Below are 144,179 nucleotides of genomic sequence, written 5' to 3'. Positions count from 1 at the left end.
ATTTCTTGATATATGATCATAAGAGTAGATTCAAGTGATTTTATGATTTAAAACTCAAGAGGAGACCCGTTATGGGCACTCTCAAGTTCGACCACCACCGGCCATGATCCAAAGGAGAGCCGGTGGGTTTTCCATGATGTGATTATTGGATTTTAATGTTGCATGTTATGGTTTCTTGAAAGCTTGAAAAAGGGTTTTGTTTCTTTTGTTGAAAATTGAGTATGTGATTGGTAAAATGATTTCCTTGATTATAAAATGAATGTGTGCATGTGATTGTTGCTTAGAAAATCAAAATTGATGATTTGCATGTGAGTTTTTGCTTCGGCTTTATGATAATAAAAAGGGAAATTAAATTTTGTGACTTGATCTTGGTATGAACTAAGCTTAATTAGTAGGAAATAGAGTTGCATGTTGATTTAAAAGAAGAGTTAGTGATGCATGTCAATGTTTGGTTCTTGGATTGTGAATTTTGAATGTTTGCCGAATGGAAAATGGGTTTAAGAGAGATTGATTTGTGATTAAGTGAATGCATGCATTGAATAATTTGATTAAGGTTGAGTCATTAGGTGATGTTTGGCTTTGTGCTTCGGAAATCTTGATGAAAATGAGTTAAATGACTAAGTTCAGACTTAAAACAAGTTGAAAACGTTATATAGGACTTTGCATGTCAAGATTGATCTTTGTATGTGTGTTTTCTTGATAAACCCGAATGGGTTGAATCTTTAAAGTAGTTTGTTGTGAGTAGACTTGATTAAAGTAATGATGGATGGTGATTAGATTAATAAGGAATGAATTATTGTTGCATGCTAAGTTTAGGTTCGAATTTTTGAGTTAATAAGAAAGGAAATTGAATTTGGTGAGATAATCTTGGTAAACACTAAGTTTGTATGATTTAAAAGCAATTGCATGATAGTTTTAAAGGAGATCAATGAGTGCATGCTAGTAATTAGTCTTTGAGTTGAAAATTATGTTCTTGCCGAATGAAAACAAGATAAAAAGGGGATAACTTGGTGATTAAGTGTATGCATGTTGATTTGATGGATTGATTAAGTTGAAATCACTAAGTAGTGCATGGTTTGGTGACTTAATGAATGGAATGATTTAATAGGGGATTAAAACAAGAAAGAAATGTGGTATATAACCTTGCATGTCAAAATCTATTTTTGCATGTTTGATTCTTGATTGTGATAAGTGTTAAGGCCGAATAGGCCATAAGAAATAAAGGTCAAAACTTGATTTTGGTAATTGAAAGAATGATTGAGTGTTATATGTGAAAATCTTTGATTTTGCTTGATTGGATTGTTGTTTTGGTTCGAATTAAGGAATAAAAGAAAAGGGAATTAAGTCGATTGATATAAGTGATAGTATGCACGTAAATGTTTGGTTGTAAATGGGTCTAGTACTCGTAAAAGAGTCGTGTTAGTTTGATTTGAGAAATAGCCAAGGTCAAGCGAGTACGCTTTGATTGCTAGGTATATAAGGATTTAAAAACTTCGAGAAAAGATTGTGCTATGTGCTGTGTGCTTATTTGTATAAGCTATATTCGTATGCTCGAGTCAAAGATATAATCGAGCTATCGTATAGAAAGATCGTTCCGGGAACGAGAGTTGGGAATCTAATTAAGATTTTTGGTTTTTATTGTAGATTCGGAACGTGAGGGCATTCGGGCTAGGAAAGGGAAAAGTATACTAGGTGGCAGTAGTTCAACCCTCAGGAAAGCAATTTCAGGCAAGTAACTCTGATTACTTGTGTAAATGATTATAAAGGAAATATTGTTCATACCATGTAGAGTATGGAACTGTTAAAGTATAAAACCCTTGCTTTATGAAACCCTGATATTGATTTAAAGTACCCTTTGTTCTTGATAACCTGTTATTGATAATCCTATTGATTTCACCCATTGATAATCTGCCTTTCTGTTTAAGATTCCTATAATGCCATGAATCATATTGAACCTTTAAATTATCTTGGATAACTCTGTTAATGATACCCTGTTTCTCTTGATCGCCCTAATGATCCCTAAGTTATTTCTGATCCTTCAAATTTAGTGCCTTGTTATCCTTGATACAGAATTCTTGAGAATTGTTCTTTGCGTATCTTTGATTCACTCCCTGAACTTTGTTTCTTTAAAATCTGAATTAAGAATGAGTTTCGACTTGAAAGAGTCCGAATGATTTCAAAGGCTTGGTAATGATAAAATGAATTTTAGAAAACCTATTGTTTTCCAACTCAAGGTTTTCCAAATGAATTCCTGATGGATTGGATTGAGACGTAAGAGGCTAGTGGGACTAGTTCAGTCATGGTAAGAGGCTAGTGGGACTAGTCCAATTTAAGGCTGAAATTATGCCGAATGGTACCTTAAAGACCGGAATGGAGGTCGATACGGGATGATCACCCGTATATAATGAAATGAAAAGATAAGTGATCCAATCAAGGGTTCTAAATGATTATTTAAGAAAGGGAACTGAAACTTTTATTCAGTAAATTGATTTTTGGAAATGAAAATGGTTTATACTGTTTTGAAAAGAGTTGATTATGTTATTGTGGAGTTTAAAGCTCAGAACCCTATCCCTGAAATTGTTGATCATATGAATGATTCTTTATCTTGCATACTGTTGCTTTCCTCTATCGAAAGATCTATTTTGATCCTATAATAAATTGTGATGAATGTCGGCTTTTGTCCTATTTCGAGCTTTGTTTCCTTGAAAGCCCAACTATTCTTCGGATACCCTTTCCTTATCTCAAAGAAAACAAAAAAAAATAAATATATGGAAATCTGCCACCTAGATTAGCTAAAATAGAATGCCCTAGTTTGTTCAAAGTATATTGAGAATTGATATTGTAGAACTGCTATATAGTTACTTACTGAGTTTTCTACTCACTTGTTTTGTCTTAATCTAACCATGGCAGTTAAACAAGAAGATGGCCAGGCTTAGGCGCACTGCTCGTAAGAGCGTACCTGGTGGTCCCTACCGTATTGAGGGCTTCCAGTTGCCAGAGCAGGTAGTACAGGTTATGAGTGAGCTCACGCCTAGAAAGTGGTGTTTAAAGATACAATGGGTTATCTGTCGGTTCCCAGCCGGAATTGATATTGATTATTTAATAATATTTTGGGTTTGTAAGTTATATTCTGTGATTGGTAGTTGTAATCTTGTCTCATACTTTATCCTGTTGATCCTGTTAGTAGTTAATCGGGGTTTATGCATATTTAATTAGTAGATTAGAGGTGTGTGAGTCCTCATTTCCTAACCCCGAGATTGAGGTCGTCACAATTTTCCTTATCGAAGATCAACTGATGTGACAAATACTGATTACATCATCCATTGGCATCATCATCCGTTGATATCATTATCCGTCGATATCATCATCCATTGATATCATCATCATCCGTTGATATATAAGTTCTAATGTGAACTTCTGATAGTTTCTGTTTGATATCATCAATTGCTCCTAAAAATCACCCATGACTATATTTGATCTTATAGATTAGCCGTAAATTAGCAGTCAATCGCTTACCATAAATAGTGTAAAAAATCAAAATAGGAAATGTTTTTTGGGACGGAGGGAGTACTACTATAATAACCTCATATATTAAAATGTTTCACTTATTTTATGCTTCATGTCCATATTTGTTTCATGAGATTATAATCCCGGGATAATAATCCGGGAATAACTAATCCATTAAAATTAGTCATATGATTAAAATAATCCTATCATATGTTTGTTTGGAAGGATTAAGTGTGGGATTGGACTATAATCCTTTAAAATTTTATCATATATTTGTTTTGAGGGATAGTCTTTGGGATTGGAATATAGTCCTTTAAATTTTCCATTCCTATGTTTGTTTTACATGGGATTACAATGAGGGGATTATAATCCTTTAAAAAATGACTTGTAAGAGGAGATAAAATAATACTTCCTCCCACCAAGTATTAGAGGGGATTATAGTCCTATCCTCTAATTTAACAAAACAAACATTGGATATGATAATTTAAAGGATTATAATTCTTGGATAACCCTTCACTAAAAAAATATGGGATTGAAAAATTTATAGAATTATAATCTTATCCTCAACTTAATACTATAAAACAAACATGGCCCCTGTGTTTTTTATATGTCATTTGACTTTCTTACATATAATTCCAAATCATTTGATCGTATATATAAAATAATGTTTTTTATTTTTTTATATGAAAATTTTAGTTATATACATTTATTCAGAAAAAAGAAATTTTAAAAATTATTATTCTAACTACGTGGTTAAAGGAATTAATAGTGTATGCACAAAAGTCAAATGTCATATAAAGAAAATAGAGGGAGTGGTTAAGTTATAAGTTTAAAAATATACAAGATTCTGTTATGGATTAAAAACTTAGGGTGTATTTATTGTTAGGGTTCGTGAGCTTCGAGACTCGATTTGACTGCTTTTGTATTTCGTGACTCGATCTGCCTTAACAAGATGCCTACGTACCTTGCTGTATGCCCAGGATCAAGTCAAAAACGTAGTTCTGATTTGCGGGGTGAGACCCCTTATATAGGCATAGAATGCCTTGGAATTAGATTAGGGTTAGGAGACTTGGTGGATAAGTCGCAGGTTTAGAGTGGACTTTGGAGTCCTATAATGTAGGAAATTGAATTCTTATTCTATGAGATTTCTTGGAGGCCAATCTCCAAGGAATTGTGTCCTTATTTGGACTTTACCTATCAGCTGATTTTTCCCATATTAATTAATTATGAAATTAATTAATATTCAGGGTTTTGGGTCCTAGCACTTTCTTTTCTCCTACTCTATCCTAATACAATGGTGTTCTACACTTATGTCCATATAGGGCTTCATAGGGTGGCATTCTGATGCTAGCATGGTAACTATTATTGTAAGAAAACTCAATCAATGGTAGGTGATCATCCCAGTTTCCCTTGAAACCCAAAGCACAAACCCTTAACATGTCTTCTATTGCCTGAATCATTCTCTCACTTTGGCCATCTGTCTGGGGATGATAAGCAGTGCTCATGTTTAGCTTGGTTCCTAGACACTCTTGAAACTTAGTCCAAAACCTTGAATTGAATCTTAGGTCTCGGTCTGATACGATGGACACAGGAACTCCATGCTTGGCAATCCTACTATGAAATCCATCGCAATCTCTTCCCATTTGCTAACCCAATTGGCCTTTGAGGAATCTCCAAAGGTTGCAGCAATCCACTTGGCCTTTGATGTTCTGTTTTTACCATCTAGCACACATGACATTTGTTAACCCAATTTGCAATTTCCTTCTTTATTCCTGGCCACCAGAAGTTCTTCTTCAAATCTTGATACATCTTGGTACTTCCTGGGTGAATAGAGAACCTAAAATTATGAGCTTCTCGCAAAATCTCATCCTTTAATTCAGTTACATTGGGAATCCATATTCTTGAAGAAAACCTGAACATACTTTTGCTATCCTTTTGAGTACAAACTTCTTCTCCAGTCAGATTATCCAACCTTGATTCATAACTTCTTCTTGACAATTTCTTATCATTTCCATCAATTCTGGCTGAAAAGTGATTTCATACAATTGCTTTTTATTACCTTCTAGCACTCAAACTTCATTTTCCATCCTTTTCAATTCCCTTGTTAGTTTCTTAAAAACTTTGATCTGATTCAATCTTTCCTTCCTGCTTAAGGCATCTGCTACCACATTGACTGTTCCCGGATGATAGTTGATAGAACAATCGTAATCCTTGATCAGCTCCAACCATCTTCGTTGTCTCATATTTAAGTCCTTCTGAGTGAATATGTACTTTAAGCTTTTATGATCCGTATAGATGTCACACTTCTCCCCGTACAAATAATGCCTCCATATTTTTAACGTGAACACTATTGCTTCTAACTCCAAGTCATGCGCTGGATACTTCTGCTCATGGGGTTTTAACTTCCTGGACGCATAAGCAATAACTTTATCATGTTGCATTAACATACAGCCTAAACCTTTCAAAGAAGCATCATTGTAGATCACGAAATTTCCTGTTTCATCTAGCAATGCTAGAACTGGGGCTGTTACTAATCTTTTCTTCAACTCCTGAAAACTTTCTTCATATTTCTCAGTCCAAATAAACTTCTCATTTTTCCTGGTTAGCTTGGTCAATGGAGTCACGATCTTAGAAAATTCTTTGACAAATCTTCGGTAGTATCCTGCTAGTCCAAGAAAACTTCTAACTTCTGTCGGGGTCTTCGGTTGCTCCCATCTGGATACAGCTTCAATTTTCACGGGATCCACTTTGATACCATCCTTACCCACTATATGACCCAAAAACTGAACTTCATCCAACCAAAATTCACATTTTGAAAACTTAGCGTACAACTGCTTTTCTCTTAGCCTTTGCAGAGCAATCCTTCGATGTTTGGCATGGTCGTCTTTAGTCTTCGAGTAGATGAGGATGTCATCAATAAATACAATAACAAACTTATCCAAGTACTCCTTATACACCCGGTTCATTAAATCCATAAAAGTTGTTGTGCATTGGTCAATCCAAATGACATCACTAAAAACTTATAATGTCTATACCTGGTTCTAAATGCGGTCTTTGGTATATCTTCAGGCTTGATCTTCAATTGATGATAGCTTGATCTTAAATCAATCTTTGAGAAACAGCACGCTCCTTTAAGCTGGTCAAACAAGTCATCAATCCTGGGTAGGGGATATTTATTCTTGATAGTTAACTTATTTAGTTCCCAATAATCAATACACAGTCTCATGCTTCCATATTTCTGTTAGGGTTTATACTGAAATATTCGTTTGAAGTATATACTTTAATAATAAATTATTTGAGAATCTTGAATGCATGTTTTCACATAGTCTGTATATTATATATTGTAGACAATCTAGTATCAAATGGGATAGCAGAAGATTAGATTGTCAAACTCCTTATATAATATAATAAAGGTTCACAGTCTAAGTGGTATTAGACAAACCACTGGAATGGCTGAATTATTATTTAGAAATAGTTTATCTTGACTATTAAATAATACTTGTATACTTTGTGTATATTGAACGGGATCAAAATAGTAGAATAATTGTTTCTTTTATTCTGACAATAAAGAAGAACTAAGATTCTACGATATTATTATTGCTTAGGTTCTTAATCCGGATGTAGTAATTGACACTTGTATTTAATGCACATTCCTTCATTCATACATTAAGTAATTTATTTTAAATTACGAATTTATGTATTGGGCAATGACATTATATACAGAGTGGGATATTAACTATAAAAGGAAACCGTGTCCGAAAAATATATTCGGGTGATGATGTCCTCTTGAAAGCTCATAAAGATAATTATGCTTTAGTCCTGCAGGCAGATTTGTTCTTGCATAATTATAAGGTTGAGTGGATGATCAAGGATAAAAGATATTGATTAAATTAATTGTCAGAAATTAATATAATTAATGGACATGCGATATCTAAACATGGGGAATTTATAAGCAATTAATATGGGAGCCGAATTAAATAATTAATTTACGGAATTAGGAAAGGTAGTGCAAATATTAATTCTTTAGTGGATTGAATTAATATTTAATGACATTGGGCTTGACCCGGAATATCATTAGAAGGCCTGACCTAATGGTCCATGATCCCTACTGTAGCCTATAAATATTCTCATTCTCCTAAAGCTAGGGAAAACACACAAAAAATGAAATCACATCCTAGGGTTTGAGAGAGGCAGCCGTTTTTCTCAACGAGTCAGCTAAGGTTTTGGAATTTTGGAGCTTTGGGAGAGGTACACCTTGGGAGATCGAAGCCCACGCTTCGTCCAAGGAGAATCAGGGAATACAGTAGAAGACGTGGATTTGAATCACTTGCACCGTAGCGATTAAGGTTAATGTTCTATTCGTACTCTTTTAATTAATATCATAAAACGCAGGGCCAAGATTAGATAGATCCAACAATTGGTATCAAGAGTCTGGTTCTAGGTTCTGCGTTTTATGATATGTTGTCCATGTCATGATTATATATGCATGTATATAGTGGTATGCTTGCATTGATTCTGTGATGCAGGTTATTATTCACTATTATGGCCATGTTTTAATTATGTTTTTTGATCCCACGTGGTTTAATCGTGGTTATTTTGTTATGATTGGATTCCACGTGGTTTATCGTGGTTTTGTTGTAAATCACGAGGGTTGATCGTGAAAGTTTTGTTTTTTCCCATTTTGATCTTGTAATCTTGTGAATCAATTTGTAATTGTTTTAGATTATGATCTGATGTAATAGAATAGGCTGGTTCATCTGTATTATTTTGTATGTAATTATTTGATCAACGGAGCTGCAAGAAACAAAGATTTTCCGCTGCTGCATTCTATTTTCGGGGTGTTTTTCGGCGTACGATACCTTTTCAGAAACGGCAGAACGAGATGATCAGGGATCAAAGGATCGAAAGACCATTGACCCATTATTTGAAGGCGTTTTGAGGCTGTTTAGGCCTCCAACCGGGCTCTCAAAGATTTCCAGAATTTTTCGAAGGATGAATTCGAAGCTATTTTTTTGTGGCCATAATAGTGGATGTGTTTTATTATGTTTTACATAATTTCTGCTTCTCTTAATTATTGCTACTATGTGTTTCTTGTCTGTGTTGTTATGCCATGTGATACTAACCCTTTGCATGCTAGAATGACATGGACATAGGGATGTTTTTATTAATTTTTAATCATGATAGTATGCTGCTATGTTATGTGTTCTTTGTGTTGTTATAATACATGTGGGCTTCGAAGAAATAACATAGGACGATGCATCTAGATTAAAATCCTCAAAGTAAATACTAAGTGGGAGAGGGAATTAATATGAAATTAAATCCCATGGTCTCCATTATTGTTTGTATGTAATTTAACATAAAGACGAATATAAATTATATATACGTCACCCATCGTGGAATGTAATTTATGGTGTCTAGAATGTTATAGAAATTACTAGAACAAACTTCTTAAATTAATAAGTTTTAAAAAGGAATAAATACGAATTTTCTTTATTTCTGATATGGGGCGATTTTGTCAAAAACGGGTTCATCGAACATGTAAGGCTGTGGGTATTAAGTGAGACCGATGTGGCTCCACCACTACCTGGAAATCAAACCATTGATGAATATTGAATTGAAGTATTTTATTCAAGGAAAAATTACGATTATTGGAAGGTATACACGCCCCATCGTGGCGTACCAAGTTCCATAGATTTCGAATAATTTAAGATTTGATGATGGTATACACTTAGCTATGAAAAATAATATAGACCACCCCAACGTGGCATATTGTTTAGTAATAGGACCGAAGTAACATTTAAACAAATTTAAGTGGTATACATGTCACACATCATGGCGTACCAGAAACTTATGGTGTTTAGATTTTAGTGCATTTAATTTTAATAATTGTTAGAGGAATCAATAGGTCTCAATATTTAATGCACCCTTATTTATGTGTAATGTGATGTTTTTTATGCATGATTCTCAGGATAAAATGGGCTTTAATCCACTATTCACCATCCTTAAGGATAACAAACTTACCGGACCTAACTATAATGAATGAAAATGAAATTTGGACATTGTGTTGACTGCTGAGGAGTACAAGTTTTGCACTTATGAACCCAAGCCTGATCAGCCTTGTAACACCCCCAGATCCGGGGTCGGGGATCCGGGTCGTCACGGTCTTTCTTTCCACAATATCACTTCACTTAATTAATAATAAATAACCTTATGCTGTGACCCCACACTAACACACACCACAACCCGTTATAGTCTCAGAGATGAAATTTAAATAAGTACAAGTCTTTGAATCCACAATTTAAAAGTTATTACAACCCAAAATGATTACTTGATAAATTTACAGTTAATTGCCATTATCTGCCACAATTTATAATTATACATAATTGATTCTCAAAAGTAGATGGTCTGATCTACAATAGATCTACCTCTGCAGCTATAGCAGCTACAACATCAACGGGAAGACGCGGGACGCTTCCCACGCGCTTGCGCTGGGTCTGCTGGAGTCTGGCCATCTTTCCTAACTATTGTTGTGTGATGAAGAAATAAAGCAAGGGTGAGCAGCAAGCCCACCAAAATAATATGTATAATGATTTACAATATATGAGCCTACTCATAATACTCATGAAAGTCTTGGTCAAAAGAAATGAACCAAGTTTGATATCTTAATGCGATGAAGTCGCAAAATAGTCAGTATATATACATATATACTTTTCAAAATATTGGAAGTCCTCTTCCATGCATAATATACACAAAGTCCCAGTGTATAACTGTATAAAAATATTGTTGCAAGGTGATCTAATATATCTAACCTTGTCTCAACGTTTTTCTGAAAATCTTTGTCATTCATAAGACAATTATTAACTAGATATAAGTTTAAAAGATGAAGTTACAAGATACTCCAATATACTTATATCTTTTCCAAATACTACTTGAACTTCCACCGTTCAAGTTATAATTAATTTCAAAAGTTCATCCCACTGATGAGACCACAAGATAAGACTTGAATAGATTCAATCTTTGAAATATTATTAAAGGAAATGAAGTTAGGATATACTTCATTAAGTTCTGATATATATATATCCACAATATATATCTTCTTTATACATTTCCTGAAAACCTCTGTCATGTAAAGTATGAACAGAGTTGCAATATCCAATAAATTTGGAAAGGAAAAGAATTTTGGCATAAACCAGGTATCTTGCTGATCAGGCAAAGATACCCATAAGTAACCTTTTCTACTAGTAGATGGACGAATTCCCCACTGGTCATCACCCTGGCCGCATTAGGACCTATGCTGGACTGCCACTCAGCCACTTATGCATTTGATGGACTCCCACTGAGCCACTTATACTATCATGGACGCCCACTGAGCCCATGTTGCTTATGCCGACTCAATAGATGGACTTACTTCCCGAACGTTGGGTAAGTAATCAATTCATTTACCAAAACTGCAACCTTGTTGCGAATATAAAATACACCACAGAGCCGGATCCCTCAGGTTTTAAGCGAGTATTTAAATCCCCTTAAAAAGGAAGATCTTAAATATAAAAATGAGTTTTGGGATCCGCTCTAACTTTTAAAAATCATTTTGAAGACTCGAAAACACTTTATAGAGTGTTTGGAGTAAAGCTGATTTAATGAAGTAAATCAGTCCCCAGAATATTTAGAAAATGACTGAATATTATTAATTAAATAATATTCCCATAAAGAATAATCTTTGTAAAAATAATTGAAGTAGAAGTACTAAAATTTATACTTGAAACGAGTATTAAATAACCAAAGATATACTTATATGAAAGTATTATCTTCATTTGAATAATCGAAAATAAGTTTGATTATCGAAACATTATTCTTTAATAAAATACAGAATATATCTCAGCAAATAATCGGAGTCATAGATCCTCAAATGAATATTCAAATAATATTCATTAAATAATATAAACTGAGTCATAAGTCCTCGAATGAATATTCAAATAATATTCAAATAATAAAATAAAAGGAGTCATAAGTCCTCGAATGAATATTCGAAATAATATTCATTAAATAAAATAAAGTTTAAAGTTATCGAATAAACCTTATTCGATTAATAGTTTGGAAAACTATAACCATATATATATAAATATATATATATATATATATATATATATATATATCCATATCCATATATATACAAAATCTACTCGGGATCCTCGACTCCCGGTTTTAGAAAATTTTTTCACCTTTGGGTCCCTACACTAAGGGTATATGCAAGATACCGCTATCCTCTAGCATAGGTATTATCAACTGAACCAACAGATATATATTTCAAGAATATGAAACAGGCATGCATATATACCATATCACATGCTACAATATATCGCAATAATTTGCTAAATAACCAACATGCATCTATCGCAAGATAATGCATATACAAGTGTATACATCACAACAACAGTATAACGGATAGAATACTTGCCTGAGCGACTGGGGGTTACGAATGGCTCGGGACGAGTCTGGTAACCTATAACAACAAGTAAGTTGGGATTAAACCAAAATCACTTGTAAATCTATACTTTAACTAACTTAGACTCTAACGCTTGTTTTGCGCTCACTGATTCGCTTAAGTCACTCGGGTACCCTCGGCTCCACCATTTTTAATAATTTAACCTTTACGAGTTTTAAAGCGATTCCTTCGCGAGTGTCTTACCAACTGCCTAAAACACTTACCATAAATGTTTCATACATTAATTACCATTTTGGTCTTTAACCTATGTTTCAAAGTAAGGCGAGGGGAAGAGTTTCGTTCGCGAAACGCCGTTACTTGAAACGGTCGTTTCTCCTAAACCGTGCATCGGAATCGAACGAACTACATATCAAAACGAAGCTCGTAACACGAGCTATCTAGACATGGCAGTGGTCATAATCTAGCAGGGGGTTCTCGGGTCCTAATGCTATGCACAAAAACAGTCCAAAGAAAATCGGACGTTACGACGGCTATGCTTACGCGATTTCCAATATTTTAAACCATTTAAAACCCTCCCAATTCAACCTCAAATCCAACATACAACCAACATCCATCCTTATCAAATCATAACAACCCCAACCAATTCAATTTAATCATTCATACTTATGCCTAAGCTTAACTTTAATCATACTTAAGTCCTTTAATCAAAACCACAACATTCACCATTCCATTTCACTACCAATTCAAATCCCAAACTCTAATCACAACAACAAGCTACAATATCATCCTACTAATCAAAATCATCTTATAATATATAGGAATCTAGGGTTTGGAGATGGTATACCTTCCTTGAAGTGGTGGGAGGAGCTAGGAAGCCTTAAGAAGCTTTGAGAAGTCTTAGGAAAGCTTGGATCTTCAAGAAAAACAAGAAAAACTTCAAGTTAAAAACTTGAAAACACTATTCATAGTCTTCTTCTTTGATTAAATGAAGAAGATGGAGAAGGAATTGATGGCTTAAACTCATGATATAGCCCTAACTAAGCATGAAGATGATTAGGGAATTAACTCACCAATTTAGGAGGCTTGGATCTTGAGTTTTGAATTTCTCCTCCATTTGCAATAGTAAAAGCCGAGAGCAAGCTTGCTTGGATGAGAGAATGGTTTTTGTGTTTTGATGAAAATGATTTGCTTGGCTTGGTTGGCTTGTTTTTGTGTTTGATTTAGTAAATTACCTAGTTGCCCTTGATTTTGTGTGGTTAAAAAGTCACCACATCTCCTTCCTTTCTTGTCATGCCTATGTCATCCTCATGATGTCATCCTCCCCTCCTTGTCCTCTTTCTATTGGTTGGATGACATCATTCCCACTAATCCCTTTGATTAACTTCCTAATCATTTGCCTAATGACCGTTGATCTGTTATACGGTTCGCTTAACTTTCATTTTCGTTTATCGTTCGAGGGATCATACCCGGGATCTTATTATTTAGGTTCCCTTAACCTTTCTCAATACATTAAATTCCTTTTTATGATCCTCTATTATAATTCTTTAATTTAAATCCTTTTATCCTGTTACCTTATACTCAATTCTTTCCGTATCTATTGGATTTCCGGGAAAAATTAAAGTGTTCGGAATTGGATTCTGACGATCTTTACATACACTTATATACCACATAGAGTACTAATAATATCCCATAAGATCAATAACAGAACCCCTACATAGCGTGGCATGAAAAGTTTTCTCGTTCAGCAAAAACACTATTCATAAGGGTTTCAAAATTTCTCCAAAATTGGGGTTATTATAGTCTCCCCTCCTTAAAAGGATTCCGTCCCGGAATCAGATAGAAAACAAATGGGGATACTTGCTTAGCATTACACTTTCTAACTCTCGAGTCAATTTTCCCACATTGTGGTTCTACCACCAAACTCTGCCTAGTTTGATAATCCTTCTCCTGAGCACTTGTTCCTTTTCACTCTATAACCCTTCCTGGTTGCTCCATATAGGTTACGTCGGGTTGCATATCTATGCGCTCATATGCCTCTATTTATCTGGCATCTGAATTACACTTCCTTAACATTGATACGTGAAACGCGTTATGACTCGCTACATGTTCTGGGTTAGGGCTAGCTCATATGCTAACTTCCCAAACGTCTTAATATATCCAAGGGTCCAACAAATTGTAGACTTAGCTTTCCTTTCTTTTCGAACCTCATCAATCCTTTCCAAGGGATACCTATAACATTACTAGGTCCCCTATTTCATACTCTTTATCCTTTCGTGTCAAATCAACATACTTATCATGTCCATCTTGGGCTACTACCAGCCGTCCTCTGATTAGATCTATCATATCCTTGGTCCTTTGGACTACTGCGGGTCCGAGCATCTTGCGCTCTACAACTTCATCCTAATATAAGGGAGATCGACATTGTCTTCCCTCAAGGATCTCATAAGGCGACATCTCGATAATGACATATGATCTATTGTCGTAAGATAACTTAATCCGCGTTAAGTGATCATTCCAAATTCTTTCAAGTCTATTGCACAGACTCTCATTATAGCTTTTAGCATTAGAGCTTTTGCTTCTCAATACCCATTCTTTTCCAGTTCGTAATCGCTACTACCTTCCGTTCCTAATATTATACTGGTTATACCTTTGGCTCGTTAGCGTTCTATAACCTTTTAATAACCACGTCAACCTTAGTATCATGAACGTGTTTCCATTCTGAATACCACCATAACTTTCCTACTCCTTTTTCAGCTGCTTCTATCTTTGGAAGCTTAATCCTTCATATAGAAGTAAAGGAATTTGTTGAGAGATCACTATGATCATGAACACTTGTTATATCGCTTAGTTAGTACAGAAGGTGGCCAGCCTTTAGTACATGACAAGCAATTAAACAATAGCTGGTATCCTACTAGGCTTCTATCACACGGATAGATAGTCATTCGGCAATACCTCCCCTTTCTGGAAGGGTTGTTCTTCTCAGCTTACATGAAATGAAAAGAAGAGAAAAGAATGAATTGAAGAGAATTGTATATATGAAAAAATATACTGCCACAAAATATCTGGCTTGGAACCTACCTCTGAACTATAGAGGTTTGTCATAGGAGAACAAAACATATACGTATTTATATCAGCATCAAGCATTATAGCCTCGTATTTCCCATGCCTAAATATTTTCGCTATCCCGTCCATCATTCTATGGACCCACACTCTTCCTCGAGCTTATACATAATCACCTTTGAAACTCCCTCGACATCGAAAATCGAATCTGGGATCTCATTCTATACATCATCGTTACTAGAATTCTATGCTTGCACCGCAACCTTCCTCGTATAATAATACGACTCTCTATTGGTAAGAAAGAATAATTATTCACTAGGTAGATACTCTACTTAATTCGTCTATCAATGATAACTTATACACTACCACGACCCGATTAGTGGTACTCAATCTCAACACCCATTCCAATACAACTCTCACGGTTGTAATCAGCTCAATACTCGCAGAATCATTGCTGCCTTACTATGGTCCACCACTGACCTACTGTCGTCATTCATTTTCCATGAAGTCTTAATAGCTAACCATACGGAGTCCATACATGTCGTATCAAATCCTTCTAAGGAGGTAACATAATCACCATTCATGATTCATGGAGTACACTCTTGATCCTGACATACATACATGACATGAAGCATATAAAATTGCAGAAGAGTTTCAATCAAAGCACCGATAGCAGGTTAATACCATTCTTAATCATATGCCTTAAATAGAAGATTTAACTCAAAGGTTCGTCTAGTCCTTTTTGAAACATGGTCCTGGCTTATCTCAAGATAGGACCTTCTAAGATAGATAGCCCGTTCATGGCGATTACACGAATTAAACCTTTACCAACTACTATTACGGTTGGGTATTGCACAGTCATCAGAAGGAATGTCAATCTTCCAAACCATAATACAACCTTCACAGTTTTAACCATCCTCACTGTATTATTTTGGCACAAGCGCCTATAATTATCCTCTTACCTTTAAAGTGTCGGCCACCTCTTTGGCCTTTCCTGATAGTAAAATTTCCTTACAGTCAATTTCATTTTAACCACTTTCACAAATTTTCTACCCTATTTCCGATCACTGCTTGAGTGAAGATGTTTTCCTTAAAATCTGATAAGTAAAAAAAAATCACCATTTTTCCATAAGTTATTGCCTCGGTCTTTAGAGGTTAATCACTGTCATGACTGACTCTCAATCATAATTAGAACATCTTTTATCTTAAGTCCTAATTGCCCTGAATAATTTCGACCATTACTGGTTCGATCCATACTTTCTCGTGGTTTAACACGTGCCCCACTTGGCAACACTATAATTACGTCATATTTCCTTTATCCACATTTCTATTCTTGAGAATTTTGAATATTACCTTTCTCCTTGTAAAACCTCTAAGGTTATCCTTGAATCGTTCCTCCTGTATTCCCTAGATACAGGGCATATCAAAATACCATATACTAATACTAGAATCATTGTCTATATACTTTTGAAAAAAAAATTCTCCACTGATTCTTAAAGGTTATTATTACCTTAATCCTTTCCAATTCATACTGTCAAAACTCAAACTATCCCTATTAAGGGTGAAATGCCAACCTTTATGCATTCCCCTAGGATTCGTTTTAAGTTACCGATGTTCTATCCTTAATTCCACCTTTAAAAAGGTACAAGCATCCTTCCATGGATAAATAAAGTCATATATCCCTGATAAGGGTATCTTATTCAATCATTTCCACCTCGATAGTCTATACCGAATTTCACAATAGCATCCTTATTCAAGTTAAGGTCAATCCACATGGCCTCCAAAAGATAAAAATGGTTATCCGCTTTTCTTTCCTGATTTGGTAATGATAACATGGATGTTCTGGAAGATATTGGTCATGTTCAACGTGAACTTCTTCTTAATAAATCCTTATTTACTTTTGTTGTTTATCTCAACAGTCATCTCAATGTTGGGATATCTTTCATACCTGGCGTCTCCCTTCCTGGGTATCAAGCCACCGGTCTTACATTTCACATTATTGAAGGTCACTTCCTTCATCCAATTTTTTCCTGATTTCTTACTTTCTTGTCTCCTCAGTCTATCCGTGTCTCAATATTTATCCTTCGAACTATCTCAAGGTTTCCTCGAATCCTCCCAACTTAAAGGGGGTACAATATATGTATCTCTTATGCCTTCAACCATCAATTTTAACTCATGGTGGATCATCATCATCCTGAAGATTACATACTTTTCTATTTCTATTGCTATGAGTCTTTAGGGTTTCCTCATACCCAACTCCCTTATCATTCCTCAAACTCTATTGCCTTTATATTCCTTTCCACTTCAGTTTCTTTTTATTTTCCTTTCTCTTATCATTATTTCATGAACCAACACAACTTAAGCATTGATTTCAAACATCCCGTCATTCTGGATTCGTGTCCTCAGAACGAATCTTGATAACTTTTACAACTTAGACTCATAATTTATCATACTCGTCTGCCTTTGTTTTGGCTCTAAAGCTTTTACACTATCTCCTTATCTTTGGGAATTACTTTCCCGAAAACAATTGACTGAACTTAAATCAGTTTATTATAATCTCTTGCTCCGTGCCTTCCTTGGCCTTTCACCGGCGGGTGGTCTCTCTCTTAGGAGGGTAAGTGATAAAAACAGTCTTTTGTGATTCGTCAATCATTTAGAATCTCAAATGATTCCTATATTTCCTTTAGCCAGGCTCTTGCCTCGACTGGGTCAGCTTGTTCCTTGGAACTCTGAGAGCTTAGCGATTTAAAGGTCCTGAAAGAATTTCTCACCGCATTGTTTCCTCAGGGTGGTGGTTGGGAATAATAGTCTAAGTTCTGTCTAGAAAGGGCCATAAATTATCATATAGGAGTACCGTCTCGGGTCTCCTTTCCTTACTCGACTTCTGTTTCTTAAGTCTGAACATTTCCTCCTCCTCCCCATAATCGGGGTCATCCTTCATATTTTAAATCCTCATTTTCACTTCATTATGTTATGGGTTCCTTCTATCTTCATGGCGACCTCCCTGACTATCACGTTCAGGGTTTGCTCTAAATCTTATTCCTCAAACTAGCTGTCATCTAAGATCTCATCTTTAAGCTCTTGAACAATTGGAACCCAAATTCTGTAGGAATACCTCATTATTCCCTTATCATCTTTCTCGGTATTAATCTCATATTTATTTGTTGGCTCTCTGCCTTCATTCATCACCTTTACTGGCACAATATGTTCTTTTCCAATAATTCGGGCTGTATTGCTATCTCAAACAGCTTTTCGGTACCGGCTCCGGTTACCTTCACTACTATTTCCATTTTCTCAAAGTCTCTTATAAACTCTCCAAAAGACATTATCATCTTGAGTCTCTCCTTTTTACTAAGGGCATCAGCCACCATATAGGCTTTCCCCGAATGATAAAGAATCTCCCAATCATAATTCTTGATTAGCTCTAACCGCCTCCTCTGGCGTATGTTGAGCTCTTTCTACGCAAAATGTACTAGAGCTCCTATGGTTTGTGTAAATCTCGCACTTCTATCCATACAAGTAGTGCCTCCAATATTTAGGGTAAAACTATTGCCACGAGCCTAAGCTCATGGGCGGGGATATCGAATTTCATATTACCTTAATTGTCTTGACATGTACGCGATTACCTTACCGTGCTGCATAAGCACGCACCCTAAGCCCTTGTGCGAAGCGTCACTACACTTCACAAAATCTCCTTTTTCCATCCGACAACGCCAGCATAGGGGCCATCACCAACCTCTGCTTCAGTTCTTGAAAGCTGTTCTCACATTTCTCTGTCCATTCAAACTTCTCAGTCTTACGAGTAAGCCGCGTTAAAGGGGCTACTATCTTTACAAACTTGAATGAACCTCCGGTAGTGACCGGCCAATCCTACCTCTGGTAGTCGACCAAACCATGGTCATCAATTCATCAGTGGTCCTTTATCCAATCTTGTCAGGATCCTCCATGGGATCCTCCTCAACAACTATCCCTTCTAGGACAACATCCTCAACCGCTACATCCTCAATATCAACATCATCCGGTCCTGCATTAGGATACTCTATCGGATCCACAATCCGATCTCCAATTAGTAATAAAATATCATCGCGATGTTGCTCCTCAACCTCAGGGTTCGGAGTTCCGCTACCATATACGATAACGAACTACGCTCCTATCACGATATTTATAAGGGTTCCCATAAGGGTTTTAACTGTCAGTGCTACGTTAGGTAGCCCGACTATGAACTTGGCAAGAGTTCTTATTATCTTAGTTAACTTATTATCTTAACGTCCCATCATCTCTGAGGTTTATAACGCTTAGCTCTGATACCATTTCTGCAACACCCCCAGATCCGGGGTCGGGGATCCGGGTCGTCACGGTCTTTCTTTCCACAATATCACTTCACTTAATTAATAATAAATAACCTTATGCTGTGACCCCACACTAACACACACCACAACCCGTTATAGTCTCAGAGATGAAATTTAAATAAGTACAAGTCTTTGAATCCACAATTTAAAAGTTATTACAACCCAAAATGATTACTTGATAAATTTACAGTTAATTGCCATTATCTGCCACAAGTTATAATTATACATAATTGATTCTCAAAAGTAGATGGTCTGATCTACAATAGATCTACCTCTGCGGCTATAGCAGCTACAACATCAACGGGAAGACGCGGGACGCTTCCCACGCGCTTGCGCTGGGTCTGCTAGAGTCTGGCCATCTTTCCTAACTATTATTGTGTGATGAAGAAATAAAGCAAGGGTGAGCAGCAAGCCCACCAAAATAATATGTATAATGATTTACAATATATGAGCCTACTCATAATACTCATGAAAGTCTTGGTCAAAAGAAATGAACCAAGTTTGATATCTTAATGCGATGAAGTCGCAAAATAGTCAGTATATATACATATATACTTTTCAAAATATTGGAAGTCCTCTTCCATGCATAATATACACAAAGTCCCAGTGTATAACTGTATAAAAATATCGTTGCAAGGTGATCTAATATATCTAACCTTGTCTCAACGTTTTTCTGAAAATCTTTGTCATTCATAAGACAATTATTAACTAGATATAAGTTTAAAAGATGAAGTTACAAGATACTCCAATATACTTATATCTTTTCCAAATACTACTTGAACTTCCACCGTTCAAGTTATAATTAATTTCAAAAGTTCATCCCACTGATGAGACCACAAGATAAGACTTGAATAGATTCAATCTTTGAAATATTATTAAAGGAAATGAAGTTAGGATATACTTCATTAAGTTCTGATATATATATCCACAATATACATCTTCTTTATACATTTCCTGAAAACCTCTGTCATGTAAAGTATGAACAGAGTTGCAATATCCAATAAATTTGGAAAGGAAAAGAATTTTGGCATAAACCAGGTATCTTGCTGATCAGGCAAAGATACCCATAAGTAACCTTTTCTACTAGTAGATGGACGAATTCCCCACTGGTCATCACCCTGGCCGCATTAGGACCTATGCTGGACTGCCACTCAGCCACTTATGCATTTGATGGACTCCCACTGAGCCACTTACACTATCATGGACGCCCACTGAGCCCATGTTGCTTATGCCGACTCAATAGATGGACTTACTTCCCGAACGTTGGGTAAGTAATCAATTCATTTACCAAAACTGCAACCTTGTTGCGAATATAAAATACACCACAGAGCCGGATCCCTCAGGTTTTAAGCGAGTATTTAAATCCCCTTAAAAAGGAAGATCTTAAATATAAAAATGAGTTTTGGGATCCGCTCTAACTTTTAAAAATCATTTTGAAGACTCGAAAATACTTTATAGAGTGTTTGGAGTAAAGCTGATTTAATGAAGTAAATCAGTCCCCAGAATATTTAGAAAATGACTGAATATTATTAATTAAATAATATTCCCATAAAGAATAATCTTTATAAAAATAATTGAAGTAGAAGTATTAAAATTTATACTTGAAACGAGTATTAAATAACCAAAGATATACTTATATGAAAGTATTATCTTCATTTGAATAATCGAAAATAAGTTTGATTATCGAAACATTATTCTTTAATAAAATACAGAATATATCTCAGCAAATAATCGAAGTCATAGATCCTCAAATGAATATTCAAATAATATTCATTAAATAATATAAACTGAGTCCTAAGTCCTCGAATGAATATTCAAATAATATTCAAATAATAAAATAAAAGGAGTCATAAGTCCTCGAATGAATATTCGAAATAATATTCATTAAATAAAATAAAGTTTAAAGTTATCGAATAAACCTTATTCGATTAATAGTTTGGAAAACTATAACCATATATATATATAAATATATATATATATATCCATATCCATATATATACAAAATCTACTCGGGATCCTCGACTCCCGGTTTTAGAAAATTTTTTCACCTTTGGGTCCCTACACTAAGGGTATATGCAAGATACCGCTATCCTCTAGCATAGGTATTATCAACTGAACCAACAGATATATATTTCAAGAATATGAAATAGGCATGCATATATACCATATCACATGCTACAATATATCGCAAGAATTTGCTAAATAACCAACATGCATCTATCGCAAGATAATGCATATACAAGTGTATACATCACAACAACAGTATAACGGATAGAATACTTGCCTGAGCGACTGGGGGTTACGAATGGCTCGGGACGAGTCTGGTAACCTATAACAACAAGTAAGTTGGGATTAAACCAAAATCACTTGTAAATCTATACTTTAACTAACTTAGACTCTAACGCTTGTTTTGCGCTCACTGATTCGCTTAAGTCACTCGGGTACCCTCGGCTCCACCATTTTTAATAATTTAACCTTTACGAGTTTTAAAGCGATTCCTTCGCGAGTGTCTTACCAACTGCCTAAAACACTTACCATAAATGTTTCATACATTAATTAACCCATTTTGGTCTTTAACCTATGTTTCAAAGTAAGGCGAGGGGAAGAGTTTCGTTCGCGAAACGCCGTTACTTGAAATGGTCGTTTCTCCTAAACCGTGCATCGGAATCGAACGAACTACATATCAAAACGAAGCTCGTAACACGAGCTATCTAGACATGGCAGTGGTCATAATCTAGCAGGGGGTTCTCGGGTCCTAATGCTATGCACAAAAACAGTCCAAAGAAAATCGGACGTTACGACGGCTATGCTTACGCGATTTCCAATATTTTAAACCATTTAAAACCCTCCCAATTCAACCTCAAATCCAACATACAACCAACATCCATCCTTATCACATCATAACAACCCCAACCAATTCAATTTAATCATTCATACTTATGCCTAAGCTTAACTTTAATCATACTTAAGTCCTTTAATCAAAACCACAACATTCACCATTCCATTTCACTACCAATTCAAATCCCAAACTCTAATCACAACAACAAGCTACAATATCATCCTACTAATCAAAATCATCTTATAATATATAGGAATCTAGGGTTTGGAGATGGTATACCTTCCTTGAAGTGGTGGGAGGAGCTAGGAAGCCTTAAGAAACTTTGAGAAGTCTTAGGAAAGCTTGGATCTTCAAGAAAAACAAGAAAAACTTCAAGTTAAAAACTTGAAAACACTATTCATAGTCTTCTTATTTGATTAAATAAAGAAGATGGAGAAGGAATTGATGGCTTAAACTCATGATATAGCCCTAACTAAGCATGAAGATGATTAGGGAATTAACTCACCAATTTAGGAGGCTTGGATCTTGAGTTTTGAATTTCTCCTCCATTTGCAATAGTAAAAGCCGAGAGCAAGCTTGCTTGGATGAGAGAATGGTTTTTGTGTTTTGATGAAAATGATTTGCTTGGCTTGGTTGGCTTGTTTTTGTGTTTGATTTAGTAAATTACCTAGTTGCCCTTGATTTTGTGTGGTTAAAAAGTCACCACATCTCCTTCCTTTCTTGTCATGCCTATGTCATCCTCATGATGTCATCCTCCCCTCCTTGTCCTCTTTCTATTGGTTGGATGACATCATTCCCACTAATCCCTTTGATTAACTTCCTAATCGTTTGCCTAATGACCGCTGATCTGTTATACGGTTCGCTTAACTTTCGTTTTCGTTTATCGTTCGAGGGATCATACCCGGGATCTTATTACTTAGGTTCCCTTAACCTTTCTCAATACATTAAATTCCTTTTTATGATCCTCTATTATAATCCTTTAATTTAAATCCTTTTATCCTGTTACCTTATACTCAATTCTTTCCGTATCTATTGGATTTCCGGGAAAAATCAAAGTGTTCGGAATTGGATTCTGACGATCTTTACATACACTTATATACCACATAGAGTACTAATAATATCCCATAAGATCAATAACAGAACCCCTACATAGCGTGGCATGAAAAGTTTTCTCGTTCAGCAAAAACACTATTCATAAGGGTTTCAAAATTTCTCCAAAATTGGGGTTATTACAAGCCTGCTGCTGATGCTCCTGAAGATAAGAAAGAGTATTATAAGCGGTGTATTAAGGCTGATGAGATGTCATGATGTTACATTCTGGCAGCAATGTCGGGTGTTTTGCAGCATCAGCATCAATCTATGGCCACTGCTTCGGATATGCTCTTTAATCTCAAGGGACTTTTTGGAGATCAGAATAGGGCTGCTAGGCAAGTAGCCACGAAGGCTTTAATGAACACTCAGATGGCTGAAGGAACACCTGTAAGGGATCATGTTCTCAAGATGATGTCACATCTGAATGAGATAGAGATCCTTGGTGCTGAACTTGACGGGGAAACCCAGATTAACATTATCTTTATGAGCTTGTCCAAGAGTTTTGAGTAGTTCCGCTTGAATTACAACATGAACAAGAGGCAGTATAGTCTCGCGGAACTGCTGACAGAACTTCAGGCAGCTGAAGGATTATTTCGGCAGAGTGTTCAAGTGAATGTGGTTGAGAAAGGTTCTTCATCTAAGCCGAAAGGTATTAAGAAGAACAAAAAGGCTTAGACACAGAAAGCTGTGAAGGCAGTGGGAGTTCAAGGTGGTGTGAAAAAGCCTAAGGGAAAGTGCTTCAGGTGCAAATAGTCAGGTCACTGGAAACAGGATTGTCCTCTTCCTAAGAAGACAAACAATACTGGTATGTCTCTTTTTCTAGTTATAGAAACATTTATAGCGGCTATATCTATGAGCACTTGGTGTGTAGATACAGGAGCCACTGATCATGTTTGTAATTCTATGCAGGGGTTCCAGCTATCCAAAATGCTTAGAGATGGTGAGATATATGTGTTCATGGGAGATGCTACGAAAGTAGCAGTAGTTGCAGTAGGAGTTATTCATTTATCTTTTGGTTCTGATAGGATTTTTGTTTTGAACAATTGTCTTTATGTACCTTCTTTTAGAAGGAATTTAATTTCGGTTTCTAAACTTGCTATGTATGGTTATAATGTTTGTTTGGATCGTAATATTTCTATTATGATGAATAAACGAATTATATGTTCTGGAACATTGCAAGACAATTTGTATATAATTAATCCTAGTCAACCGGCACTGCAACTGCAATATAGGGAATTGAACAACACATCTTCTAACTCTACTAAAAGAAAGGAACCTTCTAGTTTGAACCAAACATATCTTTGGCACTTGAGATTAGGTCATATTAACTTGAGGAGGATTCAAAGACTGGTAGTAGACGGGCCTTTAAGCTCATTGGCAGTGGAGCCATTTCCAGTTTATGAATCCTGCTTGGAAGGTAAAATGACTAATAGGCCTTTCAAGGCAAAGGGAAATAGAACCAAACAAGTGTTAGAATTGGTTCACTCTGATTTATGTGGACCCATGAATATCCAAGCAAGAGGTGTTTATGAGTATTTCATCACTTTTATTGATGATTATTCTAGATATGGGTACGTTTATTTATTGCGCCGTAAGTCTGAGTGCTTTGATAAGTTCAAAGAGTACAAAGCTAAAACGGAGAAGCGACTTAATAAAAGTATCAAGTCACTACGATCAGATCGTGGTGGCGAATACTTGTTTGGAGAATTTAGGGAATATTTATCAGAAAATGGGATAGAATCCCAGTTAACTACACTAGGCACACCCCAGCAGAACGGTGTAGCAGAGAGAAGGAACCAGACTCTTTTAGAGAGTGTTAGATCGATGATGAGTTATTCGGATTTACCCAAGTCGTTTTGGGGACATGCCTTAAAGACGACAGCTTATCTTCTGAACTTAGTACCTTCTAAGTCGGTTCCTAAAACCCCCTTAGAATTGTGGACCGGGGATAAACCGAGTCTAAGACACATTCGGATATGGGGTTGTCCAGCACATGTGCTGAACAAGAACGCGACTAAGTTAGAATCTCGTACAGAAGTAAAGTTGTTTGTAGGCTACCCCATGGGAACGAAAGGTTATTTATTTTATAGTCCGAAGAGTCGAGATGTCATTGTTAGCACCAATGCAAGATTTTTAGAGGAGGACTATATAATGAATCACAAACCCATGAGTAGTATCGTTTTAGAAGAACTAGTGGGAGGGATAGATAATACCCATGAAGCTGTAGTACAAGTAGAACAACCACAATAAAATGTACAACCTGTCACTAATACCGCACCAATGCCTCGTCGTAGTGGGAGGGTTGTTCAACAGCCTGATAGATTCATGTTTTTGGGAGAGTCTTCAGACTTGGTATCTGGTAAACATGATAATGATCCCTGTACATATGAAGAGGCAGTACAAGATAAAGATGCAGATCTTTGGCAAAAGGCGATGGAATCTGAGATGGAATCAATGTATTCTAATCAGGTCTGGGAGCTCGTGGAACCACCCAAAGGTATAAAACCTATTGGATGTAAGTGGATCTACAAGAAAAAGAGGGGATTAGATAAAAAGGTGAAAGCCTGGAAAGCAAGACTTGTTGCGAAAGGGTATACTCAGAAAGAAGGTATCGATTATGAGGAAACCTTTTCACCGGTAGTCATGCTTAAGTCAATCCATATTCTTTTATCTATTGCAACTCATCTCGATTATGAGATTTGGAAAATGGATGTCAAGACAACTTTCCTTAATGGAAGTCTTGAAGAAACCATCTATATGCAGTAACCAGAGGGATTCACTAAAGAAGGCCAAGAGCATCTTGTATGTAAGCTTAAAAGGTCTATTTATGGACTTAAACAAGCTTCTAGGTATTGGAACATTCGTTTTGATCAGGCAGTCCAGTCGTATGGATTTGATCAAAGTCCAAGCGAAGCATGCGTGTATAAGAGATGTGAGGGAAATGCAGTGGTTTTTCTAGTACTATATGTTGATGACATTTTACTCATTGGAAACAATATTAAGATGTTGTCTTCAATAAACGCATGGTTGTTCAAACAATTTGAAATGAAGGACTTAGGTGAAGCAACATACATCCTTGGGATCAAAGTTATAAGGGATCGCAAGAAAAGGATGTTGGCTTTATCTCAGGAGCCCTACATAGATGACGTATTAGCTCGTTTTAACTTGCAGGACTCCAAGATGGGTAATTTATCTTTCAGACATGGAATTTCTCTATCAAAGAGTCAGTGCCTTTCGACACCTAAGGAGATAGAGAACATGAAGGTAGTTCCTTATGCTTCGGCATGTGGAAGCCTAATGTATGCTATGTTATGTACGAGGCCTGATATCTGCTTTGCCGTGGGCATGGTTAGCCAATACCAGTCAAACCCAAGACAGGAACATTGGAGTGCAGTAAAAACAATACTCAAGTACCTGCGAAGGACTAAGGAGTATATGTTAGTTTACAAGTCCTCTGATTTATTGCCTCTGGGATATACTGATTCAGATTTCGAGATAGATAAGGATAAGAAAAAATCCACCTCGGGATGTGTTTTTACTTTGGGAGGTGGAGCCGTAATATGGAGGAGTGTGAAGCAGAAATGCATTGCAGACTCAACCATGGAAGCCGAATATGTGGCAGCCTCTGAGGCAGCCAAAGAGGCTACATGGTTCCGAAACTTCCTGCTGGATTTGGATGTGGTTCCTAATTTGCCATGGCAAATCACGATTTATTATGATAATACTGGTGTTGTGGGAAATACCAAGGAACCACGGGCCCATAAGGCAGCAAAACACATAGAGAGTAAGTATCACCTCATCCGGCAGTTCGTTAAGTGAGGAGATATCATTGTGGCTGATATAGCATCAAAGGATAACCGGGAAGATCCTTTCATGAAGAGCTTACCAGCTAAGGCTTTTCAGGAACACGTGGAAGCGATAGGAGTCAGATACTTGGTCACATATTTATATAGTTGGTAGTGGATTGCTTATAATAAATGTTGATATACTCAAAGAATATCTTGAGTATAAGTGGGAGATTGTTAGGGTTTATACTGAAATATTCGTTTGAAGTATATACTTTAATAATAAATTATTTGAGAATCTTGAATGCATGTTTTCACATAGTCTGTATATTATATATTGTAGACAATCTAGTATCAAATGGGATAGCAGAAGATTAGATTGTCAAACTCCTTATATAATATAATAAAGGTTCACAGTCTAAGTGGTATTAGACAAACCACTGGAACGGCTGAAGTATTATTTAGAAATAGTTTATCTTGACTATTGAATAATACTTGGATACTTTGTGTATATTGAACGGGATCAAAATAGTAGAATAATTATTTCTTTTATTCTGACAATAAAGAAGAACTAAGATTCTACGATATTATTATTGCTTAAGTTCTTAATCCGGATGTAGTAATTGACACTTGTATTTAATGCACATGCCTTGATTCATACATTAAGTAATTTATTTTAAATTACGAATTTATGTATTGGGCAATGACATTATATACAGAGTGGGATATTAACTATAAAAGGAAATTGTGTCCGAAAAATATATCCGGGTGATGATGTCCTCTTGAAAGCTCATAAAGATAATTATGCTTTAGTCCTGCAGGCAAATTTGTTCTTGCATAATTATAAGGTTGAGTGGATGATCAAGGATAAAAGATATTAATTAAATTAATTGTCAGAAATTAATTTAATTAATGGACATACGATATCTTAAACATGGGGAATTTATAAGCAATTAATATGGGAGCCGAATTAAATAATTAATTTATAGAATTAGGAAAGGTAGTGCAAATATTAATTCTTTAGTGGATTGAATTAATATTTAATAACATTGGGCTTGGCCCAGAATGTCATTAGAAGGCCTGACCTAATGGTCCATGATCCCTACTGTAGCCTATAAATATTCTCATTCCCCTAAAGCTAGGGAAAACACACAAAAAATGAAATCACATCCTAGGGTTTGAGAGAGGCAGCCGTTTTTCTTAAGGAGCCAGCTAGGGTTTTGGAATTTCGGAGCTTTGGGAGAGGTACACCTTGGGAGATCGAAGCCCACACTTCGTCCAAGGAGAATCAGGGAATACAGTAGAAGACGTGGATTTAAATCGCTTGCACCGTAGCGATTAAGGTTAATGTTCTATTCGTACTCTTTTAATTAATATCATAAAACGTAGGGCCAAGATTAGATAGATCCAACATTTTCTTCTTTACAAATAACACTGGTACGCCCCACGGAGATACATTTGGTCTGATTACTCATTTATCTAAAAGTTCCTCAAGTTGTTTAGCTAATTCCTTCATTTCTACTGGGGCCATGCGATAGGGATCCTTTGAAACTGGTTCTGCTCCAGGAATTAGGTCAATAGAAAACTCAATCTCACAGTCTGGTAGAAATCCTGGAAATTCATCTGAAAAAACATCTGGAAATTCTCTAACTATTGGAATCTCGTCCAGATTAGGTGCCTTTTTCTTGGTGTCTACAATATGGGCTAAGTAGGCTTCACATCCTTGTCTCAACAATTTCTTTGCTTCCAATATCGAGAGAAATTTCTTTTCTTGCATAATCCTTGATAACTTATCATGTCATCACTTTCTGTATAAATCACAATTTTCTTTTTCTTACAATCAATATTTGCCTTATATTGGGATAACCAATCCATTTCTAGAATCACGTCAAACTCTCCTAGCTCGAAGGGTATTAGGTCCGCTAAAAAGGAATGCCCGTGGATTTCTAGTTGACACTTAGGACAAAATTGGATTACTGAAATCTTATCCTGATTGGCCACTTCTATGGTTAAGGGTTCAGCTAAATCTTCTAACATTAAATGTTAGATATATTTGATAATGCCATGGCTAATATGTTTTATGTTTAGCTTTCAGATCTTACGTGAACAGGATAAATCAGTACTTAACTGTTGATCAGTACTTATACTGGAAGTCAGGACTTAAGGATATCAGTACTTATATTATCAGGAGATAATCATCAGAAGATAGATATCAGAACTTAAGTGCTAAAGGACAATCAGATAAGGACAGTAGCTGATTAAAGGAAAGAAGATCGAGATAAACATAAGAAGAGATATGCATGAAGAAGGAATTCTGTGAAGAATGGAATACTTGGAAGAAAAGATATCTGATTGATATATTTTAGGAAGCAGAATTATATTCCATATCAATTAGCGATTATCTTGTAACTGTGTAGTATATAAACACAGACATAGGGTTTACACTATAAGTGTTATCATTATTAGAGAAGATTATTCATTGTAACCCTAGCAGCTCTCGTGATATTTGTTCATCACTGAGAGGTAACAGTTCCATACTGTAACAGAGTTTATTGTTTCAATAAAGTTTGTTTTCTGTTACTTAAGTTCTTAAAGTTCGATTTGAGTGTACTATTCACTGTATTCACCCCCTCTACAGTGTGTGTGACCTAACATTAAATCCCTTTTATTCACACATTCTTTTGATATAAAGGACTTTGACGCTCCCGAATCAAACAAAACATTAACAGGTATGGAATTAAGAGAGAGCGTACCTGCAACTACATCCGAATCCTGAGCATTAGATCTTTTGGTCATCTTGAAGGTTTTGGCTCTTGTTGTGCTAGTTGCTGGTCCTTGGGATGCACTACCTCCCACGATACCCTGATTAGCAGCCCTACAGTTTCTGACAATGAGTCCAACTTTACCACACTTGAAGCCGGTAACTCTGGGATTTCCTGAACTATACTCTGACGCGTAATGGCCTTTCTGGAAAGTACTTCTCCAAGAACAATTCTGTAAATCTGGTCCAAGAAACAGGACCCTCTCATTCCAACGCACGCGTGGATTCTCACCAAAATTTTGCTTCACCCTTGAGAAAATTACTGGCGTAATCCGTCTTAGAATCATCACTGACCTGAATAAGGGTAAAAGCCTTCTCCATTTCCTTAAGCCAAACTCTGGAGGCAACCGGGTCTACTTCGCCTTTAAACTCTGGGGGTTTGACAGACTGGAAAGATTTGACACTAACGGTTTGGTTCAGCTCTCTCGGCTGGTGTTGCTGCTGAAGCTATAGTTGTTGTTGTTGGATTTGTTGGTGCCATTGTTGTATGAATTGTTGTTGTTGCAGAAATTATTGTTGCTGCTGCTGGAATTGTTCTTGTTGCTGAGCCATCTGATTAGACTATTGGCGCAGCAAATCTAGAAATTCACCCACGGATGGGCCCCCATTAGAGTTTCTACTAGAGGAATTGGACGGGATATTCTTCTTGGGCGACATTCTCCTGAAACACAATAAAAAGTTTTATATGAAAATTGTGCCCCCGGTTAGCAACATTTTTATGCACCAGGAGTGCTGCCACAATAAAATATTCCCTTCCTTATTTACTTGGGGTCCACCCATGATGCAAAGCTAAATTTAACAAAATCAGCAACAAATATAACAATAACAGTAACAATGATAACACCATTGCAAAAAATAAAAACCAACAACTTTATATGAAAGAACTACAATACAATAGCAGTACAAATATCCAACCAGCAGCTACAGTACGACACTAATAATAGAACTGAGTACACAAGAAAATTGGCTGTCATAACAGCCTCCGCCTAATACATGCTACAACAATATAATATACATATAAAACTACAGAACTCCCAATGAACCAACTCTGAGCTCTATCTACCCCTGCTGTAACTCCACTCTAACCACTGCCACTGCCACTGCCACCGCCACCAATAGAGTCTAACTCAAATACCAACCATTTAACCGGGCCCTGGTACTGAATGGCCCTAAACTCCGAACTAATAAATGGGTCAACAGACCTAGCTCTCTCAACAGCAGTCTGAGTCAAAGTCCTCACTCGGGCCTGGATATCGGATGAGGGAATATAGATGCCCTAGAAGGGTCCTACTGGGACTCGGTCAAGATGTGCGGCCCGCTCTGGACTCTGATCTCTAATAAAGGACATGTTCACTGCTCGGTGAATATGATATGGGATCGGGGAAGAGGCACCGGTAGGAGCAGATGGAGAGACTGGAGGTCTAGAAGAAGAAGAGCTGGGTCCACAACCTGGGGGAAAATCTCTGACAGCAGATACTGACCTCTGTACCCAACAAGGACAGTCACTAGGTCTTGGCATACCTCTCGGTGCAAATGGAGGAACTAGTGGGGGAGGCAAATGAGTCTCCTCGGCTACAACATCTAAGGTTCTCTCAGAGTCTGAACTATTTGAGTCTGATCTCTTTTACCGAGATGAGGAACTGGAATCACTATAGGCCACTATTAACAGTATAAAGATACAGGAAAGACATAATAAGATTAAGGCAGTTCTATCCAAAACATCAATAGATGCCAGGGTAACGCCTTCGGAACCCTCGACTGACTCTTAGGGTTGCTCCTCTAAATGAGTTGCTGACTCACACCTTAGGACACAATTTCTATACCTTTTTGACTCAATCCGTAACCTAAATCATGGACCTGTAGCTCTGATAACAACTTGTGACGGCCTCAACCCCGGGGTCAGGAGATGATGTCACTAAATTATAACAAACCACAAATATAAACTACTAATTTAACATTATTATATTAACACGACCCCAAACCAAGATCTGATATAGGTTCAAGTATTATTTAGGTTACAAAACCAAAAGTATTTATTCAACAAGACCGACACTCTAACTTATTATAACAACTCATCAGACCTCATGGTCTGATACAAACTAGCTCGGAGGAGCCAGGACCGGAGGGAGCTGACACTCTATTCTGTCAAGGTCTGACTGATCCTCTAGACATCTGCAAAAGATAAATGCAAACCAAGCTGCAAGGGTGTGTTGGGAACCATGGACTTAGGGTGTTACTACGTTTTACGATAAAGATTACGAAAAGAGGATTACCTTGTTAATGGTTGATTCCTCCGTCTTCTCAAGTTATCCTCTCTTCTTGCTCCTTGGTGGCTACAATATGTTTTCACACAATTCCAAGCAAGAAGAGAATAAGAATATATATAGGCTACAATAGAGACATTGGATAATTAGGTTGAGCCTTCTAATTACATCTTGAGCCTAGCCCAATGTAATTAAATATTAATTCAATCCACTAAAGAATTAATATTTGCACTACCTTTCCTAATACCGTAATTTAATTAATTCGGTTCCAATATTATTTGCTTATTAAATTCCCCATGTTTAAAATATCATATGTCCATTAATTAAATAAATTACTGATAATTTATTTAATTAATATCTTTTATCCTTGATCATCCACTCAACCTTTATTTAATTATGCCAGAATAAATTCCACCTGCAGGGTTTCACATAATTAAATCTTTTTGAGCTTTCAAGGGGACATTATTAACCCGAATATTATCAGGACATGGATTCCTTCAATAAATAATATCCACCATGTATATAATTCCATCACCCAAAATATAATGATATAATTCAAAAGAATTATTTCATATATAAATCAAAGCATGTAAATAATATACACGTGTCAATTACTATTTCCGGATTAAGAACCTAAGCATTAATAATAACATAGAATCTTAGTTCTCCTTCTTAATCAGTATTAAGGGAACAATTCTAAATTTGATCCTGTTCAATATACATAAAGTATACTAGTATTATTTATTAGTCAATATAAACTAATCTAAATAATACTACAGCCATACCAGTGGATTGTCCAACACCACCTGTGCTGTGAACCTTATTATATTATATAACCGTATTTAACAATCTAATATTCTGTATCCCATTTAATACTAGATTGTTCACAATATATAATATTAGACAACATGTAAACATTCAAATGATTCTCAAATAAACTGGCCAGAAATAAATGTACATACTTCAAATAAATATTTTCAATATACACTAACAGGGTGAGCAATCAATTGCTTAATAGTACCACTATATGAATAACAAGTAAAGCAGTTTATAAAAACAGGTATAGGAACAGAAATAATAACTCGTTTACGAAAACAAGTAAAACAGATACAAACTAGGTATCAACAACTAGCATGCTATATAAAATGTATCATCAGTTGTGTGTTGTGTGAATACCAGAGTCCAATTTTAGCATGCTATTTTCATTTATAAATCCACTGTTCCATTATAGGAAACACAAAATCATCTGTTCCGTTATGGGAACCACTAAATCAAAATCAGATATATAATTGGACGAATCCTAGGGATAGCTGATCAGTCCATCCCACCACAAACCGGTTCCGGAACTCAGAGACTAGCTAGGTATCTGTCATACTGGACTAAGCGGTTTAAATAGGGCGCACAACCAACTTAGCCTCTTACGCAAACCCGTTGGGCCGTTACGGGCCTCTTACGCAACCATCCAATATCTGATCCGTTTTATCCAGTTTCCAAAATCACCTATACCTATCTCTTTTAAAACAATTATATCACAGCACACTTTCCAAAATGTTTCCAATTTTTAATCACAATTTAGAGATAGGCATTTTTAGAAATTACTTTTCCCCAAAACAAAATTTAAATGAATATTTTTAAACACGGGGAATACGTAACTTAAAACGTTCTTTCCATTATGTAAATCAATTTACAACTATTCATATATACTGAACCATAAAAGATTGTTCAGGGGTACTTGCCTTGCGAAGCTTTACAACTAACACTGGCTTAACTTTAAACCGACTTTAACTATTAAGTCCTTCGACTTGAACCTACATAATGGAAACATCCTAGGTTAAACGACCAGTTATGCTTGACATATCCTCGGTAGACACTTTACCCAAACGATAACAATTCCCGACCTGTACTTATACGAATAATATAGTACACGTAATAATAGTACACATAACAGTCAGGGTTCGATTATTATTTATTTAAATATATACGCTCGACTCGTATTTAAAATTTTCAGAAAATTTAGACAGCGACTCCTCTATTTATAGGTCGACCCGTCGAAACATCATCGACGTCAAATTCCCAACAATTCAAAATCCATAATTTATAACTCCATATGACTCGCAACACAATTACTTCTTTAGTTTCGAAAATAATTTATACGAATCATTTTATTTGTTTTAAATATTTAGGACTCGGATAAAAATCATCACCGTCCATCATCCGCTCGTAAAATTTCATCGTGGACGGCGGCAAAATTTTTGGGGCACCCGGTTATTCGGGTTCAACACAAAAATTCCACCGATAATTAAATCGAATTCCCACACGAAATTATATTAATATCACGAATACTTAATCAAATAATTTCCTGCATATCAAAGGAATTAAAAAATAGTAAATCAATTCGGCAACACAGACTACACAAATACACACACACTCGCGCGTGTAAGTCACGTGCCACCAGAATCAACAACCGAAGCAACAACAATAAATAGCCAACCACACACACTCACACAGATTTCACACACTCACACAGATTTCACACACAAAGATATACACACACATACGTATATGCATATGCCAAAGAAACAGAAACGAGGAAGCCGGAAAAATACACCGGAAAACGGCGACGAACACAGGGCAGGAACAACCGAAGAGAGGAAGGAAGAAGACGGGAGAAAAAGAAAGGAAAATGAGAGATAACAGAGGAGTAAGAGGAGAGAAATAGAGATTGCTAGAGAGACAAGTCGAGAGATCAGCCGAGAGACAAAGGGAAATTGATGTTTATCCCTAACTCAAACAACTACTCACCCTCCTGAACACCAACACACGGAACGTATCCAATATTATTGGATACGTGTCGTTTTATTTTTGTTTCGACCGACTACAAGCCATTCACGTCATTTTAATCTATTTTAATGGTATAATCTGCGAATAAATATTAATCAAAACAATACCAAAATAATCTTAAAATTTTATAAATATCCTGAAACTAATAAAACATAAATTTCATAATTTTTAAAACATTTATGAAACACAACTTATTCCCCCATTTAACGATTAACCAAAACAACGCGCGGGTGAATTTAATCCCAAAATTTTCCAAAAAAAATTAAAATTCCCAGAATATTAAAAAATTAGTAAAATATGAGTTTCATAATTTTTGAAGAATTATGGAATTAAATATTGATTTTACTAATAAATGTAATCTAGAAAATCAGTAAGAGATAAATAATTAATGAAATACTGATTTCTAAATTTAATAAAGTCCCAAAAATAGTTATTGAAATTATAAAGTAATAAAAATAATTTTAGAGATAATCCAATATTTATGAAAAATAAATTTGCCATAAGATCACTTTTAAAAGTGAAAACAAAACACTATGGCTCAATAATTAATTACACAGATAATACTCACACACTAACAATCACACATAAATAATAATAAAATAACACACGACTGAGATAACCCATATATATATTATTTATTTAAAAATTCAATAATTACACATTTAATAATACGAAAATACACGAGTCGTTATAGGATTGGTCCTATCATTCCATTACTCCTACGGACTTCACTGATGTTGTGGCTGGTCAGGACTTGGAGCGCGTGAAACTTATGGGAGCCCAGTCCATTGCCTAGGTATGTTCTTTGCTTTCTAATTTACATCTCCTTTTTCCTTCTTTAAAACATAAAGCTTGTCGTGCCTTCTCTTATGTTTTCTTTTCTTATTTCACATGAACGCTCACTTCCAAGCGGCCGTGAGGCATGCCGAGTCTTTGAAGGAGGCTTCGGAAAAATTTGACAGAGCCTTGAGGAGATAGAAGGTCAAATATACTGCCTTAGAGATGAAGATGAAGCGCAAAGAGGAGGAACTTTTTGAGGCCAATGCTGAGTTGGTAAAGCTTAAAGCTGAGAAAGACAGGATTATTGATGCTTATTTGGACACAGATGAGTTTACTCAGAGCATGAGGATTCGGGATGATTCAGTTTTTCCAGGGTTTTTTAGGACTGGTTGGGACACGACCCTTGGGACCGTGAACAAGGCTTGTCCTGACATTAACCCGGTGGACTATGTGTGCCCCGATGATGAGACCTTACTACAGAGGTTCCGTAGCCGTGTAGTTGTCTCGGATGATATTCCCCAGGATCAGCTCCTTCCTCTTCCAGAATCATCTTTCAAACCTGCTGCAGCGGACCTTAGCTTTTCTTCCTCCGAGATCGGCACTGCTGAGACGTTGAGTGAGAGCGGAGGATATGATATGGATGCAGAGGACACTTCTGCCCTTTAGAGTTCTTATTGTCCCTGCGTGGCTTTATTAGTTATGATCAAGACATGTAATAGTCTCTTTATTTATCGAACTCTAAGTTTTTATATTCGTATTCATGAACTTAGTTTATTGATTACAACTTTGTATGTTGTGTGAACTTAATACCATATATCAAAAACTTTATAAATTCCATGAACTCTTGGGATTCATCCCTTGCATAAGTCTTCGTAAAACTATAACTTGAAAATAATAGTCTTATAAAACATAAAATCCTAAGCAAGCAAAGCTTCAAGGTGTTTTTCAACCTATTTGCCACTTTGACAAATGAACATCCTTCCGATCAGACTTATACATAATAGACTTTCAATGTTTGAGCGTGCCAAGTCCTTGGGACTTCAAAACTGTCTATAGTTTCCAGCTTGTAGGATCCTCTTCCTTGAACATTCTTGATCTTGTATGGTCCTTCCCAATTTGGGGTGAGTTTTCCCTTCTGCCCTACACCAGAAGCTTCCACCTTTCTTAGAACCAAATCACCTTATTTGAAGAACCTCTCTTTCACACTTAAGTTGTAGTAGAAAGAAGCTTTTTTCTGATGTTCCACTATATTTCCATGTGCCTTATCTCGTACTTCATCAATCAAATCCAAGGATAGCCTTTGTCCTTCCTCATTTTTTTCAGCATTGTATGCTTGGATTCTGGGAGACGAGTGTGATATTTCTACCACTGCCCCATATGCTAACATGAAGGGAGTTGCTCATGTAGTTACTCTACAAGTAGTCATGTAATCCCAAAGTATTGAAATTATTTCATCCACCCAATTATTTCTGGATTTTTCAACCCTCTTCTTCAGTCCATCTAGAATAATGTGATTCGCCACTTCCGCTTGTCCATTGGCTTGTGGATGAGCCACAAAGGTAAATCTCAACTTAATCTCGTTTTCATCACAGTATTTTTTGAACTCTTCATTATTGAGTTGTATTCCATTATCGGTGACTAGAATACGAGGGATTCCATATTTGCACATGATGTTTTCCCACAGGAATTGCGCAACTTGCTTGGTCGTGATCTTAGCTAAAGGTTTAGCCTCAATCCACTTAGTGAAATAGTCTATAGCTACAATTAGTAACTTCCTTTATGTTGTGGCCATGGGAAAAGGTCCAGGTATATCCATTCCCCACATAGCAAAGGAAATTGAAGAATTGATGGAGGTTAACATCTCGGGGGGCTGTCGAACAATCGGTGCATATTCTAACAACGATCACACTTCTTCGCATATTCTTTGGCATCATCCATCATTTCTGGACAATAAAAGCCTAAACGGGTTATCTTGTGTGCAAGAGCCCTGCCCCCCCAAGTGTTGCCCATAAATACCTTTGTGAGCCAAATGTGCCTCGTCAGGCCTGAGACATCTTAAGTAAGGAACCACATAAGATCTTTTGTACAAAATTCCGTCAATTAAGGAATACCTCAGTGCTCGCAAGACGAGCTTTCTGCTTCAGTCACATCATTCGGGAGCCAACTGGTTTGAATATGGGCCTTAATAGGATCTATCCATGATGTCCCCAGCCCTATAGGGGCAACAAGCTTAACATCAATGCTTCATGTTTTTAAAATACGGTAGTACACACTCCCTGAACTTTTCTCTATCTCTGATGACGCGAACTTAGATAATGCATCTGCCTTAGCATTTTCCTCTTTTGGAATGTGCTCAACATGACATTCATCGAACTGAGTCATCACGGACCTCACTAGGCGCACATACCTTGCCATGATCTCATCCCTCGCTTCAAACTCCCCTTTGACCTGGGATATGACAAGCTTCGAATCCCCATAGGCTTTCAAGTTCTTGACCCTCAATGTCCCTGCTAGGCCAAGGCCAGCTATTAGAGCTTCATACTCAGCTTCATTATTTATGGTTGGGAAGTCTAACTTCATAGCATATTCAATCAAGAATCCATCTGGGCTTTGTAAAACTAGCCCTGCTCCACTTGAATTTATTTTTGATGCTCCATCAAAATAGAGAACCCAAAATTCCTTATCCTTGTTCTATCTTCCTTCATTATCCTCTCTACCCTGAGGCTCAGTATCTTCCTGCCCCCGACTTCTTGGTTGGAGATGGTACATTCAACCACGAAGTCAGCCAAGGCCTGGGGTTTTATTGTCGTTCGAGGCTTATACTTTATGTCGAATTCTCCCAGATCAGATCAATGGCCCATTTAATCAACCTTCCACTGGCTTTAGGACTGTGAACGATGTTTCTCAAGGGTTGATTCGTTAGTACCTCAATCTTATGAGCTTGGAAGTAAGGACGCAACTTCCTTGAGGCCATCACCAGGGCTAAATCAAACTTTTCAATAGTCGAATAATTCATCTCAGCTCCGTGCAGAATCTTACTAACATAATATATAGGTTTATGGACTTTAAATTCCTCCTTAACCAACACAGCGCTCAAGGCATTTCTGAAACGGCCAGATATAAGTACAAAGTTTCATTCAGGACTGGTTTGGCCAACAACGGGGCTTGAACGATGTACTTCTTTAATTTTTCGAACGCCTCTTGACTTTCCTTGGTCCATATGAAATCTTTTACTTTCTTCAGAGCTTTGAAGAATGGCAAGCACTTGTCTCCAGATTTGGAGATAAATCGTCCTAAGGCAGCAACCCTTCCGGTGAGCTTTTGAACATCTTTGACAGTCTTTGGAGACTCCATTTTCAAAATGTCCTTTATCTGATCAGGATTCGTCTCGACTCCCCCTCTTGTAGACCATCAATCCCAATAATTTTCCTGATCCCACTCCGAAAGCATATTTTGCAGAATTTAACATCATTTTGTGGTACCTCGGGATCTCAAAGGTTTCCCTCAAATAGGTTATGTGGCCAGTCTTCACAAGACTCTTGACTAACATGTCATCTACATATACTTCCATTATTTTCCCAATAAGATCTTTAAAAATTTTATTCACCAACCTTTGATAGGTAGCTCCTGCATTCTTGAGACCAAACGCCATAACAAGATAATAAAAAACACCAAAGTCAGTGATGAATGATACCTTTGGGATGTCATCCTTATGCATCTTGATCTGATTGTATCCACTGAATCCATCCATAAAGCTCAGCATTTCGTGACCAGCGGCCGTATCTATCAATGTATCTATCTTTGACAACGGGAAACAATCCTCTGGGAACGCATCATTCAGATCAGTGAAATCCACGCACATTCTCCACTTTCCATTTTCCTCACCATTACAGGATTTGCTAATCATTCCGGAAATTGTATCTCTTCAATGAAACCAGCCTCTAAGAGTTTCTCCACTTCTTGCTTGATTGTCTCCTGCCTCTCAGGAGCAAAACTCCTTTTCTTTTGCCACACGGTCTTTCGACTTGGATCTACGTTCAGTTTGTGAGTTATCAGTTCCGGGTCTATGCCAGGCAATCAGCTGTTGACCATGCAAATACATCATCATTTTCTTATAAAAAACTCACCAACTTCCCTATAAGGGGTTCCTCTAGTGATTCTCCAATGAAAGTCACTTTTTCAGGATCTTCGGGAGTCAAAGGGATCAGAATCAAGTCTTCTGATGGCTTCCCTCTTTTCTCGTCATTCTCACGAATATCTAGATCTTCAATAAGCAAAACCTGCCCCCAGCACCATCTGCCCTAAGGGAGGCCACATAACAACTCCTTGCCATCTTCTGATCTCCTCTCTCTTCCCCGATCCCGTTTCTGGTAGGAAACTTCATTACCGAATGGTAAGAGGAGGGGACAGCTTTAAAAGCATGTATTCATATTCTTCCCATGATTGCATTGTAAGTTGACACATCATTTACCACTACAAAGTCCAATATCTATGTTGCTTGTCTTGGATCCTGGCCTATAGTCAGAGGTAACTTAATAATCCCTTCCACGGGGCACTCGACTCCTGCGAAACCATATATTGGTATATCAGTTGGGGTTAATTGAGAATCATTGTAACCCATCCTTATAAAGGCATCATGGAGTAAGATTTCTACCGAGGCTCCATTGTCTACAAGGACCCTCTTCACCGGGTTGTTCCCTATTATCGGTGTTATAACCAGGGGATCTTCATGAGGAAATTTGACACCCTCTAAGTCAAAATCATCAAATGTCATCGTTACTCCTGTCCTAGCCCTCTTCGGGACTTCTCCAAATATATGCATGACTTCTCCAGTATAAGCTTTTCTCGAGTTTTTAGATGAACCAGCACCAGTTGGCCCTCCAAAGATTGTATTTATTATTGGCCGTCGAGGTTGAGGTCCCCTAAAGATTGTGTTTATCACTGGCCCTCGGGGTTGGGGGTTTCGCCCCTAATCATCTTGATCCTTTCTACGATCATCAAAGTTCCTTCTTCCACTATTATTCAACTCTCCTCCATCTCCTGTTAGGTCACACAAACTATAGAAGGGGGTTGAATACAGTGTTTATTATAATCAAATCGAATATAAGAACTCAAGTAACAGAAAACAGATTTTATTCAACACAATAATCTCGGTTACAAAGAACTGTCCTCTCTCAGTGATGAACAAATTATCACGAGAGCTGCTAGAGTTACAATGAATAATAATCTCGATTATGATAACACATTTAGTGTAAATCCTATGCCTGTGTTTATATACTACACAGTTACAAGATAATCTTCTAATTGATATCGAATACAATTCTGCTTCCCAATAGATATCAATCAGTTATCTTTTCTTCCAAGTATTCTATTCTTCATAGAATTCTTCTCCATGCATATTTCTTCTTATGTTTGTCTCGATCTTCTTTCCTTTCAATCAGCCACCTTCCTTATCTGAACGCCTCCTTAAGTCCTGATATTATCTCCTGGTAACTTAAGTTCTGACAACTTAAGTTCTGATATCTTAAGTCCTGACTTCAGTATAAGTACTGATTTTCAGTTAAATACTGATTTGTCCTGTTAAGTAAGATCTGAAAACTAAACACATATCATATTAGACATGACATCACAAATATATCTAACAATCTCCCCCAACTTGTCAATTAGCATAATATACAAGTTTAACAGATATTTGATGATGTCAAAAACATTAAGTACAAATGCATGAGAATTTGACTAGATAACTACAACTTACAGTCCTTTTAGCTTTACCATCCTTAAAGTCTGATAACAACTTCAGTCTGTATACACTTCAGAATTTAAGCAGTTGTAGATCTTTGAATTGGCTTCAATTTCTGATCTCTTTGATGTCAGGAGTTGTTCTGAGATAGTTCTTCAACAAACATCTCTCAGCATATTCAAGTTCATTGATCATTCTCCTTTTAGCATTCTTCAATTCAACTGTATCTTCACCAGTTTGAAAGATAGCAGCCCTGAGATCATTTATTTTAGCTTTCCTTATATCCTGATCTAGTCTGATGATATAGGCTTTATCAGACTCAAGATTGAATTCAAGTCCCTTAATACCAGAAAATGTAGTGATGATTTTAGCAGTATTAGGCTTCATTTGAACAATTTCTCCACTGTGAGATCTGTACTTGGGACAGTATGGGCTGTTAGACTTTACAGAATAAAGCTTCTTCTGTCTCTGAATATTTGACTTTAAACACCCTGCAGCACCATCTGTTGATCTGTTTTTAACTTGAAGCAAAAATAGAACATGTTCCAGTTCTTTAAAATACTTCAATGAAATTGCATTCTCCCTGATCTGGAATACCCTCCCATCTGTCATAAAGTATAACATGATGTCTTCTTTCAAAACAGAATGGTAAACCATTTATACAGATTCAAGTTAATTCAATCTCTCAGGAGTTGCTCCTACACCTGGTTCACTTAAGGAAGTTGGATCATTGGTAGTATTGTGTACTCTCTTCTCTTTAGAACTACCCAATCCCGATTTGTCTCTTGCTTCCTTTCCTGTAACAACTCTTGCTTCAAAACCACTTGATGTAGTCTAAAAAGATTGAGTCTGTTGAGCTTCTGTGAATCCTGGTAGTAGCATCTTTGAAGGTTTAACATGAGCAATGTCAGAGGTTTCCTTTTCCTTATCTTCTGATATCAAGCCAACTTGAGCTATGTCAGAGGTTGCTTGCTTCACTGTCATATCAGAATTTACTAAGTCCTGATCTTGAACAACATGAGCTAAGTCAGAGGTTGTTTGAATATCCTTTTTCTTCAAAATCAAACTAGCATCTTCATCAGATTTTTCTTCATCCATTACTGGCATATATACCTTTACAGGTTTACCAATTTTTTCTTTGCCCTTGGATCTTGGATCTATCTCCACTTATGATTTGGCTTTGGTTGCCTCAGAAATTGTTCTTTCCTTAATCACAATACCCTTAGATTTTGGAAGTTTCTTTTCAACAACAGAAGCTTTACATTTGGAGTTGACTTTTTCTGTTTTAAGTTTAGCTTCTTCTTCCTTTAGACTTTCAAAGTCCATTCCAGGATTTTCTTTAAGAAATAATATCTTTGAAATTTCTTTATCAAGCTCCAGATGTCCAGTAGAACTTATCCTTTTACCAGTATCAGAACTTATTCTTCTCCCAGTATCAAAACTTGTTCTTAGACCTGTAATTCCAGCTTTGCTTGATGAAAAACCTTTGCCTTGACCATGACCTTTACCCATTCCAGAGTTTCCCTGGTCATCATTTCCATCATCCTTACCCTTCAGTGATTGAATAGATTTACATTTGGACTTAATTACTTTCTCCCACTTTTTGGCATCAGCAGGTAAAAGAAGAGAGACAAGCAATTCTACTGAGGATTGGATCTCATTAAGTTGAGTTTTCTAAGAAGCTTGATTTTTGAGAATTTCAGAAATTTGATCTTGTTGCTTTTCCTGAGTCTTTTCAATATACCCAATTCTGTCAAAGGTTGGCTTGAAAAATCTGTTATTTTCCAATTTTATGTTCATATCTTGCTGGATCAAAGATTCTTGAATTTTATTCACCTTGTCATGAGTTATTGAGTGTTGACCTTGAAGGTGCCTAGTACTCATTGCAGTAACTCTCAGCTGTGCCTTGAAATCATTATTTATCAGCATTTCATCAGCTTTGGCAAGGTACTCAGCAAGAATTTTTTCAGAAGGAACAAAACTAACTGTGTTCCATTCCTTAGTCCACTCCTTTCCTCTAGCAGTTTCACTCCAAGGTACTGGTGCATCCCCTCAAACAAACTTCTTGACTAAATCAGCTTTGCATGGAGCTTGTTGAGGTGCATGTCCAGATGGACCAGCTGCATCAGCATCTACATTTGCATCAGCTTCACCAGTAAGTTCAGCATTATCAGCATCAGAACTTACAGAGCCTGCAACATCAGCATTCTCTGATAGAATAACAGTATGTGAGGCTATAGAGGCTTCAACATCATCCTTTAAGTTCTGATCTGCAGCTAAGTTCTGATCAACAGCCAAATCTTGATGCCCACCTTCAATCTGATCTTCATCATCCAGATTCAGAATTGGTATGGTTGGAATATCTTCAGTGAAATCAGCATCTTGAATTGGTATTGTTGGTGGAGTGAGTTTAGTTGGTGGAGCTTCCAAGTACAGAACCTCAGGTACAATCAAGTTATGAATATCAATTTCAGCACTTGTACCTGGGTCTTCAGTATGTACTTGATCAATTATAGGAGACACGGGAGGTGTAGACACTTTCTCTGGAATATCCTCTTGTTCTTGAATAAGAGACTTGTGAGCTGATTCAGCAGTAGGAAGTAATTCAATTACTATAGGTTCTATTGGGATCAGAGATTCCTGACCCCCTTCCTTAGCTGCTTCTTCCAGAGTTTCTTAAGAGTGTGATGATACACTTACAACCCTCCTGGCTCTTTGCTTTTTAAGTCTCTTTGCAGAATTAGAGACTTTGGGAGATTCATCATCAGTATTTAGCTTTCTAATCCTTTTGAGGGGCCTAGAACTCCCAGTTTCAGCATCTTTATGAGAAGAGATCTTCTCAGCTTCTACAACAACAGGTTCTGATATTGGAACCTGTTCCTCCAATGTTTTCTCAAATCATCAAAATTTATTATTGACCATTATTAAATCAAAACATTCATCACAGGATAAAATTTAAAATTGATGAAGTAAAGATTAACAAATTGCAATTAAAATATGTACAATCACAGAATTTGAGAAACAAAGATCAAATCTTGCAATTAAATAAAATTTCATTCACATATCAGATAATTACATTGGATGAAATTTATCAATTACATGCAAAAGTACAAGATAGACCTAATCTTAGAATTTTAACATCAACAGCCTTAGTCCTAATCTAAGAAGACCTAACGACTAGCTTTTTATGCTGCTGACGAAGAGCACTACAAGACGAATGATTCGTTCTTGCTGACGGAGTGCTTCTCTCCTTTCCTCTTCCAGACGATCACAATGGAGATGATAGTCCATATAAAAGAATAAGAGGTCTGTGTGAACCTCTTGTGGAACTGAGTTCCAGATCTCTTCAGGGATGACAGTTACACGCCACTCCTGTTGCCAATCATCACAACTCAACTCGATATTAAAGGTATCATAGTTCAGGAGCAAGTTGAAATGAACCATGTTTTTTATGACTATGTAAAAAGAGTGAGTTTGTGAGAAAATGAAAGATGTATTGGCTGGAATAATAGTTGATTTAAATAACCAATAGAATACTAAGAGACGCAAGGAATGTATAATAGTTACAGGTAAAAGTAATGATACATCGTCTCCCTAAACCAATGTGTAATAATAACAGTCATTAAACGATCTAAAACCAGAGTTAATGGGCACGGGAAATAATAACAATTACTGTGCACATGTAGGTTTTCAAGACATACACACTAACCACTAACCCATAATGATTATGACTGAATTATCTCACTTAAACCAATATTCTGTAAAAATATGACCGTTCAAGTAATGACTAAAAATAAACCAAGTAGATAAATACTGCCATGTCAGCATCAGAACTTGATTATTATCAGGATTTAAAAGTCATCAGAATATGGCTCCTTAACTTGAAAAGTGAATGTTTATTCCTGTAATTCTTCACACAAATACTGATATGGGTACATCAGAACTTAATAATTAGAACTTCCATCAGAACTTGTCTTCAAAATTTATGCAACTGACACTTAAACTGTTCATCTAAAACAACATTGATCACCACAGTAATTTTCATCATTCATATGGAGTGTATGTGTGTGCAATAAGCTAAATATCAGACAAAGAGTAAAGTCTGATTCACTTCAGTACATCTTAGAAGTAAGGCATAACTAAGAACTTTGCTCAAAATCTGTCATTATTCTGAAGTCTACTGTAGAATGAGTTCATGCATGAGTTCACCTCAACTGTTTTGTGCTCATTTTATGCATATTTTGAAATTCCTTTTTACAGTGGCTTCTCAGTGTAAGTGAGTCACAACTGCTTATCAGAATTTATGCTATTATCAGAGTATTTCTCCAGTAATCAGAGAATGTGAAAAGACACCAAGAAAATTTTATTTTGCTTTTCTAATGCATATTACTTAATACCAGCAATGCACTTGGGTCTTCCCTTCCATATTTTTTTTACTCTAGATCTCAAAGGAGTACCTGATATTTATTTCTTTTCTTTTTCTTTTTCTTTTGATAAGTGAGGCTTATCAGCACTTAGTACATCCATCAGATTTACTAACATCAGAACTTAACAGATAAGAAGCACTATTCTAGTTTTTGACTTAGTAATAAGATACACAAAGTAAACTTCAACTAAGCTCAGTATCAGAATTTGCTTGTGTTAAAAGATTTCCACATAAACAATTACTTCATACAAGAGATCTTTAGTATATTAAAGACTATTAGGTCAGCATCTAGCACAGTTATCCTCATTGGATTGAATAGTCACAGAAACATTTATATCACTATCAGAGTTTAGAAATTCACATCAGACAACAATCAGCACTTAGAAAATTTTCAATTTAAGCACTGAATACACAAAGACAGTAATATCTGTAGATACTGATCATAAAATCTGATGCATCAGAACACAAACTAAGCAGATTTAGAGAAAGAACCCGAAACCATTCCAAGTTCATTTACCAATCTTGTAAAAGTAGCTTCACACAGTGGTTTTATGAAGATATTTGCTAGTTGTTGATCTGTTGGAACAAAATGCAATTTCACTGTACCTTCATCCACATGTTCCCTTATGAAGTGGTACCTAATGCTGATGTGCTTTGTCATTGATGAAGGGTTTTTAACACATAAACGCAACGAAAACGTAAATTTAAATCTTAAAAAAACCGAAACCCTCCGCAGGATCCATGCGAAAAATAATATTTAATTCGTAGTTTAGTATGTTTACCTTAAGAAACTTTACGTTAATGGAAATATGGAGGTCTTTAATAGCGATCCAAGAACGATGAACGGAAATCCCTAGCAGCTGCTCCTCAAGTGTGAAGCACTCCACCGGTATCCACCAAGAGTACAATGTGATGGAGGAGGAAGAGGTTGAGAGAATTAGTTGTCTCCCTCTTGTTATACTTTAGAATTAGGGTTAATTATTTGAGTTGAGGCAAATAGGGTTTATAATAGTATATTTATAGGCAAAATTTTCAGCTGAAAATTTTCCATAAAATATTATTATTATTAACCCTTTAATTGATTTTCTTATTAACCAATTAACTAATAATTAAAACATATTTTAATCATTAATCCCTTTTCTAAACACTTTAGAAAAATAATTATCTCACTTGATTTAAATTCCAAAATTAAATTCTTAATTAATAATATTAAGAATTAATTAAATCTCATTTAATCAATTATTAAATCTGCTAATTAATTATTTATTTCACAAATAAATAATTACCAGCCATTATTAATTAATTCCTCCACCATTAAATCATTCTCTTTTATGGTGTGACCCTGTAGGTTCAATATTAAGCCGGTAGTAGAAATAAATAATAATAAAACTATATTATCATTATTTATATAAATTCTCTAATTCATTAAATATGATTAATTAATAAATTAATCATATTTATTCTACATCGTGAGGGATACTTCTCAGCATATCGCGACTATCCGGATAAAATGAATTCACTGCTTAGAATACCAAGAACCTATACAGTGAGTAGTTACCGTACAATCAATTCCTTCTACCCTACAATGTTACGATTAAATACAAGGCTTGAAACTTGTGTCAAGCCTATCTTATTTAATCATTTGCTTTCCCATTCACTATGATTAGTTTTATTTAATGTAAATTAGAAACTCCATTCTAATTTTATTAACTCTGCCCAGAGATTCCTGAACTAGCATAAGTGGATCAGCATTGAACATTCTCTTCCTTCACTGGAAGGGGTAGATCCTTTATTGATCATACACTATCTTCGTGTACAAATTCCTATACCCAGTAGAGCCCTTATAATTGTCCTTGGAGACTAAGAACTAAACCAAAGCATAGTTCAGTGTACACAAGATGACTATGATGACCTCAAGTCTAAGGATACATGTACAACTATCACTATGTGAACAACTGCTGACACGTAGTGAACTCTATCAGTTGTTCAGCTGTGTGAGTCATGTTCAGTGAACTTATTCTATAATAAGCACCTACATACAAGCTATAGTGTCACCACACAAATGTCTATGAGAACAGACATCCTTCATAATGAAGCAAGCATAGTATGTACCGATCTTTGCGGATTACTAATTACCAGTTAGTAATCCTACGACCAGGAAATATTTAAGTTTAGAGTTATCATCTTTTAGGTCTCATTATTATGATCTCATAATAATCCATAAAAAACTTTACTCTAAATTATGGTATATCTTATTTAAACACTTAAATAGATAAAGCCCGCAATAAAACCAAAACAAGTCTTTTATTAATATCAATGAAATCAAAACAGATTACATAAAAGTTATTCCTAAATCATCATACATGATTGGACTTAGGACACATCTCTTTCAATCTCCCACTTGTACTAAAGCCAATCACTCTGGTATCTAATACCCATCTTGTCTTTATGACGATCAAAGTGACTTTGAGAAAGTGGCTGTATGAGTGGGTCTGCTACGTTGTTATGTGTGTCAACTCTCTTGACGTCTCCTCTTTCAATACAATACAAGAAATGTTACCGCGCTCCCACTAACCTTTTTGTAGACACATGTTCATCTATGTTTTTGATAAAACCAAACTCTTTGATTGTCTCATCAAAACGGATGTTCCATCTACGAGAAGCTTGCTTTAAACCATATATGGTTCGCAGCAGCTTACACACTAAGTGTTCATTTCTCTTGGAAAGAAAACCCTCTGGCTGTGTTATATACACTTCCTCTTCAAGTTTCCCATTGAGGAAGGCCATTTTCACGTCCATTTGCCAGATCTCATAGTCGTAGTAAGCAGGAATCGCAAGCAAAATCCGAATTGATTTTAACAGGGCTACAGGCAAAAAAGTTTCATCAAAGTCAATCCCTTGCCTTTATCTGAATCCTTTTGCCATGAGCCTAGCCTTATAGGTCTCCACCTGCCCATCTTCTCCAATCTTTTTTTTGTATACCCACTTGCACCCAATAGGCTTAACACGTTCAGGCGCCTCAATCAGAGTCCATACTTGGTTGGTATACATAGATTCCATTTCGGATTTCATGGCACTATGCCATTTCTCTTAGTAAACACTACTCATAGCCTCATTATAGGTCATAGGGTCATCATCATCAATGATTGACAACTCATTGTCATTCTCAATGACAAGGCCATAATACCTCTCAGGTTGGCGAGACACTCTCCCTGTCCTACGAATGGGCTGTTCCACAGAAGGTTGTTCAGTCTGAACAGGTGTTTCCACTTGATCCTTAGTAGTTTGTGCTTCTTGAACTTCATCAAGTTCAATTTTTCTCCCACTGTTTCCTTCAAGGATAAACTGCTTTTCCAAGAAGGTAGCATGTCTGGAGACAAACACCCGATGATCGGTGTAAAAGTAATACCCTAAAGTCTCTTTAGGATATCCCACAAAATTATATTTTACAGATCGAGATTCCAGCTTATCTGGCTCAACTTTCTTGACATAAGATGGACATCCCCAAATCTTAACTTGTTTAAGACTCGGTTTCCTTACTTTCCATATCTCATATGGAGTTTGAGGAACAGATTTGGAAGGCACCTTATTCAGTAAATATGCTGAGGTTTCCAATGCATAACCCCATAGGAATACTGGAAGATTCGCATAGCTCATCATGGACCGAACCATATCTAACAAAGTTCGATTTCTCCTTTCAGATACCCCATTCAACTGTGGAGTACATGGAGGAGTCCACTGGGAGACTATACCATTTTCTTTGAGATAATCTAGAAACTCTCCATTCAAGTATTCACCACCTCGATCTGATCGAAGAGTTATAATACTATGTTTGGTTTGTTTCCCCCTTATATTCTTTGAACTTTTCAAAGGCTTCAGACTTGTGTTTCATCAAATACACATATCCGAATCTAGATCGATCATCTATGAAAGTAATGAAGTATGAAAATCCACCCATGGCCTGCGTAGACATTGGTCCACATACATCTGTGTGTACCAATCCTAGCAAATCTGCAGCACTCTCTCCATGTCCACTAAATGGAGATTTGGTCATTTTACCCAATAGACAAGACTCGCATATAGGATATGATTCAAAATCAAAGGGGTCAAGTAACCCTTCCTTATGCAATGTCCGCAGTCTATTTTTACTGATATGACCAAGTCTGCAGTGCCACAAGAAAGTGAGATTTTCATCATCCCTTTTTCTTTTATTAGTATGTTCAATTTGTAGTAAATTATGCCCTACGTCACATACATACAGATCATTGTTTAAAATACCACTTCCATAAAGAACGTTATCTCTAAGAATTGAACATTTATTATTCTGAATAACAAACGAAAATCCAGCCAAGTCTAACATGGAATATAAATAATATTCCTCACAATCGAGGGAACAAAATAACAATTATTTAGAACAATAGTCTTGCCCGTAGGCATATGTAAAAGAAATGATCCTACAGCTTCAGCAGCAACTCTTGCTCCATTTCCCATCCGTAGAATCACCTCCTCTTCCTCAAGAGTCCTACTTCTCCTTAGTCCCTGCAACGAATTGGAAATATGAGAACCACAGGCGGTATCTAATACCCAAGTAGAAATTTGACTTAGTGACATATTAACTTCGATCATGAACATACCTGAATCAGAAGCGGTAGTCTCACTACCCTTCTTCTTCTTCAATTCTGCAAGGTAAACCTTGCAATTCCTCTTCCAGTGCCCCACCTTGTTACAGTGAAAGCAAACAGCTTTTCTCTTGGGGTCTTCAGCTTTTGGTGAACCGGCTTTTTCTCACCTACTTTCTTCTTCTTGGAAGGGTTCTTCTTCCTTTTCTTAGGATTGGAACCTTCACCAATTAGAAGAACAGAACTCTTCTTAGGGGGAAAATTCGATTCCACAGTCTTCAACATGTTGTGGAGTTCAGGCAGGCTGACATCCAGCTTATTCATGTGAAAGTTCACAACAAACTGCGAGAACAAACTCGGAAGTGATTGCAAGACCAAGTCTTGGCTCAGCTCCCCATCCATGGCAAAACCAAATTGTCCAAGACGTTCAATCAAATTGATCATCTTAAGTACATGGTCATTCACAGATGATCCCTCAGACATCCTACAACCAAACAGTTCATTCGATATCTCATATCGAGCTATCCTCCCTGCCATATCATACAACTCTTGTAGATGCATAAGGATAGTGTGAACATCCTTATGCTCATGTTGCTTCTATAGCTCAATGTTCATGGAAGCTAGCATGATGCATTGAGCAACATTTGCATCATCTATCCACTTACGATACACAACATGTTCATCATTATGTGCATCGCTAGCAGGTTCAGTAGGCTTAGGTGAGTCAAGCACATATTCTAGCTTCTCAACCCTGAGAACAATTCTCAAGTTTCGAAGCCAGTCAGCAAAATTAGGACTAGTCAACTTGTGAGCATCTAGTATACTCCGGAGTGATAGTGTAGAAGACATAACGAATATAGTAAATCTGTAAATGATGAACACATAACAACACTTAGCAAATATTCAATTTCATTTCAAGACACTATATGAATCGGGTCTTTATTCATAAGTGGCTCCTACTAGTTTATCTAATTTATACAACCCTTAAGTGAAAATTAAGCATTCATAATGCTAATGGGAATAGGGATCCTACATTCCATCACATAACCTCGGCTGTAGCACGAAACGTTATGTGATGTTCAATAGGCAGACAACTCTTGTCAATTACATCTTATGTTATTCCCTAATAAAACTTTAGCCTCTTGAATAATTGAGTCACGGCTGTAGCACGACAAACTCAATATTCTAAGTCAAGTCTAACCCAATATTTCGTACAATTGAATTAGTCTCCAACGGCCCACGACTGTAGCACGTAACAACCTTTAGATTTAATTCAATGTACACATCTCTATGTAATAGACAAGTATTTCTTATTTTGAAATCAAAGCCCTCGGTCGTAGCACGAAATGACAATGATTTAAAAATAAGAACCACTTTCTACCATGTTGGAAGGCTATGACCGACACAAGCCCGTTGTGTCATTGGCCAATTACTACTTGATATTATTTAATTTTAGAGGTATTATATTATGTTACAATCATAATCATATTATAAAGAGATTCTTCCTTTTAAATTAAATATTTCAAATCAATAATCGATAATCAGATGATTCCCAGATCGGGGGGAGCATTGTCAAGAGGCGTCACTTAATACCCCTTTCTTACAGATAGAAATCTGCTTTTGACATAATCATCCTTTCTCTCAATATTGAAAATTCATATTTAATTACGTGTTTCATAAATATAAGAATCTCATGATTGTATTCATAATATTATTGTTAAGGCAAGAAACGATTCATATTCTAGATTTTCTAGAGCACGCCTTATATTGATTTAAGTTCACCTAAATCTATCATCACATGGTAAACATAGGCATATATCTCATATATAAAATTAAATAAACAAGTAAATGTAAAGTGCAATAAAGTAAATGTGTTTAGTTATGGCCCCATCCTATGTGATCTTTATCAAGCTCATGATAAAGATCAAGGTCAATCTAATATGGTGATGGAAATAAATACAACTACTTATTATATAAGTCTTCTTCTTTGTTTAGACTTCTTGTATGCCTCGTCTTCTTCTTTGTATCACCTCAATTGGATACCCTTCTTGAGTCTTCAATTACATTACATGATTGAAAGTAAAACTAATCTAATGAACTTACAAGAATAACTCGAGTTACATTCGAGATTTATGATTACAAAGATTGACGACAGGCAAGTCGTATTTAAAACCAAAATCAAAACCATTACACTAAGGTCGACAGGCCATAACCATCCACCATGCTCATACAACACATAAAAGCATGTTAAAACACATTATCTGATCTTAACATATCATATTATCCATGATCTAATCATAAAAAGAAAATATGACAAAAATCAGAAAAATCAGAATCAAATCAGAAAAACAAGAATCACTGTTTACGGGCAGTAAACGACGTCAAACGCCTTACAGACCAGTCGTTGATAGCTTTTACTATCAGTTTTGTTCAGACGCTCGTTTACCTATGGAATAGGGTATTCGTTTGCGGAAATCGTAAATCGGACACCAGACCCAGATTTCAGCAAATCTGCAGTAGCCAATTCAGAATCCGTATCTAATATGATTCTCATAATTAGAACAAACATAAATCATGTATATATCAGTATATATACAGATTACATAATCATCTTATGATTATACAACTCACATGAATATCATATATTCAAAACCATACATATATAAGCATATTATATCAACATCAAATCATGGCGAATCACGTACATGCTCATATATCGAAAACAGTTAAACACATAAATGAATTAAAAACTTTTCACAAGTAGCTCTGATGCCACTGAAGGGCTTTTAGCACATAAATGCAACGAAAATGTAAATTTGAATCTTAAAAAATCGAAACCCTCCGCAGGATCCATGCGAAAAATAATATTTAATTCGTAGTTCAGTATGTTTACCTTAAAAAGCTTTACGTTAATGGAAAGATGGAGGTCTTTAATAGCGATTCAAGAACAATGAACGGAAATCCCTAGCAGCTGCTCCTCAAGTGTGAAGCACTCCACCGGTATCCACCAAGAGTACAATGTGATGGAGGAGGAAGAGGTTGAGAGAATTAGTTGCCTCCCTCTTGTTCTACTAAGAGTAGCATAACTAAGAACTTTGCTTAAAATCTGTCATTATTCTGAAGTCTACTGTAGAATGAGTTCATGCATGAGTCCACCTCAACTGTTTTGTGCTCATTTTATGCATCTTTTGAAATTCCTTTTTACAGTGGCTTCTCAGTGTAAGTGAGTCACAACTGCCTATCAGAATTTATGCTATTATCAGAGTATTTCTCCAGTAATCAGAGAATGTGAAAAGTCACCAAGAAAATTTTATTTTGCTTTTCTAATGCATATTACTTAATACCAGCAATGCACTTGGGTCTTCCCTTCCATATTTTTTTTACTCTAGATCTCAAAGGAGTACCTGATATTTATTTCTTTTCTTTTTCTTTTTCTTTTGATAAATGAGGCTTATCAGCACTTAGTACATCCATCAGATTTACTAACATCAGAACTTAACAGATAAGAAGCACTATTCTAGTTTTTGACTTAGTAATAAGATACACAAAGTAAACTTCAACTAAGCTCAGTATCAGAATTTGCTTGTGTTAAAAGATTTCCACATAAACAATTACTTCATACAAGAGATCTTTAGTATATTAAAGACTATTAGGTCAGCATCTAGCACAGTTATCCTCATTGGATTGAATAGTCACAGAAACATTTATATCACTATCAGAGTTTAGAAATTCACATCAGACAACAATCAGCACTTAGAAAATTTTCAATTTAAGCACAGAATACACAAAGATAGTAATATCTGTAGATACTGATCATAAAATCTGATACATCAGAACACAAACTAAGCAGATTTAGAGAAAGAACCCGAAACCATTCCAAGTTCATTTACCAATCTTGTAAAAGTAGCTTCATACAGTGGTTTTATGAAGATATCTGCTAGTTGTTGATCTGTTGGAACAAAATGCAATTTCACTGTACCTTCATCCATATGTTCCCTTATGAAGTGGTACCTAATGCTGATGTGCTTTGTCATTGATGAAGGGTTTTTAACACATAAACGCAACGAAAACGTAAATTTAAATCTTAAAAAAACCGAAACCCTCCGCAGGATCCATGCGAAAAATAATATTTAATTCGTAGTTTAGTATGTTTACCTTAAGAAACTTTACGTTAATGGAAATATGGAGGTCTTTAATAGCGATCCAAGAACGATGAACGGAAATCCCTAGCAGCTGCTCCTCAAGTGTGAAGCACTCCACCGGTATCCACCAAGAGTACAATGTGATGGAGGAGGAAGAGGTTGAGAGAATTAGTTGTCTCCCTCTTGTTCTACTCTAGAATTAGGGTTAATTATTTGAGTTGAGGCAAATAGGGTTTATAATAGCATATTTTTTCCTTAAAATATTATTATTATTTACCCTTTAATTGATTATTCTTGTTAACCAATTAACTAATAATTAAAATACCTTTTAATCATTAATCCCTTTTCTAAACACTTTAGAAAAATAATTCTCTCACCTGATTTAATTTCCAAAATTAAATTCTTAATTAATAATATTAAGAATTAATTAAATCTCATTTAATCAATAATTAAATATGCCAATTAATTATTTATTTCATAAATAAATAATTATCAGCCATTATTAATTAATTCCTCCACCATTAAATCATTCTCTTTTATGGTGTGACCCTGTAGGTTCAATATTAAGCCGGTAGTAGAAATAAATAATAATAAAACTATTTTATCATTATTTATATAAATTCTCTAATTCATTAAATATGATTAATTAATAAATTAATCATATTTATTCTACATCGTGAGGGATACTTCTCAGCATATCGCGACTATCCGGATAATACGAATTCACTGCTTAGAATACCAAGAACCTATTCAGTGAGTAGTTACCGTACAATCAATTCCTTCTACCCTGCAATGTCACGATTAAATATAAGGCATGGAACTTGTGTCAAGCCTATCTTATTTAATCATTTGCTTTCCCATTCACTATGCTTAGTTCTATTTAATGTAAATTAGAAACTCCTTTCTAATTTCATTCACTCTGGCCAGAGATTCCTGAACTAGCATAAGTGGATCAGCATTAAACATTCTCTTCCTTCACTGGAAGGGGTAGATCCTTTATTGATCATACATTATCTTCGTGTACAAATTCCTATACCCAGTAGAGCCCTTATAATTGTCCCTGAAGACTAAGACCTAAACCAAAGCATAGTTCAGTGTACACAAGATGACTATGATGACCTCAAGTCTAAGGATACTTGTACAATTATCACTATGTGAACAATGCTGACACGTAGTGAAGTTCATCAGTTGTTCAGCTGTGTGAGTCATGTTCAGTGAACTTATTCTATAATAAGCACCTACATACTAGCTATAGTGTCACCACATAAATGTCTATGAGAACAGACATCCTTCATAATGAAGCAAGCATAGTATGTACCGATCTTTGCGGATTACTAATTACCAGTTAGTAATCCTACGACCAGGAAATATTAAGTTTAGAGTTATCATCTTTTAGGTCTCATTATTATGATCTCATCATAATCCATAAAAAGCTTTACTCTAAACTATGGTATATCTTATTTAAACACTTAAATAGATAAAGCCCGCAATAAAACCAAAACAAGTCTTTTATTAATATCAATGAAATCAAAACAGATTACATAAAAGTTATTCCTTAATCATCATACATGATTGGACTTAGGACACATCTCTTTCAATTGAGTGTTGAACTGGATTACCTGTCACAGCAATAGCACTTTGATTATCACAGTAAATAGGGATTTTAGAATATGTTAACCCATAATCCAGTAACTGATTCTTCATCCAAAGAATCTGTGAACAACAACTTCCTGCAGCAATGTACTCTGCTTCTGCAGTTGATGTGGAAATTGACTTCTGTTTCTTGCTAAACCAAGAAACCAATCTGCCTCCAAGAAATTGGCAGCTTCCACTTGTGCTTTTCCTGTCAATTTTGCATCCTGCAAAATCTGTATCTGAGTAACCTATTAGCTTAAAGTCTGATTCTCTAGGATACCACAATCCCAGATCAGCTGTACCCTTAAGGTACTTGAAAATTCTTTTCACAGCTGTTAAGTGAGGTTCTCTTGGATCTGCTTGAAATCTTGCACAAAGACAGGTAGCATACATGATATCAGGTCTACTTACAGTTAGATAGAGTAGTGAGCCAATCATACCTCTGTAATCAGTAATATCTACTGATGTACTAGTATCCTTATCCAATTTTGTTGCAGTGGCCATATGAGTGGATGCACTTGAACAATCTTGCATTCCAAATTTCTTCAACAAATTTATGGTGTACTTAGATTGACAAATAAAAGTTCCTTCTTCATTCTGCTTGACTTGAAGGCCCAGAAAATAGCTAAGTTCTCTCATCATACTCATTTGATATCTTGACTGCATTAGCTTGGCAAACCTTTTACAAAGTCTGTCATTTGTAGAACCAAAAATGATACCATCAACATATATCTGCACCAAAAGTAAGTCATTTCCATGGTTGAGATAGAACAATGTTTTGTCATCATATCTACAGACTTGATAAAGCACTTTATGTCTCATACCATGCTCTTGGAGCTTGCTTAAGGCCATAAAGTGCTTTATCAAGTCTGTAGATATGATGAGGAAATTTTGAATCTACAAAACCTGGAGGTTGTTCAACATATACTTCTTCTTCTAATTCTCCATTAAGAAAAGCACTTTTTACATCCATTTGAAAGACTGTAAACTTTTTGTGAGCAACATAAGCCAAAAATATCCTTATGGCTTCCAATCTAGCAACTGGTGCAAATGTTTCATCATAATCAATTCCCTCATGTTGAGAATATCCTTTTTTAACCAGCCTTACTTTATTCCTTATAATTATGCCATCACTATCAGTTTTGTTTCTGAACACCCACTTTGTACGAACAACAGATCTATTCTTTGGTCTTGACACTAGGGTCCAGACTTTATTTCTTTCAAATTCATTTAACTCTTCCTGCATTGCTTGCACCCAATCAGCATCTTGAAGAGCTTCTTCCACTTTCTTTAGTTCAGTCTGAGAAAGAAAAGAGTGATAGAGACATTCATTTGATGTTGTTGTTTTAGTTCTTATACCTGCTTCAGGATCTCCAATAATCAAGTTAGGTGTATGTGCTTTAGTCCACTTCCTTACAGATGGAAGGTTATCTCTAGAACTGGATGTTCCCCCATGATCCATGATGTCTCCATCAATATTTTCTGATGCTCCCCCTGAAATTATGCTCTCTGAGTTGAATCCTTCAGATTTTGAGTTTCCAGAATTATCAGAACTTGAGTTTCCAGAATTATCAGAACTTGGCTCATCAGAACTTGATGAATCAAAACTTGAAGAGCCTGTTCTAGATTCTGATGCTTCTTGAGTTGTGGTTGGATCTTCTATAAGCTCCCCCTGCACAGGTGCATTTTCCTTTGGCATAGTCACCACAGTTTTAATAACATCAGAGTTTAATCCATCAGAGTTTGCAGTATCAGGATTTAGACTATCAGGATTTACAGAATCATAATTTAAAACTTCATTCTCAAATCTCAGCTGATCATGATCATTGAAATCTTCAAGTCCAGTAATCATCTTATCATCAAAAGAGACATTGATAGATTCCATGACAACCCTTGTTCTTAAATTGTAGACTCTGAAGGCTTTTGTGGAAAGTGGATATCCAACAAAAATTCCTTCATCAGCTTTTAGATCAAATTTGGATAGCTATTCAGGATGAGTCTTAAGAACAAAACACTTGCATCTAAATACATGAAAGTACTTCAGATTTGGCTTCTTGTTCTTTACCATCTCATATGGTGTCTTTCCATGCTTGTTAATAAGTGTTGCATTCTGAGTAAAACAAGCAGTCTGCACAGCTTCAGCCCAAAAATAGGTTGGTAACTTTGCTTCATCAAGCATAGTTCGTGCAGCTTCAATAAGAGTTTTATTCTTTCTTTCAACAAATCATTTTGATGTGGAGTTCCAGGAGCAGAGAATTTCTGCTTGATTCTATGGTCTTTGCAGAACTCTTCCATGATCAAATTCTTGAACTCAGTGCCATTATCACTTCTTATGATTTTCACAGAGTCTTTGACCAATTTATCCAGTTGTTTCACATGATCAATCAAGATAGATGCAGTTTCACTTTTTGTGTGCAAGAAATACACCCATGTGTATCTGGTGAACTCATCCAGTATGACCTTAACATATTTCTTCTTTGCAATAGACATGACATTCACTGGACCAAATAGATCAACATGTAGTAGGTGATAACGCTCAAGAATTGAAGATTCAGTCTTGCTCTTGAATGAAGATTTTCTTTGTTTTGCCTTTTAACAGGAATCACAGAGGCCATCAGGAGCAAATACTGATTTTGGCAGTCCTCTCACAAGATCTTTCTTGACTAATTCATTTATATTATTGAAATTTAAATGAGAGAGTTTCTTATGCCAATTCCAGCTTTCTTAAATTGATGCTCTACTTAACAGACAGATTGCAGAACCATCAGTTTTTGTTGAAAGCTTGTCTTCATAAATGTTACCATGCATGTATCCTTTCAGAACAACTTTGCCTTTAGATTTGCTAATAACTTCACAGTATTCTTCAAAGAAATCCACATGATAACCTCTGTCATATATTTGACTAACACTCAGCAAATTGTGTTTAAGTCCTGGGACTAGAGCTACTTTTTCAATGATGACATTCCCAAGATTGATATTGCCATATCCCAGAGTTTTTCCCATATTGCCATCTCCATAAGAAACACCTGGGCCAGCTTTCTCCACAAAGTCTGATAGTAGGGCTTTATTTCCAGTCATATGTCCTGAACATCCACTGTCTAGAACTAGGATGTTTTTCCTGTTGCCCTGCAATCACAAAGACCACTAATGATTAGTTTTAAGTACCCAGACTTGCTTGGATCCTTTGGCCTTATTAAGTTTGTTAACATTCGCAGCGGATTTAGCATCAGAATTTATGTTAACAGTATTCTTATCAGAATTTGCAATATCAGACTTTGCATCAGAACTTACACTAGAAGGAATAATGCTAACTTTCTTTAAAAAAGGTTTTATTTGATAATAATCATAGTACAAACTATGATATTCCTTACAAGTATAAATGGAATGCCATAAACTACCACAATGAAAACAAGGATTTTGTGGCCTATATCTAACAGACTGACTCTTAACTCCTGATTTTGAAGGTAAGGAGTTTATGTTCTTAATTTTCCTGTAAAAAGAAGCCAGATAGTTAGAATTTCCACAGTTATAACATTTCTTTCTAGGAGCATTAGGAACAGGCTTATAATCATTGCTTTTATTCACACCTACCTTTCCATTCCTATTTTTCCTAGGTGGCTTTACCTTGTTACATTTTTAACATCTTTCAGCTTATGCTTAAGCTGCTTCTTTGTCATTAAGCCTATGTTTACTTCAGTTGGCTTATCCTGTTTTGGTTTGTCAGAAGTTAATTTCTCTTTAACTTCTGATTTATCAATATCAGACTTTACAGCTACAAACTTAACAGGATTTACCTTTGGCTTTTGTTTAACAACTATAGGCTCAATTTCTACAGTTCATTTATCATTCTTATCATCTCCATAACCTAAGCCCTCTTTCCAGTTTCCACTACTTAACAAATTCTGAGTTGTTCTGCCAGAGTTAGTCCAAGTTCTGATAATCTCTCTTTCCTTTTCTAACTCAATTTTTAGAGATTCATTCATTTTAAGCACTTCATCTCTAACATAGAAAGCATAATCTCTATCTTTCTGAGTTTGATGGAACATAACTAACTCTTTTTCTAAATAATCATTCCTCTTTTTATAAGCAAGATTTTCAGAAGTTAATCTTTCACATGTTAAAGTTTGATCTCTATAACTAATGAACATGGTTTTAAGATATCTTCTCAACTCAGTAATATCATCAGTATGAAAGGCATAAGTTGTTTGAGGTACCTTTAACTCAGCAGCTTCAGAACTGCTATCAGCATTTACCATCAAGGCATAGTTCACCTTACTTTCAGAATCTGAAGTGTCTGTCCAGCTTTTCTTCTTTATGACAAGTGCCTTGCCTTTTTCACTCTTCACTTTCTTGCAATCAGGAGATATGTGGCCTTTCTCACCACAGTTGTAGCATTTGACATTTGAGTAATCTCCTTTGTCAGACTTTCCTCCTTTGCCTTCAGATTTTCTGAAACCTTTCTTATCAGAACTTGCACCTTTCCTGGAAAACTTCTTTCCCCTTCTGAATTTCCTGTATGCAATCTTTGTGATTCCTTTCACCATAAGAGCACACAACTTCATCATCTCTTCATCAGGGTCCATCTCAGATAGACTTTCTGTTTCTGAATCATCATCACTATCAGAACTTGGTGACTCAGTATCAGACTTTGTGATGAGAGCCTTTCCTTTGCCTTTTTTTGAGACAGCCACTTTAGGGGATTCCTCCTCAGCCTTAAGAGCAACTGTCCTTGACTTTCTCCCATGCCTCTTGCTTCTTTGATCCATCTCAAGTTTATAAGTCTTGAGCATACCATAAATTTCATCAAGAGTAGTTTCATTAAGAGCATAGTTGTCTCTTATAGTTGTGGCCTTCAAATCCCAACTTTCAGGAAGAGCTAAAAGGAATTTCAGATTAGTATCTTCAAGATCATATTCCTTATCCATCAGTGACAGATCATTCAAGAGTTTGACAAATCTATCATATAAACCAGTCAATGACTCATTAGGTTTTGAGTCAAAGTGCTCATACTCTTGTGAATACAGTCCTCCTGTTCTTCTTAATTGAGACAGATCCCTGACATCTTGTCTCCAAGGCATCCCATATCTCCTTTGCAGTCTTGCAGTTAATTACCCTGTTTGATCAATGGCACTGTGCAGCAAATGTCTTACCTTTGCATCCTTTACAATATATGAGATATCTTCAGCTGTATATTCACTTTTCTCCTTTGGTACAGTATGTGCTGGCTAATCTGCAACTACAACAGAGAGCTTGGTTGGCTTGTATGGTCCTTCATTAATGTTGTCAAGGTATTCTGGATCTGTAGCTTCCAGAAACATAGACATCCTCACCTTCCATATGGAATACTCAGAAGGTTTCAGTATGGGAACCCTAATAGTCTCATATCGATTATGAATTTGAGTCTTTGGAGTTTCTTCAGTTTTGGTGGGCTTGGTTGGAGTTTGTGCTTCTTCAGACATGATTATTTTTGGATCTTTACTGTATGTATGTTAACAGATTGCTCTAATACCACTTGTTAGGTCACACACACTGTAGAAGGGGGTTGAATACAGTGTTTACTACAATCAAATCGAATATAAGAACTCAAGTAACAGAAAACAGATTTTATTCAACACAATAAACTCTGTTACAAAGAACTGTCTTCTCTCAGTGATGAACAAATTATCACGAGAGCTGTTAGAGTTACAATGAATAATAATCTCGATTATGATAACACATTTAGTGTAAACCCTATGCCTATGTTTATATACTACACAGTTACAAGATAATCTTCTAATTGATATCGAATACAATTCTACTTCCTAATATATATCAATCAGTTATCTTTTCTTCCAAGTATTCTATTTTTCATAAAATTCTTTTCCATGCATATTTCTTCTTATGTTTGTCTCGATCTTCTTTCCTTTCAATCAGCCGCCTTCCTTATCTGAACGCCTCCTTAAGTCCTGATATTATCTCCTGATAAATATCTCCTGATAACTTAAGTTCTGACAACTTAAGTTCTGATATCTTAAGTCCTGACTTTAGTATAAGTACTGATTTTCAGTTAAGTACTGATTTGTCCTGTTAAGTAAGATCTGAAAACTAAACACAAATCATATTAGACATGACATCACAAATATATCTAACATCTCCAATATATTTGCCCAACCTTCCTTTCCGAATAAGGAATTCAATTTCATCCTTCAGTTGTCGGCACTCATCAGTGTCATGACCAGCATCCTTGTGGAATCTACAATATTTTCTTTTATCTAGCTTAGCTGGATCATCCTTCAAGGGTTTGGGCCAACAAACATCCATATCTCTCTCGATTTCCATTAAGATCCGGCTTCTAGGGGAGTTCAACTTAGCATATTCAGTGAACTTTTGTCCAGGTCATCCCTTCTTTGGAGTTGAATCAGCGTCTTTCTCAGTTTGAGGATACTTGTCCTTGACATTGCATCCTAGTTCATTCTTCCGCTTCTTGCCACCAGCGGGCTCGTTATTCATCACCGTCTTCCTCATACTTTCCTCAACCTTAATATACTTCCCGGCCTTATCTTGAAGTTGTAACATGCTTTCAGGGGTGCGCTGTTAGTCGCTAAATACGCGCTAATAATACACGCAAGTATACGAGTTCACAAGTAGTATAGAATCTTTTCTAGTTCGTTCCCACAGAGGCTATATTGGTTAACTATCTAATTTATGCACCTAATCTACAATATATGGTTATTATCCAATGTTAAGACGATAACAAATTGAGTTTGATTATAACTAAGAATTATGCTAACAATTATAACTATGAGAACAAGATTGACTGAATTGATAAATATGACAAACATGGGATTCTAACTTCATTAAATACTTCATTCAATAGCCTTATTATTCTTAACCTTAGCATGCAATGGTGATGACACTAATCAGATAACACGAAACTGATAAACGCCAACTTTCGTTGCACGAATACCCTTCTACCAGACATCCACAAAAGAGATAGAAGCTGAATAGGCACCAATTATATTGAGACCCTATATGTTTATAGAATTTGACAACATAACAGTTTAAGCACAAGTTATCTATCTTGATTACATAGGACAAGTAAGATGGTTAAAATTACCTACGAATCATGCATAACAATTACATGAACCTATGCTAGCATGGCAAGTTCTAAATCCTTAAATTCACTTTCGCTTCATTAAGAATTAACATGCCATCTTATAAGTTCGCGACGCTCATAAGACAAATACGCACAACCAATACTAGGATATCATACAATCACCACATACTAAGGCATCAAACAATTTAACTAAAGAAATCCATAAATAAATCCGCTAGAACCCCACGATAACGATTAGCCCATAATCGGACTCATCATCAACGTAGGTTCCGATGAAAACATGATATAACAAACATAGTCTTTATACAAATAAATAAAACCAAGTACAAACAAGAGTATAGGTTCAGCAAAACAAGAAACAAGCATCCAAATTACAACTCAAAACAAAGATTCACAAGAATAAACTATATCATCTTCGCCTTTGTTGAATTGTGCTAAAGGTCTCTTGCCGTTTTCTCCTTGCGCTCTGGTCCGTCTCTGATTTTTTCTTTTTATCAAAAACGACCTAATATGAATTTATATAGCAGTCCTCAACAATCTGGAAGCTTCCTTTTTAGAATTGCAATAGAAAAAGGATTCTGAAATTCGGCCTCGGCGCGGGCGTGCGCTATCACAGCGCGGGCACGCTGCATTTCTGGAATCCCGGCGCCGCCACACGCTATCACAGCGCGGGAGCGCCGTCCTTTTGGGAAAAACTCAGATTTCTTCTTAAAACTTGCTGCTTCGAGCCGGCTTTCCACGAGCTTTTACTCCAACACCACCTGGACACCAAATTAGCACCAAAACAATGCTAATTCACCTGATTACCTGAATAGTGCCTGAAATGCAAAAACACTAGAAAACACATTAAAACACATAACAACTTGAGTAAAAATACACCAATTCAAAGCTTAATAGAGCATAATAAAGTGTCACAAATGCCACTCAACATGCGCTTGGCTAAGGCTATCTTGAAAAACTCACCTCTAGTTCCTTGTTGTAGCGCTATCATCGCTACCTTGTCATCGAGGTCCGGAACTTTCAAAGCTTCCTTTGTGAAACAGTTCAGATAGTCTCTCAACGACTCCTTTGCTCCTTGCACAATGCTCGTGGGAGATGCTGAACTTTCCTCATGCACTCTTCCACTAATGAACTGCTTGATAAAAGCTTGACCTAGATCTCTGAAGGATCTAATTGAATTCGGAGGCAAACGACTGTACCACCTTTGAGCCATTCCCGAAAGGGTTTGAGAGAAGGACCGACACTTAATAGCGTCGTTCACGGGCTGCATCAATAGTGCATTAGAGAATGTTTTGACCTGATAAGCGGGATCCCCAGTACCATCATAATCTTTAATGGTGGGCATCTTAAACTTCCTTGAGATGTGGGAATTCATTATTTCTTCAGTGAATGGTTGAGTTGGATCATCAGGATCTCCTAGGGGCATGAGATCACTTGGATCAGCCCATGGGACAACAAACCTTCTTGGTATTGGACCATCCAGGTCTATGATTGGAGGATGATCTCTCCTCCTCGGAGGTAGTGGGGGTCTTGCGGTCAAGTGCGCCTCCAGGTCGCGCTTCAGCCTTTGGATCCTAGCTTCGTGAGCCCTGATCCTCTCTTGTACTTCTTGGGAATTCGTCCCTCGAGTGCTTCTGGGGCGCTGGTTAACATCAGGCATTGGTTCTTTACCAGCACGCCTTCTTCATGGAGGCACATCGTCATCCGGGGATTCAGATTCTCTTTCAGTGTAAGGCCCAGAGAATTCTTGGTCCTCCGGAATAGGAGCCAAACCGCGTATGTAGTGGGGTGTCTGCCCTTGTATTTCACTCCGATTAACATGTCCACTTCCTCCAACCTCGGGGTATAGGGGCATCCCGTAAGGGGGGTTAGTGGTCACAATAGTTGAATATGCATACCCAACGGGTTGAGGATTCATAGGTGCATGTATCTGCTAAAATTGGGAATTTGTCCCTTGAGGAGTCGGGGGATTCGTCCCTTGTGGATGAGGCTCAGTTGTTCCTATCAGGGTTCCTCCTTGGGTAGGGGCGTAGGTTGATTGTGGGGGTATCTCCACCATCGACGAAATCGTTTGGGTCGTCCCAGCTGGTGTTCCTTCGGGGGCGTTGTTTCTGCTCCGTGTGTTCACCATGGTTGTTGTTATGTTTTCCCATAGACAGCGCCAAATGTTATGGATTAAAAACTTAGGGTGTATTTATTGTTAGGGTTCGTGAATTTCGAGACTCGGTTTGACTGCTCTTGTGTTTCGTGACTCGATCTGCCTTAATAAGATGCCTACATACCTTGCTGTATGCCAAGGATCAAGTAAAAAACGTAGTTCTGATTTGTGTGGTGAGACCCCTTATATAGGCATGAAATGCCTTGAAATTAGATTAGGGTTAGGAGACTTGGTGGACAAGACATTAAATGCCTTGGAATTAGATTAGGGTTAGGAGACTTGGTGGACACGTCTCAGGTTTATAGTGGACTTTAGAGTCCTATAATGCAGGAAATTGAATCATTATCCTATGAGATTTCTTGGAGGCCAATGTTCAAGAAATTGTGTCCTTATTTGGATTTTACCTATCAGCTGATTTTTCCCATATTAGTTAATTACGAAATTAATTAATATTCAGGGTTTTGAGCCCTTTATAACGGGCTTTATTGTTGGTCCAACCCGGTTATAGTTAATGCGATAATAATTGCGCAACCAGGATTTATTTTCCCCCTATCAGATTTTAAACACAAAAATTTCTTCTTCTTTTCAAATTTTATATTTCCAATTTTTTAAAAATAAAATTAACTACGCGGACAAGTAAAATTTAATAAATAAAACAAACTTTCTCTTATTTCCTCCCAGAAAACATTGTTGTAAAAACCTGTAATCAAAACTAATTGGTGGAAGCATCGATTTAGGAATAATCGGTAAATCGGGTATTAATCGAATTAATTAATCAGATGAAAAATGGGTCGTGTTTTAATATTTTAATTACATTTAATATACTATTTCTATTTTATCAGTTATTAATATATTTCTATATATTTAATATATTATATATCTCATAACTATTTAAAATTAATTGAAATTTTATTTTATATTTAAGAACATATTTATAATGTGTGAATTAAGAATAATTCATATCGATTGACCAGATTTAAAAAATCGTATCAATTATGAATTTTACAGATGATTAATTGAGAATTAATCGATAAAATCGAAATTTTTTAAAAATAGTAAAAGTTTTATAATATAAAAAGTATTCACTATTTGTTTTTACTATATTTAATTTATATATATTATTAATAAATTTTATTATTTTATTTACTTTTTTACCGTTCTTTACTGATTTATCCTTTTCTTTTAAGCTCACGTATGCAGGGGGTATATGAAAAAAAAGTTATATATTAATCATGTATACATTACACACCGTTTTTGTTTTGGTTTGATTGATTAGCCTCAGCATCCATCAATTCATCCATCCACCCCTTAAGTTATTTATTTAGTTACATTAATTATCAAGATCTCTCTCTCACGCAGTCTCTCTCTACATATCTCTACTAAAATCTATTAACTGTCAGCTTCTACTTTCTTTTCTTTATATATCTCTCCCCCTTCTCTCTGTCTCTCTCTGTCTCCATATACAAAATCTTGTTGGAAGAGTGAGTGTGTATATTTGGGAAAGCGATTGCAAGCACACTCAAAGTGACCCTCCCCCCTCAGTTTGATTCTTCTAACATCAATCTCTACTTGAACCCACCCACTCGAACAACATCAACACTAAATATACCAACTTTCGGGTCGGGTCGGGTCGGGTGGAACTCAGTCGATAATGGGGTCGGAGCAAAATAGGTTTCCTCACCAACAACCTCCTCCACCTCCACCTCCTCCTGCTCCAAGGGTATGTCCCCAGATCTACTACTTCACCTCTACCACTCTCATTTCTCTTATCCCCCTCCTTTTTCATTTCTTTTAAGAAACAAAAATTGAAGCTTTACATTTCTTTTCTTCTTTTTTTTTTTGGTGTTTGTGATTTTGTGCACACAGTGGCAATTATCACATTATTCATGTGCTTTAAGGCTTAGATCTGGTGTATCAATAAGATCAATGTGCAATATTTGTATGTTTTTGGTGTATATACTAGTTGACGCCACTTCCTTACTTGCCATTTTAGTGTTAATAATTGTGGATTTGTTGTAGTGTTCTTTGATGTTGATTACAATGTTTGCTCAGATCTGTTTACATTTCTTGTTATTTGGGCATTTAAGCCTGAGTTCAATCAGGGATCTGTCACTTTCGACAACCCTTTTCGATCCTATGACTTTTTTGCTTCTTTCTGGATCTAATTCTCTTTTCTGTTCTTTAAAACATCTCGGATGTTATTTAATTAACTACTTTCTTTTCAGGGTATTTTTTTCTTCACTTCTTGTTCATCTTCACTTGTATTGCTATTTTATTACACTGTACTGTAGGATATATTTATTTATCTAATCTTAACAACTAATTAATGCACTTGTAATTGTGATTGTATACCCACATTTAGAAATGAGTGTGATTGGTCAAATGGTTGATCCATCTCTTTCCACCCCAATATCACATGACTTCTTTCTTGAATTGAAAAACCTTATATTATGAGGTGCACAATATGTCTTGAAAAATATAGTTCTTATAGTTATAAGTAGTTTGTATTGAATATTGATAAAAGTAATTATAGTGCACTAATTATGATTATTATTTTTTATTACATTTGAAATATATTTTGTGGTGAACTGTTTAATGTATAATTTGTGCTACTCTTGTATAGGTTTGAGTCTGCTAAAAGCAAAAGAGTAGTGTTGAATTGTATGTTGATGTGTGAGAATAATTATGTGGTAACCTCCAAATATAAATACCAATGTAGCATACAGATAATGTCACTCACTCATTCATTTATGATTTATGACGAGGTATCTGATTTGTTTTTTTAAGTGAAAAAATATATTTTGTTAAGTTACCTTTTCCATTGCTTTCTAGGTAATCTCTGTGCTCTCATATTTATATGAATTGGAACTTTAGTTCTTGAGGTCTGATATGATGTGAATCAAAGTTTTCCCATTAGAATATTTGTGTGTATGTGTATAACTAGAAGGCATGAGTGCGGGTGCGCGGTACAGGGGTACTTCATTGCTGCAATAGTGTAGATACTAATTCTTGCCATCTAATCGTTTCAAATGCTAGTCTATAAAAACTGTCATTTGGTCCTTTTAATGATAAAAAAGTACAATCTGAAGGAAAGTTTGTCTTTCAGTGATGAATTTGTTGATGAGAGGCAGAAGTGAATAGATAAGGTAATTGTGGGTTTGATCTTCAGTTTTAGGAAATGGAAGTTGAATGTATAAAATGTGAAGAGTAAGTATTCTCCTGATCAGAATGACATAGTTAAGGGGTACTAAGTGGTCTAATTGAATTGATACCTGTTTTTTATAGTAAATAATTATGGTTAATGTGATAGAGTGATTATAATGGTGCTCTGCAATTTGATTGTTTTGACAGAGCAAGAGATGGGGAGGATGCTGGGGTGGATTGTCTTGTTTTGGTACGCAAAAGGGTGGGAAGCGTGTTGTACCTGCATCACGGCAGGAGGCAAATCAGTCAAATGGACCTCAAGCTGCCGGGTTAAATAATCAGACTACAGCAATACATCCATCCCTTCTAGCTCCACCTTCTTCTCCAGCGTCGTTTTCAAATTCTGCTCTCCAGTCAACAGCTCAATCTCCTAACTGTTTTTTGTCAATGTCTGCCAACTCACCGGGAGGTCCTTCATCTACCATGTTCCGTACTGGGCCATATGCACATGAAACTCAACTTGTATCTCCTCCTGTTTTTTCAACATACACAACTGAACCCTCAACTGCTCCTTATACCCCTCCACCCGAATTGGCACATGTAACCAATCCATCTTCCCCAGATGTTCCTTTCGCGAAGTTGCTCTCATCTTCAGGCAATTTTAGAAACCGTGAAAAGGCAAATTACATTGCTGCAAATGACCTTCATGCGACATATTCTCTTTATCCTGGAAGCCCAGCCAGTAGCCTCAGATCGCCTATTTCAAGGACCTCGGGCTTGTCATCTCCTTATCCTGACAGGGACTTTGCTCCTCAATGGGATCCTTCGGTTTCTCAAGAACTAAATCACCCAAGGTCTGACTCCGGCAGGGTATATGGGCTTGATACAGCCAGTGCTTCTAAGCTATCTCATGATTCTAATTTCTTCTGCCCTGAAACATTTGCACAATTTTATCTCGACCAATCCTCGCTTTCTCAGTCTGGTGGGAGGCTAAGTGTTTCCAAGGAAACGGATGTTCACTCTAATGGTGGAAATGGACACCAAAATAGGCATAGCAAAGCTAGCAAACAAGATGTTGAGGAAATAGAGGCTTACCGAGCATCCTTCGGATTCAGTGCTGATGAACTTGTCACTACACCTCAGTATCATGAAATCTCTGATGTTATGGAGGGCTCCTTTACTATCACGCCTTTTACCTCCAATAAGTCGTATGGGGAGGAAACTCTAGTAAATTCTCCAACAGACAATAGACCAAAGGTTGGAAAAATACATACGAACTTACCTAGTGTGAAAACTGGGAAATCAATTGGACAGGTTAATGTGGAAAAACATTGCAATGCAGGAAGTCCATGCAATGATTTTGAAGGTGAACCTTATAAGTATTTATGACTGTTTGACTTATTGGATTGGATCTAGAGAATTGGAATCATACGATAACCTGCAATAGTCGCATCTTTCTTCTATGGTCCTATTAATATAGTCACTAATGTTGTTTCCTTAATAATCCAGATCAGGGATCGAGGAGACTACTTGGAGAGGATGGCAACGTATTGAGCGACAGTGAAGACATTTTCTCAAAGATGGGGACGTCCAGATTCAGCCGTAAGTATAAAAAGGGTTTGTCAAGCTCTGATGCCGAAGTTGATTACAGAAGTGGAAGAAGTTTAAGGGAAGGAAGAGGAGATTTTGCGTGGCAATACTAGAAATGAAAGAACTAAACTATTAATGGTATGTACGAATATGCAAAGTTCATGCGCCCTATGTATCTTTTGGCGGGGGGGGGGGGGGGGGCTTCTTTGATAGGTAAAACTAACTACATTCTCTCCGGGTGTGACTTGTATTTGGCTTGTCTGGGTTGGTGGATGTAGTTGCTAAATATCTACTGACTACTGCTTGGTTACTCCAAGAAAGAATTTGTGATGGGAGGCTAATATATTTTCAAGAGTGATTAGTCAAGAGATGATATATGAAGATATGTTTTTATGTGAATAGTAAGTGCATGTTTTGGTAATGTCTGTTGCTCTTGCTGGTTATGCCTGTAACATTACTGAAGTATTACCGTTTTCCCCACCGTGTAAGGTAAATATCTTAAAATTCACTTGGGTAAGAAAAAAAGAAGCTATTGAAGTATGGATGTTTTGTTTAGCAAATCAAGAAAGAAAAGCGTTCGGATAAGAAGAAGGGTGAAGCTTTACAACCAAAATGCAGTAGAAAACTGTGCGACCCTCAAAAGAAATAACTCATTAGAAAATGTAAACAGAAAGGGTAATTTCAATTGTATTGGATTGGGATCATAATTTTGTTAATATTTTCAAGGAGGTTCTGAACTGCAAATATCCTATTAAGTGTTTTTTTTGTTTCCCCTAATTTCTCTATATGTAATATAACAAGCCCTAAGCCATTGTGTACAAATTTGTCCTTGCATAGCAAACTAATTCAGTTTATGTTCATAACTATAAACCTACCCCATTTATGTGGACAATTTCTGATATGGGCTTAAAATTAGTCTAGAAATATAATTAATGTCGAATTAATTAGACCTGATATGGTCCATTAACGAAACTCAATTAATGAAATCTAAAATTCACCCAGTGCACACCCGAAAGGTAGCGACTGCGGGTTACCTACGATAAAAAAAAATAAAAAATAAAAATTCTGATTATTTATTAATTTCGTAATTAATAAATAGGGAGTATTACTAGCTCATTAAATGAGTCCTAAGAGTATCTCCGATGCTAATAAACCCTTAGCTAAAAATATAGGTGACATTCCATAAATATCAATTATAAAGATTTTGTATAAAACTATACACTCCAATGATACATTCCTCTAAGCTAAAAATATAGCCAACCTTTTGACGTTGGTCATATTTGTTGAAACTCTACAGACCTGTAGCCGAATGACACATCATATGTTACCATATCAAAATATAATATTCTATCTATAACAACTTGAAATAATAATAACATATTATTTTCAAAATATAGCTAATTATTATAACCAAGTCTATTAATGAAAAATTCTTCACAGATTCAGTAAATTTTAGATAATCAATATTTCACACTATTTAGCCAATTATTTTAGGTAATAAGCATTGAAGATACTCTAACAATGATATAATTTTATAAAAGATAACCTCAATAGCAATTACACCAACTAGGAATCTGATTCCCTTATTCTAGGATTTCAAAGTCTATCTAAGTACTAAAAACTTGTTCAACAAGTCTCCTAACCCCAATCCAATTCAAGGACTCTCAACGTCTATATAAGGGGTCTCACCCCACAAATCATTTTTGCTTGATTCTCTAATTTACAGAGATACATAGACATCTCGTAAAGACAGAATTAAGTAATGAAATACGAGAGCAATCATTAAAGACCTCAGAATTAAGTTATGAAACACGAGAGCAGCCATTAAAGGTCTTGAGCTCTCGAATCATAGCAATAAATACAACAATTATATATTTTAATTTTTATCCATAACAATTTCTTTTTGCACGAATTTCAATACACTGAAAATAGATATTTGCAGATAAACTACTTTTTGATTGTTTTTTCTTTTCGTATAAAATATTAATCTACATGCATGTACAAAAAAATTACAGAAAAAATATTATTTACAAATAACTCTGCAGGGCGTATTAAAGTGCGTAAAGACTCACTTGAGAAAACACAGAAAAATTGCAATTCACCTCCTACTTTAGGAGTCTTTTTTGAAAAAATAACATAAATTAAGAATAGTTAGTTAGATGATATTTGTCAAGTCTTGCCCTTTCATATTGCATTCGTTTTTATATACATGTGAAACAGGGTTGAATTGGATCGACAAACAAGAGATAAAAATTTTAAAATCTGTTCATAAATTTATAAATAAGAAAGAGATGAACAACTATTATAAGATGATTTTTTTTTCCGAAAAAACTAGTCTTACAGGGGTAGAGACATCGAGGGAGTACATAATTAAACAATATGTATGCATAGATTTACCGACTCGAGTTTAAAATTTACTCCCCAACATACTCAATGATATATAATAATAGCCAACATCTATATACTTATATACTGTATTGCATCTTACTCGGGTTTAAGACTCTCCCCCCAACATGCTCGAGGATATATGATCCCAGCCATCATCTGTATACTGCATATTTTGCAAATATCACAAATCATAACAAACAGCTATCAATCATAACTAGACAGTTCCTTCATTCCCTTCGAATATGTATACATTGTTTGGGATGATGTCTACACAAGAGTTTTCTAAACTTCAACAATAAATTGGCAACTCAAATTATGGGTGTCAACAAAATTTGTTTGTTCCACTGAAATTAAATTGAGTGCAGGAGCAGGAAGACCAGATATGCAATCTATCTGCTCTATAAGATCATATTTGAGTGCTCCTCAGATGGTTGGTCTGAGTTTCCTTGTTCAGACCCATTAGGTTTTTCGTCCATTGATGCGGAATTTGGTTTTGTGACCTGGAAAAAAAATACAGAGAACATATGTGTTAAAATTAGGTTTTTGCCCGGTATGTGGTATCATTTCAGAAATAGATCTGACCTTCACAGCTTCCATAAATGTTGCATTCATGTCTACCCCTTCCCTAACAATGGCCTGAAATAAAAAGAAAGATACATCATTTACAATTTACAAAAAGATGTAAAGGATTAGAAACACTAGGTATTGGTTATGTAGCTTGACAAAAATAAGGGGGGGGGGGGGGTAAAAAAAGGGTAAAAATGAGCTCGACCCATCTCTCACCATATTTATAACCAGAATCACTTGTAATAAAATATCTAAAGAGAAGGGAAACAATCAAGTAACGGAAACCTATGACCATTTGTGCCAGTTTCAGAAGGCTGCAACCTAAAAAGCAAAAGAACTTCAAACTTGGGCATTCAGATCCAGAAATGACTACAAGGCCTACTTTGAAGCCTAAAGGTTTAGATCCCCGCCCCCTCTTCCTATCCACCTTGACCCGTTTAAAAGACAGACCAAGATTGGTAAAATAGTATAACCTTCACATATAGAAAAGTCTTCTACCTCTACATCGTTCCATAAGAACTCATGGGCGTGAAAATCTAACAAGTTGAAATATCTTAAATTCCTTACATGCCTCTTTTTCTTCATACTATTTTTAAATAGTTAACCTCATTTAAAATTTGGTCTCATACATGGAACAAAAATTACCAACATTCTGTAATCCACTCGAAGACCAACTTTAGTAGACAATAGAGGAGGATGAGTGGGTGACAAAAGATTATCTCCATAAAACCCACACATTTAGCTTCACGTATATCATTCACAGTTCATTCAGAGTTCATGTAAGTGAATATAAAACACCTATGCTACTTATCGATTTTCATGTGAGGAAAAGGGAAGATGAATTATTTAAATAGTAGGGGAAGAAAATAGGGAAAGTAAATGGGAGACAATAGTTGCTTTTCAACCCGTTAAATGTGCCCTTAGTTGCGATAAGGGTATGTCTGGAATCTCGAGAGGATTGATTCTTCCAATTCTCCCGTATTTTTATTTCTTTTAATCTCCCTTTCCATTGTTAATATTTGGCAATTTTATCCTCTTCCACAGTCCATAAGGATTTCAGGAAAACATATAGCACAACCTAATGTTACCCAGGACTTAAACTCTGACTATCTGAACTCCACAAGTCCCCCCCCCCCTAGCTCGAATTTTGTAAAAATGTAATCCCCGCCCAGCTTGTACAGTTGACCTCTTTCCTCACAACGAAAGATTAAGACCAAGTGTAATATTCAAATTGAATTTTTGCAAGCAGCAGCATTGGTTGAACAATGTATACATTAAGAAACAAAATTTGAAACTTCTTCACATTTAATGATGTAAATTTAAGATTATGGTGATGCAAGTAGCTAAGTTTATTTAAATATCGAAAATAATTATCATTAAATTATATTGTTATCAAGCATATTGAAGTGAGGGAGATGGAGTTTGGCTGTTCCAGGATCACTTTTTTCAAAGGTTTCCGATGGCAGGGGAAACAACTTAGAATTCCATTAAATTTGCTTATGTAAACACGCAGAAAGGATGAACCTCACTCCCACTCTAATCCTTTTAAATTCAGAAGGAAATACTTTCAAGAAAATTTGTAATTCATATACAAATTACTAGGCCTCTTTGTGTTTAAAATGATGAGGGATGAGTTACTACCCAAAGACGTCTTTTCATTCTCTTTATTCCTAGATCCACTTTGAGTTCATAATTCAAAAATTAACCTTCTAAGGCTAACAAATTCAGAATAATTAATATGTGGGTGTTCCCAGAAAATTACGTACCACATCTTTATGCTCAGGTTCAAGGAGTTCCCTTTTCACTCTTCCATACAAAGGCATACTGAACAAGAATATATAGTGCCTCTTAGTTTCAAGTCTCCCAAAGAAAGGGAAAAAAAAAAATTAAATAGTATTAGACATGTACCGCTGCTCATCGACATCCATGTCAGTCTCTGCATCCCACCTTTCATTATCATTGTACTGATCTTCATCTGCCTGAACTCGATAAAAAAGAAGTTTAAAACAAATAATATTCATTAGTAAAAAGGTGCTCTTAGGGGTGAGGGCCGTGGGGATGGGTTTTTATGTTTTAAAATGTTGTAGGAGGGGAGTTGATAATCTTAGAGCTACTAGGAGGACTCCTAGATCCTATGAAAGGGAAAAAAGTACTTGTCCAACTAGACATTATCATCATCCTAAACTAAAAATGATTGATATTTGGATATATAATTTTTTGAAGATAAGAATCAATGATAAACAGTTAAAACCAAATAAGATGCAGAAACAACCTCGGGGAGATCAGTATCAGGCGGTCGCTCCTGGAAAGGAACACTTGGTGCATGCTGAAGTTTCGAGAGATTATCCAGCAGTTTGGCTCTTATGTCGTCCAATATTGCACGTGAGTTCTTATTTTCCATGTTGCTTGGAGCTACATGAAGTGTGTAATCTGGACCAAAGTACTCATAGTACTCATGTTGTGGCATCTTATCCTCTATCTCTGTTCCAAGAGCCACTCCGGTCTGATAATATATAAATGCAACAATTAATATAATGGAAGTTTTAGCCGGCTACAAGGTATTAAACATTGGACACTGCATCCATGCAAGTTCAGAAGCTGCAACAATTCATCAGGAGAAAAGCACCGTGGGCATTGCTTTATCTTGTGTTTGTTAATATCTTGAAACAACTTTGAAACAATGCACTAAGATACACAAGATGGAAGAATAATTTTTCACCGTTTCTTATTACAAAAAACTTACAAGGTAAACAGAAGTTAGATAAAAAAATGCTTAGACTTAATTTTCAAAAAACTAATCACCGCCTAAAAACAGGTTTAACTCCATATTGCCGATATTCACTCATCTTGCAGATAATTCTTTTGCCAGTTCTCTTTTTTAAGTGTGCAATAATAAGTATGATAATAAATGTGTAAATTGTGAAAAGATATATGACCTCATAACACCAGCAGCGAGCAACATTTCGTATTGTGTATCCACCTCCACCCAGTAGAAGTAGTGGGACATTAAAGGATCTCATGTATCTCACGCACTCTGCATGACCTTTGATCGAAAGATTAAAACAGCCTAACCTGTCCCCGGATAAGGAATCCGCACCGCACTGTAATACCACAGCACCAGGCCTGAATACTTCCATTACTTTACCCATGATAGGTTTAAATAAGGACTGGTAGCTCTCGTCATCAATTCCATCATCTAATGGAACATTAAGAGAATAATATTTACCACTACCATATCCAATATCTCGTACGTCCCCTGTACCTGGAAAATAATCTCCAAATTTATGGAATGAAACAGTCATGACCCTGTCAGTAGTGTAAAATGCCTCCTCAACACCATCACCGTGATGGATATCAATGTCAACATACAAGACTCTCTGCAACATAAGAGTATTTAGAGGGTCAACAATGAAACTAAACAATAGCAAACTTAAGTCGAGGTCCAAAAAAAATACAGGGTAAAACAATTCAAGTTGATGACTAAGGACAAGCAACCATAGTCATGGACTTGTGACTAATTTAATTTATACAGCACATAAAGCATATTGATCGACTATGGGGAATGGGAAAACTGAAAGGGAAGGTTTCAGTGAAATGCAGGAGATCATCAGGATTATTTTACCATAAAACTTAGTCAAATAAGTTATTTTACCATAAAAAACTTTTCTCGAGTAATTTAAGATTTCCAAGTACGTAAAAATATGATTATACAACTTCCCTTCAAGATATATAGAGCAAAAAAGATGACATATTTCAAAAAATTCATTTGACAGGCACCACTTGGTGACTACTTAAACTAGAAATAATTCCAAAAATTAATTAACAAAGAAGGAAAAGACATTTGGGAAAAAATGGATGTTAAAAAAGTATGAAACTTTAACGAACCTCATGCACTTTCAGGAGTTCCAAAATTGCCAGCACTATGTCATTCACGTAACAGAAACCAGAGGCCTCACATTTCTTAGCATGATGAAGTCCACCAGCCCAGTTTATAGCAATATCACAAGATCCATGATTTAGTTTCACTGCACCACCTACTGAGCCTCCAGCATAAGTTTGACAGAAGGAATAGAGACCATCAAACACAGGGCAGTCTTCACCAACATTAAACCTCTTGAGTTGCCTCATCTGATCTTGCTGTGTTTCAGGGGTAATGCCCCTCAAGAAAGAAACGTAATCATCAGCATGAAACCTACAAAGATCCTTGTCTCTAGCCGGAATGGGCTTGAGAACATGCATATTTTGCAACAAACCATAGTGGGCCAAAAGAGCATGAGTCATACGCATTCTGTGCGGCTTCATAGGGTGACCTTGGCCATAATAATAATTCCCAACCTCGGGATCATAGAAATAAAACACTTTCCTCTTCACTCCATCTGGGCCAGAAGATAATGAATTTCCTCCTGTTTCCATCACTTAACCTAAAATATTATGCAATGTCAATAAAAAATTACAATCATAAAATTTAAATAAAACAATATCCCATTGCTTGCGCTACAAATTAAGGTGTCACGTATATAATAAATACATGAAGTCAGTAATAAATATCTACGATGAGATATACAATTGAAGATTTCTAACAATTATTATCAGATGATTAACGTATAAAAATAGAAACTTGATGTATTAATTTAATTACTCTGCGAGGCCTAAATAAAAAATCTTACTAGATTAGAATACTATAAGTAGAGGATTTGTATCAAGTTAGGTTGTTTGGAATACGCCCAGGCCCTAGTCCTTTGACTAAATTTATTTGGGATTCCGAAATTTACATAAGTATTGTAGGCCTACACTTGAATAAAAAAGAATATAATTTAAACTGAGATGCAATTTTTAGGGCTTGCAATCCCCTCAAAATTTATCCCCTTAAATATTTTAAGGTTTCATCCCTGGTAAAATTTGAAGGTTTAATATTTGTGTATATGTAACAAAATAGGGAAAGCTTTAATTGTGTTATAAGGAGTATGAAATTGAATTTGATAAGTTATTGGGTTTATAATAGAGTGATTTTATGTTATGATGTTATCGGAAGATAGCTAAACACAAAATTTAAAAACTTGGGCGTGGAAAATGAACTGGCATTAACCCTAACTTACATACATAATTATCAACCAAATCTAATATGACCATGGATAAGTTTGATATCATAAACAACATAAATGGGGGAGAAGAGAGAAGATAAATAATTATAATAAAAAGGATTAGTTAGGGAAAATATAACAAAAGGAAAACACCAGATTTAACTTACCACGAAGCTTTTGGGGGAGACTAATATATCCTTCTTCTTCTTCTTCTTCTTACACACTTGTCCAGTTATACTTATCCTCCTCCTACTGGTGTAGTAATATGAGAGAGACAGCGAGAGAGAGACGGCGAGAGAGAGCGCTCTACACTTCCAAATACAATCGAGAGAGAGAGAGGGGGTTCGGGTTCGGGTTCGGTTCGACTAACTTATAATTTTTTTCACGATTTATTTGGATCCCAGCGGAGATGCCCAATACTCCCAGGCAACTTACTTTTTTACTAATAATAATTAAATACTAATATGACAAAAGAAATAATAAATTAAAGACAAATTATAAAAATTTACATCATCTTTCAAGTTTGTGTGCTATTTTACAATTTTTTAAAAACAACTTATAAAATTACATTTTTTTATAAAAAATAATCACACATATAATTTTTTTTAATATTTTTTGAAAAATGACTGAAATTTTTATTGCATTTGTAGTAGTATAAACTCACTTGAATCGGGTTGCATCTCATTGCAAAATCGTATTTTTATAAAAAAAAAATTATATTTTAGCAAATAAAAATTTTAAAAAATCATATATTACAAAAAAACTTCGAAAAAAAGTAAATTTTCAAGAAAACTCTAAATTGTATTTCTCGGAATAAAAAAAAAACCAAAATACCTAATACTAAGATGAATTAGTCCGAAATACCCATTTATGAGTTTGTGTCGATACGTTTTTGGATAAGAATTATCCTTTAAGTATAAGAAAATATTACAACTGATAAATTGTAAATGTAGCTTACGAGATTATACAAAAGTTTATACATATAATACATATAAGGGGTGCTATTAAGGGTGTATGCGATTCAGATCCGATCAGTTTTGGGGTAAAAGTCGAACCAAACCGTGAAAAACGGTTTTAGAAAATTGTCATCCGCAACGGTTGCGGTTAACCGCGTCAATTGCAGTTGCGAATTTGCGATTATTGCGGATCGGTTTGCGGTTCAACCACTTATTTTAAAATAATTAATAATTTACAAAAAAAAAGAATTCGGAATATTAAAAAATTCGAGTTTAAGTTACGTGATAAATTTACATTCAAAAATAAAATACAAACTAATGCTCCGTGTAGAACAAATATATTAAAAACATACAAAAATTCGGAGGCGAGAGAAAAGAAAAAAGGAAATGATAAAAAAAATTACATGTCGATTAAATTTTTCATTTGTTTGGTTATATATCTTATAATGATTGTGAATCTTATGAACGAAGTCTTAACATTAACCTAAGATGTAACAACCCAAATCCGGGGTCAAGATTTGTTGTCACTAAACAATCTTTACATAAAACAAAAGAATATTCAATTAACCCCTTGAATTCGGATTGTTTACAGGTTATGGTATGAAACAAGAATCTAACCCTTTCCAACTCACAATAACTAAAATACAAGTGTAAATACCTTTGAACTAATGCTCTTGTCACATTCTTCTAACACCTTCAACCTCTCGCAACGGAAATTTCTCTAACTTCTGTTATCTATCAAAGCTATTCGCTTTTATCCTTATCTATTTCTGGCAGAAATAAGAATTTACAAAGCAAGAGTGAGCCAAAAATGTCCAGCAAGTATATAATTTGAGTTTCAAATATCAATACCAAAAGAATAACTTCCGGATAAAATCTTAAAACAATTTTAAACAATTCTATTTATTCTGAGTGAGTTGAGCGAATAAACGTTGGTTGTCACCAGCCTTTAACTATAAATTCAAAAATGACAAGCGATTCCCCGATTCATCTCCTGAATCAGGATTCTGCCCGGTTTTGGAATCATGAAAATCTTTTGAGAGAGAATGCCGTTAATGGTGATCAACATAAATTAGACTGGACACTAGTTCGCATCTATATCATGCAGATCAGTCAGGATACAGTGCAGATCTATACCTACCTGTATAGATCCAGTCGGGTCCCCAGGCACTACGGCCCATCTCAAGGCACCAGTTATGTTTCGGTCCTTAGGATTAAGTAAAACTTAATCCCCAAAGTATCACTATTTAGCCTGTGGAGTATTTTGATATCAAATCATTTTGAATTGAAAACATCCCAAATCAGGGTTCGCAAATAACCCGAAAGAATGGGTATTTGCTCAAGAGAGCAATCGAATTATATGAACAATAATGAAAAGAACTGGCATAATAAGAGTAATTGCAGCGAAATGTAAAACATTTAACTATTCTGAACTTAGAATAGGAACAAATAAATATTTGCAGTATTTTAAAAGAAAAATCAAGAATACTTGCCTTAATAAGCTTTAACCACTATTATCGGTTGACTTTTGGATTGCCTTGAACATTTGGCTTTATCATCAGACCATTATCCTATTCTAGCTACGATTTCAATGCACATGTCCTTCGCTTGAAACTTCGTTGATCTCGTCGACTAATCACTAGATCGTTCCTAGTCCAACGTCAAATCTCGGGTCTTCCGACTAGGATCTACAGGGTTAAAATACCCTAATTCAGATAATCGCTTAAGCTCAACTTAAAACCACTATCATTTCTACCCACACGATTTCATAACCCAACTTATATTAATATGTATTATTAAAATACACATAGCAATTCGGATTCACATCTTCAGAGCTCGGTTCGGTATTTATTTTCGAAAAACACGTATATTTGTTGTTTTGAAAATAGGGTAATCGATTATTCACAAAACATCTTGTCACGTCACATAAGTAAGTTCGTAAAATTTAATTATATATTCTTGTTCGACGTCTCCGATAATTACAGGCTGCGTTCCCGTATTTTCAGAATTAATTTCCCGAAAATCGGGCAGCGTCTCCTTTGCTTATCGGCCTACCCGTCGAACAATTCGACGTCAAATTCACAACACAATCAATCAAACTTCAAATTCGCAAGTGCCAACCATCGATATATTTCCATTATTTATAATTATTTATTATTATTCATTTTTTTCGTTTCAAAATTTATTTCACAAACTAATTTTAATTTTTATTTATTTATAATTTAAGACTCAGAATTAATTCATCACAGTCCACTATTGACTCGTTAAAAGTCATCGTCAACAACGGTAAAATTTATTGGTGCCCGATAAAATTTGGGTTTCCAAATAAATTCTACCGATTAATTTAATTTACTCCTACACGAATTTATTTATATAAGGTAACATTAATCAATATTTTTCTGTAAAATTACAAATTTAATCAGTAAAGTAATACAAATATTCGAATCAAGTATAACATAGCACACGCGCTAGAACAACAAATCGACAAAGAACACAGCCAAGCGGCAGCCACCACACTCACCAAGCACGCGCCACCGCGCACACAAAACACACACACAGTTACACGCACGCACGCACACACAACACCGATACACACACACGCACAAGAATATATATACATACATCAAGTTTATATGTATACAGGAAGCAACCGGAGAATAAACAGGAGGAAGGGCGGTGATTCCGCCGGAAAAAGAAAGAGGAGGCGAAGGTGAACTCACCAACAACCGAAAGCAGGGCGGAGGAAGAAGAGAAAAAGAGAAGAAAGGAAGAAAATAGGGAGAGATAGAGAGAGATTAAGAGAGAGACAGTCGATTGAAAGGAAGAAAGAGGGATGAGGCGGCCGAATGAATAAACAGGGGAAGGGTTTGGTTCCCTTTTTGTTTGCTATGATCCTTATCTGATTAACTATCCCGAAAAGCTATATTTGAATCGTAATTTATCGATTTAACGAGCATTTAATGGGTAAAAATAATCCGACTATTTACAAGAATAGTTTTAAAAAAATTCGGAATAACTTTAAACTAATAATATTATATTTTAAAATTTTTAAAAAAATCATTTTTGGAACACGCGTCTGACCGTAGTTTAACGAATTAACGAATAAGCGTTCGAGTAAATAAAATTAGAAAATTACCGAAATAATTTTAAAATTATTGAAATATTTAAAAGTTAATAAAATAAAATTTTCATGATTTTTGAAATATCTTGGAATTAAATATTTATTTTATAATTAAATAGAGTCAGAAAATCATTTAAAGATAATTAATAAATAAAATATTGATTTCTAAATTTTATAAACTCCTAAAAATAATAAATAAAATTATAAATCAACAAAAATAATTTTAGGGGCAATTTTAGCATTTATGAGAATAAATATTCAATAAAATTATTTTAAAATGAATTAAATTCATACAGCTCGATAATTAATTACAAAATTAATCTTCGCGTCCAACAAATCACAATCATTTTTTAATACAGCAACACATAACCGACAGACCCGTCACATATTTTATTTACTTAGTAATTCCATAATTACATTTACATATTGGATCCAAAAATAGGTTACTTAGCCGCTAAGTAACTAAAAAGACGATACGATTTTTATACCAAATTTGGATAATTATCAAAATAGAGACTCTTATAAAATACTTTATACGTAAATGAGATAATAATATCTCGGCTTTTGGGAATACGGATTTTTATCGATCGATAAAATGATTTGCGTAACGGAAATTTCACACCGGGACTCGTACAGGTCAAACCGTACCCCGGATTGAAAAAGTCAAAACACGAAAAGTGTTCAGAATTATCAGATTAGGTTAGGAAGGAGTTTTCGGAAGAGTTTCGGGTTGTAAAAACGCAAAAACGATTGAAGTGGGACGATTTCTGATTCTAAAAACTAATTTTATAATCACGTAAAATAATCATTATTAATTCTATAAATTCTTATAAAATCATATGATAGTCCAAAAATTACCAGAAAAAAAATACCAAAATTATCTAGATTGAATTCTGGATAATTGGAAATTAAAATATCTCAATTTTTGTAAGAAATAAACATCCAAATATTATTATCCATCATCAAATAATTCACCAAAATTCACATAAAAATCACATAATAATTATTTATTGATAAAATAATTACATAATATTCCCAGACGTTACATAAGATTAGTTAATAAATGTGTATACTTATTAATTTATATAATATCAATTACATTTTTCGAAAATATATGTTGCGAGCTGCGATTGCGGTTGCGATTTTGCGATTTTTAAAAATTTAAAACCGCATCCAAACCACAAATGAACGGTTTTTAAAATTTAAATCCACAATCAACCCGCGTTTCGCGATTATCCGTAAATGCGGTTCGGTTGTGAGTAGTTGGATGCGGTTGAATGGTTCGTCTGTACACCCCTAGGTGCTATGGTTGAATTAAGGGAAGTAAAGAGCGAATAATTGACCCTATTATGTGATCTTCAATCTGTTGTTATTTGGGCATCATCGCTCTTAGCGGCGCTTGTTCAGCTCACCCTTAACATCAAGTCAAAATAAATACGAAGCTCTCCAAGTGTTTGTATAAGATGAGTGATAGTAGATTGTCAGGGATACGATTTTGTTGCCCATATCATTGAGTATAGCGTGTCTTAACTGTACATCATTAGCAGAAACGTAATTAATTATTACATGATTGCCGGTAGAGCGGGCAATCGGGTCGTGTCGTGTAGTTTCGTGTACGTAAACATGAAACTCATATCCGACCCGAAATGATTTCGTGTACCCATATGTGAAACCTATATCCGATTCGAATCGTGTACTTTCCGTGTATATTAAATAAAAAATTAATATAATATATACTTATATATAATATATTTCTATTTTAATATATAATTTAATGAAATATGGAGAGTGTATATGTATATATATATATATATATATATATATTTACATAGTATTCTATATATGGGTTTTGGTCCACAACCCCGGGTGGTTGTAGTAACCACCTTCCGCATTAAGGCATTGCGGCAGTACTACCAGCAATGTTTCATTGCACCAAACGCAATGAAACAATGCTGCAGGTACTGCCGCATTGTTTCATTGCAACAGTATTGCCGCATTGTTTCATTGCAAACCCGCAATGAAACAATGAAGCAGTGATTTAATTTCTTAAATAACAAAAAATCATATTTTAATGAATTAATTTGTTTCCGATAATAAAAGAGTTAAAAAGTATATAATTAATTTTAACAACCACTTGTTCTATATTTACTAATTTTATTACTACTTTCCATTTATATTATCAATTGTATAATGAGTTAAGAATTTAAAATTAAATTAGATATATAATCGGAAAAATAATTAAAATATTAGTTTTAATGAAAAAAATAAAAAACCGCAGATGATAACTAAAATGTATGAATGTAGTATTGCTATGATTGTTTATTGATCGAAAGGTGTCGTCTTCGAAGACGACACCTTTCGATCAATAAACAATCATACTTGTTTGTCTTAAACTTTTTTGAGTGAATTCTAATCAAACTATTTTAATTTAAATTTTAAATATTTCAAAATTCTATACAATTGTACCGTATAATGAAGTTATATTGAATTAAAAAAAATTCTATAAAATATTTCCATTAAAAAAATAAGAATAAAATGGTATAAAAAATCCCCCCTGGCAATGTGTCAATGCGGGAGGTGTTCACCACAGCCACAACATATTTAAAACACATCGGCGAGTGGTTGAGGAGCCACCTGCCGCATTGTGTCATTGCTACTACCTCAATGACACAATGCGACAGGTGGCCGAGTTATTTTTATATGGTTTGTTACCAAGAAATTTTTAACATTTTAGGGATTAAGTTGTTTTATATTTTTTTATAGGTAAAGAAAATTCGATAAATTTTTATTTATTTAGTTTTTCACATTTTTAATTTTTAGCATTATATTTGTTTACTATAAATTAAAAATTGATAAATTAAATTCGACAAGTACAAGAGAGATAAAACATTAAATAATTTATTTCATTCAAATATAAATGGAGTACATTCAAATATTTTCTTAAACAAAATACATAATAACTTAAATATTTTATTCCAACGAGAATGATCAAGATTTAACGGTGTTGAAAGAACCGCCTTTATCACCCTTATCGTCGTCCTTCTTTCTCTTCAACTTTTCCGCCTTCGCCTTCGCCTCATTTTCCTTTTTTTCTTGCGCTCAAGCGTCATTTGAATACGTCGGAGAGCTATTGTCATGTCTTCTTCTCTTTCGGGCCCGTCGTAAGCCACACCATCGATAATTACCTTGCTATTGTCCCAATCATAGTAGAAAACCATTTTTCGGAAAATAGAGAAGAGAATGTTGAAGAGAAAATGTAGAATGAAAATAGAGAAGAGAATGTTGAAAAGAAATGAGATTACAAGAGCTATTTATAGGCTGAAAATCTAAATTTTAAAATCCAAAAATGTAAATTTAGGCACAGAAAAAAATATTGCGGAAGCTGAGGGGTGGACTGTTGACTAGTCTGCCGCAATGACACAATGCGGCAGGTACAACTGTAGTATTGTTTCAAAGCGGCAAGCCTTACTGCAGCAATGAACCAATGCGGTGTGTCGGTCAAACATTTGACCAGTCAATTTTTATTAATTTTGGCACAAAAATTGATATTGATTTAATATTTGCACAAAAATTAAGTTTGAATTCACAAAACAAGTATAAAATTAATGATATAAATTTTATTATTAAAATTGATAATTTGATTTTTTAACTAAAATAACTCATATGATAATTTTTAAAAACATAAAACTCCCAAAATTTCGTAATAATAAAAATTCAAAAATACTATTCTAAAAAATAATTAAAAATAACTGCAACATTGCTTCAAAGCGGCAAGCCTTACTGCAGCAATAAGCCAATGCGGTTGGTCGGTCAAACATTTGACCAGTCAATTTTTATTAATATTGGCACAAAAATTGATATTGATTTAATATTTGCACAAAAATTAAGTTTGAATTAACAAAAATGTATAAAATTAATAATAAAAATTTTATTATTAAAATTGATAATTTGATTTTTTTAACTAAAATAACTCATATGATAATTTTTAAAAACATAAAACTCCCAAAATTTCGTAATAATAAAAATTCAAAAATACTATTCGAAAAAATAATTAAAAATAACTTTTTCACTCAAAAAATATTTAAATTTAATATTTAATTTAAATATTTTAGTTTAAAAAATTAAATAAAAAATAACAAAATATAATTTCAAAAAAATATTTATAATGAGCCAACGCGGTGGGTTGGTCAAACCCCCCCAACATTTGACTAGTCAATTTTTATTAATATTGGCACAAAAATTGATATTGATTTAATATTTGCACAAAAATTAAGTTTGAATTCACAACAAAGTATAGAATTAATAATATAAATTTATTATTAAAATTGATAATATTATTTTTTTAACTTAAATAACTCATATGATAATTTTTAAAAATATAAAACTCACAAAATTTTGTAATAATAAAAATTCAAAAATACTATTTGAAAAAATAATTAAAAATAACTTTTTCATTTTTAAAAATATTACAAAATCATTTTTAATCAGAGTCCTCCCACATTGACTCATTGCTGGAGTCCGCAATGCGTGATTGCGGCAGGAACTCTACCATAATGACTCCAAAAGCTAGTTGGTGGTTATATTTAATGGGTCACTCTAGCAATGTTTCATTGCTGGAATGTTTCATTGCCGGAGACAGTTTGTTTGATTCAACATTTACTTTCTTATTACTCATTTTACAATTTATAATTTACTTTCAACAATTTCAAATTTTTTGGTTATTGATTCATCAAAGGTGATCTCAAAAGGTTAGTTTTCGATTGTTGATGGCTTCTTTTTTATTTAAAGCTTGTAGTTCCTCTTCTAGTGAAAATGATAATTACGATTATTATACCCCCGTTAGACGAACCCCGTAGCTCGTCGTAAGTTATTTGTTGATGAAGATATTGTAAATCTTGATAGTGATTGATAGGGATAAATAAATCCTGATTGTGTAATTAAATATTACAGTAATTATACATGATTTGGGCTGCTAGGCCCAATAAGAAGATGTATGACATTCAGACCAAAAAGGTTAACACATTGATCAGGCCTGATGGACCAGATCAGGCCTGATGGAACAAAGAAGGCCCAAAAACCCTGAATATTAATTAATTTCATAATTAATTAATAAGGGAAAAATCAGCTATTGAAAAGAGTCCCAATGAGGACATAAATCCTTGCAGATTAGCCTCTAAGGGACCTAGAAGGATAAGGAATCAGTTTCCTACTATTTAGGACTCCAAAGTCCATTCTAATTCAGAGACTTGATCACCAAGTCTCCTATACCAAGTCTAACCCTAGACTCAACTCTATATAAAGGGCTCTACCCCTCAACCTAGAACTACTTTTTTTGGCTTGATTATCTAATTCACAGAGATACGTAGGCATCTCGTAAAGGCAGAGTTAAGCTACGAAACACGAGAGCAGCCATTAAAGGCCTTGAGCTCCTGAACCTTAGCAATAAATACATCAAATAATAACCTTAGTTTTTTATCCATAACATTTGGTGTCGTCTGTGGGAAAGCACAACAACAACCATGACGAAAACACGGAGAACAGTTAGAGCCCTTGAAGGAGGAACACCAACAGGGACAACCCAAGTGATTTCGTCAACCGTGGAGGTACCTCCTCATTCAACCTATGCAACCACGCAAGGAGAAGCCTAGATAGGGGCAACTGAACCTCAGCCACAAGGGACGATTCCCTCGGCTACTCAAGGTACGAATCCCCAAGTTCAACAAGTACATGCACCTGTGAATTCTCGACCCATCGGGTATGAATATTCAACTATTATTATCACTAACCCCCCTATGGGATGCCCCTTTACCTCGAGGTTGGAGGAAGTGGACATGCTGGACGGAGTGAAGCACGAGGGCGTTCGCCCCCATACATACGAGGTTTGGCTCCTATCCCTAAAGATCAAGAATTTTCAGGTCCTTACACTGAGAGAGACTCCGAATCTTCGGATGATGAAGTAGCCCCAAGAAGGAGACGTGCTGGCAAAGAGCCGATGGCTGATGGTAGCCAACGCCCTCAAAGCACCCAAGGGACGAATCCCCAAGAAGTGCAGGAAAGGATCAGGGCTCACGAGGCTGAGATTCAAAAGCTAAGGCGCGACTTGGAGGTGCACCAGACCACCAGACCCCCAGTACCTCCTAGGGGGAGAAATCCTCCTCCTATCATAGACCTGAATGGTCCAGTGTAGAGGAGGGTTGTTGTCCCAAGGGCTGATCCAAGCAATCTTCTTCCCCTTGGAGATCCTGATGATCCTAATCCACCCTTCACTGAAGAAATAATGAATGCCCATATCTCAAGGAAGTTCAAGATGCCAACTATCAAAGCTTATGATGGCACGGGAGATCCCGCTAATTATGTTAGGACATTCTCTAATGCACTGTTGTTGCAGCACGTGAATGATGCTATTAAGTGTCGGGCCTTCTCTCAAACCCTGTCGGGTATGGCTCAAAGGTGGTATAGTCATTTGCCCCCAAACTCTATTGGGTCATTCAGAGAATTAAGTCAGGCTTTTATTAAGCAATTCATCAGCGGGAGAGTACATGAGAAAAGTTCAGCATCTCTTATGAGCATTGTGCAGGGAACAAAGGAATCCTTGAGAGACTACCTGAATCGTTTCACAAAGGAGGCTTTAAAAGTCCCAGACCTTGATGATAAGGTAGCCATGATAGCACTGCAACAAGGAACCAGGGATGAATTTTTCAAGATGTCCTTGGCCAAACGCCCCCCTGAAGCATGTTGTAGCTCCAGGATAGGGCATGGAAGTACATCAAGGTGGAAGAGAGCATGAGGAAGACCGTAGTGAGTAATGAGCCCACTGGAGGCAAGAAGCGGAAAACTGATCTGGAGTATATCACTAAGGACAAGTATCCTAGAACTGAGCAAAACACTGATTCAAACCCCAAGAAGGGAGGACCTGGGCAAAAGTTCACTGAATACGCTAAGTTGAATGCTCCTAGAAGCCAGATCTTGATGGAAATCGAGAAAGTTAGAGATATTCGTTGGCCTAAGCCCTTGAAGGCTGATCCTGCAAAGCTAGATAAAAGCAAGTATTGTAGATTTCACAAAGATGATGGTCATGACACCGATGAGTGTAGATAGCTGAAAGATGAAATTGAGTTCCTCATTCGAAAAGGAAGATTGAACAAATACACTGGAGAAGGAGGGGATAGAAGCAGTAACGTGAGAAGAAACTTTGATGACCGAAGGAGAGATCAAGAAGATCAGGGGCGAAATCCCCAACCTAGGGGACCAGTGATAAATACAATCTTCAGAGGACCGCGCCCCAGAGGACCTGTGATCAACACAATTTTTAGAGGACCAACTGCTGCTGGGTTATCCAAGAACTCCAGGAAAGCATATGCTCGAGAAGTTATGCATATTGTTGGGGAAGCCCCGAAGAGGGCCATGACAGGAGTAACAATGTCTTTTGATTATGCGGATCTGGAGGGTGTGAAATTTCCCCATGACGACCCGTTGGTCATAACCCCGATTATAGGGAACAGCCCAGTGAGAAGGGTCCTTGTGGATAATAGTGCTTCAGTGGATATCTTGCTCCATGACATCTTTTGGAGGATGGGATATAATGACTCCCAATTGACCCCAACCGACATGCCAATATATGGGTTTGCGGGAGTGGAGTGCCCCGTAGAAGGGATAATCAAGTTACCAATAACCATAGGACATGAACCAAGGCAAGCAACTCAGATGTTGGACTTCGTGGTGGTGAAGGCTAGTTCGACTTATAACGCTATCATGGGAAGAACAGGGATACACGCCTTCAAGGCAGTCCCTTCCTTCTACCATTCAGTTATGAAGTTTCCTACCCGGGAAGGGATCGAAGAAGAGAGAGGAGACCAAAAGATGGCTAGAAGCTGTTATGTGGCCTCTTTGAGGGCAGATGGAGTTGGGGGACAGGTTCTTCCTATTGAAGATCTGGATATCTGAGAGAATGATGAGAAAAGAGGAAAGCCAGCAGAAGACTTGGTTTCAATTCCTTTAGCCCCCGAAGATCCTGGAAAGGTGACTTTTATTGGAGCAACGCTCGAGGAGCCCCTTAGAGGGAAGTTGGTGAAATTTTTGCAAGAAAATAGTGACGTTTTTGCATGGTCAGCAGCTGATATGCCAGGCATAGATCCATAACTGATTACTCACAAGCTGAATGTAGACCCAAATCGGAAGACAGTGAAACAAAAGAAAAGAAGTTTTGCTCCAGAAAGGCAAGAAGCTATAAAACAGGAAGTAGAGAAGCTCTTGGAGGCTGGTTTCATTGAGGAGATTCAATTTCCAGAGTGGTTAGCAAATCCTGTAATGGTGAAGAAGGTCAATGGAAAATGGAGGATGTGAGTGGACTTCACTGATCTAAATGATGCCTGTCCTAAGGACTGTTTCCCGTTACCAAGGATCGATACTTTGATAGATGCCACTGCTGGGCATGAAATGCTGAGCTTCATGGATGAATTTAGTGGATACAATCAGATCAAGATGCACAAGGATGACATTCCAAAGGTATCATTCATCACTGACTTTGGTGTTTATTGTTATTTAGTTATGGCATTTGGTCTTAAGAATGCAGGAGCCACCTATCAAAGGTTGGTAAATAAAATTTTTAAGAATCTTATTGGCAAGACTATGGAAGTTTATGTCGATGACATGTTAGTCAAGAGTCTAGTAAAGGCTGACCATATAACCTATTTGAGGGAAGCTTTTGAGGTCCTGAGGTACCACAAAATGATGTTAAATCCTACAAAGTGTGCTTTCAGAGTAGGGTCTGGAAATTTTTTGGGATTGATGGTCTCCAAGAGAGGGATCGAGGCTAAGCCCGATAAAATAAAGGCAATCCTGGACATGGAACCACCAAAAACTGTCAAGGATGTTCAGAAGCTCACAGGAAGGGTTGCTGTGCTGGGACGATTCATCTCCAAGTCAGGAGACAAGTGCTTGTCATTCTTCCAGTCACTAAAGAACATTAAAGACTTTGTATGGAATGAGGAAAACCAGAAGGCATTCGAGGAATTAAAGAAATATATGGCCCAGGCCCCGTTGTTGGCCAAGCCAGCTTTGAATGAAGTTTTATTCGTGTACTTAGCTGTCTCAGAGAGTGCCTTGAGCGCTGTATTGGTTAAGGAGGAACTGAAAATCCAGAAACCCGTATACTATGTCAGCAAAATTCTGCATGGTGCTGAGTTAAATTATTCAACTATTGAGAAATTTGCTTTAGCCTTGGTAATGGCTTCAAGAAAGTTACGACCTTACTTTCAGGCTTATCAAATTGAGGTGCTAACGAATCAGCCCCTGAGAAATATCATTCATAGTCCCAAGGCTAGTGGGAGATTTATCAAGTGGGCAATAGAGCTGGGAGAGTTCGACATTAAGTATAAGCCACAAATGGAAATAAAAGCCCAGGCATTAGCTGACTTCGTGGTGGAATGTATCATACCCAACCAAGAAGTCGGGGGGAAGGAGGATAACATACCTCAAGACAAGGAAGTTGATAAGGGGGATAAAGAGAAGGTTAATGAGGAAAAAGAATACTAGGTTCTCTATTTTGATGGAGCATCAAAAATGAATTCAAGTGGAGCAGGTTTGGTTTTATAAAGCTCTGATGGGTTCTTAATTGAGTATGCCATGAAGTTAGACTTTCAAACCACAAACAATGAGGCAGAATATGAAGCTCTGATAGCTGATCTTGGCTTAGCAGGGACACTTAGAGTCAAGAACTTAAAAGTCTGTGGAGACTCGAAGTTGGTCATATCCCAGGTGAAGGGAGAGTTTGAGGCAAGGGATGATACGATGGCTAAGTATGTCCGCCTAGTAAGGGCCGTAATGACCCAATTCGATGAATGCCATGTTGAGCACATTCCAAGGGAGGAAAATGCTAAGGCAGATGCATTATCAAAGTTTGTTTCATCTGAGATGGAAGAAAGTTCTGGAAGTGTATACTATTGCGTTTTGAAGTCATGGAGCATTGATGTTAAGCTTGTGGCTCCTATAGGCCTAGGGACATCATGGATTGATCCCATTAAGGCTCACATTCAAATCGGTTGGTTACCAAACGATGCTACTGAAGCACGAAAATTGGCTGTTCGAGCACTAAGATACTCTTTGATAGATGAAATTCTGTATAAAAGATCTTTCGTGGTTCTCTACTTAAGGTGTCTCAGGCCCGATGAGGCTCGCTTGGCTCTTGAAGAAGTACATGAAGGCATATGTGGGCAACACTTGGGGGGTAGGGCCTTGGCTCATAAGGTAACCCATTTAGGCTTCTATTGGCCAGAAATGATGGCTGATGCCAAAGAATATGTGAAAAAATGTGACCGCTGTCAGAAGCACGCACCAGTTGTTAGACAACCCTCCGAGATGCTGACCTCTATCAACTCGCCCATCCCCTTTGCTATGTGGGGAATGGATATACTAGGGCCTTTCCCCATGGCCACGACACAAAGGAAGTTTCTAATTGTAGCCATTGATTACTTCACCAAGTGGATTGAAGCCAAACCCTTGGCCAAGATCACAACTAAGCAGGTTGCACAATTCCTGTGGAAAAGTATTATGTGCTGGTATGGAATTCCCCGCATCCTAGTCACTGACAATGGAACACAGTTCAACAACGAGGAATTCAAGAAGTATTGTGAGGAAAATGAAATTGAGTTGCGATTCACCTCTGTGGCTCACCCGCAAGCCAATGGGCAAGCGGAAGTGGCAAATCGAATAATCCTGGATGGACTAAAGAAGAGGATCGAGAAGTCAAGGAATAAATGGGTGGATGAAATACTCCCCATACTATGGGCCTATAAGACTACCTGTAGAGTCACGACTGGAGCAACTCCCTTCATGTTAGCATATGGTACAGAAGCAGTTGTTCCTGTAGAGATATCACATTCCTCCCCCAGGATTCAAGCTTTCAATGCTGAGGAAAATGAAGAAGGGCAAAGGTTAGCCCTGGATCTAATTGATGAAGTACGAGATGAGGCACATGCAAAGATAGTGGAATATCACAAAAAGCTTCGTTTTACTACAACCTAAGGGTTAAAGAAAGGTTCTTCAAACAAGGTGACTTAGTTTTGAGGAAAGTGGAAGCTTCTGGCGTAGGGCAGAAAGGTAAACTTGCCCCAAATTTGGAAAGGCCGTACAAAGTCAAGAGCGTTCAGGGTAGAGGAACCTACAAGCTGGAGACTATAGATGGTTTTGAAGTCCCGAGAACTTGGCATGCCCAAAACCTGAAGGTTTACTATGTGTAGAACAGTTAAAGTACGATTCTCACTTATCAGTGTAACAAGTAGGTTTAAAAGCACCTTGAAGCTTTGCTTGCTTAGGATTTTTCTATATAGAAGATATAATTAGATTTTATCAAGGTTGAACCCATTTCATGTAAGGTATCAAGAATACCAAGTTATAATATAAAGCCTTCGACTTAATCTTAGTTTATTATATTGATGCATTGTGAAGGATAAAACCAAGTTATAAACTTGAGTTTGAAAAATTGAAAGAAAAAATACGACGATACTTGGGCAAAATACGATTGAAAATAATAAAAGTCAATTACAAAGTTCAATATTGTCTAAGAAAGAAGAAATACATAAAAACTTAGGCCTTGGAAGGCTGGGATTCTTCGGAACCACTATCCGAAGTCTCCTCGGATGTCTCTTCAGTCGGTCCCTCGGAAGTCCCCTTGGAAGTCTCCGCAGAGGTTCCCTCGGAACTATCTTCGGGCGCTTTGGATACTGCAGGAGATGCTGGTTTTGGAGACGCTGGCTTTGGAGGCTCTTCTACCCTGGCCTTCTTTATAACGGGCTCAGGCTCCTCCTCAGAAGAAGATTCCTCCTCTTCAGAGTTGGATTCGAGCTCCTTCCTCTTTTGACCTTGGCCTTGACTTCCCGATGGGCCGTCCTTGATTAAATTGACGAGCTTATCTGCAACGCCCCCAAGTGCTGGAACTCACACATGACAAGGGAAGGAAGACTGTTCAAGGACTTCTGGAAACTTGTCCTGAATAGCCTCCACAGCGGTGTCCCAACCTTCCTTGTAGTTGACTGGATGAAGGAGGGCATCATGCTCCACCATTAAACCTTGAACTCCTGAGTATCCATCCAGCCATCAAAGGCCTTGTCCTTTTGAGCCTTGAGGATAACATTCTCAGCCCGGGTCGTTTCTAAGTCAGAAGTTGATGAAGCGAGTTGGGCTTCAAGGGCCTCTATTATTTGGTTGGCCTCCTCCAGCTTTTTGTTCGCATCCTCGAGGCCAACTTTCCAAGCCTTGGCTTGGTGAATCGCCCCTTGAAAATGGGCGTTCGCCTATAAGATACACAATAAAAGTAAGAAATGGGAAAAATCAAAAAGGCAAAAAGCTATGAATGGCAAAGGAAAAAGACGTATCGTCGCCAAAGCCTGAGCTCTGAAAAGCTCATTAGCCTCCAAGTCCTGTTGAAGGACAAAGTCTTGATAGTCAACTGGGGAAATGGAATGCATAGACCATTCCTTGGCAAGCACCATATTGCCAACAATCGAATCCTTGCCCCGGATTTCCCAAGTAGGTTGGAAGAAAGACCCTGGTTTTTGTTTGGTACATAAAACTTGGTTGGGACCTTCCTCGCCTGGTTCCTTTTCCTGGAGTAGGAACTCCGGGAAATGATCCCCAAGGCGCGGGTCTTTGAAGACCTTTCCAGCACGCTTCATCTTGGTCGTTTCCAGGTCTTTAGGCTTTGTAGCCTCCTCAATTTTCTCAACCACTGCAACAAATAAGATAAGTGAGTTGAGAAATTAGCAAAGTAGAAAATGGAAGAAACGAAGACAACTAGAGAAGGAAGGAAACATACTCTTTTTAGGAACGGGAGAAAGCCGCGTTCTACAAGAACGGTCTCCCTGATAAGATCCTAAGAATGGGAAGTCCCATTATCTTGAGTAAGGAGGTTGAAAGCTCTGGTCTCCTCCTCAGACAAAACTATATCATTAGGGCTCCCATCTACAGCTAACCCAAAAGACGAGCGAAATAGGGTGCCCCAATCGCCACCCTCCCAAATGACGAACATAAAATCTTTCTTCCACCCCAAATTGTTGTGCGGGATGGACTTCCCGTTCACTATGTGGGGAACGGTTGGGCGCTGGTTTAAAGAAATCCACCCCAGATTCTTGTCAGGACTGTTCTTGAACTGGAAAATCTTTCTGAAAACAGCAACAGAGGTAAGGACATTGTGCTTGGCGCATTGCGACAGATAGCACATAATCAACCCCTAAGAGTTAGGAGGGAGTTGGCAAGGGCTGATGCCCACATCAGCTAGCAAAACAGGGATAAATGGGTGAAAGGGAAGTCTGATACCTGCCCTTAGAGTATCCCTGTAGACGCATAGTGCATCCTTCCTCCACTGACAGGCCCTGTCGGCCGGACCTGCAAGAACTAGATTGAAAGGATCCTTGATTTTGAAACAACCACTCAACTTGTCCAGCTCCTTTGGATCCCCCAAGGCATTGATATGATCGTGTGCGTCAAGATGCGTATCTGATGGGTACTCGTCCCCTTGGGTGTTGATCATATCAATCAAGGAAGTATACCTTGATCGAATGGGGAATTCATTGGACTTTCTGGCCACATTCATCTTGGCCAAACGAGTCATTTTCTTATCAGCCATCTGAAAAAAGGGCACATAAGGAGACAATTTTAAAACGCAAACTATGCAAAAACAAGCACAAGAACAAAAAAGGAGAAGTGTTACCTGAAATACTGCTCCTAAAAAAGGCTTTGGGGATCAAAATACTCCGACCTACCGTTATTTCTCTGAGATTCTTAACAGAAGAAAAAAGAAGGAGAATTTGGAAATGAGAAAGTGAGGAGCAATAGACTCTACTCACTCCTTTATATAGGAGAAAAAGTGAAGTTGAAGGGACAAAAAGCCCAGTAAATATAAAGGCCCAAAGAAGAAAGCCCAGAAATGGAACGTTCCACAATACTCCAAGGAATTCCAAGGAAAATAAATAAAAATTCCCGAGAATTCTAGAGAATTCTAAAGAAGGTGTTTTAATATATTAAAGCCCAGATTAATATGAAAGAGGCCCAATAGGAGGCCCAAATCCAATTAAGATTTGGAAAAATAGAAGGCCCAAATCCAATTAAGATTTGGAAAAATAGAAGGCCCAAATCCAATTAAGATTTGGAAAAATAGAAGGCCCAAATCCAATTAAGATTTGGAAAAATAGAAGGCCTAAATCCAATTAAGATTTGAAAAAATAGAAGGCCCAAATCTAATTAAGATTTGGCAAAATACAGGCCCAAATCAAAGCCCTAAAAAAGAAAAGGCCTAAACAAGGCCCAATCCAAATTAAATGAGAAGGAGGCCCAATAAAACCATGATTGAGGTCGAATACCAGGTCGTGAATTCGGTTCGAATTCTTTCGAACAGACACCCGAAAATTACGGGTGTAATAGACCAGGATTGAGGTCGAATTTCAGGTCGTGAATTCTGTTCGAATTCTTTCGAACAGACACCCGTAAATTACGGGTATAATAGAACAGAATTGAGGTCGAAAGCCAGACCAGGATTGAGGTCGAATTCCTGAATCAAGCACAATATTTTTCAAGAATAAGTGCAGAAACCTAAACTAAAATCCAGGTCGAAGAATCGACTAGGATCCTGGTCGAAACCCAGGTCGTGAATCCTAGTCGAAACCTAACGACCAGGAAGCAAAGAAAGATACAAGTTTTCGACCAAAATCCGGGTCGAAGGTTCAACTAGGATCCTGGTCAAAATCCAGGTCGTGGATCCTAGTCGAAATACTTCGACCAGGATTGGAAAGCTTGCCCAAAATTTGACTAGGATCCAGGTCGACACCCGTAAATTACGGGTATAATAGAACAAAATTGAGGTCGAAAGCCAGACTAGGATTGAGGTCAAATTTCTAAATCAAGCACAATATTTTTCAAGAATAAGTACAGAAACCTAAACTAAAATCCAGGTCAAAGAATCGACTAGGATCCTGGTCGAAACCCAGATCGTGAATCCTAGTCGAAACCTAACGACTAGGAAGCAAAGAAAGACACAAGTTTTCGACCAAAATCCAGGTCGAAGGTTCGACTAGGATCCTGGTCGAAATCCAAGTCGTGGATCCTAGTCGAAATCCTTCGACCAGGATTGGAAAGCTGGCCCAAAATTCGACTAGGATCCAGGTCAAAATTTCAACTAGGATCCTGGTCGAAAAAGGGCTGAAAATTTGAGAATATTTGTGAAAAATTGCAGAAAATTTGGAAAAATCTCGGAAAAAGGGAAAATTCCTGAAAAATATCAGAAAATTTCTAAAAATAGGGAGAAGACAAGAAAATAGAAAGAGAAGTTTTTAAACGACCCTGAAGCCGCGTACAAGGCAAATCGTTGTAAACGTGTAGGTCGCTCCACACTTTACGCAAAACGATATCCTGAAAGGAAATGAACAAACTTAACTTTTGCGAAATCTTATACGGTTTCTCAAAAGTTGGGGGCAAATGATAGGGAAAAATAAAGCCTGATTGTGTAATTAAATATTACAGTAATTATACATGATTTGGGCTGCTAGGCCCAATAAGAAGATGTATGACATTCAGACCAAAAAGGTTAACACATTGATCAGGCCTGATGGACCAGATCAGGCCTGATGGAACAAAGAAGGCCCAAAAACTCTGAATATTAATTTCATAATTAATTAATAAGGGAAAAATCAGCTATTGAAAAGAGTCCCAATGAGGACATAAATCCTTGCAGATTAGCCTCTAAGGGACCTAGAAGGATAAGGAATCTGTTTCCTACTATTTAGGACTCCAAAGTCCATTCTAATTCAGAGACTTGATCACCAAATCTCCTATACCAAGTCTAACCCTAGACTCAACTCTATATAAAGGGCTCTACCCCTCAACCTAGAACTACATTTTTTGGCTTGATTCTCTAATTCACAGAGATACGTAGGCATCTCGTAAAGGCAGAGTTAAGCTATGAAACACGAGAGCGGCCATTAAAGGCCTTGAGCTCCTGAACCTTAGCAATAAATACAGCAAATAATAACCTTAGTTTTTTATCCATAACAGTGATGATAATATGAATAATGTTGGTGGTGATAATATTGATGTTGATAATGTTAGTGGTCATAATGTTGATAATGTTGGTGGTGATAATGTTCATTTTGATAATGTTGGTGGTGATAATGTTGGCGGTCATAATGTTGATGATAACGTTGGTGGTGATAATTTTGACGGTGAAAATGTTGATGACGTAAAAGATGAGAAAAATGTTGAGAAAAAGAATCATGGATTTAAGAATAGTAACGATATTGTGCCTTATGTCGGCAAGATTTTCGATACATTTGATGATGTGGAAGCATTTTATAGGAATTATGGTCGAAAAGAGGGATTCGTGAAAATAATTAGGAATACTCATAAGCGAACAAACACAAATGAACCATCATACCGTTTGTTTATTTGTCGAAAAGGTGGAAGGGTAGGAGCGACGCCATTGGATTTTGGTAAAGGAAAACGAGTTAGAGAGGTAATTCCACGAACGAATTATGGTATTCGAATGTGTGTCGTTCACAAAGTGAAGATGGACAAATGGCAAATTAGTTCGGTGGATTTAGAACACAATCATAAATTGGTGTCGCCGAAAAAAGTTCAATTTTTTTAAAGATCACTCAACATAGATCCTATGACGCGATCATTGATTGAGTTGTTTAACAAATCGGGAATTGAGACGAGCAAAGTAATGAAGTTTCTTAGCGAGACAAAGAGGGGTGTTGAAAATCTTGGTTTTTCTAATCAAAACGTACGTAATCTCGTACGTGATATTCGGTACCGAGTATTTGATTCGGGTGATGCGGAGTATGGATTACTTTTGCTACGAGAACTACAAGAAAATATTTTCGGTAATTTCTTTTATCGGCTGAATGTAGATGATGAGAATCGTGTACGCGGTTTGGTGTGGGTTGATCCTCGGTCCATGAACGCGTACAAGAATTTTGGTGATGTGGTTACGTTCGATTCAACTTACCGGATGAATAGGTATTGTATGCCTTTCATACCTATTACGGGCGTACACCACAATTATCAAAATATACTATTTGGATTTGCACTTGTAAGGGATGAGACTGAGGCATCGTATAAGTGGGTTTTGAGGACATGGTTGGAAGCCGTCGACAATAAACTGCCTCGAATAATTATTACTGATCAAGACATTGCATTGGGAAATTCCATTGCCGAGGTCATGCCTATACCACAAATAAAGCATACATATTATACATGGCATATAAGTAGTAAGTTTCCCGAGAAGTTGTCTTATTTGTACACAAATTATCCAGAGTTCAAGACAGAGTTTAATGCATGTGTGTACAAGTCGTTGACACCTACAGAATTTGAAGGTAGATGGAAGCAATTAATCGAGAAGTACGATCTTGAGGATCATGCTTGGTTAAATGACATGTATGTTATTAGAACTCAATGGATTGGTGCTTACACGAAGTAACATTTTTTCCGTCGGCATGACTACAACTTCAAGAAGCGAGTCTACAAATTCTTTTTTTGATGAATATGTGCAATCATCTACCAGTTTGAAGGAATTCATAGAGAACTCCCAAAAGGCTTTGGAGACACAGGAGGTTAAAGCCGATTATAACAGCGAACAATTGGAAAGGAGATTAGTTTTGCACGCATCCTTGGAAATGCATGCATCCGAAATCTACACGAAAGAAATGTTCAAATGTTTTCAAAAGGAGCTTATGAAAAGTACATATTATATCATGAACAGTGTAAAAAACAATGGAACTTATATGTCGAAACTGTATTTGGTTGAGAAGGCTACCCTGCCGGAGAATTGCAGAAGAAAATATCGAGTGACGGTTTTCATGTACGAAAAAATTGAATGCTCGTGTAAGAAGTTTGAACATTCCGGGATGATTTGCAAACACATAATCCGTTATCTTGACAAAAAACAAAAAATCAAGATACCGGAAAGTCTCATCATGGGTAGGTGGACAATGAACGATAACAAAATTGCGGCGCCTCTTCCATATGCTCCTCCCGCTATTGGTAATGATGGTGCGTCACAACCATTAAGGTATAGTGCATTGTGTAAATCTTTTCAAGATTTAGCTGCTGCCGGTAGTTGTTCTGTTTCACGGTATATGTGGCACCCTCCAAACCCGGGTCAGAAGTTTGGAGTCCACAATACATACACAATATATAAATCTACATATAAAATATTATTTGCAATGACCCTACTTTACATAACCACGGATCACAACAGGTTAAAGTATGAAAATAAGCCACAACCTTAACTTTTATTATAACATACCAAATCCCAACTAATTTAACTTACAACTGATAATAAAATTATTCTTACCATCTTACTATCTCACTACCATAGTAAGCTCCTTCTAGCTCGATCCAACGTAATCTGGAGTCCTAGCCCATATATTGATCTGGGAAACCTCTCTATTAACCGTATCCTTCTTAACTGTAGAATACATAAAAAAAAATTCGCAAGAGTGAGCTAACTAGCTCAGCAAGTCACAATAACAATAATTAAGGTTAATCATTTATCAAACGAGATGATTCAGAGGAATTAAGTTTCGTGTTAAACGATCATTATAATTGGATATTCATTTTAAATTTTAAAACCAAGGTTATGCTGCTGATCAGTCACGCACTAACCCCGAGGAAGGCACACAACTCTGCTCTATAAACTGGATCCAAGGCACACATTGGCCTAATTCGACCACGAATCTGGTCTAACCACGAATCTGGTCCACATAAAGAAAACTATCCAATTCTAAAGCAGTTCAATATGATAAACAATATAATTCAATAAAACAGGATCATAATCAACAACAATAAAAAATTTGTATAAGAGCATGGTGAAAATTCATGGGTACCACGAGGGTATGTCAAAGTATATAAAAGAAATGGCCTCCATCCTGTAGGAGAATCGGGTATTAGATGAACAATGATTTTACAAGGTTTTAGTTCTTTGATGTCACAAGGTATGGTTGAGTATAAAAGTTTATGTATGTTCAAACAATTCTGTTCCAGTGTTTGGTATATGATGGGTATATATTTGTGAAGTAGTATCGTATTTGTGTGGTTTAGTATCTGGTAAATCAACAAGAAATGGTTCCCAAAGAATAAGGCTAATGGCTCAAAGATTAAATGATGTGGCTCAGGTTCAAGGCTGAAGGATCCAAAATACTTAATAATATGTCACGAGAGAATTTAGAAACATTTGCATTATATCTCGAAAAAGGTTTAGAAGTACTTGCCTTATCACAAATGATTCCAACTTCTCTTGTACTTGTCTAATGACTTTATTTAACAACCACTCGTCTACTTTTCTATGCCTTGCTTCTATTCATTGATCACCTGCTGTATTTACTACGCATCGATTCCATTTCCTGATCACCTGCTTCCCTTTTCTACGCCTTGTTTACTCTACTAGGCATCATAAGTATCTATTAATATTCATCTCACGTTATTCTAATTGTCACATGGACGTCATAAGGTTTCATCTACCCTTCTTTGAAAAATTAGTTAAATTAAAATTCATTTTTAGTTTAAAATTAGTCATAAGGCATCATAAATCATTTTTTTTAATTCCAAAATTCATTTTTAAATTAAAATTAAATCTAAATTAATTAATTAATTAATTGTAATTAATAATTAATTGATTAATTGATCAATTAATTTAAATATTAATTGATTAATTAGTTTAATTATTTATTAATTGATTTTAATTAATTATTTAATTGGATTTAATTATTTTTAAATAATTTAAAAATTCTGAAAAATAGTTTCGAGCTTTAAAATATTATTTTTAAATTATTTTCAAGGCTCGATAATTATTCTAAAATTATTTTAAAGTCAGGTTCAGGCACTCAAACCATATTATTTAATTATAAAATGATTCGGAGTCTCGTTTTAATTCTTACTAATTCTTACTAATTCTTACTAGTTTTAACACAATCATTCAATAATCCATCAACAACAATCACTCAGTCAGAATTTCAGCCAAAAACCGGCCAACACGCGAATAACTCCGGTGACAACTTCAAATCACAATTCACTCTTCTACAGACCTCGTCGATTTGCAAGACTTATACGAATCGATTGCAAATTTCATAAGGAACACAACCCACCCCTCCAGAACATCTATCAAACCCGAAATAAGAAACCCCCAAATTCAATCAAGAACATTCATATGAATATAACTCTAATTTCTTTAATCAGATGTAATAACCCCAATTTTTTGAGAAATTTTGAAACCCTTATGAATAGTGTTTTTGCTGAACGAGAAAACTTTTCATGCCACGCTATGTAGGGGTTCTGTTATTGATCTTATGGGATATTATTAGTACTCTATGTGGTATATAAGTGTATGTAAAGATCGTCAGAATCCAATTCCGAACACTTTGATTTTTCCCGGAAATCCACAAGATACGGAGAGAATTGAGTATAAGGTAACAGGATAAAAAGGATTTAAATTAAAGGATTATAGGAGAGGATCATAAAAGGAATATAATATATTGAGAAAGGTTAAGGGAACCTAAGTAATAAGATCCCGGGTATGATCCCTCAAACGATAAACGAGAACGAAAGATAAGCGAACCGTAAAACAAATAAGTGACCAAGAGACAAGCTTGTACAAGAAGCCAGGGATTGTGACATCATCAAACCACAAGGTGTGGACAAGTGGGAGCATTATGACATGTGCAAGGTGACACAAGCATGACATGGGAAGGAAGGAGGTGTGGTGGCTTTTTAACCACACAAATTCAAGGGCAACAAGGTAATTAACTAAATCAAACACAAAAACAAGCCAACCAAGCCAAGCAAAATCATTTTCATCAAAATCAAAAAGAAACCAAGGCATGATTCATCATGCTCTCGGCTTTTTACTATTGCAAATGGGAAAGAATTCAAAAACTCAAGATCCAAGCCTCCTAAATTGGTGAGTTAATTCCTTAATCATCTTCATGCTTAGTTAAGGCTATATCATGAGTTTAAGCCATCAATTCCTTCTCCATCTTCTTCATTTAATCAAAGAAGAAGACTATGAATAGTGTTTTCAAGTTTTTAACTTGAAGTTTTTCTTGTTTTTCTTGAAGATCCAAGCATTCTTAAGACTTCTCAAAGCTTCTTAAGGCTTCCTAGCTCCTCCCACCACTCAAAGGAAGGTATACCATCTCCAAACCCTAGATTCCTATATATTATAAGATGATTTTGATTAGTAGGGTGCTATTGTAGCTTGTTGTTGTGATTTAGAGTTTGGGATTTGAAATGGTAGTGAAATGGAATGGTGAATGTTGTGGTTTTGATTAAAAGGACTTAAGTATGATTAAAGTTAAGCTTAGGCATAAGTATGAATGATTAAATTGAATTGGTTGGGGTTGTTATGATGTGATAAGGATGGATGTTGGTTGTATGTTGGATTTGAGGTTGATTTGGAATGAGTTTGAATGGTTTAAAATTTGGGAAATCGCGTAAACATAGCCGTCGTAACGTCCGATTTTCTTTGGACTGTTTTTGTGCATAGCATTAGGACCCGAGAACCCCCTGCTAGATTATGACCACTGCCATGTTTAGATAGCTCATGTTACGAGCTTCGTTTTGATATGTAGTTCGTTCGATTCCGATGCACGGTTTAGGAGAAACGACCGTTTCAAGTAACGGCGTTTCGCGAACGAAACTTTTCCCCTCGCCTTACTTTGAAACATAGGTTAAAGACCAATAAGGGTTAATTAATGTATGAAACAATTATGGTAAGAGTGTTAGGCAGTTGGTAAGACACTCGCGAAGGAATCGCCTTAAAATTCGTAATGGTTAATTTATTAAAAATGGTGGAGCCGAGGGTACTCGAGTGACTTAAGAAAATCAGTAAGCGCAAAACAAGCGTTAGAGTCTAAGTTAGTTAAAGTATAGATTTACAAGTGACTTTGGTTTAATTCCAACTTACTTGTTGTTTATAGGTTACCAGACTCGTCCCGAGCCATTCGTAACCCCCAGTCGCTCAGGCAAGTTTTCTACCCGTTATACTGTTGTTGTGATGTAAATATATGTATATGCATTATCTTGTGATAGTGCATGATTGTTATTAGCAAATTTTGCGATATATTGGAGCATGCTGATATGGTATATATGCATGTCTGTTTCGTAATCTGGTTATCTATCTGTGGATTTCAATGCTTATAGTTGCATAATACCTATGCTAGAAATAAGCAAGTAGTTGCGTATACCCTTAGTATAAGGGATAAAAGGTGAACATATTTCTAAACCGGGAGTCGAGGATCCCGAGTAGATTTTGTATATATGTATATAAATATATATATATATACTTATATATATATATGGTTATAGTTTTCCAAACTATTAATCGAATAAGGTTTATTCGATAACTTTTAATTTATTAATTGAATCCTATTTCGAATATTCATTCGAGGGCTTATGACTCAGTTTGTTTTATCATTTGAATATTACTTGAATATTCTTTTGAGGACTTATGACTCCTTTATTTTATTATTGAATATTATTTCGAATATTCATCTGGGGAGGTATGACTCCTTTATTTTATTATTGAATATGATTTCGAATATTCATTCGAGGGCTTATGACTCAGTTTATATTAATTAATGATTATTAATTGGACAGTCATTTGAGGATGTATTGACTCCTTTATTTCATTTAATGAATATTATTTATATTATTCATTCGAGGTATTATGACTCCGCTTATTACTTAATAATATTCTTTATTGTATTAAAGAATAAGGTGTCGATAATCAAACTTATTTTTTTATTATTCAAATAAAGATATTACTTTCGTATAAGTATATCTTTGATTATTTGCTATTCATTCGAGTATAAGTTTTCCAACTTCTACCTCCATTATTCTTTATGGGAATATTATTTAAATAATAATATTCAGATATTTCTTTCATACTGGGGACTGATTTACTTCATTAAATCAGCATTACTCCAAACACTCTTTAAAGTGTTTTCGAGTCTTCAAAATGATTTTTAAAAGTTAGAGCGGATCCCAAAACTCATTTTTATATTTAAGATCTTCCTTTTAAGGGGATTTAAATACTCGCTCAAAACTGAGGGATCCGGCTCTGTGGTGTATTTTATATTCGCAACAAGGTTGCAGTTTTGGTAAATGAATTGATTACTTACCCAACGTTCGGGAAGTAAGTCCATCTATTGAGTCGGCATAAGCAACATGGGCTCAGTGGGCGTCCATGATAGTGTAAGTGGCTCAGTGGGAGTCCATCAAATGCATAAGTGGCTGAGTGGCAGTCCAGCATAAGGTCCTATTGAGACCAGGGTGATGACCAGTGGGGAATTCGTCCATCTACTAGTAGAAAAGGTTACTTATGGGTATCTTTGCCTGATTAGCAAGATATCTGGTTTATGCCAAAATTCTTTTCCTTTCCAAAATTCATTGGATGTTTCAAACTCTGTTCATACTTAACATGACAGATGTTTTCAGGAAATGTATAAAGGAAGAAGTATATGTGGATATATATATATATATATATATCAAAACTTAATAAAGTATGTCATAACTTCATTTCCTTTAATAATATTTTAAAGATTGAATCTATTCAAATCTTGTCTTGCAGTCTCATCTATGTGATGAACTTTTGAAACTGATTATAACTTGAACGGTGGTAGTTCAAGTAGTATTTGGGAAAGATATAAGTATATTCGGGTATCTTGTAACTTCATCTTTTAAACTTATATCTAATTAATAATTGTCTTATGAATGACAAAGATTTTCAGAAAAACGTTGAGACAAGGTTAGATATATGAGATCACCTTGCAATGATATTTTTTTTATACAGTTATACACTGGGACTTTGTGTATATTATGCATGGAAGAGGACTTCCAATATTTTGAAAAGTATATATGTATATATACTGAATATTTTGCGACTTCATCGCATTAAGATATCAAACTTGGTTCATTTCTTTTGACCGAGACTTTCATGAGTATTATGAGTAGGCTCATATACTATTAATCATTATACATATTATTTTGGTGGGCTTGCTGCTCACCCTTGCTTTATTTCTTCATCACACAACAACAGTTAGGAAAGATGGCCAGACTCCAGCAGACCCAGCGCAAGCGCGTGGGAAGCGTCCCGCGTCTTCCCGATGATGTTGTGGTTGCTATAGCTGCAGAGGTAGATCCATTGGTAGATCAGGCTTTCTATTTTGAGAATCAAATTATGTATAATTATAACTTGTGGCAGATAATGGCAATTAACTGTAAATTTATCAAGTAATCATTTTGGGTTGTAATAACTTTTAAATTGTGGATTCAAAGACTGGTACTTATTTAAATTTCATCTCTGAGACTATAACGGGTTGTGGTGTGTGTTAGTGTGGGGTCACAGCATAAGGTTATTATTATTAATTAAGTGAAGTGATATTGTGGAAAGAAAGACCGTGACGACCCGGATCCCCGACCCCGGATCTGGGGGTGTTACAGAAATGGTATCAGAGCTAAGCGTTATAAACCTCAGAGATGATGGGACATTAAGATAATAAGTTAACTAAGATAATAAGAACTCTTGCCAAGTTCATAGTCGGGCTACCTAACGTAGCACTGACAGTTAAAACCCTTACGGGAACCCTTATAAATATCGTGATAGGAGCGAAGTTCGTTATCGTATATGGTAGCGGGACTCCGAACCCTGAGGTTGAGGAGCAACATCGCGATGATATTTTATTACTAATTGGAGATCGGATTGTGGATCTGATAGAGTGTCCTAATGCAGGACCGGATGATGTTGATATTGAGGGTTTAGCGGTTGAGGATGTTGTCCTAGAAGGGATAGTTGTTGAGGAGGATCCCATGGAGGATCCTGACAAGATTGGATAAAGGACCACTGATGAATTGATGACCATGGTTAGGTCGACTACCAGAGGTAGGATTGGCCGGTCACTACCGGAGGTTCGTTCAAGTTTGTAAAGATAGTAACCCCTTTAACGCGGCTTACTCGTAAGACTGAGAAGTTCGAATGGACAGAGAAATGCGAGAACAGCTTTCAAGAACTGAAGCAGAGGTTGGTGATGGCCCCTATGCTGGCGTTGCCGGATGGAAAATGAGATTTTGTGAAGTGTAGTGACGCTTCGCACAAGGGCTTAGGGTGCGTGCTTATGCAGCACGGTAAGGTAATCGCGTACATGTCAAGACAATTAAGGTAGTATGAAATTCGATATCCCCGCTCATGAGCTTAGGCTCGTGGCAATAGTTTACCCTAAAGATTGGAGGCACTACTTGTATGGAGAGAAGTGCGAGAATTACCTAAGCCATAAGTGCTCTAGTACATTTTCACGTAGAAAGAGCTCAACATATGCCAGAGGAGGCAGTTAGAGCTAATCAAGAATAATGATTGGGAGATTCTTTATCATTCGGGGAAAGCCAATATGGTGGCTGATGCCCTTAGTAAAAAAGGAGAGACTCAAGGTGATAATGTCTTTTGGAGAGTTTATAAGAGATTTTGAGAAAATGGAAATAGAAGTGAAGGTAACCGGAGCCGGTACCGAAAAGCTGTTTGAGATTGCAATACAGCCCGAATTATTGGAAAAGATCATATTGTGCCAGAAAAAGTTATGAATGAAGGCAGAGAGCCAACAATTAGATAAAAGATTAATATCGAGAAAGATGATAAGGGAATAATGAGGTATTCCTATAGAATTTGGGTTCCGAAAGTTCAAGAGCGTAAGGATGAGAACTTAGATGAGAGCCATAGTTTGAGGAATAAGATTTAGAGCAAACCCTGAACGTGATAGTCAGGGAGGTTGCCATCAAGATACAAGGAACCCATGACATAATGGAGTGGAAAATGAGGATTTTAAATTAAAAGATGACCCCAATTATGGGGAGTAGGATGAAACATTTCATACTAAGGAAACAGAAAGTCGAGTAAGGAAAGGAGACCCGAGACGGTACTCCTATACGGCAATTCATGGACCTGTCTAGACAGAACTTAGACTATTATCCCCAACCACCACCTTGAGGAAACAATGTGGTGTGAAATTCTTTCAATTACTCTAAGTCACTAAGCTCCCAGAGTTCCAAGGAACAGGCTGGCCCAATCGAGGCAAGAGCCTAGCTAAAGGAAATATAGGAATCATTTGAGATTCTAAATGATTGACGAATCTCAAAAGGACTGTTTTGTCACTTACCCTCCTAAGAGAGAGGCCACCCGCTGGTGAAAGGCCAAGGAAGGCACGGAGCAAGAGATTATAATAAACTGATTTAAGTTCAAACAATTATTTTCGGGAAAGTACTTCCCAAGGTTATGGAGGTAGTGTAAAAGCTTTAGGGCAAGAACAAAGGCGGATGAGTGTGATGAATTATGAATCTAAGATTGTAAAAGTTGTCAAGATTCATTCTGAGGACACGAATCCAGAATGACGGGATATTTGAAATCAATACTATGTTGTGTTGGTTCATGAAATACTGATAAGAGAAAGGAAAATAATAAAAAAAAAAGAAACTGAGGTGGAAAGGAATATAAAGGCAATAGAGTTTGAAGTATGATAAGGGAGTTGGGTATGAGGAAACCCTAAAGACTCGTAGCAATAGACATAGAAAAGTATGCATTCGTCAGGATGAGGGTGATTCACCATGAGTTAAAATTGATGGTTGAGGGCATAAGAGATACATATATTTTATCCCCTGTAAGTTGGGAGGATTCGAGGAAACCTTGAGATAATTCGAAGGATAAATAATGAGATGCAGATAGACTAAAGAGACAAGAAAGTAAGAGATTAGGAAAATTGGATAAAGGAAGGACCTTCAAGAATGTAAAGTGCAAGACCGGTGGCATGATACCCAGAAAGGGAGACGCCAGGTATGAGAGATATCCCAACATTGAGATGACTATTGAGGTAAACAACAAAGGTAAATAAGGAATTATTAAGAAGAAGTTCGCGTTGAACACGACCAATATCTTCCAGAACATCCCTGTTATCATTACTGAATCAGGCAAGAAAAGCGGATAACCGTTCTTATCTTTTGGAGGCCATATTGATTGACTTCATTTTGAATACAGATGTTATTGTGAAATTAGGAATATACTATCGAGGTGGGAATGATTGAATAAGATACCCTTATCAGGGATATATGACTTTATTTATCCATGGATGGATGCATGTACCTTTTCAAAGGTGGAATTAAGGATAGAACATCGGTAACTTAAAATGAATCCTAGGGGAATGCATAAAGGTTGGCATTTCACCCTTAATAGGGATAGTATGAAATTTGACAGTATGAATTGGAAAGGATTAAGGTAATAACAACCTTTAAAGAATCAGTGGAGAATTTTTTTTTCAAAAGTATATAGACAATGATTCTAGTATTAGTATATGGTATTTTGATATGCCCTGTATCTAGGGAATACAGGAGGAACGATTCAAGGATAACCTTAGAGGTTTTACAAGGAGAAAGGTAATATTCAAAATTCTCAAGAATAGAAATGTGGATAAAGGAAATATGATGTAATTATAGTGTTGCCAAGTGGGGCACGTGTTAAACCACGAGAAAGTATGGATCGAACCAGTAATGGTCGAAATTATTCAGGGCAATTAGGACAAGATAAAAGATGTTCTAATTATGATTGAGAGTCAGTCATGACAGTGATTAACCTCTAAAGACTGAGGCAATAACTTATGGAAAAATGGTGATATTTTTTTTTTTACTTATCAGATTTTAAGGAAAACATCTTCACATAAGCTGTGATTGAAATGAGGTAGAAAATTTAGTTGAAGGTGGTTAAAAGACATTGACTGTAAGGAACTATTACTATCAGGAAAGGCCAAAGAGGTGGCCGACACTTTAACGGTAAAAGGAAAATTATAGGCGCGTGTGCCAAAAGAATACAGTGATGATGGTTAAAAATGTGAAGGTTGAATTATGGTTTGGAAGATTGACATTCCTTCTGATGACTGTGCAATACCCAACCGTAATAGTAGTTGGTAAAGGTTTAATTCGTGTAATCGCCATGAGCGGGCTATCTATCTTAGGAGGTCCTATCTTGAGATAAGCCAGGACCATGTTTCAAAAAGGACTAGATGAACCTTTGAGTTAAGTCTTCTATTTAAGGCATATGATTAAGAATGGTATTAACCTACTATCGTTGCTTTGATTGAAACTCTTCTGCAATTTTATCTACTTCATGTCATGAAAGTACGTCAGAGTTTGGAGTGTTCTTCATGAATCATGAATGGTGATTATGTTACCTCCTTAGAAGGATTTGATACGACATGTATGGACTCCGTATGGTTAGCTATTAAGACTTCATGGAAAATGAATGACGACAGTAGGTCAGTGGTGGACCATAGTAAGGCAGCAATGATTCTGCGAGTATTGAGCTGATTACAACCGTGAGAGTTGTATTGGAATGGGTGTTGAGATTGAGTACCACTAATCGGGTCGTGGTAGTGTATAAGTTATCATTGATAGACTAATTAAGTAGAGTATCTACCTAGTGAATAATTATTCTTTCTTATCAATAGAGAGTCGTATTATTATACGAGGAAGGTTGCGGTGCAAGCATAGAATTCTAGTAACGATGATGTATAAAATGAGATCCCAGATTTGATTTTCGATGTCGAGGGAGTTTCAAAGGTGATTATGTATAAGCTCGAGGAAGAGTGTGGGTCCATAGAATGATGGACGGGATAGCGAAAATATTTAGGCATGGGAAATATGAGGCTATAATGCTTGATGCTGATATAAATACGTATATGTTTTGTTCTCCTATGACAAACCTCTATAGTTCAGAGGTAGGTTCCAAGCCAGATATTTTGTGGCAGTATATTTTTTTCATATATACAATTCTCTTCAATTCGTTCTTTTCTCTTCTTTTCATTTCATGTAAGCTGAGAAGAACAACCCTTCCAGAAAGGGGAGGTATTGCCGAATGACTATCTATCTGTGTGATAGAAGCCACCTTCCGTACTAACTAAGCGATATAACAAGTGTTCATGATCATAGTGATCTCTCAACAAATTCCTTTACTTCTATTTGATTGATCAAATTTTGGAAAATAGAAATAACTGAAAAAGGAGTAATAAAGTGGTGGTAGTATGCGGAATGGAAACACATTCGTGATACTAAGGTTGACGTGGTTATTAAAAGGTTATAGAACGCTAACGAGCAAAAGTATAACCAGTATAATATTAGAAATGGAAGGTAGTAGCGACTACGAACTGGAAAAGAATGGGTAGTGAGAAGCAAAAGCTATAATGCTAGAAGCTATAATGAGAGTCTGTGCAATAGACTTGAAAGAATTTGGAATGATCACTTAATTCGGATTGAGTTATCTTACGACAATAGATCATATGTCATTATCGAGATGTCGCCTTATGAGGTCCTTGAGGGAAGATAATGTCGATCTCCCTTATGTTAGGATGAAGTTGTAGAGCGCAAGATGCTCGGACCCGCAGTAGTCCAAAGGACCAAGGATATGATAGATCTAATCAGTGGACGGCTGGTAGTAGCCCAAGATGGACATGATAAGTATGTTGATTTGACACGAAAGGATAAAGAGTATGAAATAGGGGACCTAGTAATGTTATAGGTATCCCTTGGAAAGGATTGATGAGGTTCGGAAAGAAAGGAAAGCTAAGTCTACAATTTGTTGGACCCTTGGATATATTAAGACGTTTGGGAAGTTAGCATATGAGCTAGCCCTAACCCAGAACATGTAGCGAGTCATAACGCGTTTCACGTATCAATGTTAAGGAAGTGTAATTCAGATGCCAGATAAATAGAGGCATATGAGCGCATAGATATGCAACCCGACGTAACCTATATGGAGCAACCAGGAAGGGTTATAGAGTGAAAAGGAACAAGTGCTTAGGAGAAGGATTATCAAACTAGGCAGAGTTTGGTGGTAGAACCACAATGTGGAAAATTGACTCGAGAGTTAGAAAGTGTAATGCTAAGAAAGTATCCCCATTTGTTTTCTATCTGATTCCGGGACGGAATCCTTTTAAGGAGGGGAGACTGTAATAACCCCAATTTTTTGAGAAATTTTGAAACCCTTATGAATAGTGTTTTTGCTGAACGAGAAAACTTTTCATGCCACGCTATGTAGGGATTCTGTTATTGATCTTATGGGATATTATTAGTACTCTATGTGGTATATAAGTGTATGTAAAGATCGTCAGAATCCAATTCCGAACACTTTGATTTTTCCCGGAAATCCACAAGATACGGAGAGAATTGAGTATAAGGTAACAGGATAAAAAGGATTTAAATTAAAGGATTATAGGAGAGGATCATAAAAGGAATATAATATATTGAGAAAGGTTAAGGGAACCTAAGTAATAAGATCCCGGGTATGATCCCTCAAACGATAAACGAGAACGAAAGATAAGCGAACCGTAAAACAAATAAGTGACCAAGAGACAAGCTTGTACAAGAAGCCAGGGATTGTGACATCATCAAACCACAAGGTGTGGACAAGTGGGAGCATTATGACATGTGCAAGGTGACACAAGCATGACATGGGAAGGAAGGAGGTGTGGTGGCTTTTTAACCACACAAATTCAAGGGCAACAAGGTAATTAACTAAATCAAACACAAAAACAAGCCAACCAAGCCAAGCAAAATCATTTTCATCAAAATCAAAAAGAAACCAAGGCATGATTCATCATGCTCTCGGCTTTTTACTATTGCAAATGGGAAAGAATTCAAAAACTCAAGATCCAAGCCTCCTAAATTGGTGAGTTAATTCCCTAATCATCTTCATGCTTAGTTAAGGCTATATCATGAGTTTAAGCCATCAATTCCTTCTCCATCTTCTTCATTTAATCAAAGAAGAAGACTATGAATAGTGTTTTCAAGTTTTTAACTTGAAGTTTTTCTTGTTTTTCTTGAAGATCCAAGCATTCTTAAGACTTCTCAAAGCTTCTTAAGGCTTCCTAGCTCCTCCCACCACTCAAAGGAAGGTATACCATCTCCAAACCCTAGATTCCTATATATTATAAGATGATTTTGATTAGTAGGGTGCTATTGTAGCTTGTTGTTGTGATTTAGAGTTTGGGATTTGAAATGGTAGTGAAATGGAATGGTGAATGTTGTGGTTTTGATTAAAAGGACTTAAGTATGATTAAAGTTAAGCTTAGGCATAAGTATGAATGATTAAATTGAATTGGTTGGGGTTGTTATGATGTTATAAGGATGGATGTTGGTTGTATGTTGGATTTGAGGTTGATTTGGAATGAGTTTGAATGGTTTAAAATTTGGGAAATCGCGTAAACATAGCCGTCGTAACGTCCGATTTTCTTTGGACTGTTTTTGTGCATAGCATTAGGACCCGAGAACCCCCTGCTAGATTATGACCACTGCCATGTTTAGATAGCTCATGTTACGAGCTTCGTTTTGATATGTAGTTCGTTCGATTCCGATGCACGGTTTAGGAGAAACGACCGTTTCAAGTAACGGCGTTTCGCGAATGAAACTTTTCCCCTCGCCTTACTTTGAAACATAGGTTAAAGACCAATAAGGGTTAATTAATGTATGAAACAATTATGGTAAGAGTGTTAGGCAGTTGGTAAGACACTCGCGAAGGAATCGCCTTAAAATTCGTAATGGTTAATTTATTAAAAATGGTGGAGCCGAGGGTACTCGAGTGACTTAAGAAAATCAGTAAGCGCAAAACAAGCGTTAGAGTCTAAGTTAGTTAAAGTATAGATTTACAAGTGACTTTGGTTTAATTCCAACTTACTTGTTGTTTATAGGTTACCAGACTCGTCCCGAGCCATTCGTAACCCCCAGTCGCTCAGGCAAGTTTTCTACCCGTTATACTGTTGTTGTGATGTAAATATATGTATATGCATTATCTTGTGATAGTGCATGATTGTTATTAGCAAATTTTGCGATATATTGGAGCATGCTGATATGGTATATATGCATGTCTATTTCGTAATCTGGTTATCTATCTGTGGATTTCAATGCTTATAGTTGCATAATACCTATGCTAGAAATAAGCAAGTTGTTGCGTATACCCTTAGTATAAGGGATAAAAGGTGAACATATTTCTAAACCGGGAGTCGAGGATCCCGAGTAGATTTTGTATATATGTATATAAATATATATATACTTATATATATATGGTTATAGTTTTCCAAACTATTAATCGAATAAGGTTTATTCGATAACTTTTAATTTATTAATTGAATCCTATTTCGAATATTCATTCGAGGGCTTATGACTCAGTTTGTTTTATCATTTGAATATTACTTGAATATTCTTTTGAGGACTTATGACTCCTTTATTTTATTATTGAATATTATTTCGAATATTCATCTGGAGAGGTATGACTCCTTTATTTTATTATTGAATATGATTTCGAATATTCATTCGAGGGCTTATGACTCAGTTTATATTAATTAATGATTATTAATTGGACAGTCATTTGAGGATGTATTGACTCCTTTATTTCATTTAATGAATATTATTTATATTATTCATTCGAGGTATTATGACTCCGCTTATTACTTAATAATATTCTTTATTGTATTAAAGAATAAGGTGTCGATAATCAAACTTATTTTTTTATTATTCAAATAAAGATATTACTTTCGTATAAGTATATCTTTGATTATTTGCTATTCATTCGAGTATAAGTTTTCCAACTTCTACCTCCATTATTCTTTATGGGAATATTATTTAAATAATAATATTCAGATATTTCTTTCATACTGGGGACTGATTTACTTCATTAAATCAGCTTTACTCCAAACACTCTTTAAAGTGTTTTCGAGTCTTCAAAATGATTTTTAAAAGTTAGAGCGGATCCCAAAACTCATTTTTATATTTAAGATCTTCCTTTTAAGGGGATTTAAATACTCGCTCAAAACTGAGGGATCCGGCTCTGTGGTGTATTTTATATTCGCAACAAGGTTGCAGTTTTGGTAAATGAATTGATTACTTACCCAACGTTCGGGAAGTAAGTCCATCTATTGAGTCGGCATAAGCAACATGGGCTCAGTGGGCGTCCAAGATAGTGTAAGTGGCTCAGTGGGAGTCCATCAAATGCATAAGTGGCTGAGTGGCAGTCCAGCATAAGGTCCTATTGAGACCAGGGTGATGACCAGTGGGGAATTCGTCCATCTACTAGTAGAAAAGGTTACTTATGGGTATCTTTGCCTGATCAGCAAGATATCTGGTTTATGCCAAAATTCTTTTCCTTTCCAAAATTCATTGGATGTTTCAAACTCTGTTCATACTTAACATGACAGATGTTTTCAGGAAATGTATAAAGGAAGAAGTATATGTGGATATATATATATATATATATCAAAACTTAATGAAGTATGTCATAACTTCATTTCCTTTAATAATATTTTAAAGATTGAATCTATTCAAATCTTGTCTTGTAGTCTCATCTATGTGATGAACTTTTGAAACTGATTATAACTTGAACGGTGGTAGTTCAAGTAGTATTTGGGAAAGATATAAGTATATTCGGGTATCTTGTAACTTCATCTTTTAAACTTATATCTAATTAATAATTGTCTTATGAATGACAAAGATTTTCAGAAAAACGTTGAGACAAGGTTAGATATATGAGATCACCTTGCAATGATATTTTTTTTATACAGTTATACACTGGGACTTTGTGTATATTATGCATGGAAGAGGACTTCCAATATTTTGAAAAGTATATATGTATATATACTGAATATTTTGCGACTTCATCGCATTAAGATATCAAACTTGGTTCATTTCTTTTGACCGAGACTTTCATGAGTATTATGAGTAGGCTCATATACTATTAATCATTATACATATTATTTTGGTGGGCTTGCTGCTCACCCTTGCTTTATTTCTTCATCACACAACAACAGTTAGGAAAGATGGCCAGACTCCAGCAGACCCAGCGCAAGCGCGTGGGAAGCGTCCCGCGTCTTCCCGATGATGTTGTGGTTGCTATAGCTGCAGAGGTAGATCCATTGGTAGATCAGGCTTTCTATTTTGAGAATCAAATTATGTATAATTATAACTTGTGGCAGATAATGGCAATTAACTGTAAATTTATCAAGTAATCATTTTGGGTTGTAATAACTTTTAAATTGTGGATTCAAAGACTGGTACTTATTTAAATTTCATCTCTGAGACTATAACGGGTTGTGGTGTGTGTTAGTGTGGGGTCACAACATAAGGTTATTATTATTAATTAAGTGAAGTGATATTGTGGAAAGAAAGACCGTGACGACCCGGATCCCCGACCCCGGATCTGGGGGTGTTACATCAGAGAATGAAACCCTAATTTGAACATGTTATTGGACTCCAAATTGATCATATGACATACCAAAATCATCTGGAAGACAAGCTCTATAACATGCAAACATCAAACCATTCAAACAATCATCCGTATAAAAATTCATAATTTAATTGCCAAGAAATTCGAATTAAAACAATTAAATAGAAAATCACCTGATGTTTCTGGGTTGGAATTGATGAAAGATTTGGATTCTAGATTTCAAATAGCTTCGTTTTAAGGATATGTACGCCAAAATCGGATATCGATAACGCCTCCGTATTTGAGTTTGATTACGAATAACGAAATATAATTATAGTATTTTCTCTGGATTTTACAGGATTTTTACTGTATACTATGATTATCTGTATCAAAAATAGATAATGTACTGGCTATTTATATTTATAGAAAATTAGTATCCCGTTGGATCATTCCGGATATAAAATAGTACGTTTATTTATAAAAACAAATCCAAACGGTACTGATTTTCGGGATAATTATCCAAATCTGTACAATTTGTACTGCAGTCTTGGTCTCAGCACCTGGTTACACGTATTACGAAAAGATAATTATAATAGTTTAATAAAAAGATCCCGTTAATCGAAAATATGAGTTTTATTGATTTACCGAAACGAATATTGTATCGAAAATATTACGCCGGGACCCGCACAGGACAAACCGTACGCCGGATCGAAAAAGTTAAAACATGGAAAATGCTCGGAATATTGCAATTTGGTTAGGAAGGAGTTCTCGGAAGAGTTTCGGGTTATAAAAACGTAAAAGTGGGTAAAGTCGGCTCGTTCCCGATTGTATAAAATAGTTTATAATTACTCGAAAAAAGAATTTACAAAATCCATAAATCATTTATAAAATCATAAATCAACATAAAAATTAATAGAAAAATATCACAATTATCTATATTTTATTTTGGACTTATAAAAATTAAAATGCTCAAATTATATCATTTTTACATATCCAAACACAGATACCACTTCACAGATAATTCACCAAAAATTCATGTAATAATCACATAATATTTATTTATTAACAAAATAATTATACGGCATATCCCGGATATCACATTCTTCCCCCCTTAAAAGGATTCTGTCCTCAGAATTACTTAAGCAATAATTTAGAGCACTATTTCACACATATCACTTTCTAAACTATAGGTTATCCTTTCAACCCTTGGGTTTCCATAATAATCTTACTAACTTTATAACTTTCTTTCTGAATACTTTCTCTTTCCTTTCTATAATCCTTGTTGGATTCTCAACGTAGGACAACTCTGCCTGAAATTCTATCGGCTCATATCCTATCGCATGTCTAAAATTCTATACCGTACTTTTCTAACCTTGTCACATAGAACCCTTATGCATATGCTACCCATGCTGGGTAACGCTAATTCATATGCTATTTTACCGATATATTTCAAAATTTCAAAAGGTCCAACGTATCTCGGACTCAACTTTCTTTTCTCTTCCGATCCTGGATGATCCCTTTTCACGGTAACACTGCTAACAATATTAAATCTTCTTCTTTAAATTATGTACTCTTTTCAGCTTGATCTACACATTTTTTTAAACAATCCTGCGTGGCTCTTACCCTTTTCTAGATAATTTTGACAGCCTCCTTTATCGGTTGTAGCAACTCTAGTCCAAATATTTCACGTTTTCCAACTTCATCTTAATATACTGGTGATCGACATTTATGTTCATAAAGAGCTTTGTATGGCGGCATCCCAGTACTGGCACGATAGCGGTTGTTGTAAGCAAATTCTACTAAGGGCAAATGCTCGCCTCACTTTCCTTTGAAATCAATGGCATAAATATGTAACATGTCTTCAATTGTTTGGATCATTTCCTCGCTCCTGACCGTCAGTCTGCGGACGATAAGTTGTACTCATATTTGACTTGGTGCCTAACATTCTGGAAAACCTTTGCAAAATCCTGAATTGAATCGTGGTTCCTGACTTTATACAATAGACGGAGGGACCTCATGACCAATCACTATTTCCTTCAAATACATGCGAACCAACTTATCCAGTGAATATCTTTCATTAATGGGCAAGAAATGAGCTGATTTAGCCAACTCGTTCACCATAACTTAATTTGCATCATGGTTTGCTTTCGTTCCTGGTAATCTGACTATAAACTCCACAGTAATGTACTTCTATTTCCATTCTATATTTCTAATGGTTGCAATAATCCACTAGGCCTTTCACACTTGCCTTACTTATTTAATATGCCTAACACCTCCTAATCCATTGTGAATTTTCCTTTTCGCATTTGGCTATCCATATTCTTCTTTAAACTTCTGTATATTTTTGTATTTCTTGATCAGATTAAAGACTTAGGATTATAAATTCCCTTTAGGATCTCTTTCCTTAATTCTGCCACTCGTAGCATCCAAGTTCTGAAAGAAAATTTGAGGATATTGTGATTATTCTTTTAAGTGCATAAATTTCTTCTCACTAAACTGTTAATATTGTAATCCATTATCTCCTCTTGCTAATTATTAACACCCTGATTGATCATTTTCTTTTGATATCTTTTTATCTTCTCTTAACAACTTCGACTGGAAAGCCATACTATCCATCCTTGCTCCTTTTGGACTATGAACTCTGACTTCCAATTCTAACTTCTAAAATTCCATAGATAATTCTTCTGGTGCGGTCTCTATGTTCGTTCACTCCTTTTTTCTTATCGCTTGCCACTACATTTACTCTTCCTCGTGAATACATACTTTCAAACTCTTATGGTCCGTATATATCTCACATCTTTCTTCATACATATAATGTTTCCCAATCTTTCAAAGCAAATATTATTATTACTGCTAACTCCCAATTATGAGTAGGGTACTTCTGCTCATAAGGTTTCGGTTGTCTGGATGCATATACAATAACTTTATTGTGCTTCATCAACACACATCCTATTCCCTTATGAGAAGTATCACTATAAACTACCAAATCTCCTTGATACTTTCAAAGTGATAAAGCAAGTGTTGTAACCATTCTTTCCTTTAATTCCGCAAAACTTTCTTCACCCTTCTCCATTTCATATAAACTTCTTGCTTTTTCTGGTTAGCTTCGTCAAAGGTATTGCAACTTTCCAAGAAATCTTGAATAAATTTCTGATAATAACCAGTTAATAATAAAACTTCTTACTTTTGTTGGTGCTTTTGGTCTTTCTTCATTCATATTATCTTTAAATTTCTGCTGGATCCCCTTTTGGTCTCCTCCTCACTGACCATTTATGCTAAGAATTATACTCCCTGCCACTAAAGCTTTCACTTTGTAAACTTTTTATACAACTTCTTTCTTCTTCGACTTCCTAGCTATCAGTAAGTACTTTTCATGGTTCTCTTTTGACTTTAAGTAACATAAATACAACTCATCCAGATCCTTCTTCAAGATTCTGTTCATCAAATTTAAATATTACTGGTATGTCAGTTAATCCAATTAACATTACTAGAATTTTATAATAACAATACTTAGTTCTGAAAATTATCTTTGATATGTCCATAGGTTCAATCTTCAATTGGTAATATACAAAGTCTTGAATTAATCTTATACAAATACTTTGCTTCTTTCATTTAATCAAACAAATCATTGGTTCGAGGTAACAGATGCTTACTCTTGATAGTATACTTGTTGAGCTTTCACTAGTCGACACATAATCTCCCACTTCCATCTCTCTTATTAACAAGTAATACCGGTACACCATATGGGGTACACTAGGTCTAATCACTCCTGCTTCTCACATCTCTTGCATTTGCTTTGCTAACTCCTTCATTTTAACTGGCGCCATTCAATGCGGGGCCTTGGACACTTGTTTCATTTCAGTTGCTAGGTCAGTCATGAATTTAATGTCTCCATCCGTGGAAATGTTGGTAACTCCTCTGAAAACATATCTTAAAGCTCATTAATTACTATAAAATCTTCAGATTCTGCTTACTCCTGACTTCTATTCATAATCATCGTAGTGCTTACCTCTTGGTCACCGTAACCTTTTAGCTTAAATCATTGTTAACAAGTTCTTTACCTTCCTTCATCCTCTAAACCTCATCATATTCTCATTTGGCATCTTCAAAACTAACTTCCATCTCGATAGTCTATCTGGGCATCACACTTGAATAGTTAATCCATTCCTTAGAATAATGTCAAATCCTCTTATCTCAAATGATATCAATTCTTCACAACTTATTGCCAGAGATTTCAATTCCACCATTGGTATTTACTTATTTAACAATTACACGTCCTTGACTTGCCAATCCTTTAGGCATAATCTTATCAATTCAATAGAGTAATTCATCTTATCAACAAACCTTGAGAGATAAATGATCAAGTTGCTCCCACATCTTTCAATACTTTAACGCATAAGGTATCCACAATAATTATTCACGCCATCACATCTGTATTCTAAATAACATATTTTACTGGAAAATCCTGAATTCTCGTTCTCGAAGACATATTCCTTATTGGAGTAGATTCCCTTGACTCTTAGTGCATCCCTGGCTAGGGCTAGTGGTTTGCAATCCTCGCTATATGCCCTTGTTTCTTTTTCATGCATGAGAGGTATATGGACTTTGCCCGCTTGGTTCATAATACATTGACTTTTTTTTGAAAAACTCTTGCAAAGAACGACCAGTACAACGAAAAAACTAGAAGGATTCATAATTTTAATAAACTTAGAGTTGAAAAGAAAGAAGAAGTAATGATTCGAATATGAATGAGACAATCACATTGATACTTAAGATGGCCAGTCTTTCGTACCATATGGAAGACAACATATGATTAGGTGGCGTCCCTCCCGACTCTTCGTCATTCCGACAAAGCATCTCACCATAACACTGTTTGTCCCAAGCAGAGAGCAAAACTTGAGGGGAACAATTAAATTTGAAAGGAATGCAAAATCCTCCTCTTTGATATCATCAGAAAGAATTTATTAAGAAAAGAAGTTCATATATTTTTAGGAATTAAAAAGGAATATAAGCTGTAACAGTGAGGACAAGAATGATACCATTGGTCACCATCCACATTTATTTGTATTCATCTTTCGAGCTTGTTTGATTATATCCCAATTGTGTCATATAATAACTTTAAAAAGTATGCTGAAATGCCTTCGCAAACTAAGCATTATGGTAGATTCTTACTTATTAAGTCTTGCGTCTATAACATCATATCTACACGTATGATACTTTAACAATTCGATCATACTGGCGTTCTTATCAGATAACCTCGAGTTTACTCTTTTTAATTTAGATTAACCATGATTCATTCAACATAACGATCCTTTTGTTAATAATATTCTTCTTTTAGAAAAGTCTGGAAATCTTCCCAATCTTCTTCGGTTATGCTCAGGCTTCTGGTAAATTAATGAATTCTTTAAACTCCGATAGTCCTAGTAATTGGATGGATAGTTACTCCGTACGCTGATTTTGTTGTTATTCTTATCAAACAATATTTGCACCTTACTGCTAAAAAATCAACTTCTTCATAATCGAGCATCTTTTCAGGTAATCCGAACAAGAAACTCAAGTAGTAACTTGATAACCAATGTTTAAAACTTATTTTATTCAAAAAGGCTTTTAGAAATTTTGTAAGGGAAAATCTTTTTCGAAAACTTGTTTAAAAATTTGAAAATCACACATCTGGTTGTCCTTACTATATGAGTTGGTTGTTGTCCTTCCTATAACAAGATACCAAGTTAAAGAAATGATCACACAAAGGTCCATTCACTTCCATTTATCTTCTTTCCTTCATTGGGTCTATTACCTTCCTTAATCGATGAAAACTTCAGCTGTCGTAGCATATTATCTTATTCATAGCTTCATTTCAAAGCTTCCATACTGGTAGTACTCCCATCATTATCTTTGGAGTCATTAAGTGGAACAGGTCTGTCCAACATCCAGCAAGTCTATAAAGTTTGCTTATATCACATTACATCACTACTTTACATATCACATTCATTATAGCACCATCATCTAATTCTACGAAAATTCCAGATCTATACTTTTCTCTCTAACTCTTTCAAAATTCCTCTAGTCCATCCCACAAGCTAATCACGGTTGATCTGTTCACCAGTGGCTCCATTTAATCTGGTAACAGCTATCCTCCGAAACACGTGAATCTTCTTTCTAAACTCCTTCTCACCTCTATTAATATCTCATGTACTTATCATTTACTGTAGGTATCAAATCCATCCTCATAAATACTGTTGTTCCATAAGACAGGTTTTAAACTGAGGGTATTAAACATGATGTAGAGTAAACTGAAAAGATACCTTCATAGTTAAATGTACAGTAGAACAAGAATAAGCAGATGGAGGTTCTTGAATAGGTAGTCTCATATCAAGATGTGGTAAAATAACGTAGACTAGCTTGAAGAGGTGCAACTGTTATAACAGAAGGTAATACCATTAATACTGATGGAAGAACAAGGTGCAATTCAAATCTGAGAAAATATGACGATCCTCGAACGAAAGGCTCCAAACGATCATATGATACAGGGAAATCAGAATCTGCCATTGTTGTCTGAAAATCACGTCGCAAGCTAAGAATCCCAATTCGCAACACGACCCGTGCCGGAGACCAACTATAAAGTCGCACTCAACCTCACGACGTCTTATCTCTCTATTTCTTATTCCTAATCCTAACCCTCTACCCAATCCCGAAAATCTAGGCTTGTTTCAGTGACTTATAACCTGTAGCTCTGATACCAACCTGTGGCGCCCTCCAAACCCGGGTCAGAAGTTTGGGGTCCACAATACATACACAATATATGAACCTGTATATAAAATATTACCAAATTCCAACTAATTTAACTTATAACTGATAATAAAGTTATTCTTACCATCTTACTATCTCACTACCGTAGTAAGCTCCTTCTAGCTCGATCCAACTCAATCTGGAGTCCTAGCTCGTATATTAATCTGGGAAACCTCTCTATTAACCGTATCCTTCTTAACTGTAGAATACATAAAAAAAAATTCACAAGAGTGAGCTAACTAGCTCAGCAAGTCACAATAACAATAATTGAGGTTAATCAATGATCAAACGAGATGATTCAGAGGAATTAAGTTTCGTGTTAAACGATAATTAGAATTGGATATTCATTTTAAATTTTAAAACCAAGGTTAGGCTGCTGATCATTCACGCACTAACCTCGAGCAAGGCATACAGCTCTGCTCTACAAACTGGATCCAAGGCACACATTGGCCTAATTCGACCACGAATCTAGTCTAACCATGAATCTGGTCCACATAAAGAAAACTATCCAATTCTAAAGCAGTTTAATATGATAAACAATATAATTCAATAAAATAGGATCATAATCAACAACAATAAAATATTTGTATAAGAGCATGGTGAAAATTCATGTGTACCACGACGGTATGTCAAAGTATATAAAAGAAATGGCCTCCAGCCTGTAGGAGAATCGGGTATTAGATGAACAATGATTTTACAAGGTTTTAGTTCTTTGATGTCACAAGGTATGGTTGAGTATAAAAGTTTATGTATGTTCAAACAATTCTGTTCCAGTATTTGGTATATGGTGGGTATATATTTGTGGAATAGTATCGTATTTTTGTGGTTTAGTATTTGGTAAATCAACAAGAAATGGTTCCCAAAGAATAAGGCTTATGGCTCAAAGATTAAATGATGTGGCTCAGGTTCAAGGCTGAAGGTTCCAAAATACTTAACAATATGTCACGAGAGAATTTAGAAACATTTGCATTATATCTCGAAAAAGGTTTAGAAGTACTTGCCTTATCACAAATGATTCCAACTTCTCTTGTACTTGTCTAATGACTTTATTGAACAACCACTCGTCTACTTTTCTATGCCTTGCTTCTATTCACTGATCACCTGCTGTATTTTCTACGCATCGATTCCATTTCCTGATCACCTGCTTCCCTTTTCTATGCCTTTTTTACTCTACTAGGCATCATAAGTATCTATCAATATTCATCTCATATTATTCTAATCGTCACATGGACGTCATAAGGTTTCATCTACCCTTCGTTTCACCCAAATCTGATTTACGGATTGAAAGTTATGGCTAAAACCGTTCAACAATAAACACATAGGCATATAACACATCAATCAGATAGCACGTAGCACATAACACACAAGATATTTAATTTAAATAATTTTTCAAAGAAGATTCAGGGTCAAAATGATTTTTCAGGTATTTAGTAAGAATTTTTGAACATTTTTCGGAATTAAAACGAGACTCTGAATCATTTTATAATTAAATAATAGGGTTCGAGTGCCTGAACCTGACTTTAATATAATTTTAGAATAATTTTCGAGCCTTGAAAATAATTTAAAAATAATATTTCAAAGCTCGAAACTATTTTTTGGAATTTTTAAATTATTTAAAAATAATTAAATCTAATTAAATAATTAATTAAAGTCAATTAATAAATAATTAAACTAATTAATCAATTAATATTTAAATTAATTGATCAATTAATCAATTAATTATTAATTAAAATTAATTTATTAAGTAATTTTGATTTATTTTTAATTTAAAATTGAATTTTGGAATTAAAATAAATGATTTTTGGAATTTTGAAAATAAAAATCAATTTTGGAAATGATTTTGTAAAATAAATCCAGTTTTTAAAAGATTTTAAAACAAAAATTCAGTTCCTGAAAGTTTCAGAAACTTCCAGGTACCAATTTGCAAATCTTCCAAAAACACATTTCTGATTTAGGAAATTTTTTTGGATTAAAACCGGGTCAGAATCCGGGTTGCCGGGTCGGGAAGAACACCGGATAAACCCAGATTCCAGTGACCCTTCCCGGAGTCCGGTGACCTTAATTAAGGTCCAAATCAACGTTGTTTGATCTGTTCTTTGATGCAAACCAGTTCTAATCGCTTCCAAGAACACAATCATTCAATAATCCATAAACAACAATCACTCAGTCAGAATTTCGGCCAAAAACCGGCCAACACGCGAATAACTCTGGCGACAACTTCAAATCACAACTCACTCTTCTACAGACCTCGTCGATTTGCAAGACTTATACGAATCGATTGCAAATTTCATAAGGAACACAACCCACCCCTCCAGAACATCTATCAAACCCGTAATAAGAAACCCCCAAATTCAATCAAGAACATTCATATGAATATAACTCTAATTTCCCTAATCAGAGAATCAAACCCTAATTTGAATATGTTATTGGACTCCAAATTGATCATATGACATACCAAAATCATCAGGAAGACAAGCTCTACAACATGCAAGCATCAAATCATTCAAACAATCATCCATACAAAAATTCATAATTTAATTGTCAAGAAATTCAAATTAAAACAATTAAATTGGAAAATCACCTGATGTTTTCGGGTTGGAATTGATGAAAGATTTGGAGTCTAGATTTCAGTAGCTTCATTTTAAGTATATGTACGCCAAAATCGGATATCGATAACGCCTCCGGATTTGAGTTTGATTACGACGAACAAAATATAATTATAGTATTTTCTCTGGATTTTACAGGATTTTTACTGTATACTATGATTATCTGTATCAAAAATAGATACTGTACTGGCTATTTATATCTACAGAAAATTAGTATTCCGTTGGATCATTCCGGATATAAAATAGTATGTTTATTTATAAAAACAGATCCAAACGGTACCGGTTTTCGGGATAATTATCCAAATCTGTACAATTTGTACTGCGGTCTTGGTCTCAGCGCCTGGTTACACGTATTATGAGGTGATAATTATAATAGTTTAATAAAAAGATCCCGTTTATCAAAAATACGAGTTTTATTATTTTACCGAAACGAATATTGTATCGAAAATATTACGCCGGAACCCGCACATGACAAACCGTACGCCGGATCAAAAAAGTCAAAATATGGAAAATGCTCGGAATATTGCAATTAGGTTAGGAAGGATTTCTCGGAAGAGTTTCGGGTTATAAAAACGTAAAAACGAGTGAAGTCGGCTCGTTCCCGATTGTATAAAATAGTTTATAATTATTCGGAAAAAGAATTTACAAAATCCATAAATCATTTATAAAATCATAAATCAACATAAAAATTGATAGAAAAATATCACAATTATCTATACTTTATTTTGGACTTATAAAAATTAAAATACTCAAATTATATCATTTTTACATATCCAAACACAGATACCACTTCACAGATAATTCACCAAAAATTCATATAATAATCACATAATATTTATTTATTAACAAAATAATTACACGGAATATCCCGGATATCACAGTATAAATATTTAATGGGTGTGATTGATAGAGAGAAGAGATACTTGAAAGATGCTTTTGCGGATGAAGATCGTAGAGAAAGAACCCATGAGGCGAAAACTCAAGAGGACTACCAACATGATCCAATATTCGATCCTCCAACGTCGAAAACTAAAGGAAGGAAAAAAATAAAAAGATTTAAAAGTGGAATTGAGACGACAACTTCAAAGACCAAGATCAAGTCTCGCAAGTGCAATTATTGTGGGGAGTTCGGAGGAGGACATGATGCAAGAAACTGTCCCCTAAGGTAGGAGCATGATCGAAGAAATTTTTAGGTTTTAACCTAAAAATTGTTGACAAGTAGTACATTAGTTCTTTTAACTTTTCTATTTAAATTACATAATATTAACGTTATTTAAATTTACACATAATGTTGCATATTAATGTTATTTTTTAACAAAACCAAGTTTAGTAATATTAATATTGTTCAAAAAATTTTCAACACCAAAACTCTTATTATCCAACTTAAAATATTGTAAGAGAATAGTGACAGAGCACCCAACAATGAGACATTGCTAGAGGTCACACAACAGCAATGACTCATTGCGGGGTACTCTGCTCCACCCGAAACTCACTGCCTCTTTTTGTTAACAAAAGTGAGTTTAGTAATATTAATATTTTTAAAATATTTTTCAACACCAAAACTCTTAAAATAATTAAAATATGCAGTATTAATGTAAAAATTTGAAAAAAGTGATTTAATTAACAAAGTCAACTAGACATTAAAATAGTCAATGCGAACTAGTCAGAGTACCTAGCAATGAGACATTGCTGGAGGTACTTACTGCAGCAATAAGTCATTGTTGGGAGCTCTGTTTCACCCAAAACTCCCTGTCTCTTTTTTTAACAAAACTTGGTTTTTAGTAATATAAATATTTTTTAAATATTTTTCAATACCAAAACTCTTAAAATAATTAAAATATGCAGTATTAGTGGTAAAATTTGAAAAAATTGATTTAATAAATAAAGTCAACTAGACCTTAAAATAGTCAACATGACCTAGTGCAATGCCTCATTGCTGGGTATGGTCACTGCAACAATGATTCATTGCAGGGTGACTAAACTGTAAAATGTGTAAAATATGATATCTCCCGCAATGATTCAATGCTGAGGTCTGTGACCAGTTTTCTGAAAACTGACAAGCAAACTAGTGCTTGCAAGTTTTCTGCAGAAAACTGGGCACAAACCTTTATACTGCTAACATCAACATTGCGGGTGATTTACATAGTTTAAGAAAAAAAATGGCATGGTTCCATTTATTTTTATAACTTACCACCCTGTTTCAACTAAATCTAAATCAACCAACCAACAACCAATCAAAGCAACCACAATCGTGATCTAAATTAAACTCAACCAATCAACATCAAATCTAAACGCAACATCAATCCAATGAACACAATCATAATCAATAACAAAGAAAACACCGAAACAAATCCAAAATATAAACTATAGTCCCCTGTTCCTCTGCTGGATCCCATAGTCACTTATCCGTCTAGCGAGCCCTTTTGAAAGCTCCCAAGCTATGCGATACCGGAATGTCGAAATACCCAATACAGCTCGCAAACATCATCTCTCAATGATATGCCATTAAGTATAACATCCATGTACTTGCACACGTACACGCCATAATCATGGGTATTGGACTGCATCGGTCGTTCCTGTATGAAATGAACCTTCATCTTATGTCCATTAAATCTGGAAGGATCCAAGTAATGCAACATAGCTGGCACTATGCACTCCTAGAAAGGTTTGGTTTCATATAATTAGTAACCAACAATGACAAGTGTATGTAAATTAACTAGTAAAGTAATTACGAAGAACATAGAATACCATGGCATATATATATATATCAAGAGTAAATACTCTTAAGACTATCCCCCCATTCAGCTAGAGGATCAATTAAAAGGAGCTTCTGTTGTTTAATGTCCAGAATGAACAAAAACCAGTGAGCATCATTGCAGCAAGGGTAGAAAGCAAAGTCACAATTCAATAATGGTGGCCCAATGCGCTGGACTGCATATGAATCATATAAACTATGCAGACCGGCCAACTGCACATCTGAGAGTTCAGCTTCGGGATGGGCCTGCAATATTGAAACAATTATAAAAGATCAAATGAACTACAAAATCAAAGAGTTATCAATTATCATTAACTTAGTAATGCATGAACTAAAAAGTACTTATTGTTTTACCTTCAAGTTCTTGCAATAATCTTTTAACAGCAGTTGAACGAAAAAGCTGAAGTTAAAGAAGAACTTCTTAGCCGTGGGCTCCAGACCCGAGATGGACTCCCTAACCTTCAACAACTCTATATAGGCATCCATGACATTGCTGTCTAAATCACATTCCAGCTTTAAGGTCTGGACAAAATCCCAAGTAAGCTCAGCAGTGCCTCTATGATCTCTCCAAATAAAATCATTCTTGTTACCCACTAGTGCTTGTATAACAAAAAAACCTTCCTGTTTTTCAATGGCCTCGTCATATCAGCACGCCGCTCAGGACCACCCCGCCTCAGTTTATCCTTCAACTTGTCTTCATCAGTGTCCATCTGCAAATATATTTCAAGAGCATCAAATCAAACACATATTCATGACAAAAAACATTAAGCATATAGAAATGCATCAAAATACGTACTGCAAGAATCAAACATAAAAAATGGAATGATTCAACATATGTACATCAAGAATTATCCTCAAACTATCGGGAATAACACCACTACGACTACCGAATTTCACCATGCCACCTGCAAGTGGAGTCAACTCAGTAGCAGGAGTAACATGAGAACTCCCAAAAGTGCGCTCGGTAGTAGGAGTAAGACACACAATAGTAAAAAAAAGTAAAGTTCTAAAACTATAGAGTAGTACCTCAGACTGAACAATATCAGACTGAACAACAGGGGGGCGGATAGGGGGGACGACTGTGGAACAGGGGGAACAGTAGCAACAACCTAAAAATGCATTGAGTATCAAACATTATATACACCTCTAAAACTAAAGAGTTAGACTACTCGAATAACATACTCGAATATGTATAAGACACACAATAGTAAAAAAAAGTAAAGTTCTAAAACTAAGGAGTAGTACCTCGGACTGAACAACATCAGACTGAACAACAGGGGGGCGGATAAGGGGGTCGACTGTGGAACAGGGGGAGCAGTAGTAACAACCTACAAATGCATTGAGTATCAAACATTATATACACCTCTAAAACTAAAGAGTTAGACTACTCGAATAACATACTCGAATATGTATAAGACACACAATAGTAAAAAAAGTAAAGTTCTAAAACTAAAGAGTAGTACCTCAGACTAAACAACATCAGACTGAACAACAGGGGGGCGGATAGGGGGTCGACTGTGGAACAGGGGGAGCAGTAGCAGCAACCTACAAATGCATTGAGTATCAAACATTATATACACCTCTAAAACTAAAGAGTTAGACTACTCGAATAACATACTCGAATATGTATAAGACACACAATAGTAAAAAAAAAGTAAAGTTCTAAAACTCAAGGGTAGTAGCTCAGACTGAACAACATCAGACTGAACAACAGGGGGCGGATATGGGGGTCGACTGTGAAGCAGGGGGAGCAGTAGTAGCAACCTACAAATGCATTGAGTATCAAACATTATATACATCTTAAAACTAAAGAGTTAGACTACGCGAATAACATGCTCAAATATGAATAAGTACCTCAATCTGAACAGGATGAGAGACATGTACAGGGATAGCCGTAGCGTTAGGGACTACAGTCTCATCCTATATAAGATGTCAATAACTCGATGAAACTACATATAATTCGGTGTAGTAGACTACTCGAATAACTTACTCAAGTAAGTGCCTGACGAGGACGTTTACTGGCTACCTGTGTAGGTGAATCATGAGAATCAGAAGCAAACTCCTGCAATAACATGATAAGATAGCGATTATACACACATTCATATTCAATATAGTAGACTGGATTTTGGAATGACATAAATGAAATGCACCTCACGTGTACGTTTCTCAGGTGAAGGAGGAGCACTTGGATCAATATGCATATCCTATGCACGTGAGGGTCTATCAAAACTGGGTCTACTGAATGTAGGACCCCTCTACTCAGTGTTGGCTCGATCATAACGAATCAGAAACTCAGGAATACACTCATAGAACCAGTCTGGAGGATCATGGCTGTGAATAGCATGCAATGTCCTCATCCCACATTCAAGATACACAAATCATTAACTATTAATCATCTACCTAAACACCCTATAAAAATGTAACAATGAAATAAATGAATACATGATTCAAATATTAAACTAAACTCTAAAACATACCGCATCAACCATGTCCTGCTGAGAGTACCAGTCACGCGACACTATCTTGCATGGATCAACACCCACAAAATGAGCAATCCTCAGCTTACTATGGGTCCTATACCAGTACATATACTGGTCAATGCTCACGTACTGCCCCTCTCCAACGGGCTCTATCTAGCCATCAAGATAAGCATACCACTCATCCCGATACTGTCTCAGAGTAGTCATATGCTAGTCCCTCTGCCAACGAAATAACCTGTCCCTTCGCAGAGCAGACATATCAATAGGTTCATCTGGAATATGCTGCAGTATACCGAACTGTCTCAAGACTCTGTCCGATATGACATACTCGACAATCTCGAAGCAAATAAGTGGAATACGGCCGAGACTCATATACGAAGCATCCATCAGCTCGACATCATACTGCTCCTCAAAATAGTCCACCGAATCAAAGAATAACCGATAAGGCTCTCATGTCAGCCAACTCATCTCAAATCGGTCAAAATCCCCTCGGTACTGACCTATAAGCAAAACAATAAGGGAACATATGAAACTGGATAGTTCAAAAGCATGCAAATGTTTGGTCGAAGGAGAGTTCAAATAGTAAATATGCAAAAAAGAACAGTAACTGTATGGTGGTGAGGGTTCTCCCTCCGATCAGGGTTCGGCTCAGCCCATGCCAAAGCCCTCGGCCAAACAAGCTCCACCCCAAGTACAATCTTAGGAGCACCAGGTAACAACCTCTCGTGTGCCCACAACATCAGTAGCATCGTGTATCCATTAAGTGCTGTTACACTATTATGAGCAGCCTTGGTCAAACCTCTAAACAAATAGCTCAATACAACAGCTCCCCATGCATACGATTTAATTCGAGGTGAATCCTGGATGAGCTGTAAGTACCTGCGACAAAGGAAATACAGAGTAAGTAAGAATGTTGTGTATATGTTGTGTACTTGATGATTTCATTAACAAAACACCTTGGTAGATTTTACCTAGTGAAAATTGTAGCACTCGACGGATAAGGATTATAGTCCCGACATATGACTCAATATAGTCCCGACGGATGATGATCTATTATCCATCGAGTGAGTAGCTTATGTAACAATAAGTCTGTAGCACATTTCTGCATACATATTGTTTAGATTCTGTAAGTAGTACTCAAGTCATGTTGACTTTAACTAGATATGCAGAATAGGTTGATTAATTGTATATAGATGATGTCTTGTAATCCTGCATAAATGAAATGAAGTCAAGTGCCAGATTGCTACCCGACGGATAAACAACAATGCCATTCGACGGATGATCAACTAGACAACCCGACGGATGATCATGAACTCGACGGATGATCATGAACCCGACGGATAAATAATTCAAACATCTGTTGACAGTGACAACACAGTCACATGCGTCAAGTGTATACAAATGGAATGTGGAAGCCTATTCAACTGGGTTTTAGAGAAAGCATTGTCATTTCCATGCTATTATGAAGATATTCAAAGATGCTGGAATAGAGCAATGAAGTAGCATAGTATTAGACTTGATAGTTTTTGTTTTATTATCTTGTCTCATTACTTTGTAATCTTGGTGATATATAAACCAATAAGCAGCAAATAGAATAACTAACTAAGCAACCAAGAGAGAAACATTTTGTAAGCTGTATTCTCAATATTTTTCTGTATTCTTAGTTGTTCATTTGTAAGCACCTGTGAGCTATTTGCTACACAGAGTTCTCTTGATATATTATATATCTCTGGTGGATACATTCAAATCCACTAGAAAGTTTTTAAAGACTTGTGTTTTTAATTACTTGTGTTTTGATTCATTTCAAGTTATTATTCCGCACTCTGTAAATCAACTCACACTGATATATATATATATATATATATTTAAGTTAGAACAATTTTATTTGTGAAAAAGTTTCAAGAATTCCATTCAACCCCCCTTCTGTAATTCTTGTTACGTTGTTAAGGGACTAACAATTGGTATCAGAGTAAGCTCTTGATAAACAAAGAGTTTAAAGATCAACAAAATAACAAGATGAACAAGAAGGATGTTGGAGTCAAGATTCCTTTTCTGGATAAAGATAATTACCATCATTGGAAGGTAAAGATGCATCTTCATTTACTTTCTCAAGATGGGGCCTATGTAGATTGCATAGAAAGAGGTCCTCATGTACCAATTGTAATAACCCCCAAAATTTTCAACTTTTTGTAACCCTTGTGAATAGTGTTTTAGCTGAATGAGAAAAACTTTTCACGCCACACTATGTAGGGGTTCTGTTATGGATATTCTGGGATATTATTAGTACTCTATGTAGTATATAAGTGTATGTAAAGATCGTCAGAATCCAATTCCGAACACTTTGGTTTTTCCCGGAAATCCACTAGATACGGAGAGAATTGAGTATAAGGTAACAGGATAAAAAGGATTTAAATTAAAGGATTATGATAGAGGATCATAAAAAGAAATATAATGTATTGAGAAAGGTTAAGGGAACCTAAGTAATAAGATCCCGGGTATGATTCTTCAAACGATAAACGAAAACGAAAGTTAAGCGAACCGTATAACAGATCAGCGGTCATTAGGCAAACAATTAGGAAGTTAATCAAAGGGATTAGAGAGGATGATGTCACCCAACCAATGAGAAGGGGACAAGGAGGGGAGGATGACATCATGAGGATGACACAAGCATGACATGGGAAGGAAGGAGGTGTGGTTGAATGAGAACCACACAAATTCAAGGGCAACAAGGTAATTGACTAAATCAAACACAAAAACAAATCAACCAAGCCAAGCAAAATCATTTTTCATCAAAATCAAAAAGAACCAAGGCATTGTTCATCTTTTGCTCTCGGCTTTTTAGCTTTTTAAAGGGCAAGAATTTCAAAATCAAAGATCCAAGCTTCCTAAATTGGTAAGATAATTCCCTAATCATCTTCATGCTTAGTTAGGGCTATATCATGAGTTTAAGCCATTAATTCCTTCTCAATCTTCTTCATTTAATCAAAGAAGAAGACAATGAATAGTGTTTTCAAGTTTTTAACTTGAAATTTTTCTTGTTTTCCTTGAAGATCCAAGCATTCCTAAGACTTCTCAAAGCTTCTTAAGGCTTCCTAGCTCCTCCCACCACTTCAAGGAAGGTATACCATCTCCAAACCCTAGATTCCTATGTATTATAAGATGATTTCGATTAGTAGGGTGATATTGTAGCTTGTTTTTGTGATTAGAGTTTGGGATTTGAAATGGTAGTGAAATGGAATGGTAAATGTTGTTGTTTTGATTAAAAGAACTTAAGTATGATTAAAGTTAAGCTTAGGCATAAGTATGAATGTTAAAATTGAATTGGTTGGGGTTGTTATGATGTGATAAGGATGGATGTTGGTTGTATGTTGGATTTGAGGTTGAATTGGGATGGTTTTGAATGGTTTAAAATTTGGAAATCGCGTAAACATAGCCGTCGTAACGTCCGATTTTCTTTAGACTGTTTTTGTGAATAACATTAGGACCCGAGAACCCCCTGCTAGATTATGACCACTGCCATGTTTAGATAGCTCATGTTACGAGCTTCATTTTGATATGTAGTTCGTTCGATTCCGATGCACGGTTTAGGAGAAACGACCGTTTCAAGTAACGGCGTTTCGCGAACGAAACTTTTCCCCTCGCCTTACTTTGAAACATAGGTTAAAGACCAAAAAGGGTTAATTAATGTATGAAACATTTATGGTAAGTGTGTTAGGCAATTGGTAAGACACTCGCGAAGGAAACGCCTTAAAACTCGTAAAGGTTAAATTATTAAAAATGGTGGAGCCGAGGGTACCCGAGTGACTTAAGAGAATCAATAAGCGCAAAACAAGCGTTAGAGTCTAAGTTAGTTAAAGTATAGATTTACAAGTGACTTTGGTTTAATTCCAACTTACTTGTTGTTTATAGATTACCAGACTCGTCCCGAGCCTTTTTCACCCCCAAGTCGCTCAGGCAAGTTTTCTACCCGTTATAACTGTTGTTGTGATGTATATATGTATTTGCATTATCTTGCGATAGATGCATGTTGGTTAATTAGCAAATGTTGCAATATATTGAAGCATGCTGCTATGGTATATATATATATGCATGCATGTTTCGTATTCTTTCCATATATATCTGTTGATTCAGTTGATAATACCTATGCTAGAGGATAGCGATAATTTGCATATACCCTTAGTATAGGGACCCAAAAGTGAAAATATTTTCTAAAACCGGGAGTCGAGGATCCCGAGTAGATTTTATATATATGGATATAAATATATATATATATATACTTATATATATATATGGTCATAGTTTTCAAAACTATTAATCGAATAAGGTTTATTCGATAACTTTAACTTTATTTTATTATTGAATATTATTTCGAATATTATTCGAAGGCTTATGACTCCTTTATATTAAATGGATATTATTTTGAATATTCATTCAAGGACTTATGACTCCTTTTATTTTACTATTTGAATATTATTTGAATATTCATTCGAGGGCTTATGACTCAGTTTATATTATTTAATGAATATTATTTGAATATTCATTTGAGGATCTATGACTCCGATTATTTGCTGAGATATATTCTTTATTTTATTAAAGAATAAGGTGTCAATAATCAAACTTATTTTCGATTAATCAAATAAAGATAGTACTTTCATATAAGTATATCTTTGGTTATTTAATACTCGTTTCAAGTATAAGTTTTAATACTTCTACTTCAATTATTTTTATAAAGATTATTCTTTATGGGAATATTATTTAAATAATAATATTCAGACATTTTCTAAATATTCTGGGGACTGATTTACTTCATTAAATCAGCTTTACTCCAAACACTCTTTAAAGTGTTTTCGAGTCTTCAAAATGATTTTTAAAAGTTAGAGCGGATCCCAAAAAACTCATTTTTATATTTAAGATCTTCCTTTTTAAGGGGATTTAAATACTCGCTCAAAACCGGAGGGATCCGGCTCTGTGGTGTATTTTATATTCGCAACAAGGTTGCAGTTTTGGTAAATGAATTGATTACTTACCCAACGTTCGGGAAGTAAGTCCATCTATTGAGTCGGCATAAGCAACATGGGCTCAGTTGTAACACCCCCAGATCCGGGGTCGGGGATCCGGGTCGTCACGGTCTTTCTTTCCACAATATCACTTCACTTAATTAATAATAAATAACCTTATGCTGTGACCCCACGCTAACACACACCACAACCCGTTATAGTCTCAGAGATGAAATTTAAATAAGTACAAGTCTTTGAATCCACAATTTAAAAGTTATTACAACCCGAAATGATTACTTGATAAATTTACAGTTAATTGCCATTATCTGCCACAAGTTATAATTATACATAATTGATTCTCAAAAGTAGATGGTATGATCTACAAATAGATCTACCTCTGCAGCTATAGCAGCTACAACATCAACGGGAAGACGCGGGACGCTTCCCACGCGCTTGCGCTGGGTCTGCTGGAGTCTGGCCATCTTTCCTAACTGTTGTTGTGTGATGAAGAAATAAAGCAAGAGGCCAGACTCCAGCAGACCCAGCGCAAGCGCGTGGGAAGCGTCCTGCGTCTTCCCGATGATGTTGTAGCTGCTATAGCTGCAGAGGTAGATCTATTTGTAGATCATACCATCTACTTTTGAGAATCAATTATGTATAATTATAACTTGTGGCAGATAATGGCAATTAACTGTAAATTATCAAGTAATCATTTTGGGTTGTAATAACTTTTAAATTATGGATTCAAAGACTTGTACTTATTTCAATTTCATCTCTGAGACTATAACGGGTTGTGGTGTGTGTTAGTGTAGGGTCACAGCATAAGGTTATTTATTATTAATAAAGTGAAGTGATATTATGGAAAGAAAGACCGTGACGACCCGGATCCCCGACCCCGGATCTGGGGGTGTTACAGAAATGGTATCAGAGCTAAGCGTTATAAACCTCAGAGATGATGCGACGATATAATAACAAACTCACAAAGATAATAAGAACTCTTGGCAAGTTCATGGTCGGACTACTTAAAGTAGTGCTGACAGTTAAAACCCTTACGGGAACCCTTATAAGTATCATGATAGTAACTTAGCTCGTTTAATGTGTAGGCGCCTGAGATAGAGGACCCTGAGATGTTCGAGCGTGAGCATGATGAGGCATTGCTAGATGTTGAGGATCAGGAGGAGCCTGAGATGGAGGAGGATGAGGAGGACCCCTCAGAGGAGTCAGAGACAGAGGTTATTGCTATTCCAGATGAGGAGGACCCAGATGAGGTCCCAGTAGCTGAGGAGCGTGTTGGACCTATGGTAGTGTATGCTGGTACCCCATTACCCACACTTCCGGTGGTCAGAGCCCCTACCCCTCCACCACTATCCTGGATTCCCGATGATGACAGCTCAGAGACCCATACTTCCGAGCCTAGGCAGACCGAAGAGGCACCCTCAGCGGCTCTAGATTCACCACCTCTTGACCCTACCCACAGGCAGTCTTCGTTAGCTCATGGATATGTTCAGGATGTTCTGAGGACCCGAGTGGCTGTTGCCGAGGGCCGACTGGATGAGGCGAGGAGGGAGTTGGATGCAGAGAGGGCGGGTAGGCGTACCCGAGCTTATGAGACTAGGGCTTCTATACCCCGATCCTTGAGGAGGGAGCTTACGGGGATAGAGCTCACATCCCGAGCGAGGCTCAGATCGCTCCAGGGGGACAGACATGGTAGGATCTCCAGGAGGCAGGCCGACTATATCTTCCGTCGTGCGATGGAAAGGGTATGGGAGCTGACCCGCTCCGGTGTATGATTCAGGATTGATGATGGAATAGTCTAGTTGTCTAGTTAGCCGAGGCCTTAGTAAGAGCCAATTTTCCGGGATAGTTGACTTGTATATAGCATCCCTTTTTCTGACTAGACAGATAGACTCTTGTGTATCACTTTTGGGACAGATGACTGTAGCACTGTTGTACTTTTGACCAGATCAAACTATGTATTTCTCGCATTATGTATATATTTGTTTCCTTTGGTTCAGTTCATTAGTGACGGGATCACTGTTTTTATCATTATTATTACTGCACTTCGTATTAGAACTTTCTTAAAATAATAGAATTGCGATATACGTTCTCCCCATTATAAGAGCTGTGCAAGGCACAATGTTGTATATGATTGTGACCTAACGTTGAATTTCCCAATAATTTTTTTTTTCATTATCAGAATCATGCCGCCAAGAAAGATTGGAACTAGGGCGAACCCTGGATCTGAGGACCAGGGAAGCCATAACCAGGATGATAGAAACCAGGAGCACAGTGAAGAGGAAGATGAGGATTATGTGGAACAGGATGACTCCCTGTATGAAGAGGAAGAGGAAACATATGATGTTGAGGGATTTGAGATAGAGGCTGAAGAAGGAGAAACCGAGGTTGAGCAACCGGTACCAAACCCAGGCATGGATCCCATGGGCCAGTTCATGCAACTCTTAAGGCAGAATTTGGAACGTCAACCCAACCCACCCCCTCAAGGAAATAACAATACTGTGGCAAACTCTTTCAGGGCTTTTAAGTCCCTTAAGCCCCCTGAGTTCCATGGATCAGCCGACCCAGTTGAGGCAAGGGCATGGTTAAAGGAAATGGAGAAATCTTTTGAGATTTTGAGTACCGATGAGGCACGGAAGACTGTATTTGCTACCTACCTTCTGAAAGGAGAAGCTAACTACTGGTGGGAGGCCAAGAAAAACATGGAGACATATGCTATTATAACCTGGGAGAGATTTAGTCAGTTGTTTCTGGGAAAGTATTTCCCGAGGTTTATGGAAAACCAGATGGAGCTCAAGTTCTTGGAGCTAAAGCAGAATAACTTGTCTGTAGCAGAGTACGAAGCGAAATTTACTGAGTTATCAAGGTTTGTGCCGGAGTTTGTGAGCACCGAGGAAAAGAAAGCTAGGAGGTTTCAACAGGGACTGAAACCGTGGATTCAAAATAGGGTGGCAATCCTTGAGCTTACGGATTATGCCACTCTGGTGCAAAAGGCAACGATTGTAGAAGTCGGAAGTGAACATATACAGAAGGAAAGAGAGAAGAAAGGAATAAAGAGGAAAAGTATGAGCATGGGTGGAGGTTCCGCATGAAGGAGCTTCCCAACTAGATTTAATCGAGGAGCAGTGTCCCTACCAGGAAGGAACACTGGGTTTAAGCGGCCAATGAGTGTGAGTGTGAGCCAGGGCGGCCAGAAATCAAGAATGTCCTATTCCAACCAGTCTCGACCCCCATTGCCAGCCTGTAACATATGTGGAAGGAATCACACTGGGGAGTGTAAAGGAAAGCCAGTAACCTGCTTTAAGTGCGGTCGGGAAGGCCACTATTCAACTAAGTGCCCATCATCAACCCCTGCCGTCATTCCAACCACCACTTGTCATCAGTGTGGACGCCCCGGTCATTGGAAGAGGGAATGCCCAATGAACAAACCAGCAGCTTCGGGAGCAAGCAGGGCTGCTTCTAGTAAGCCACCTACTGCGAGGACTTTCAACATGATAGTCCAGGATGCTATGAAAGATTCAGATGTGATAGCAGGTACCCTTTCTCTAAATTCAGTCAGTGCAAATGTTTTATTTGATTCGGGAGCAACTAAATCTTTTATATCAAAGGACTTTGCGCGTAAGTTAAGACTTAAGGCTGAACCCTTGATAGAACCCTTGCAAGTAGAAATAGCCAATCATGAAATTATTCCTGTTAACCAGATTCACCCCGCCTGTGAGATGGGCATAGGGGAGCAATCCTTTAGTGTTGATCTGATTCCTTTTACATTAGGGGAGTTTGATGTAATTTTGGGAATGGACTGGCTATCTAGCAATGATGCTCAGATAGACTGTAAAGGGAAGAAAGTTAAGCTAAATGTCCCAGGGAAGAAAGAAGTTATATTTAGAGGAAGGGCAGACGCATAAATTTTTGACTATGGCCCAGGCCAAAAGGATGCTACGAAAAGGAAGTGAGGCCTACCTAGCCTATGTGGTGGACACGCAGAAGGAGGTGCCCAACTTACAAGATATTCCAGTAGTCAGCGAATTTGAAGATGTATTCCCACAAGACCTTCCGGGATTACCACCCGATAGAGTGATTGAATTTGCTATTGAGTTGGCCCCAGGGACGGCGCCAGTTTCAAAAGCACCTTACCGGTTAGCCCCGTTAGAAATGAAGGAATTAGCTATCCAATTGCAGGAACTCTTGGATAAGGGTATGATAAGACCCAGTGTGTCTCCATGGGGAGCACCAGTTTTATTTGTTAAGAAGAAAGATGGGAGCATGAGGCTGTGCATAGACTATTGAGAGTTGAACAAGCTAACCATAAAGAACAGGTACCCATTACCTAGAATAGACGATCTGTTCGACCAGCTAAAGGATGCTGTTTATTTTTCCAAGATCGACCTGAGAACTGGATATCACCAACTAAAGATTAAACCCGAAGATATTTCCAAGACAGCGTTCCGTACCAGGTATGGGCATTATGAGTTCTTGGTAATGTCCTTTGGATTAACCAACGCCCCAGCAGCTTTCATGGATTTAATGAATAGAGTATTTAAGAAGTACTTGGACAAATGTGTGATAGTTTTTATCGATGATATTTTGATCTACTCAAGGACTGAGACAGAACATGCAGAGCATTTGAGGATAGCTCTAGGAATACTCAGAGAGGAACAGTTATATGCCAAATTCTCGAAGTGTGAATTCTGGCGGAATGAAGTACAGTTTTTAGGACATGTGATCAATAAAGAAGGAGTATTAGTCGACCCCTCCAAGATAGAGGCGGTCTCAAATTGGGAAAGGCCAACCACACCCACAGAGGTAAGGAGTTTTATAGGATTGGCCGGCTACTATCGTAGATTTGTACAAGACTTTGCGAAGATCACAGCCCCTTTGACCCAACTTACTCGTAAGACAGAGAAGTTTGAATGGACGGAGAAATGCGAGAACAGTTTTCAGGAATTAAAGAAAAGGTTGATAACGGCTCCGGTATTGTCATTGCCGGACGGAAAAGGAGATTTTGTGATATATAGTGACGCGTCGCACAAAGGATTAGGATGTGTGCTTATGCAGCACGGTAAAGTAATTGCGTATGCGTCGAGACAATTGAAGGAATACGAGGTTAGATATCCTACTCATGACCTTGAGCTCGCGACAATAGTATTTTCCTTAAAAATTTGGAGGCACTACTTGTATGGAGAGAAGTGCGAGATTTTCACAGACCATAAGAGCCTCAAGTACATATTTACGCAGAAAGAGCTCAACATGCGCCAGAGGAGATGGTTAGAACTAATCAAGGACTATGATTGTGAGATTCTCTATCATCCAGGGAAAGCCAATGTGGTGGCTGATGCCCTTAGTAGAAAGGAAAGACTCAGAATGATAACGACTTCGGAAGAATTGATAAGGGATTTTGAGAAAATGGAAATAGAAGTAAAGGTAACCGGAACCGGAACTGAAAAGCTTTTTGAGATCTCAATGCAGCCAGAGTTATTGGAAAAAATCAGATTGTGCCAGGAGAAAATAATGAATGAAGGCAGAGAGTCAATGACTGGAGAGGAGATCCATACTGAGAAAGATGATAAAGGGATAATGAGGTACTCCTACCGGATTTGGGTTCCGAATGTTCAAGAGCTTAAAGATGAGATTTTGGATGAAAGCCATAGTTCAAGGTATTCCATTCACCCGGGAAGTACCAAGATGTATAGAGATTTGAAGGAATATTACTGGTGGCCCAACATGAAGAGGGACGTAGCAGAATGGGTAAACAAATGTTTGACTTGCCAAAGGGTAAAAGCAGAGCACCAGAGACCCAGTGGACTCTTACGACCCCTGGAGATTCCCGAATGGAAATGGGAACAGATAGCGATGGATTTTGTTGTAGGCTTGCCAAGGACGAAAGCCAATCACGACGCCATTTGGGTAATTATAGATCGACTGACAAAGTCAGCTCATTTCATTCCTATCAATGAGAGATACACAGTCGATAGACTGGTGGACATTTACCTTAAGGAAATAGTGACGCGACATGGAGTCCCAGCGTCCATTGTCTCAGACCGAGACCCCAGGTTCAACTCCAGATTTTGGAGGAGCTTTCAGGAGTGTGCGGGGACCAAGTTAAATATGAGTACCGCGTACCATCCCCAGACGGATGGGCAGAGTGAAAGGACCATCCAGACACTAGAGGATATGTTGAGAGTCTGTGCAATAGACTTTAAGGGGAGTTGGGATGATCACTTGCCGTTGATCAAGTTTTCTTATAACAATAGCTTTTATGCTAGCATCGGAATGCCGCCTTATGAGGCCCTGTACGGAAGAAGGTGTCGATCTCCCTTATACTGGGATGAAGTGGGGGAGCGGAAGATGCTCGGACCCGAAGTGGTCCAAAGGACCAAAGATATAGTGGATCTTATCAGAGGGCGACTTGTAGCAGCCCAAGACAGACAGAAGAAATATGCAGACCTAGCCTGAAAGGACAAGGAATATGAAGTAGGGGACTTAGTACTGCTAAAGGTATCCCCTTGGAAGGGATTAATGAGGTTCGGAAAGAAAGGAAAACTAAGCCCAAGATATATTGGACCTTTTGAGATATTAAGACGGATTGGAAAGTTAGCTTACGAGCTAGCCCTACCCCCTAATTTGCAACAAGTTCATAATGTGTTCCATGTGTCAATGCTAAGGAAGTATCATCGGGATGCCAGACATATAGTGGAGTACGAGCAGGTGGATATGCAGCCAGATCTAACTTACGTGGAGAAGCCAGTAAGGATTATAGATAAGAAGGAGCAGGTGCTTCAGAACAAAGTGATCAAGCTAGTCAGAGTACTATGGCAGAATCATAATGTGGAAGAATCAACTTGGGAACTAGAGAGCACAATGCTAGAAAAGTACCCCCATTTGTTTTCTGTTTGATTCCGGGACGGAATCCTTTTAAGGAGGGGAGACTGTAATAACCCCCAAAATTTTCAACTTTTTGTAACCCTTGTGAATAGTGTTTTAGCTGAATGAGAAAAACTTTTCACGCCACACTATGTAGGGGTTCTGTTATGGATATTCTGGGATATTATTAGTACTCTATGTAGTATATAAGTGTATGTAAAGATCGTCAGAATCCAATTCCGAACACTTTGGTTTTTCCCGGAAATCCACTAGATACGGAGAGAATTGAGTATAAGGTAATAGGATAAAAAGGATTTAAATTAAAGGATTATGATAGAGGATCATAAAAAGAAATATAATGTATTGAGAAAGGTTAAGGGAACCTAAGTAATAAGATCCCGGGTATGATCCTTCAAACGATAAACGAAAACGAAAGTTAAGCGAACCGTATAACAGATCAGCGGTCATTAGGCAAACAATTAGGAAGTTAATCAAAGGGATTAGAGAGGATGATGTCACCCAACCAATGAGAAGGGGACAAGGAGGGGAGGATGACATCATGAGGATGACACAAGCATGACATGGGAAGGAAGGAGGTGTGGTTGAATGAGAACCACACAAATTCAAGGGCAACAAGGTAATTGACTAAATCAAACACAAAAACAAATCAACCAAGCCAAGCAAAATCATTTTTCATCAAAATCAAAAAGAACCAAGGCATTGTTCATCTTTTGCTCTCGGCTTTTTAGCTTTTTAAAGGGCAAGAATTTCAAAATCAAAGATCCAAGCTTCCTAAATTGGTAAGATAATTCCCTAATCATCTTCATGCTTAGTTAGGGCTATATCATGAGTTTAAGCCATTAATTCCTTCTCAATCTTCTTCATTTAATCAAAGAAGAAGACAATGAATAGTGTTTTCAAGTTTTTAACTTGAAATTTTTCTTGTTTTCCTTGAAGATCCAAGCATTCCT

The 144,179-nt window shown here is 36.4% G+C and overlaps 4 protein-coding genes across 4 annotated transcripts; 3 read left to right on the top strand and 1 right to left on the bottom strand.

Annotated features, from left to right (window-relative positions):
• The first annotated feature begins 66,907 nt into the window (after positions 1-66,907).
• On the top strand, positions 66,908-70,839 carry LOC141697214 (uncharacterized protein At1g76660). Its single transcript, XM_074501491.1, has 3 exons — positions 66,908-67,317; positions 68,949-70,107; positions 70,251-70,839. Exons 1-3 carry the CDS (start codon positions 67,249-67,251, stop codon positions 70,442-70,444), a joined length of 1,422 nt encoding a protein of 473 aa, XP_074357592.1. The 5' UTR covers positions 66,908-67,248; the 3' UTR covers positions 70,445-70,839.
• Positions 70,840-72,921: 2,082 nt separating this feature from the next.
• On the bottom strand, positions 72,922-78,743 carry LOC141697117 (histone deacetylase 19-like). The gene is made up of 8 exons (XM_074501347.1): positions 78,535-78,743; positions 77,172-77,707; positions 76,223-76,663; positions 75,559-75,789; positions 75,195-75,265; positions 75,053-75,110; positions 73,302-73,355; positions 72,922-73,219 (listed from the first exon to the last, which is right to left on the bottom strand). The coding sequence occupies exons 2-8, from the start codon at positions 77,697-77,699 to the stop codon at positions 73,118-73,120; spliced, it is 1,485 nt and encodes a 494-aa protein (XP_074357448.1). The 5' UTR covers positions 77,700-77,707; positions 78,535-78,743; the 3' UTR covers positions 72,922-73,117.
• A 20,355-nt stretch (positions 78,744-99,098) lies between these two features.
• On the top strand, positions 99,099-99,911 carry LOC141695395 (protein FAR1-RELATED SEQUENCE 5-like). Its single transcript, XM_074499643.1, has one exon. It carries the CDS (start codon positions 99,099-99,101, stop codon positions 99,909-99,911), a length of 813 nt encoding a protein of 270 aa, XP_074355744.1.
• Positions 99,912-99,927: 16 nt separating this feature from the next.
• LOC141695394 (protein FAR1-RELATED SEQUENCE 5-like) lies at positions 99,928-127,269 on the top strand. The gene is made up of 2 exons (XM_074499642.1): positions 99,928-100,565; positions 127,011-127,269. Exons 1-2 carry the CDS (start codon positions 99,928-99,930, stop codon positions 127,267-127,269), a joined length of 897 nt encoding a protein of 298 aa, XP_074355743.1.
• The last annotated feature ends 16,910 nt before the right edge of the window (positions 127,270-144,179 follow it).

This window comes from Apium graveolens, chromosome 11, assembly GCF_009905375.1.
Source record: "Apium graveolens cultivar Ventura chromosome 11, ASM990537v1, whole genome shotgun sequence".
NCBI classification, from domain to species: domain Eukaryota; kingdom Viridiplantae; phylum Streptophyta; class Magnoliopsida; order Apiales; family Apiaceae; genus Apium; species Apium graveolens.
This window is presented reverse-complemented; position numbering and strand designations above follow the sequence as displayed.

Bases quoted from the DNA above. Each gene is read 5' to 3' on its own strand.
- LOC141697214 (XM_074501491.1), top strand. From the start codon at position 67,249: ATGGGGTCGGAGCAAAATAGGTTTCCTCACCAACAACCTCCTCCACCT. The intron at 67,318-68,948 runs GTATGTCCCCAG...TTGTTTTGACAG, and splicing joins CACCTCCTCCTGCTCCAAGG to AGCAAGAGATGGGGAGGATG. The intron at 70,108-70,250 runs GTGAACCTTATA...TTAATAATCCAG, and splicing joins TCCATGCAATGATTTTGAAG to ATCAGGGATCGAGGAGACTA.
- LOC141697117 (XM_074501347.1), bottom strand. From the start codon at position 77,699: ATGGAAACAGGAGGAAATTCATTATCTTCTGGCCCAGATGGAGTGAAG. The intron at 75,790-76,222 runs GTCATATATCTT...ATATATTATCAG, and splicing joins CTCGCTGCTGGTGTTATGAG to ACCGGAGTGGCTCTTGGAAC. The intron at 73,220-73,301 runs GTCAGATCTATT...TTTTTTTTCCAG, and splicing joins CATTTATGGAAGCTGTGAAG to GTCACAAAACCAAATTCCGC.
- LOC141695395 (XM_074499643.1), top strand. From the start codon at position 99,099: ATGACGCGATCATTGATTGAGTTGTTTAACAAATCGGGAATTGAGACG.
- LOC141695394 (XM_074499642.1), top strand. From the start codon at position 99,928: ATGACTACAACTTCAAGAAGCGAGTCTACAAATTCTTTTTTTGATGAA. The intron at 100,566-127,010 runs GTATATGTGGCA...TGTGATTGATAG, and splicing joins GGTAGTTGTTCTGTTTCACG to AGAGAAGAGATACTTGAAAG.